Consider the following 144,179-nt stretch of genomic DNA (forward strand, 5'->3'; position numbering starts at 1 on the left):
ATTTGATGCCATTGTCAAAGAAGGCCAAGGAACTTAAATTCTCATTAAGGAAAACAAAAGATCTTAATTGTGGTAGGCTCTATAGCTTCCATCTTTAATAACTTGTTTAGGTCAATTCATAGACTAACCAAGATTATAGTTAAGTATGCCAATGGATGGATTAAGTGATAAACCCACCTTGAACTAATCCAATCAAGTTTAGGTCAGATCACGATTAATTGGGTGCAAGTTTGGATTTGGTTTGAGCAAACATATACCCAACCTAACCAATTGACATTTCTAAGTGTGGTAGGCATTCTAACTAAGAAAGGAATGCAGAGAATGGAACGTGCATTAGGTGCTATGGGTTTCATTTTCCATGGGTTCATTTGTTGATTGCATGATAGGGGTGATCATGGGCTGGCCTTAGCACCCTAATCTTATCAATTAGTGTTGGATCAATAACAATCAAGTTTGGGAGGGTGGTGGTGGTTCATATTACTGTTAACTTGCACCAAACCTAACTTGTTGACACAATAGCATTAAAAAAATTTGTAAATATAGCCTACATTGAGTCTAGGAGCACTATTAGAACATTAAAGGAAAATATCTTTTGAGGATGAACTTGAGAACAATTCTTTATATAACCAAGGCTTCGTTAAATAGCAATCAAGTGCACAAATTTATGGCTTACTGCTATAATCTTCCAAGAAAAACGTAATTAATGTCCCCTATTTTACTTGCATCGAAGTTGCGTGTTTACTCTAGGAGGTGCGATAAAGTAAAACGAAGAAAATACAAGAGAAAAAGAAAGAAGGATGAAACACAATGCAAACTTTATACATGGTGTGAGCATAGGAAAATGACTCACTTGGGCTGAAATTGGAATCGCCACCCATCAGTTATGTGAAATGGAAGTGATGGGACCTCCAAAATATATGTCGGAAAATATGCTTGGTTTAAAAGTGATTCTAAAGCTTAAGGCACCAGCTAACCAATCCGAGTAAGACTTAGAAGGGAGAGGGAAGGGTTAGGCACCCCACTCTAGAGGTGTAAATTGGGTCGTGTTGGATTGGACTGGCCCGACTTGGCACGGCACGACAGCCCGTGGGCCATGCCACTGGCACGATGGTTTGTGCCATGCAGAGTTGGGGGTTCGTAGCCCACGGGCCGGCACGGCATGGCAGGACTGTTCATAACGTGCCGTCCACGGCCCACTTGCCGGTACGACCCATCACGGGCCAGCACAACACGACCCACAGTGCCCGTAGTGGGCCGCACTCGACCCGTCCGAAAACTAGTTGTTCCCCCCCCCCCCCCCAATGGCTAGTATCAGCTTTTTTTTGGGGGGGGGGTTTACATAAATACCCCCCTAACAGATATAAACAACTATATAGGGGGTATTTGTGTATTTTGATTATGGAGGGGAGAAAATGACATAAATGCCCCCCTAACAGTTATACAACAACTAGTTTAGGGGGACTTTTTGGGTAAAGTTATAAATAACTTCACAATGACAAAAATACCCCCCGACAACTAAAAAGCAAATAGTTTATAGAGTATTTTGGGCAATTGGATTATTTTCAATTCCTATAAATAGCCTTATCCTCCATCAATCTCATCACACCAATTCAATAGTTGTAATCTCTTCTCTCTCTCTCTCTCTCATACTCATACATTCTCTGCAATCTGAGTAACTCTGATTGACTGATTGTTTGATTCTCCAATTCTCAAGTCTCAACTTTATTGAAGTTTCAACAAGAAGTAGGCTTGCTCAACAATTCGGTTCTTGATTAGCAGATCCAAAATTCTAGAATCTTTCTCAAGTACTCTACAACTTTCAAGAATCAAGAACAGTTCGGCCAAACTGAATTAAGATTGCCTAAATTCTTTCTCAAGCAATTCAGACATTATAAAATCAAGATCAATTCGGCTAGCAGCTCTAACAATTAAATTTCTAATCAAGAAACATCAAAGTTGCAATTAATCCATTCGAATGAACCTAAAAAGCTAATTACAGATCTGAATTTACAAAAATCATGCTTCAATTACAGCAAGAAAGAAAAATTAATGGAGAAAATAACATGAAACCCTAGCTGAATTCGATTACCACTTGTGCAGAAATCAAGGAAAAAGACAACCTAGATTGATCTCCTCCAATGGCCTCTCCTCCAAATTCGAAATCAGCCTCTTCTCCTTCTTGAATCTCTTTGAATCTTCTCCTCCTTTCTCTCTTGCGCAACTTTCTTCCCAAATCTCCAAAAAGGAATTCGCCCCAAAATGTCTTGACCCCTTCTCCCTCTTTCTCTTCTCCTTTTATAGCCTTCTCACCTAGAAAGTTTGGCGCCTTTAGGCTCTCTTGAACCTTCCAGAAAGTGTTGCCTCTAGCTTCTCTTGAACTTTCTAGAAGTTGTCGCCCCTACCTTCTCTTGAACTTTCTAGAAGTTGCTGCCCCTACCTTCTCTTGGGCTGCAATTTGGGCTGTTCTTGAGCTGCAAATGGGCCTCCTCCTAGCTGGGCCGAATAGACTCCCTTGGAAGCTTCGGTTGGGTTCTCTCTTTGGGCTCTCCCAAAGAGTGTTGTATGGGTTTTAAGGGCCGAATATCCCTCCTTTGACCTCTCGGCTGGTCCTTGCTCCCAACTGGACTGTATTTCCTCTAATTTGGCCTCTTGTTGCATGGTTTATGTTTTTTTTCCCTTAGACTTGTCCCCTTTGATAATTTCCTGAAATCAAGCTAAATTGGGATAAGAATTCACACAAATCAGCATCAAAACCATGCATAAATACCAAAATTTATATGTAAATTGTGCACACATCAAACACCCCCACACTTAAGCTTTTGCTTGTCCTCAAGCAAAGACATCACCCATAAATTGATCATCCCCCCTTATTATTACTATTTACCGGATGAATTATTGGATGAGAATGCATTGAGTGGTCGGGAAACTTGTGTAAGTATTCTGATTCATTCCAATGAACTACCATTCTTATCACATACATAAGAGCCAAGGAAGGGAAGAATATGAAATTCTTCATGCTCCAACATTCACTTCCATTCAATATGTAAATCAGCACCTTGACCTCTAAAATTAACCATTACTTTGAGCTTGGTTTCAAATCTATCACTGCATCTAATTGAGTGTTCAACCACATTTTGTCCCTTTGAACCTCAGCCGTCACCCAAAAAAAATTTCTTTTCTTTCCCCTATTTTTTGGTGTGAGTGCATTTTATCCTCCATCTCACATGGGGTATTTTCTTCTTTCTTCTTTTTCTTTTGGTGTGAGTGCATTTTATGCTCCATCTCACACTGGTCACAGGCTTGAGGCAGATAACAATACACATATTCCAAGTTGCTAGTTTACTATTCAGCTTGGAATAGCGAAGTCAATTGGACTTTGTCCTTTTGTTGAACCTCATGTATTAACAATTCAGATGTGAACATAGCTCGAATGATCATCAATTATTCAATTAAGTGCATTGTACACAGCAAGGTAGCTAGGGCCGGTCATGCTGAAAGTCATATTAAGCTCCCTTAACCTCATGAATTGTGATAAGTTTGGATCATTCACAAGAATAAACTCGGATACTTACCTTGATTTCCCTCGACTCAATGCATTCCCTCTTAGAATTCACCTAATAAACAGCAAAAATCAGGGGGAAATTTCAGTCTATTCGGCCTGTCTATGCATGTATGTATGTGTTGGGATGACTGAGGTGCATGGCTACAGCCTAACTCCCCCACACTTAAGATAAACATTGTCCTCAATGTTCCTAGTGTTAGGTAATGAAAATGAATCCAAAAATGAGGGTAAGGGCATGAAGAGCAATATCAAGTAAGGAGAGGGGTTCAGAGGATTTCCCTGAAGATCATTCTGAATTCTACAATAGCTCCTTTGATGGGAAGCCTCTAGCTATGAAGAACCACATAAAACTAGAGAGAGAAAACAGTATCCTACCAAATTAACATCCTAAAAAAAACTAAAATCAAATGCTAAGAATAAGAAAAGCAGAAAACAAACAAGAAAGTTTATGACAGCTCATCCGAAACTCGACAGTCTAGTGAGATCACCGGTCATCTAAGTAAACAGTGGATGGAGTAGGCAACGTTCCTCCCACTATATATGGCTTGAGGCGCTGACCATTCTCCTTAAATGTGCCTTGTGCCGGGTGGGTGACCTCTACGGCTCCATAGGGGAAAACCTGTGTGATGGTGAAAGGTCTAGACCATCTCGATTTTAGCTTGCCCGGGAACAACCGGAGACGGGAATTATACAGCAACATTTGCTGGCCCACATGAAAATCGCGTCTCAAAAAGTTCCTATCATGCCATCTTTTAGTTCTCTCCTTGTAAACCTTGGCATTCTCATAGGCGGCAAGTCTGAACTCATCCAACTCATTCAGCTGCAGCCACCTCGCTGCTCCTGTGGCCCGTGAATCAAAATTTAAGAACTTTAGTACCCAATATGCCTTATGTTCCAATTCAACAGGTAAATGACATGCTTTTCCAAAAACTAACCTGTAGGGAGACATGTTGATGGGTGTTTTATATGCAGTTTTGTATGCCCATAATGCATCATCTAATCTGATTGCCCAATCTTTCCTAGCAGAGTCTACAGTCTTCTCTACAATTCTCTTGAGCTCCCTATTAGATAATTCTACTTGGCCACTGGTTTGAGGGTGATATGGGGTAGCTAATTTGTGTGTAACACCATATTTTCACATCATCCGCTCAAACTGGGTGTTACAGAAATGAGTTCCCCTATCACTAATGATAGCTCGGGGTGTGCCAAATCGGGTGAATAGCTTTTTTAGGAAATGTACTACCCTCCTAGAGTCATTTATGGGTAAAGTCGTGGCTTCCACCCATTTAGATACATAATCAACAGCCACTAGGATGTACTTATTGCCAAAAGAATTCGGGAAGGGCCCCAGGAAGTTTATACCCCATACATCAAAAATTTCACAAATCAGAATATTAGTGAGAAGCATTTCGTTCTGTCGGGAAACGTTACCAGCTCTTTGACATTGATCACATGCGGACACATACCTATGAGCATACTTGAGCAAGATTGGCCAATAGAAACCGGATAGCAAAACCTTGGCTGCAGTGCGGTTGGCTCCAATTGGCCTCCCGCTTCTCTATCATGGTAGTACCGAAGCACCGACTCCATCTCCTCCTCCGGGACACACCTCCTTATGATCTGATCTGCACATAGCTTGTACAGAAAGGGATCCTCCCACAAATAATGTTTCACATCAGAGAAGAATTTTTTCTTCTACTGATATGAAAGATGAGGAGGAATAACATGTGCAGCAAGGTAATTTGCAAAATCAGCATACCAAGGTGATGAATTTGCCTGAATGGAGTAGAGTTGTTCATCCGGAAACTCCTCTCGTATGTTGCTGATTGTCTTTTCCTCTAAATCCGCATTATCTAACCGGGAAAGATGATTAGTAGCTAGGTTCTCGGTGTCCTTCTTGTCATGGATCTCAACATCAAATTCTTGCAACAAGAGGATCCACCTAATCAACCTCAGTTTTGCATCCTTCTTGGCAAATAGGTGCCTTAATGCCGAGTGATCTGTATACACAATAACTTTGGACAAAATCAGATATGAACGAAACTTATCAAAAGCAAAGATTATCGCTACTAGTTCCTTTTTGGTTGTGGTGTAATTCTATTGAGCACCATTCAAAGTTCTGCTAGCAGTGTAGATCGGCTGAAAATGTTTGTTCAATCTTTGTCCTAACACAGCTCCTATGGCTGAATCACTCGCATCACACATCAGCTCAAATGGAAGTGTCCAATCTGGTGCTATCATAATGGGTGCATTGATCAGCTTGTCCTTCAGAATGTTGAATGCTTGTAAGCATTCGGCTGTGAACTCAAAATCCACCTCCTTCTGAAGCAAAGTGGACAATGGCTTGGCTATCTTGGAGAAGTCCTTGATAAATCTTCTATAAAACCCGGCATGTCCCAAGAAGCTTCTCACAGCTCGGACTGATGTTGGTAGTGGCAATTTCTCAATTGTCTCCACCTTGGCTTTGTCAACCTCAATACCCCTTTGTGAAATCTTGTGCCCAAGCACGATGCCTTCTTGCACCATGAAATGGCACTTCTCCTAATTCAGCACTAATTGTGTCTCCTTGCACCGCCTAAGCACCTTCTCCAAATTGTTCAAACATGCATCAAATGAAGAGCCAAAGACTAAAAAATCATCCATGAAAACCTCCATAAACTTTTCAACCATATCAGAAAATATTGACATCATACAATGCTGAAAAGTTGCTGGAGCATTACACAATCCGAATGGCATTCTCCTATAGGCAAAGGTACCATAAAGGCAAGTGAAGGTGGTCTTCTCTTAGTCTTCCGGTGCAATTGGAATCTGATTGTGATCTGAATACCCATCCAAGAAATAGTAGTACTCATGTCTGGCCATCCTCTCTAACATTTGGTCAATGAACGGGAGAGGGAAGTGATCTTTGCATGTGGCTTCATTTAACTTTCTATAGTCAATGCATACACGCCACCTGGTGATGGTTCTAGTTGGAATGAGTTCATTTCTTTCATTTGGTACAATGGTCAAGCCACCTTTCTTGGGTACTACTTGCACAGGGCTCACCCATGAACTGTCCGAGATAGGATAAATAATCCTGGCATCCAAGAGCTTAATGACTTCAGCCTTCACCACCTCTTTCATGTTCGGGTTCAGGCGTCTTTGGGGCTGAACTAAGGGCTTGCTACCATCTTCCATCAGAATTCTATGTGTGCATACCAATGGGTTGATGCCCTTGATGTCGGCTACCTTCCAAGCCAATGCTGTCTTGTGTTCCCGTAACACTCTCAACAGTTTTTCTCTTTGCAAAGGGCTCAATGTTGCTGATATGATTACCGATAGAGCTAATGATGCCTCTAAGAAAACATACTCCAAATGTAGTGGAAGTTGCTTCAGCTCAAGGGTGGGAGGTTCTTGGGTTCAAAGCTTGCTTGTTGGTATTGGCGGTCTGTCCAAGCTCTCCAACTTGAGAAATCCCTGCCCTTGAAACTGTGGATTGGCATTCAGGTATGCTGCCATGCTTTGAATCTCCTCATTTTCATCCCTTGCAGCTCCTCACTCTTGTATGCAAAGGTCAACGGGGTCGGCCAACCTGCTAACCTGAAAACAATCATCAACCGCATAATCAACCATGTAACTAGAATCATCACTAGAAGATGCATGTTTCATAGCATTAGACATTTTAAAACTTATTTCCTCATCTTGAACCCTAAGGCTGACTTGCCCTTGTTGGACATCAATCATTGCCTTCCCTATAGATAGGAAAGGTCTCCCTGGGATAAGAGGAACATCAACATCCTCTTGCATGTCTAATGCAATGAAATCAACTGGAAAAATGAATTTATCTACTTTAACAAGCACATCTTCTATGATTCCCCTTGGATGCTTTATGGATCTATCAGCTAGCTGCAATGCAACTCTAGTGGGTAGGGGTTCTCCCAACCCCAAGTTCTTGAAAACCGAATATAGCATCAAGTTTATGCTAGCTCCTAAATCGCATAATGCCTTTTCAATTTTTAAATTGCCTATAGTGCATGGGATAGTGAAACTCCCTGGATCTTTAAGCTTCTAAGGCAGCTTGTTGAGAAGGATTGCCGAGCATTCTTCATTGAGAGCAACTATAGCCACTTCTCCCAATCTCCTTTTGTTTGCCAAATTCTCCTTCAATAATTTTGCATAGCGTGGCAGCTGGTCTAAAGCTTCAGCAAAAGGGATATAAATATGTAAACTTTTAAACACTTCAAGAAACTTACCAAATTCTTTCTCCAATTTGTGTTGCTTCAGCCTATTGGGAAAGGGAACTTGCGGTTGTTGGTGTCTTTCTTGCTACGGTTCAGATTGCTCATCCTTCTTGTTTCCGGTTTCAAGGGTTGCATCTGCCTTGTTTTCAGCCCTTGCTTTCTTCTCTACTTCTGGCAGCTTCTTACCACTCCTTAAAGTGATAGCATGCACTTGTTCTCATGGATTCACTTCTATATTGCTTGGTAGAGTGCCCGGTATTCTTGCTGAAATCATTTGCGCCAACTGCCCAACCTGATTTTCCAAGTTCTTTATTGAAACCTCTTGGTTCTGAAATCTGGTTTCAGCACTAGCTATGAACTTGGTCATCAGCTCCTCTAGGTTAGATTTCTTTTCCGGCTGATGGAAATTTTGGGGAAAGGGCTTCAGCCCATGCTGATTTGACCATGACTGATTTGGGTAGCCCCTCCATCCGGGGTTAAAAGCATAGTGGTGCTGATTTCCTTGCTGCCTTGCAAAGTTGCCAACATAGTCAACCTGTTCTGTGGACTGTCTAAACTGATTGCCAACTTGGCATTCAGTGGTGATGTGGCTTCCCCCACACCAATCACAAGTCATGGACTACACATGCATGGCTGCCATCTGCATCTCCTCTACTTTCTTGCTGAGTGCACTAATTTGCGCAGATAGAGTTGTATATGTGTCCACATTGTGAAAACCATGCTGCTTTCTCACTTGTGCTCTCTCTGAATGCCATTGGTAGCTATTGGTTGCCATCTCCTCTATGAGTGCATGGGCTACTTCAGGGGTCTTGTTGTTGATGAAACCCTCGGCTGCCGCATCTAAGATGGTCTTGTTGGCTTCGGTTAGACCATTGTAGAAGGTTTGCACTTGCAGCCATATAGGAAGTCCATGGTGAGGGACCTTCCTTAACAGTTCCTTATAACGCTCCCACGACTCATATAAAGATTCTCCATCTTGTTGGAAGAAAGTGGTGATGTCATTTCTCATCTTTGCTGTCTTGGATGGAGGAAAGTACTTGGAAAGGAATCGGCTAGCCATCTCATCCCAAGTGGCTAAAGATCCGGTTGGTAATGAATTTAGCCAAGCCTTGGCCTTGTCTTTCAATGAAAATGGGAATAACATCAGCCGAACAACATCATCACTTACCCCATTGTGCTTGAAAGTGTCACAAATTTCCAAGAAATTGGCTATGTGAGAATTCGGATCTTCATGAGCCATGCCACAAAACTGAATTGTGTTTTGGATCATCTGAATTATGGCTGGTTTGATCTCGAAGTTATTAGCAACAATGGCTGGTCTCACAATGCTTGAAGCAACCTCGGTTAGGGTTGGTTTGGCATAGTCCATCATAGTCCTTGGTTTGTCCATCTCTTTAATTTCAACTCTAACTTGTCTAGCAGCTCTTAGGCGGATGCAAAGGGTTCTTTCAATCTCTGGATCGTAAGGGACTTCCTCCGGTTCAGGTCTGCTTGTCATAAACTGTACAAGTCAAAGCAAGAAAAAGACTAATGTACACCAATCAGAAATGTAAATAATCAAACAATCAGCAATCCTAAAAAGAAAGGTATTGTTGAACACTAAGATAGCAGCAATCTACAAGGCATAGAGAATAGCAATCTACCTAAAAAGAAAAGCCTCAAGAAAAAGAACACTACTAAAATCTAATATGAATAGATCTGAAATCTGATGTACAAGCTTGAAATCAGAGAAGTTGCCTATCAACTCAAGTAGATTGCACACTTCTGAAGAATAGCAGCCTAAGATAGAGACAATCGGCAAGAAGAAAGAAAAATTCTGATTTCAGCAATGAAGAACAATGTACACAAATCTGAATATCAGTAAAGAAGGTATATGCAGAACAAAAAAAAAAATCAGATCTGAAATCTATAACAACCTATTGATTTCTTCCTACAAAATATAGCAAATCAGAAAAGTAACCTACATCATCAAGAAACTACACTCTACTGCAACAAGAACAGCTATTTTTGTGTGTGCACAGATCTAATTTCTAATTTCAGCAATGAAGGTTAATGTGTACAAATCTGAACTACACTATTTTCATAGAGTATACAAAACAAAACTTCAACTACACAACCTAGACTAAAACAACAACCAAAAACTAAGCAAATCAGCAATAGGGAAGAAAACTACTGATATTAATAATGAAGGTTACTAAATACATATCCGAATCCTATTACAAATCAGAAATCTATCAAGTTAGAAATCTACCAAGTCGGCAAAATAACCAATAGAATCAATAAGCTACATTCTACATAAATAAAAACAGCAACTACCAATAGAATCAACGGCGCCAAAAACATGATGAGTATTTGCTACACTAGCAAATGCACTAGCCGCACAAGTAATTGAGTGATGATTAAAGTGTCGTTTCTCACGAGGACTTATGCAGCAACTACTAGTAGTATATTAGCATACTCTTATCTGATTGGCCGAATTGTAAATCTAATGCAAATCTGAAATCCTAACTAGCAAACTACCTCTAACATATTGGATCAAATACCTTGCAAACAAATTGAGAAGACAAGCTGACTATGCACAGAATTGATTCAGCAATAGGTCATTCGATTAGATTAGGATTCAGCCTTGGTTTGGTGAAACCCAAGGCAATGAACAGTCTCTCTCAAGACCATGTTCACTCTATGCATGAGTGATGGATCTTCTATCTCTAACAAAAATCTAATCCCCATGCATGCATTAAGATCTAGACATTCTAGGGCCTCAATTCACATTGAATGAGCACCAACCGAATTGTTCAAATTATCTCTAACATTGCACACAATTCGTTTCTTGATTAGCAGATCCGAAATTCTAGAATCTTTCTCAAGCACTCTACAACTTCCAAGAATCAAGAACAGTTCGGCCAAACTGAAGACATTACAAAATCAAGATCAATTCGGCTAGCAGCTCTAACAATTAAATTTCTAATCAAAAAACATCAAGGTTGCAATTAATCCATTCGAATGAACCTAAAAAGCTAAATACAGATCTGAATTTACAGAAATCATGCTTCAATTACAGCAAGAAAGAAAAATTAATGGAGAAAATAACATGAAACCCAAGCTAACTTCGATTATCACTTGTGCAGAAATCAAGGAAAAAGACAACCTAGATTGATCTCCTCCAATGGCTTCTCCTCCAAATTCAAAATCAGCCTCTTCACCTTCTTGAATCTCCTTGAATCTTCTCCTCCTTTCTCTCTTGCGCACCTTTCTTCCCAAATCTCCCAAAAGGAATTCGCCCCAAAAGGTCTTGACCCCTTCTCCCTCTTTCTCTTCTCCTTTTATAGCCTTCTCATCTAGAAAATTTGGCGCCTTTAGGCTCTCTTGAACCTTCTAGAAAGTGTTGCCTCTAGCTTCTCTTGAACTTTCTAAAAGTTTCTGCCCCTAGCTTCTCTTGAACTTTCTAGAAGTTGCCCGCCCCTAGTTTCTCTTGAACTTTCTAGAAGTTGCTGCCCCTACCTTCTCTTGGGCTGCAATTTGGGCTGCTCTTGAGCTGCAAATGGGACTCCTCCTTGCTGGGCCGAATAGGCTCCCTTGGAAGATTCAGCTGGGCTCTCCCATAGAGTGTTGTATGGGTTTTAAGGACCGAATAGCCCTCCTTTGACCTCTCGGATGGTCCTTGCTCCCAACTGGACAGTATTTCCTCCAAATTGGACTCTTGTAGCATGGTTTTATGTTCTTTTTCCCCTACACTTGTCCCCTTTGATAATTTCCTAAAATCAAGTTAAATTGGGGTAAAAAGTCACACAAATCAGCATCAAAACCATGCATAAACACCAGAATTTATATGTAAATTGTGCACACATCAGCCATATACTGGCCTAGCTATTGTTGCAAGTATTTTAAATACTTTACATGCTTATGGAATAGGAAATAAATTATTTTCTATTAGTTTTGATAATGCCAGCAGTAATGATTCTACAATAAATATTTTATAATCTCAATTAAAACCATGTTTAAATGCTAAAATATTTCATATTAGATATGCATGTCACATCTTAAACTTATGTATTCAAGATGCCATGAATATTATTTGTACTCATATTTCTAAAATTAGAAACTGTATTATATATTTTAAAAGTTCAGGGGCAAGAAAACAAGAATTTAAATATTTATGTTAAAATTATGGTTTAAAATATAAACATTTTATATTAGATTAAAACATAGGTGGAATTCTACCTATGCGATGTTAGAAAGTTGTATTTCTCATAAACAAATTTTTACTGATTTTTATAATGCAAAAATGCTTAATGATATTATTATATTTGAGGAAGACTAGGAAATGGCAGATTGTAGAAGAAATTTTTTAAAACATTTTTATGATGCAACTAATGATTTATCGGGTATTTATTATCCAACTAGTTGTAATTTACCTTATCAATTAATGGTAATTAGTGATTGTTTTGTAAAATATAGAAATAATCCATAATTTAAATGTATTGTTGAGATAATGGAAAATAAATTTAAAAAAATATTGGGAGAACATTTCCCTCACTTTATTGTTTAGCTACACTATTAAACCCTAGGATTAGGAATGATGGTTTAGATATTTTACTTGAAACATATTGTGAAAATATGAATATCGAAGTGGAAATAAAAAAGAAGAAATTAATAATTTGTTATTTGAAATGTACATTTTATATGAATCTGAAACAGTAGGAAATATTCCTACAACTTGTACAGCATATTTTACTATTGATCTTAAGCCCAGTAGTAATAGAGAAAAACTTTTTTTATTTAATAAGTAGAAGGCAAAAATCTGTTACTTCTACAACAAGTTCATTTACTGAACTTATTTTTATTTAGAAGCAAATTTTTGTAGTTTATGTGATGAAACAAATAATTTTGATATTTTAGCCTAGTGGAGTGAATATTCAAAAAATTATCCAGTTCTCACCGCCATGGCACGTGATCTACTAACCCTTCCAGTGTCTATAATTCCATCAGAGTCTTGTTTTAGTGCAAGTAGAGATCGGCATCTACTTCAAGGATTGGCAAGATGCAAAAGATAAATTAGAAGACAAAGAAGGGCATGATACTACACCGAATATTTCACCTGAAGCAGATGATGAAAGTGACTCTTGAAGTTGACTAGCTGAATAGAATTTTTTTATTTTTTTCAAATTACAGTAATTTTTTTAATTTTATTTAATTTGTTTTCTATTTTTTAATTTTTTAACAATATATTTTGTATTTTAAATTTGTAACTATTTTGTATTATTTATATTTTATTAATTTATTCCATTTTCATATGTCATTCATCCAAGTATCCAATGATCCAATCATTGTATTTGTAATTTGTATCATTCAAATTTAAATAAAATAAAATTCCTATTTTTCTTCCAATTTGTTTTTCCATCATTTTTATTTGGTTAAGTATTTTTTTTCATTTATGTGTTAGATAACTTAGACTTCTCATTTCTTAAATTTTCAAATAGTTCCCAAAGATCAATGGAAAGTTAAGTATTTTATTTTTACACTTTTACTCAGAAAAAGAAATAAAAAATTTCAAAAAAAAAGTAAAAAAAAATCAATCTAGCCTAATTCGGCCTAGACCCAAGGCCTACCCTGTGGCCCAGCCCGACACAGCCTAGGCCCACAGCACGATACGAGCCCGCATGGGCTGGGCCGAGGGCCATGTCGAGCTGACCCCCAAAATTTTCACTGGGGAGGGCGACACAGCCCGTGACGGCCCGCACAAAGTGCAGGCCGCCCGCGGGCATGGCATCCCAAACAAGCATAAGTAATCAAACGCATAGCAATGATAGAGAAAGTAGCAAGTTGAGAATAGTCCAATAAAAGATAATTTTACCATATTTTTATTTATTTCTTATCCTTTTTTATTTTTTTATATTTTTTATAATTTTAGCCTTCGTTCATCTTATTCACTTATGGGATCCTATTTGTATATTTATTTTTATGAAGTTATTATTTATTTTATTTTATTTTTTTAATTTCTAAAATTTCTTATGTTTTTATTATACATATTTTTTATTTTTCTCTTTTTTTATATTTCGATTTTGATCTTTTTATTTTGCAGTAGAGGACTAATGGAATTTAGCTCCTATCACAGCTAGATTGAATTTAGGTTTCTAGGAGGCAAAGGAGAAGAGAAGATTGCAAGAGATTACAGAAAACTAGTGAATTTGCCCCTTCCCTCTTAATCCTTATATAAAGCACTCTCCTAATCTAATTAGGAGATTATCCAAATCTAATTTAGATTTGAACTTTATCTTAATTGATAAGCATTATCTTCTTAAGAGAATGTGTACTCCATACCCATCCAAGCCCATTTTCAACTCAAATCATATGACCACTTAACTCTTAATTAATCATATTAGTAATGGGTTTTAGGCCCATTATCTTTAATGGTTCATGTCCCAAGGTGTTGCATGGCCACTTTAGGTTGAATATTGTATGGCGTGAGACCCACAAAGGTCTCACACAAGTCCATAAGAGTTTGGCCCTACCTCAGAAAAGAGGTTAAGCCAAATTCATTGCTCAGGAGTACTGAACCCCTAACCCAATTAGCTTAACCTCAATTTGGGCCCAACATTTACACATAAATTGATCATTGGATTTAGCCATTCTATGAAGACCCAAAAATAATGGAATTGTGTAAAATAAAACTCATCAGGTAATTAGGCCCATAATCATCAAAACACTACCCACAAGGAATGACCTCTTCATTTACTACAAAATGCAGTGTTACACCAATAAAAGCATTCTAAACTAACATGACCCTTATAAGTGTCCAATTTAATGAGTAATTCACAAAAACACACCAATAAGAACATGATACAATAATTTACTTTGTTCATTTACTGATAGATGTTTATGTACATCAATCTGATTGGAGCTAAGGGCATACACTGTCTAACAATTTTAACTCTCCCAAAATATGTTACATATGCATTTCAACTCAAAGATGCACAATTACATTAAATCATTTAACAAGACAATTTAGATATGGATTTAATAAAATGAGTATAACTGATAATATCCATATACCTTGACTAATGACCATTCAAGAAATGAATATAACTGATAAGCATGTGAATAGTCATATTAATGGCATCATCACAAGATATAAATGAATAAGCTTAGATAATTTAAATAAATATAAACAATTAGGGGGTGTTCTTTTTCTTCTTGGATTTGGAGAGGAGGGAAAGTTGGTCAATGGGACTTTGGTTCCCACTAACCAAGAATCCCATGTACTTTTTCCAGCCTTATGTGGGGACCAGGGAAAGTTTATTTTCCTGGGCATCACTTACTCAGGAAAGTGATACCCATCTTATACGTGGGTAAATAACTTTCCCACATAGGGGGAAGTCGCCAACACTGGAATGGGACAAAAATGCCCCTTTTAATAATGGATTTCTATGGCTAAAATGGTTATTACCTTATTTACCTGAGAAATAAAAGAACATGGGTAAATGCACTTACCTGGTTAAGTGTTTCCCAAGAAAAACTAACCCAGGTAAATGAAAGGATGGGATATCCATCACATGGACGCCCAAGTTTTGCGGAATGGATTGGGCGAATTTCAAAAAAAAAATTTCTCCCATCTTTGCAGGGAGTCGAATTGCCTATTTTAGAAAAACATAATTTTCAAAGATCAATCTTGAACCATGAACCAAACCAGATCTGAACCAAAAGGAGTAGGAGGGAGGATGTACATGATACGGAGAACTACTATCTCCCAATGGAGGTGTTCACGCCCAAGGAATGATCCAAAGATTGCTCCCACTGAAGATGGCGCAGTGCAGGATGGAGCAGAATCAGCAATGTTCTTCAAAAGAACTTGACCCTTCGCAAGAATCAATTGGATGGCTTGTGAGTACAGCTTCAATCAATCTTTTCCCAAAAGATTGGTATCAAAATCAGATCTTGATTTCTCCCAAGAACTGGAGATCGAACGAAAAGTAATAGCGGCGGCAGGAAAGAGGCGGCAAGAGAGATTTTGCAGAGGTTGCAGAAATCTCTCTTTTGTAATTTCAGCTCTGAAGACAAGAGTCTTAGGTTGCATGTCTAAAGGCTACCGCCCCCTCCTCCTTTTATAGATTTAAAGGGATCAGCTCCTAATCCTAGTAGGAGCTGCTGATCTAAATTATATTTAGATTAAGAGTCCCTTTAAGTGATAAGGGAGAACCCTTATCTTATCTGCAGATCAGATCAGCCATCTCCTAATCCAATTAGGAAGCTTCCAGATCTAAATCTTATTTAGATCTTGGACTCTCTAAGTGGATAGGGTGTAGGCCCAATCCTATTAGCTGATCCATCTCAAAATTCGCCCCCTTTAATTGACTGATCAAATCAGCCCAGTTCGAAATGGGCATAAGGCCCATTTAAGGGTATGTACTCACTTAGCCTTTCAAACTGTTGCCCAGTTGGGCTTCCTTGTATGGCGTGGGACCCTAACATTGATCTACACATCAGCCACATGGGTTCAACCCAGCCTTTGTTACAAGGCCTGGCCGAATACACTGTTTATGGACAGTGCACCCCCTAAAACCCATCTTATGGGCTCTATGGGCCCAATCACTTACCCTAAGTGGTCTCTGGGCCAAGCCACCTTGTAACACCAGGGACTGTGGGCAGATGCAAGATTAGCCCATCAGGTATTATCCTCAATGGTCTTACACTTAACCTCTCAGCCCATAATTATCAAACACAACCCGACAAGGGAGGACCTCTCCCTCGACTGTAAGGAACAGTGTTGCACTCTCTACTTACATGGATCCCGGGAATTAAAACCTTTTGCAAATCATTTCAAAACCATAACATATATATATATATATATATATATATATATATATATATATATATATATATATCTTTATAGAAATATATTTTGCAAAACAAAATCTCAACAATTGAAATCGGCTGTTAACAGTCTTGGTTTCATCAGAGAGAGTGCATCCCCGATCATTACCTTTGTCCAACAAAGGGGCTGATCCTATCACTATGATCACCCACTCAGATGAATTCTCGGACTATCCCAACATATCTAGGTTTTGACCCCCGCTAAGGATCTCATTGATTGGTACATCAAAGACAGGCCAATCCGACACCTAGTGTAGTATCATAATCGAGTATAGGGGTCAGGTGTAACTTTCCAGTTTTGCCCATCTATCTCCAAGGTCCAGGGCAATACTGAAAATCTGGTCCGGTTCAAAGGTTCTATTAATCCTACACTGCATGTGCTTCGGGTCTCACCCTGGTAGCTGAGACAAGACACCCCAACAGTTGGTAGCTGAGACAAGCCACCCCAGGGATAAACTCAATCTCATCAAACTTCCTTGCTTTTATCATCAACAAAATGGAAGGGAGAGAGGGATAAACTCAATCTCATCAAAACTAAATATGGAAATGATTCCGAGCATATAATGAGGAGATAATCATATAACAATATTTACATGTTGAAGAGAAAATATATCAACTCATGAAATAGAACCAATTGTAAATATTATGTCAAGCTTAAAAACTCGGTTGAAACAAGCATTCCCTTTAAAATGAATGCCTTTGAGAAGTAGGGGCGCTTATGGCTTTCATGTTATTTATCCCCATTTCATAAAATAAGCTCAATCAAAACACATAGAGGAAAAAATAATGGCATAGTATAGTAGACATTATGAGTAATTCAGAAATAACATAGAAGCATGTTACTCATAGCATAAAAATGAGGTTATTGAAGTGTTAAACATTAACCATACAATTAGCCCTCATTGGCACAGAGAAAATTGTGTATACTCTAATATGAGTAAAAGCTTATGGTCTTCTTATTCTTCAACTTAGGAGCTTTTCTTAATGCTGGATACATTTTCTATTGTAAGAATTTCATTCTCTAGTAGGGACATCTAATTTTGAGAGATTTCAACTAGCTTCTTCTAATTACCTTAGTTACATAGATACTGATATCCCTTAATCCTCACTGCTTGATTTTGCTTAGGAGGCACATGAGGTAGTAACCAAGGGATCATTGTTGATCTCTAACTCATAGTCACTTCGTGTGGGATATATCTCTCCACTCGTGGGAAAATTAATCGTCATCCTTTTAATTGTCTTACCAACATATTTGCCTGAGGAGTAGATGGAGACTATGGAAATTGAAGTGCAATCCAAATGATTCAATTATCAATTCAAAGAATAAACACCCTTTATCCCATTTTGCTTTGACACATATACAAAATCTCCTCCTCCCTTGCATTTTTTGTTTCTTTGATATTCGTACCCTATAGGGTTCGAGAGGTTGGTGGTGATACACGCTCAAATCACTCATACGTGAGATCGCTAATCTACTCGGTCAAATCACTCGCACGTTCAACAGGTCGATCCCCATCTCAGGAGTCTCGCCATCGCAGTTCTCTGCATCAAGAAATTCCACAGCCCCCAGCCGCGGTTGATCCTGAGCAATTCCGAGCAATGCAAGAAAAAGTCAACAAAATTTTCAAAATGATGCAACATCGCCTAGCAAGACCGTCCCCCCTTATGCACCAACGTGCACGAAGGATGATCCTCATCTCGAGGACCCCAAAGCGCGCCTAGCAGACAAGGGCATAGCACAGTCCAACCAAGAAAAATAGGATACAATAAGAAGTTTGGCCCCCTCTATCTGCTCTCGTAGCAAGATGCGCCAAACCACATGGATCCCAGCCAAAAAGAGGTTCGGTAGACGGACGCCACCTCATGTGGTCTCCATCGCCGAGTCCAGCTCCGTGAAGGACCGCGCAGCACGCCCCATGGAAAGGGCAATGCACACTGCGGCTCCGGACCAAAGGGAAGATGAGATTCGAGAACTCTGCCAGCACTTAGAGGAGTTAGAGCGTAGACAGAGAAGCACAGTGCCAGCTAAAGATTGGCCCGTGCCAACACTCGTTCCCATGCCCTAGGAGCGACCCTTCACCCAAGAAATTGTGGACGAGGTACCTCCCACAAGATGGCGGGCACCCCAGCTTGACAAGTACGATGGAAACACTGATCCTACCGACCATATCAAAGCATTAAAGGCTTAGTTAATGTTGCACGGATCCTCCGAGGGCTTGATGTTTAAAACCTTATTGGGCACTCTCGTAGGTCCAACCTTAACCTGGTATCCCTCCCTGCCTCCACGCTCAACAGCGTCATGGGAGCAGCTAGAGACCCAGTTCCGCGCTTAGTTCACAGCGAGTCAAAAGGATTGGAAGACCTTGGTCAGCCTCATGAAGGTGCAACAGAGGAAAAACAAGTCCCTCAGGGACTACCTGGCTAGATTCAACAAGGAAGCACTGCAGGTCAGGAACCTAAAGCAGTTTGTGGTTGTCACCGCTATCCAGCATAGCCTCCACCCATCCCCATTCAACTTTTCCATCTCCAAAAACCCTCCGCACACCCTAACTGCACTGATGATCCATGTGCAGAAGAATATAAATGCAGAAGAAGCGCAGACACAACTACGGGATGAGGAAGAGAGGCCCGAAAAGAGGAGGAGAGATACTATGGAGCGAAAGTTGAAAATATCAGACCGGGACCATAAGAGGCAAGACCACCAACCTATCCCTGAAACTAAGGTTCACAGGTTAGAAGACCTTCTACAATTAGAAAATCCAAATGACCATCATTTACCAACCTTGTGATACGATCTATGTTAGTGTGGCCAAGTCGGTAATGCCATAGGCATGTGGAATTGAATATATCACGAGTTCTTTTCTTGGGGTTATTATCCAACGTAGTTTCGGTTATGTTTGTTTCTAGAGAATGATGGAGAACATAGAGACAATTCTCAAATTCTCCGTATGGGAGGAATTTGCTATTTCTTTTTATAGTAATCATATTACTAAAGATAACAGAATATTCATCCGCACACAGTTCTAAAACAGAAATCAGATTCCTTCTCAAATTAGGTTCGTAAAAACAATCTTTTAATGTAATTGATCCTTATTTAGAATACAATTCTACAGTCCCTATGGCTATAACTGCAACACTTGCAGAAATCCCAAAGTAAAGTCTATCACTCAGTTTTCTGCTTGTCCTGAACCCCTACAATGTATTACATGCATGAGTAGAAGCCCCGGAGTCAATACACAAGGAAGCAGAAGTTTCCAACATATTGGTTTCCATGACAAAGGATTCGAAATTACCATGTTTCTTGGTCTCCAAGTACTGAGGACAGTTCCACTTCCAGTGGTCGGCCTGTTTGTAGAAGTGACAAGCATCTGATGCTTTGTCCTTCATCTACCTTTTGAGCTTGCTAATTTTCTTCTAAGGCTTTTTCTTTGCCTTCCTTTTTTTCTTGCCCGATTTGCCTCCTTCAACAAGCATGGCAATGGGATCATCATTCTTTATCAATTCCTCGGCCCTCTTCAACATATTGTTGAGTTCCTGGATGCTAACATTTAGCTTATTCATATTATAGTTCATGATGAACTGATTGAAAGAATGAGGTAAAGAATTTAGGATGGCATCAACCTTGGTGACATCATCAAGACCAGATCCAAGAGTCTCTAGTTCATTGATGTACCCCATCATTTTAAGACAATGTTCATGAACCAGTTGGTTCTTGTGTTGGACAGTTTTGTATGCCCTTAGCTCCAATCAGTTTTGCTGTCTTTTTGATATTTAATGTAAATAAATAAAGTACATGTTTGATTCATGCTGTGTGGTATGCTTCTGTGTAAAACCCTAAAATTGGACACTTAATGAGACTTGTGCTAGTTTTAAATGTTCACAGCTGATGGATAAGTCTGGGGAGATTTATCCTGCCAAGGCTAACAATGGTGTGCTGCCAACTGTTGGGGTGGCTTGTCTCAGCCGCCAGGTAGAGACCCAAGGCACACGCAGTGTACAATTACTTGAACCCTTGAACCGAACCAGATCCAGTATTGCCCGGGACCTTAGAGATTGATGGGAAAAACTGAAAAGTTACACCTGACCCCAAGACCCGATTATGGTGCTGCACTAGGTGTCGGATTGTGCTATCTTTGATATGCCAATCAGTGAGATCCTTAGCGGGGGTCAAAACCTGGGCATGTTGGGACATTCTGAGAATTCATCTAAGTGGGTGATCATAGTGACGGGATCAGCCCCTTTGTCAGACAAAGGTAATGATCGGGGATGCACTCTCTCTGATGGAAACCAAACTGCCGACAATTGATTTCAATCGTTGGAATTCTGTTTTGCAAAATTTATATATATGATATATATTTATGTACGGTTTCAAAATGTTTGCAAATGGTTTTAATTCCCGGGATCCATGTGAGTAGGGAGTGCATCACTGTTTTTTGTAGCCGAGGGAGAGGTCCTCTCTTGTCGGGCAGGGCTTGATCATTATGGGTTGAGAGGTTAAGTGTAAGGCCATTTAGGATAATAACTGATGGGCTAATTTTGCATCTGCCCACAGTCCCTGGGTTTTTATAAGATGGCTTGGCCCAAGGACCACTTAGTGTAAGTGTTGGGCCCATAGGGTCCATGTGATGGGCTCAAGGGGTTCACTGGGCTTTCTACTGAATCCGGCTAAGCCTTCTAACAAAGGCTGGGCCGAACCCATGTGGCTGATGTGGAGATCATTGCTTGGGTCCCACGCCATACAAAGAAGCCCAACTGGGCAGCAGTCTGGAAACTTATTGAGCACTATTTATTTATTGGGCCTAAAATCCCATTTTGAACTGCGCTAATATGATCACCCACTTAAGGGGGCAAATCTGCAGATAGGATTGAGATTAACCTCCTGATGATATCAGGAATGGGCTGATCTAATCTGCAGATAGGATTAAGATTATCCCCTATCCAAATACAGATTTGGATTGGGATAACTCCTAATAGGATTAGGAGATTTTCTTAATCACTAAGAAAGGAAGAAACCCTAATCAAGAATTACAAGATTTCGACCTAGGGTTTTGCAGTTAACACTCTCTGCAATCTGAGATAGGATCTCACCTCCCCTAAGCTGAAAAACTGTATTCACGCCAGCCGCCGCCACCTTGCTGCATAGTTCGAACTCCATTGAAGGGAAAATCAAGAAATCTTTTCTTGATATCAGTCTTTGCTGAAAAACTGATTTGGTTCGATGCTCTAAGCCTCTAAAGAGTTCTTGTGAAGAGTTTGGTATGTGAAACGTACACTATTGGTTCTGCCCCACCATCGTTGTGTCATCTTCAGCGGGAGCAGATCTTGCATCTTTCTTTGGGCATGAACACCATCGTTGGGAGATTTTGATTCTCCGTATCAGGTATAATCCTTCCCCTGATTTTTGGTTCAGATCTGTTCTGGTTTGGTTCGAGTAGATCCTTGAATATTTGATTCTAAAATAAGGGAATGTGATTCCCAGTTGGAAGAAAGGTAGGAAATTTTTGAAATTCGCCCACCCATTCCGCAACCTTTTTGGCGTCCATACGATGGATCCTACCATTCTTTTTGTGGTATCAGAGCTACAGGTTCAAATCTTGAACCAAGAGACCAGATCTGAACCTGCGCAATTCGGTAGAAGTTGTTCTATCCGGGTATTGCGCAGTACCTCTGTGAAGGCACACTAACAAAAGATCGGACAGAAGCAAAGAAGCTCCAGCATAGATCAGCCCGGTACTGCCTTATCCAGGGTCAACTCTACCGCCGCTCACATACTCTCCCCTACCTGAAATACCTCTCCCCATCCTAGGTAGACTACGTCCTCAGGGAGATCCACGAAGGCATTTGCGGAGACCATCTTGGCGCATGAACGCTGGCACACAAGGCACTCCAGCAAGGTTATTTCGGTCGATAATGAAACAGGATGCGGCTCAGTTGGTTCGAAGATGCGACAATTACCAGCAACACTCTAATCCCCACCACCAGCCTACTGCCCCTTGAAGCCAATCACCAGCTCATGGGCATTCGCGCAATGGGGGATGGACATTCTCAGCCCCTTTCCCACTGCGGTTGCTCAGAAGAAGTTCCTCCTAGTGGCGGTGGATTACTTCACCAAATAGGTAGAAGTCGAAGCACTAGCACGCATTACTATGCATAATGCCTAGAAGTTTTACAAGCAAAGTATTGTCTGTCGATTCGGTATTTCGTGCATCCACATCACAGATAACGGGACATAGTTCACCGACCAAAAGTTTGAATCCCTCTGCTCTGACCTAAAGATCGACCACCGAACCACGACTGTACACCAACCCTAGAGCAATGGGCAAACCGAGGTGACCAACCGAACGTTGTTGCACGGCTTGAAGACTTGACTAGACCAGGCCTACGGGAGGTGGACCGAGGAACTGCTAAGCATATTTTGGGCATACAGGACAACTCCACGGGCAGCCACCGGTGAGACACCCTTTAGCCTGACCTACGGAGCCGAGGCTATGGTTCCTGTAGAGATTGGCTCCCCAACCCTCTGGACCGAGCCCTTCGATGAGGACCATAACAATGAGGACCTCCGCGCAAAGCTAAACCTGATCGAGAAAGCCCGGGACCGAGCATATGTCAGGATAGCACAGCAACAAAGGATGGCGAAGTACTACGACACTAAAGTCAAAAGACGTGAATTCAAAACTAGCAACCTCGTCCTCCGCAAAGTCATAGTACCTGCGCCTAGAGAAGGAAATCTCGGACCGAAATGGGAAGGGCCATAAAAGTCACCAAGGTCCTTGGCCTAGGCATCTACAGGCTCGAAGACCTAGATAGCCGACCAATATTCAGGAGTTGGAACTCAGAAAATCTCAGGATGTACTACCAATAGACTTGCAAACAATAAAAGTTTCCTTTCTTTCAAGCTACAACTCTGACCCCAAGACGCACACACACATGCTGAGTCGCACTGCCAACCGAGTTGACTCCGCCGATCCCCGAACAGCTAAGCTACGCAACTCAGCTAACAACGGCTGAGCCTAAATGTGGTGGAAGAACGCCCCCACCCACCAAGGCTTGAGGACGGTCGTGGAACTCTGCACAACCGCTGGCTTAACGGCTAAGCTAGCTAGGAAACGGCTAGCCTTATAAGGGCCCCAAAGGCTCCCGAGACCATTAACTAAGCGTCCCATGGCTGAGAACTCGGGAACCGAAAGATCTTGGGCAACTACACCTCAGTCAGCACAAGACCAGGGGTGCCAAGGCATAACCCGGTCGGCTATGCCTCGGCAAACTACACCTTGGTTGGGACAAAACCGGGGATGCCGAGGTGTAGCCCAGCCGTCTATGCCTCGGCCAACGAACTAAAATTGCAGATGTACAAAGAAGTCACCCAAGGCACAACCTACCCCGACCCGCGTAGTAGCCGGCTGGCCACACCCCCGCCAATAGAAAATGATACAATAAGGCCAACAAAAAATTGTACAATAATGTGCTGAGGCATAGCCCAGCACGGCACACACAATAGCTCGGCCAGACATGCCTCGTCTAGGAAAAGAAAAAGGCACTAGGATAGCAACATATGGGCAGACAAAAGAAACACTAAATATTCAACTCAAAATCGTTCATTACATCGCTTAGGGCTCAGCATAGCGAGCCCAAAAAAAAAAGAAAAAAAAGAGAGAGAAGGCAGTCGTTCAATCCTCGGCGGTAGAGTCAGTAGCCCCATCAACGGCTTTGACCTCAACATCAGCTCCCTCGGCGGATCCTTGCGGAGAATTCGGATCGAAAGAACCCCAGCCCTACGACTCATCGGCCAACTCTAGATGGCGGCAAAGAATCCTTCGACGAAAGAGGTTTAACCCAGCCGCAAAGGAAGCTTCGACGTATTTGTCCATTTGCAGCTGCATCTCCTCTGATGCCTTGTACTGGTTGACTGCCTCCTCAGCAACCTCCTGCCTCAACCTGTCTCACTCCGCCTTTAGCTCAGTGATCTCTTGCTTCAGCTCCCAAACAAGGCTGGCCTGCTTGGCCAGTTGTACCTTTAGCTCAGCCACCTCTCTCTCAAGAGTGGTTGATCTCTCCCCGGCAGCCTGCAGCTCGGCAAACTGTGTCTTCTGCCACAGATATTCAAAGTGTTCCCATTCGTATGATGATCGGAGGTCTCGAAGATGATCAACCAGTACAACCGCCGCACAAGCATTCTACAGACGAACACGATAAGTATACCAAGAAAGAGAATGAAACACAAGGAATAAGAAGAGGGGACTTACTTGGGTCGCAGACCATAGCAATGCACACTCCAGGGCTCCGCTATCAACCTCAATTGATTCCCAAGCTATTGACATTGTCATGATTCCCCGTAGTAACTGCTCGGAACCCTAGGCATCTCCAGATCGTCGTCCACACGAACCGACCACCTCGACACGTGTAGACCCGAGCTGCTACCTGCCTCAGTTACCGACGCACCAATAGGACAACGAACCCCTTTAAGGTTGACCACGACAACGTCATCCTCCTTAACCTCCCGCTGTCGGACTCTCCTTTGCCGATGAGCTGCCTTGTCCGCGAACGTGGCTGCTCTCTTGTCTCGGGACGAGCTTCTGGTTGCACATCGGCTCGCTCTTGCCTTTGTCGAAGTTCCTTCATCCTATGAACAATCTCTTCCTCGTTGTCCATACTTATACCTACAACACAGGATACCCAAGGTAAGTAAAAGGCAGGCAAGATAAATTTAACTTGATGGACGAATAAGTAAAGGAAACAAACTAGTCACCCTCTCTATCAACCCGGCAAGCATCAGCATCTCTGAGCATGTGTACGCGATAACGTCGATTTCATGGATCATGCTCAGGGCCGACCTCTCCTCCCAAGCAAGCGCCGACCATTGGGGCTACGGCAGAGTAGTTCTCAGTTCCCATAGCTCTGCAGGAAAAGGGGAACCCTGAGGAATGTGCATGAAGAAGAACGACTCCTTCCAGTGCTTCACAGAGGAAGGGACCCCGACCAACGACCGAATATTCCGCCGAGTGGAGAAGTAATAGTACCCATGTTGGTGGTGTTTCAGCTTGAGCATAAAGTTCACCATCCCCAGGGTCAGCTCGATATCGTGGATGGAAAAGTAGGACATAAGGCCGAGCAAGAACCTAAAGGAGTTCGGCATCAGCTGCACTGGCAACACCCTGTACCAGTTTAGCACATCGGCGAACCCCTCGTTCAATGGGAACCTCAGCCCAGCCTCCAAGTTGTGCTCACAAACGCAAAGTTCACCAAGTTGAGCATCAGTGTCCATCTCCCCGAGAAGCGGACACCTCATTTGGTATTCCGCGGGAATGGCGTACGTAGATCGGGTCCGAGCCATATCCCTGGGCGCCAAGATGCAAGGCGTGGTGCCAAACCGGTGACCTGCCCGTAGAGGAAGCTCTGCCTCTATCCCGGAGGGACCAGTCTCAACCTCCTCAACTTCAACAACCCCAAAATCTCTCACCTCAGGATCGTAGTTCGAGCCGTGAGAAGAGCTAGAGCTGGAACTACTAGAGGACCCGAAAGGGGAAGAGGACCGACCAGATGAAAAGGACATATCGAGCAATCTACAAGAACTGAGGAGTGAAGGCCATCGAGTTATCCGCCGTGCTAGTTGTCGAGCTATCCGTCATGCTATTTGCCTAACAACCTTCCAAGTAGTGCGTGCCAAACACCTTCTTGTAAGTAATACTGAGGATAGGGGGTCCCCCCAATCTTCCCTTTTATAACCATCAGGGGCACAGACCGAAGAGAGATCAACGGTGCAGATGAAGCACCTCTAACAACGCCTCAGAAGACCAATCAACGCGACCAATAACGTACGATGGGAAGCCTCGGAAACCAAAGCAGCATCCTCTACAGGCAGTGGTTATGCCTATTAATTGTGTCGGTTCGACTACAGAACCGGTCCAACCTTCAACGCGAAGACCCGCAGTACCGGTCTAACGTTCGACGTAGACCCTCGGCTAGGCCGTGCAGTAGTCTAGCCGAGCACCCCCCTCCTCGACAACAGAACTGGGGGAGTGGTTTGGGAACCGAAACTTCGATTCTCATTTAAGTTCTGTAGCCGACGAGTGCAAGACTCCTCGGTAACGACTGACATGGCGCGGACGAATTGCAACGACTTCAGTTTCATAGCTCGGGAACCCCAAAGGAACCCGTCTCTACAGCTCGGCGCCCTGTGGCCAAACATCAGAACCTCAATTTCGGAGCTCGGCCTCCGACCGTTAGCAAAAGGCCTTTCCACAGCATACGGATGAGCTAAGCCCCGATTTCGGAAGCTCAGCACATCAAAGTCGAGCATGACACAAACCCCAACTTCGAAATACGGATCCAACTCCAAAGCTCGGCGCACTAAGGCCGAGCATCACCACGGCACCAAAGTTTGACTTCCACTTTGAATCAGAACTGTTCCTTGGCCCCACCAAGATGGAGTCGGACGCTCAATTCGACACCTTGGTTCTTTGCCAAGCTATGCAACCGCGCAACACTTCGGGCCAGGCACTCCCCATCCTCAGGTGCAAGACTGGGGGAGTGGTTCGGATTTCAAAGTTAGAGCTTTTAGAGTTCTATAGCTGACAATGGGAAGATTCCTCGATCATTCCTCATATTGCTCGGTTCTCACGATTGTGACAGTCACCGAGGAACACCAAGAGTGCCAGACGCCCATCCAGACATCAACTTGAAGTTCTTCAATCGAAGAACGAATTGGACTACTTCATCCCTCGACTTCAGAACTAGGGATGGAGTAGTCCCTATTACTGTGGCCGCCCAGCTATCGCCCTGCCACGTCGGCCAAGCTATACTATTACTGTGGCCCCCCATCTTATCCTTCCAGCAACGTCAAGTACACATCATGCGGATGAGCACAACTACAGATAAGGAGGAGTAAGGAAAGACGACTCCACTAGGGAATGGGACTCTATCTCGAGTACCTCGGCGGCTAACCTCACCCCGACAACCCTGGAAGCCCAATCTGACTAGGACACGAATCTTCGGCTATAAAAAGGCACTCCATGCTCGAGGTAAGGGATCCAACTTCCCATACCAGTACTGCTACTTAGCTCGGACCAGCATCCTCATAGCTCAGCCCGACCACCCACCACCTCTTACTGACTTGAGCGTTGGAGTACTTACCCGTGGATAACTCCTCGGGCCTCTGACTTCTTTCTTAATCACAGGTTTTAAAGCGCGGCCTCGTCCTTGTAGCTCAGCCTCGCCTTGTCAGCAAGGACTATCTGGTTGCTCTCCTCAGTTCGTGTACCACCTCGGATTGAGCAGCATCATTTGTGTACATTTATAATATTATGTATTCATCATATTAAACAAAAATAAGTATAAAAAGAATGATTATTTTAATTAAGAGTGGAAACATAAATTATACTTAATGCGGACAATCTGTAGGAATCCATCGATCTAGCTCTCCATCATTCTCTACAACCTCCAACTTGTTCTCCAATGTAAAAAAAAAAAAACTTAGAACACTACAAGAAAATGGGGTTATAGCTATTGTACTTGTTCTCCAACTTGTTCACATTATATAAAATGATTAAGATTGACCCAAAAATGAAATTATTTTCCATCTAGGTGGTGAGTTAATGGTTCAACCAAATGATGTCAAAAATTAAATAATAAAAACTTAAACATAGACATAAATACAAAAAAGCTTATAGATATATTTGGGTACATTTATAATATTATGTATTCATCATATTAAACAAAAAAAAAGTATAAAATGAATGACTATTTTTATTAATAGTGGAAACATAAATGATACTTAATTCTTAATCCGTAACCCCATTGGTTAGGTTAAGCAATTCATGGGTTCAACTAGCAAGGTTGTGTTATTAACCTAGTCAACAACACTTTATAGGTAAGTAGTTTGGTGGTAAAATTGATTTAGAACACTATTTAGATGACAAGTTAATCAATCTAATTGGCTGATTAACTATATTTTATCTAGTTTTGAGTTTGTATTATTTAATTATGATATTTTGAAAGAAAATGGTTATATTTTGGGTGGCTTTAAATTTTTTGTTTCAATTCCATAATTAATAAAAATAATTCTTATTTATCATATTTATCTTTCTTTAATATAATAAATGTATAATGTTAGCCACATGTAAATCTTTTCTATAATTTTCTATATTTATTGTAGTTCTTTTTGTATTTCTATACATTTTTTTTGTTATTTAATTATAACATTATTGGTTGACCCATTTGACTAAAGATAGTTTGACTATTGGCATGACACTAGATAAAAATACAAATTTGTTTTCAAATTAGTTTTAATGTTTTATTCCATTTCCATCATTAATAAAAAATAATTATTATTTATCACCTTATTTTTGTTTAATATAATGAATATATAATATTAAGATGCGCCACAATGTTTTCTACACAATTTTTGTATTTTAGTTTTTTTTTGCATTTCTATCTTTTTAAGTTTTTATTATTTAATTGTATGACATCATAGATTAACCCATTTGACGTGAAGGGTTAAACCATTGACCCACCACCCAAATAAGAAAGCCATTTCATTTGTAGGTTGTCTTTAAATTTTGTAGTTCAATTTCATCATTAATAAATTTATTCCTTATTTATAGTCTTATTTTTGTTTAATGTGGTGAATATATAATATTAGATATGTATTGACAATTTTTTAATAAAATTTCTATATCTTTGAAATGTTTATTTTTGTTTATTTTAAAATTTTTCTTATTTAAATATGACATTATGGGAACCCATTTGATGAAGATGGTTGAACTAGCATGCCACCAAGATGGAAGAACATTGTCGATTTTTGGGTTAATTTTAAAAAGAGTTATTTACTATAAACACCCCTATAGTTTCATTAATTTACTAAAACCAACCCTATAGTTTGTGTTTTACTAAAAACACCCCCTATAATTTGTAACCAATTTAAGTGAAAAATGATGGTTTTGCCATTAACATCCCTTTTGATAGGTTTAATCTACATGAAACAAATTGAAATGTCATTCTTGCCCTTTATAAAATATGGGCAATAATTCTATTTGGTCAATTTTGTTCTCTATTTGGAGAAGGAAGACGTGCCATTGTAAATGAAGAACCCTAAATGCCATTGCTCTCTTCTTCTTCTCTTCCATTATGCTAAAACCAAAATTAATTATTTGGTATATTTGAAAATCAAACATTGTTTCTTTATAAGGCTTGATATGATGTTCTATGGGCATTTTCATGCCCTTCAACATTTTCACTCAATTTATATAGTCATGTAGACAACAATACAAAGGATACTTAATAAAATGGTGTTTAAGTAAATTATTAGTTGCAAATTATAAGGGGTGTTTTAGTAAATCAAAAATTATAGGGTAGGTTTTAGTAAATCTATGAAGCTACAGAGGGTGTTTTAGTAAATGTTCAGTAAAAAATGTATGTTTTATATTGTTAAAATTATTGGATAGATTTAATTAGTAAAATTTATTGGTGAAAAATGAAAATATATATACCTTAATTATATAGGATTTAATTTGAGAGAATGGAGTTAAGACCTTAAATAAATGACTCAATGAGATGAATTGAATGGAATGGAAAGTTGTAGTTCAAATTAAATTTTCTACTCTAACAATTAGAAAGAAACAAATCCATAAGTAGGGATGTTTTAGTTAAGAAAAAAAGTCTACAATGCTCATCTATTCAATATACCTTAAAACAATAATAGCATATAAGGACAACTTTTGGGCCCTAATATCAATAAAAGTAATATTTAAAAAAATCAAAAGTAGGTTAACTTTTTAAGAATAATATCAATTAAGGATAAAATCACTGTACATCTTCTTCTTCTTGCAATCTGTTCACCAGTGCCATTACCCGTCGTCGTCTGCTGCTGCTCGCCAATGCCTCCGACAACGCCTTCGGCAAGATGAAACGAACATCGGGAATCGGGAGTATCACACCCACAATCGCCTCCGAGATAATAATTCAGTGACATCCAACAACTAAATAAACTTCATGTTTCTCATCTCATTCTCAAAAGATCCAACCAAACGACCATTAAATCTAACTTACAGAACAAGAAATATAACTCTTGAAATCAAAGTAAATTCCATGCCAGTATCAATTTTAAGTAAAGCAAACCTAACAAATAACAGATCGATCGAACTACTGATTGAAAGGGAGTGATACATCAGGATTCGAAACTTCACAGACTTCTTATTTTGAATAGAGTTTAAGCCTTGAACATAAGAAAAAAAAAAAAAAAAAACTAACGTACCATGGGCAAGCAAAAGCATCATCGGAAGAGAAAACAAAAACAGATAAAAAAAGTTGTAGAGAACTGATTGATTCTTTCTAAGAAACTTCTAACAAATATATTAATTCATAATCTCAAAAGATAAGCACAACTAAAAGAAGATAAATAACTAGTTAACCATAGATTAAGTATGTGAAATACGGTAGAGGTGGGTGTGTTAGAAACTTGACTAAAGCTAGTTCGGTAGGGAGCTTCTTCACTGACTCCGAGAGCCAGCCCAATGCCTATAACTCCATGACAAGAAACTAGGAGACGAAATGGAAATATATATAAAAAAAAGAAAAGAAAATGACACAAGCAGGACTTACCTAGGAAGATTTTGGCCTAACTGAGGACGATGTACACGGGATATTTCAATTAGCTTAGCTCCAAACTATTTTCTCAATCAATGGTGGCGAAACGTTTTGCGATCAAAAGTTTGAAGGGAAAGGACGAACCCCTTCACTGTAAATCTCCTTCGAAATAGAAAGGGAGGATGGAATGAAGGGATGAGAGATCCATCATATGGATGGCCGAACCCTGCAGGAAGATTGGGCGAAATTTCAAAAATTTCTCTCTTTCCCATGTGGGAATCGTATTCCTTATTTTAAAAAACTGCATTTTCAAATATCAATCTTGAAACCAAACCGGACCAGATCTGAAACCAAAAGGGAGGAAAGGGATATACTTGATACGGAGTAACAGTAACCCCCAACAAAAGTGTTCACACCCAAGGAAAAGACCAAAGACTGCTTCCACCGAATATGACACAGTGTGAGGTGAAGCAGAATCAACAGGACGACTCTTCAGCAAGAACTGAATTCTTCAACAAAAATATGATGGAGGGCTGGTGATCACGACTTAAGATTGCCTATTCTAGCAAAAGGAAATATCAAGAACCATTCTTGATCACTCCCACTAGTGGAGATCGAACTGGGTAGGGGCGGCAAGAGCAGGAAAGAAAATAGCATACGACAGGAAAAGTCAAACTATATTGTCTCTCTCTGTAATTCAGCAGACTGTAAGTGTGGTTTGAGGTCCACCCTGCTCTCCTATTTATAGCCTTAAAGAGAGGATCTCCTAATCCCATTAGAAGTTTCCTAATCCAAATCTTTTATTTGGATCTGGACTCTCTTTAAGAGATAAGGATAATCCCTTATCTTATCTGCAGATAAAGATTAGCCTTCCTAATCAAATTAGGAGTTTCATGATCCAAATCTTTATTTGGATCTGGACTTTTAAAATGGATAGAGATAATTCCTTATCCAAATCAAATGGGTTTGCTACATTTTCCGCTGATGCTACCTTCTGAATTAGGACGTCCCCTCTTCTAACTATCTCCCGCAGCACATGGTACTTCCTCTCGATGTGCTTCGACTTTGAGTGGGCTCGTGGCTCCTTAGCCTGAGCAATCGCTCAAATGTTGTCACACAATAATGGAATGGGTGATGTGCTGGATGGAACTACTCCCAATTCGTGAATGAACTTCTTCATCCATACGACTTCTTTTGCAGCTTCACTTGCGGCAATGTATTCGGCTTTAGTTGTGGAATCCGTCGTGGACCCCTGTTTGCTGCTTTTCCAATAAACAACACACGATCCTATCATAAAGATATAACCAGATGTAGACTTTTTATCATCTGGATCTGATTGGAAATTGGCATCTGTATACCCCTGGATCTGTAGTGAACTATAACCAAATGTAACTTTCCCTTTGGCCTCTATCAGACAAGGTTCATTGGCATTTTAGGTTAAACCTTTCTGTTGAGTGAGTGCTCACCCATCATATTCATGAACGCCAAGGTACCATGAGAGGGTCTTTCATTTTATGATAGGCCCCTCCCACATCGGTCTATGATGCCCCTATCATCTTATGAAACAATCCAACAGATCCAGCAGCAAATGGATAGCCCAATTTTATGGTGCATTTTCTCAATACTAAAGGACCCATCTTCATGTTAATGATGGAAGGCCTTTAGAGAGTTCATCACATGAATCTCCCTATCACATGCACTCATATTTCAGTGGAGGGAACGAAATATTGCACCCTAGTTTTATTTAGGTCAAACCAAAGTGGGTCCCACTGACTTTCTCAAAGCTAGATTTAGATGGGTCCTAAACGGCTAGGGATCCACACGGTTCCTCTTGGGGAGGAAGCTGGTGTTGGGCCCACCACGAAGGGAGATCATCCAATGATCTTAAGGACACCATGGCAATGATGTGCATTCAGCCATGGTGTGCATAAGAGCCACTTGTCGAATCAGCATAGGCCAAGTGCTTATGGCCCATGAACGTGGCACATCACACATCCATACATCACATGCATGAAATTCATAATTGATCCAATCAATTAAATAACTATAATACGCATAATTAAAGCCCATATATTTCATAATATTACCATTAATATTATCTAGGTATATGGGCTGAACTGCAAAGAGCAGTTTGGCCCATATGGCTTTTGTCCTAAATTAGGCTTAAAGTAGTTTTAACAGATTAAGATTGGGTTTTACAGCTGTGAACCGAATTGCATCTTGCAATTAATCATCAATCCCTCGGCCCATGTGAAAAAATTTAGGGCTGAGAACAGCCCCCATCGAACCACATATTCGGTCCAACTATTTTGGTCCAATCTGATTCGAATGTATCTAGGATTTGATGTTTAATTTCAATATTTAATTCAAGATGATGATCTGAAATTAAATAACTGATATAAAACATTCAAGAATCAGTAGGAGGGTTGTTCGTAAGTCTACTACCCTGCAAAACAAAGGTTTGTTCGTAGTATGCAGTTTCCAAACTGCAAATTACAGACCATGAATGAATAGAACAGCAGGTGCGCAGATTTCTTGCGCCATTAAAGAATTCAATTTCCACCATACGAACAATCCAAAAATCAAGAAAGATATATAGAACCATTCTAAATATTAATCAGATTAATAAAGATTTAATTTTGGATCAACCGCCCAAAAACTAGAAACCGATTTCCCAAAAAAACATTAACTGCGCGAATCGGGTAGAATGCCTTCTGCCCATTTGCGCAGATCCAGATCTAGCTTAATTCGGTTCAAGATTTGAACCTGGCTCTGATAGCACTAAAGGGATGAGAGATCTAACATACGGATGGCCGAACCCTACAGGAAGGTTGGGCGAAATTTCAAAAATTTCTCTCTTTCCCATGAGGGAATCGCATTCCCTATTTTAGAAAACTGCATTTTTAAGGATCAATCTTGAAACCTAACCAGACTAGATCTGAAATCAAAAGGGAGGAAAGGGATATACCTGATACGGGGTAACAATAACCCCCAACGAAGGTGTTTACGCCCAAGGAGAAGACCAAAGGCTGCTTCCACCGAAGATGACACGGTGTGAGGTGAAGCAGAATCAGTAGGACGACTCTTCAGCAATAACCGAATTCTTCAGCAAGAATATGATAGAGGGCTGGTGAGCACGACTTTCAGATTGCCTCTTCTAGCAAAAGGCAATATCAAGAACCGTTCTTGATCACTCCCACTAGTGGAGATCAAACTGGGTAGGGGCGGCAAAAGCAGGAAAGAAAAGAGTAGAAGACGAGCAGTCAAACTGTATTGTCTCTCTCTGTAATCTGCGAACTCTAAACTCTGTTCTTTGTTGTTGTGTGTTTGGAGGTTCACCTTGCTCTTCTATTTATAGCCTTAAGGAGAGGATCTCCTAATCCCATTAGGAGTTTCCTAATCCAAATCTTTTATTTGGATCTGGACTCTCTTTAAGAGATAAGGATAATCCCTTATCTTATTTACAAATAAAGATCAACTTTCCTAATCAAATTAGGAGTTTCTTTGATCCAAATCTTTATTTGAATCTGGACTCTTTAAGTGGATAAGGATAATCCATTATCCTATCTGTTGATCCAAATCTCAGATTCGCCCCTATTTAATTAATCTTATTAAGCCAGTTTGAATTGGGCTTTAGGCTCATTAAGTCTATATTCTCACTTATCCTCTTAATCTGTTGTTCAGTTGGTTCTCCTTGTATGACATGGGACCCAAATATTGATCTACACTTCAGCCACATGGGTTCAACCCATCCTCTGTTACAAGGCCTGGCCGAATTCACTGTAGGAGACAATGAACCCATGAGTCCATCACCATGGGCTCTTAATGGGTCCAACATTTGCACTAAATGGTCCTTGGGTCCAGCCACCTTATGAAAACCCAAGGACTGTGGGCAGACGCAAGATTAGCCCATCAGGTATTACCCTCAATGGTCTTACACCTAACCTCTCAGCCCATAATGATCAAACACTGCCCGACAAGAGAGGACAACTCCCTCGGCTGCAAGGTACAGTGATGCACTCTCTACTCACATGAATCCCTACAATTAAAACCTTTTGCAAACATTTTGAAACCATAATATACATACATATATATATATATATATATATATATATATATATATATAGTTCTATATAAATATATTTTGCAAAACAAATTTCAACGGTTGAAATCGACTGCTGGTAGTTTTAGGTTTCCATCGGAGAGAGTGCATCCCCGATCTTTCACTTTGTCCGACAAAGGGGCTGATGTTGTCGCTATGATCACCCACTCAGATGAATTCTCGAACTGTCCCAACGTACTCACGTTTTGACTCTCTCTAAGGATCTCACTGATTGGCATATCAAAAATAGCCTAATTCGACACCTAGTGTAGTATCATAATCAAGTCTAGGGGTCAAGTGTAACATTCCAGTTTTACCCATCTATCTCCAAGGTCTGGGGCAATATTGGAATTCTGGTCAGGTTCAGGGTTTCAAGAAAACCCACACTACATGTACCTCAGGTCTCACCTTGGCAGTTGAGACAAGCCACCCCAACCAACTTGGCGGCACATCAGTGTCAGCCTTGACAAGATAAATCTCCCAGATTTATCCAATGACTGTAGCGATTCTAAGCTAACACGAGTCTCATATGTGTCCAGTTTAAGAGTGTTACACAGAAACACTCCATAATAACATGAATCAAATATATAAACTTTTTTCATTTACAATAAATGTTATAATGTATATCATTCTGATTAGAGCTAAGGGCATACACTGTCTAACATGGAAATGTCAAATTTCCGTCGTTGCTAATGTTTCTAGTTAACCGATGATGAGGACTGAGAATAGAGCTTTTCGGGTTAACCAGTAATGAGGGCCGAGAACAAAGCTTTCGTGGATTGTTTACAAAAAGCCTTTAACGGTGGGGTGAACAAGAGAAATGATACAGGAAAAAAATGAAATCAAGCGATGGTTGAGATATCAGAAATACGCCGGAGTTGTGTGAGAATGCTAGGATAGTACCGCTGTTGGAAGTTCGGTGTTTTCGAAGAAGGTGGTGAACAGGGCTGGTCGAAGGTGGGTGAGGAAGGAGGAGAAAAAATGGGTAGAGAGAGAGAGAGAGAGATAAGTGGCTTTCTCGATCGTCAGAGACAACAATCGGAGGCGGTTGTCAGAGATGACAACCGGTGGTGGAGACGACAGTCAGAGTTGTGTCGGAGGCGGTGGTGGGCGGCTCTAGGAAGAAGATGAACAGTAACTTTGCCCATTTTTTATATTATTTTTACAAAGTTAACTTATTTTTGCAATTTTATTAAATATGTTATTTTTATTGATATTAGGGCCCAAAAGTTGCTCTTAACTGATATAATCCCAAACAAATATGTATTTAATGAGAGAGAATGGGACATGATACCTTAAATATAGAACTTAATGAGGGGGAATTGTATGAATTTAAAAGTAGTAGTTCAAATTTCATTTTTTGCCTATATAAGAGAGGGGGATCAGATCCAAAAAATAGGGGTATTTTAGTTATAAAAAAGTTCAAAAGCTAAAGACTTCATTGTTAGACAGTGCATACACTCAACTCCATCACATTAATGTATACTGATATTTATTATTGACTAAAATTAGTGCATTATTATTTTATGATATCAAAATTCATGGGTGGTATTTGTGACCAAACAATGAGTGTTTGTAAAACTTGTGACCAAACGATGTTGGGTAATATATTCGTATTTATCAAGATCCCTGGGTGGGTTTTTTTTTGGTACCATGTCTTTTTCACATCATACATTTTCCCGTATCTATACTATATATATAAGTGTGGATGCAATGTGAAAATTTTTTGTACTAAAATTATCCTCTACTTCTTTGTTTGAGAAAAGGGTATAAAAGCCATTTTATTATAGTTTTAATGCTAACTTTAATGGCTACTAAAATGCCTATATTTGTGTATTTAATTCATATCTAACTGTAATGGTTGAAAATGTAACTTCAATTATTACTATAAAAAGAAAAGTCTAGCTAAATAGGTAGACCTGTCAATGATGCTTGAATTTCACAATTCGGTTCGATTATCATATATTTGGATGAGGTGTTTGTGTAATTAGATTTGGATTTTGCAGTCTGCATCCGATTAATAATAAAAAAACAAAAAATATAAAAATGAAAATAAAAAAATACAAAAAATTTATAGAAAATTTTGGATATATTATTACTATCATTATCATCATCTAGAATTGCCATGTGCGCATGCTTACTAGTTTATGTAATAATATAAATACAAAATATCAGTAACTATGTAAATGTATATGTCGTACAATGTTAGGCAATTTTGTGTTAGGTCAGGTTAAGCATAGGCTACCCAACGCTTCAACCCAAGCCTAACTCTTACTTAGGTCATGCTCGTGTTTCTAGCCCTACCCTAGTGTCCAAAAACTCAACCCTAATCCCACACAAAAGCTTAGGTTGGGCATGCCAAAATTGCAATCCTAGTATTGTGGCCCTCATTAGGGCTTTGATTAGGGGTGCAAGTCAGGCGGGTTCAATTGGGTTTGTGGTCAATCCAGGCTTAATCCTATGTTGAGCTCGAATCGAGACAGAGGTCAAGCTTGATCTATTCAATTCAGGTTGAGCTCGTATAGAAATTTGGTGCACTTGAATTGGGCCTAGGCTTGGGCCGGGCTTGGGTTAATCAATCAGCTCACTCTGAATTTTGACATACATGTGTGTATATATGCATGCTAATATGTAAATATGTATCTGTATATGTATGTATGCATGTTACATAGTTGGACTGGGCTTTGATTGGGATAAGGTCAAGCCAGCTCAGGTACCTAAGGGTTAAGTTCATACCGAACTAAAAAAAATAGAAATGCCTTCCACTCCACTTCAAGAATTCATTTATTAATTCCCCAAATATATTAATTCCCACCCTGCTATAAACATCTCCCGTGAATGGCGTCAACAACAAAAAAAACACCCCAATGAAATTGGGAATCTTGGGAATCTTTCCCCCTTATACTAATCCTAATTATAAGGTGGTAACTCAAGTTACCCCTAAAAACACCCGAAGTCTTGGGCCTAGGCCCAATTTGAGGGCCGAAAATTCAAGCTTAAGCCCTTTGTAAGATTTCGGGCTTTGCTGGTCGAGGTCGAGCCGGCCGCATGGACCCCAATCAAAAACTCATCTGACATGAAAGCGGGAGTCGGGAGAGTGGGAGAGGGAGACCATGGTACCTGAACCTTTTGTTTTTGAACCGAGTCTCTTTTCCAAACTTTGTGCAGAAAATTTGTGAGAACGCCGAGGCCCATGCTCGATTCCTATGTGAGAAAACATACAGAAGCTTAACAAACTTTTCCTTTGCTATTCATTCTGCCTCTCCCTCTCTCTCTCTCTCTCTCTCTGCCGCAATGTTGCCGGGTTCAGGTTACACTAACGGCTATCTGCCACACGGTTCGTCGGAAAAGCGTATTGGGCTGAGTCCAAGAGAAAGATTTCGAAGGGGGAGTCGAAGCTCGAGGGATTCGAGGAGTGGACATGGGTTTAGGGTTTCTGGGCAGGAGAGGCCACGTTGTACAGAGTTCGACATGGCGTATTTTCAGTCTTACTCTCATGTAGGCATCCACGAGGAGATGATTAAGGTACTACTCGTTTTTTATTTATTCGTTTCTTTTTATTTTTCATTTCGTACGATCGTTACAGTTTTAGATGTTCTCTTCTTGATGGGAATATTATGACAGTCTGTTTAGTGTCTCTGGTTGATGGGTTTTGCTTGGATTTAGTCTTTAGTGTTTCTCATTATTAGATGGTTAGTTTGAAGTACATACATTGAATTGAAGTCTTTTAGTTCAAAGATAGATTATCCATACCGTGCTTTCTCCCGTTTGCTTTAACGATGGAACTCTTGGTTCTTGGAATCGTTGATGCGTGCCGAGGATTGGAGCTAAACTTTAACTGATTACCTTTTTTATGTTTATGCAGTATTCCATTTGATACTGCACAGGCAGGGAGAATGAGAGTTGAGTTCGAGGGATGAGCTTTTAATGGGTTTTTTCTTGTTTATGGAAGTCTCTAACAGGTTTAGGGAAGATGCAATTCTAACGGAAGGAGATGTAGTAATCCGGTTCAAGGGTTTTGTGGGTGGTGCCGTCTTCCAAAGCATACAACCTTCAGATAACCAATGCCGATATTCCCACCCATCAGAAAATCTCCCTAAACAGAAAACCCAAAAACTGACACTAATCATATCAAGAGGTTTCAGTATTCAGCCGGTACTATAGCTCTAACTCCCAAAGTGCTCTTTTACTTACCCTCCTAAAACCAATAAGCCCAACTTCTTACTCACTTGGAGACCAGTTTCCACCACATTTTCCACATCCACCTTTTGCTCATTTTTTTGAACTCTATCCAACTCTGCTCCCTTCTCTTTCTCCTTCAGCTTCATCAACTTCTTCTGAAACATTCTCTTCCCCTGACAACACCCCTTCTTTTGCCAATACCTCTTCGGTGAAGTCTACTAATTTATCTCCCTTATCGCCACCAACTGGAAAATAGCTTGATAGATTCTCATCAACAGTGTCTCTAATCAAGGAAGTTTTGTCTTTAAATTTTTTCCTTCTATGCACTCTCTTGAATTTGCTACTTGGGCCTGCACTTATGAGTCCATCTTTCAGACTGGAGAAGACTTTGGTAATGTGAATTAGATGCCCAATATTGGTGCTCTTCATCTTCTTAGAAATTACTGATGATTTTGAGAAGGAAGTATGTTGTTTCAATAACCCAAGTCTCCTTGTTCCCTGCGTCTTCCTACCAAGATCTCTTCCTTTTTTCCCCACAATGACTTCTGAGAAAACTATGGTGCCGTTTGGCAAGTATTTTTTTGAAAGATCTTCTGGAAAATCTGACATCCAGAAGACAGTGTGAGCTTTTACATACAGATCTTATCAACCTACAGACCGTTTGGTTGGAGGCATGTCTTTTCGTGTGAAAACGAGACTTGAGAAGGCGGAAAAAGGCGAGAAGCTCCATTTCTAGCTTCACGAAATAAGCTCGAATTGAGCTTCTCATGTCTTTTCGGGGCGTTGTCTTTTGGTGGAAAGTTCTTCCTCCAACCAAACAGAGGAAGATGCAAACGTGAGCTGCCGGGCTTCTAAAAAGCCGACAGCCCACATGGAAAGATGCACCAAACAGGACCTATCTCTTTTTCCTCAGAACTCTTACCAGCTTGAGTATTTACAGCGTCTCCCTCAAGGGTTTTGGAGCTTCACAATGAGACCCCAGAAACATCTGAAAAAGAAGCTGCCTCAAGCTCTTGCGAGCAAGCTTCACCCATAAACATTCAATTTTTTTTGGCACCATCTCTTCTTCAAATATAGACAAGGGAAGACCAAACTCTACCTCTTTGCTGCAGTCAAACTGCGAATGTTCTTGCTCCATCCCTTCCGAACCTCTAAGAAAATTCTGGTCTTTCCCACCATTAACATCCACAAGCTCCAACTCAGCAGAGGAAGACTAACTGTCCATTGCTTTGGTCTCTTGAAGAGATCCATCTTTTAATGGGGAAATTTCCTGTCCAAGATTCATACTGATCACCTTATGTTCTTGATTGAGCTTTGTTACCACTCATTTCCAATTCTCATCAGCCTTCCTATTTTCTGAATCATTGTTTTGGAAGTTCCTCCTAGTGATTGATATTCTACAGCCATTTGAATTCCTGGACCTCAAATGCAAGGCCATCTTACCTATCCCAAATTGAATCTTCTCTTTTTTCTTTTCATCAGGCCTCTCATGAGAAGACGAAGATAGACCACAAAATGGGTCTATTGAAGCAATGGGGCTTAAGCTGGTCACATGAATTGTGGAAAGGATATCTGGTTCAATCTCTAATCCCTTCGGCCCATACCTTACTGGCCCAGTACTTCCTTTATCCATATAAGTCCAAACACACCGGTTTGGAGAGAGACATGAATTGGGTCTTCTCTTCTATAGCATGTCCAAAGTATTCATCTTTCCATGAGTTACTTCCCAACAAAAAGCTCTTATTTTAGGGGGAATGGGTTTGCACCAGAACTCTTTTAGGGGAAAAGAAGGAGAGGGCAAAGAATTACAAAGAGACTTGAACAAAGAAGCACAGGAAAACAAACTCTTAGGATGAGGGGTCCACATCTGCTTATCTGGCTTATCGGGGTCTAGACACACATTTTGGTGGAATTGAAGCATATCCATACTAGTCCTCAATTCACCATCCCTAACTCTCTACGAAAATCAAAGTCCCAATTATGATCCACTAGGAGAAGGGGAGGAACAATGAATTTTGAAATACACTCATTTTGTACAAAGAAACTGAGTATAAAGATGGAAAGAGATCCTTTAGAGGGTAAGAACCAACCCAAACATCCTTCCAAAATTTAATTGAATCCCTTGAAGTCTTGAACAAGCACCAAACCTAACAAAACAGAGGAGAAGAGGCAGAATGCCATGAATAGCTTTCCATGGTGATGCTAAGGTAGCCTGGTTAGAAACACTTGCATCCTAGCCATTCCCCAACCTTCCATATGTACTGGCTATTGCTTCATGCCATAGCCTATCCCTTTCCCGTGGCCATCTCCATAACTATTTTCCTAACAGAGCCAAGTTCTTTTTATCCACATTCCCAACACCCAGGCCTCCTTCTTCTAGACTTTTACACACAACCTCCCATTTAACCAAATGGTCTTTTTCCCTTCTCCTGTGGGAACCTTTGCACATTTCTCACAACAATTGGGTGTGGTTGTGGCACATTGATTCTAGGGAACACCCTAGCATACCTCTCTCATTTCTCACCACACTTGGGTTAAGGTGTAGGGCATTACTTTAGGGAAACACCCTAGCATGAGCACAAAAAGACAATTGAGTATCCATGACCATGAGAATTTGAAAAAAAAAGTTTTAATACTTGCTGCCAACGTGACAACCCAGAGGTGCAAGACAAGCTCACACTAGAGGAGTTGTTTACATTCCTACTTGTTAGTGATCAAGAAAAGAAAGATAATTTCATTTACTCATTTGGCTTACATTTTCAAGTTTAAAAATGTGGGAATTAAACCAAATCAACAAAGGCCCTTGGCGTCCAGCCTAATTTGTGAAAAATTCTGTTTCATATATTTGATGGACAAGGTTCTATGAGATTGGCTCCACTTTTATGTCCTCTCGATACACACAAAAAGAAAAAAAAAGAACCATGTATAGTTATATGAAGATAAATTATATTTGTGTTTAATGGAACCAAATGATGCAACTCTTATTCATCTTATCTTAGTTTTCCTTTTTTCTCCTTTCTTAAAATCCTAATGTTTAGTAATATAATTCTTTTGTTGGCTTAGGAATTTTCTAAATATTTTCTTAAATTGTACAGGATCGTGTGCGGACTGAGACATACAGGGCTGCAATTTTGCAGCATCAAAGCTCTATTGCAGGCAAAGTAATGTTGTTTTTGTTTTTACATTGTTAGACTGCATATAAATTACATAAGAGAGCATTGTTATTCATGTGAAGGTTTTATTAATATAGTGGATTGTGTGTTTATGCTTTTCTATCAGTAGATTTGGACCTCCACTTACTCTTAATGTCAGAAACATAAACTTTTAGATGTACAAAGCTTGTTTAATTCTTGTTTTGTTAGGGGGTCAAAGATGAGAGGTAAAATTCTGTGGAAATGTGTAAGAGCAGTTATCTGTTAGACAGTTTGGGAGGAAAAAAATCAAAGAATCTTCTCTGAAAAAGAAAGAAGGATGCCATAATCGAAACAATAGCTGTTAGGGTGGTTCATTGGGTCAAGACTATGAAACTCTTTGAGGGATTTTCAGCGGGAGATATTGTTAAGAATTGTAAAGAAGTGGCTTGTTCAGCTCCTATTAAAACTATTCCTAATCCAGTTTGGTCCTCTCTAGCTGTTGGGTTTACCAAACTGAATTTTGATGGTAGTAGTGAAGGAAACCTAGGAACTTTAGGTATAGAAGTATTCATGGATAAGCAAGGAAAAATTACTGCTTTGTATTCTGGTCCTGTTGGAAGTGGGGATTCCCAAAGAGCTGAAGTCTTGGTGGTTTTGGAATGGGGAAAGAGAGCATAACAATTGAATATCAGAAAATTGAGAGTGGAAGGTGATTAAATGTTGTTTATTGGCTGGCTGCAGAAGGAAGAGTTTGGGTTTTGGAATTTCTTAAATGAGAAAAAGAAATTTAAACAGTCAACCTGGAACAAGGAAATTAAGTTATTTAGAGGTCTGCAAATTCTTTTGCAGATTCACTTGCCAAGCAAGGGGTGGCAAGAGTCAGTCTTTTTTGGGCAATGTTGTAACATGAATATTAATCTAAGGGAGGGTTAAGGGATTTGACCCCTTCCTCATTTCTATTGTACTTTCTGATATTTCTTTTAATAAAAGTTCTGTTAATTTTACAAAAAAAAAATCAACTTGTAGTGTAATTCCTGTGTCTTGACAGCTTGTTAATTTTGTAGCTTTGCTGTTTTTGGGTCGCTTGGTTCTGAAACAGAGTTTTCTTGATAATTGACAGAATACAGAAAATAATGTTATATATGCAAACTTTCTGTTTATATGCAATAGGCTTTATTTTTTTGCTCAATTTGGAAATTATCCGGAAAAGGGAAAAATCTTGATAGTCTTTGAAGTCAATAGGTTTCTAAATCCTTCTCGTGTTGGACATGGATATTCTTGCTATTAAAGGGGATGTTCTCCAATATGAGTTGTTTGCTTTCTTATGTTTTTCAAGAAAACTGGGCTGGATGGTTGGTTTGAGAAAACATTATTCCTTAAAACATACCCCACCTTTAGTTGTGTTGCGCTTTTCTGTTTTTTCAGAACAGAACCAGAAACATTTCTTTAAACTTTTGGTTTTAAAATTTGATGGCAGCAGCATGGGCAATCTGGGTCCTTATTGGGTGGTGGGTGCTTAGAAATGAAAGCGGTGATGTTATAGGCTTATAGCATTATTTTCAGGCCCAATAGGGACCAGGAATTCTTTAAGAGTGGAATTATTGGCTGTGCTACAGGCCCTAAGATTAGCAAGGGGAATGAATTTTGTAAGGATTGTGCTATAAGGTGATTCACTAGTGGTAACAAGTTGGCTCAAGCATAATGAGAAAGGGATGTGGCACTTTGGGCAAGAGATTAATGAAGTTAAATGGATAATTTGAAATTTGGAGGTAAGAGTCCATTGGATTCCTAAGTCAGCAATGGTTTAGCTGATCATATGGCCAGACAAGGGGTGATTAGGAAGCAGCATTTTTTGATCAATAATAGAAGACATTTGGTGGAAGAAAGAGGAGTGTGGCAGAAAGAGGAGGACATCCAAGGTTACCTCTGGATCAGTATTTACAGTTTGCCACTGCACTTGTGCAGTAGAGAAATCGCTAGAGGGATAGGGGACCTGTGTGGGGGATTCGTGGAAGTGGATGACAATAGAATCTACAGAGAATCCTTTGAATGTGTAAGAATCAAGGTGCGTTGGAATGGTGTGCCTCCTCAAGCGGCTAATATAGTGGTGGAGGGAAAAATGTTTGTGGTCACAATTTGGCCTGAAATCAAGATGAAGAAAATGAAGTCACTGTTGGATTTTAAGGAGGCAGTGCTAATAGGTCCGGCTTTTGTGCAACAGGTGTTATTAGGGAAACCACCTGCAGGTGAAGGCAGAACACAGTCGGATATGTACACCCTTGAGAGGTGAACTGGACTGCTTATTGTTTTTTGGGGTTCAGTTCTGCATAATGAATATTGAATTGAATCTGTTTTGTTTAACAAAGGCTTGTGAGCATATGGAGATTTCTGGAAGTGAACCTAAGCTGGATGTAGGTGTGATTGGGACTGGGTGTATCAAACAACATATAAAGAGAGAATAAAAATATAAGACTGATCTGCTGCTGCATCACTACAACTATTAGTCAAAAATTACTGCTGATTACTATAAAACCTAGGGAACTATCCTTGGATTTATATATATTTTTTTATTATATATAACTCATCATGCCTAGACAGGCACCTGGATGAGTAGTGGCATCTGTCACCTAGGTTTACCTTGGAACCTTGAAAACTATGTTATGTCTTGAGTAATGCTTACTTTTGTGTGCTTATTTGTAGGTTGTGGTGGATGTTGGCTGTGGAACAGGCATTCTTTCAATATTTTGTGCTCTTGCTGGTGCAAAGCGGGTAATGTTTGGAATTAATATTTTGTAATTATGGTACTATTCAAATCTTTGTCCCAACTGTGTTTTATTTAAAGATTGTTTGGTTTGGTGTTTGTGTAGCTAATGTTGTCAAACCTAGATTGTTCATTAACCTGTAAAGAAGACTAGATCATGAGTTATTGGTTCAATTGCAGTTGAGTTATGAATGGATTTGTGATGTCCTTATGATGCCATAAAGGATAAAGAAGCAAACAACCAGAATATAACCTTGATTCTGATTCAATAAGGGTTGGGGTTTACAAAAAAGTAAGAAAATGAAGGTCACAGGTGTAAGTGAAGCAACAATGTAGAAAAGGAAAATAAGAAAGAAAGCACCATAAAAGAAGGTGATTGATTCACCTGTTCACTGTTATCAGTCATTGTTAATGTTCCTTTCATTGTTGGCATCACATCTTCTCAACCAATTGGTTGGAAATGGCTTTATGCTGTGAATTATAAGGCATATGGATTAATTGAGTGGTATAATGCTAAGCTAATGAGTAAGGTTTATACACATGTATGGGGTTGATCATAAAGAGATGTTTACACTGATAAAAACAATGAACTCAGTTAGAGTATTGCTTTCTCTTGCTTCCCATTTCCGAGGTTTAAATGTCAGTATTGGTGGAAATGTCGGTCATCCAAATATAAGAAACATGTTGGAAACATTGTAAAATATGGATTCATACTTTATGAAATTATAAAAGAAGCATAGGCACATCTTTTTAAATTATTATCTTGTTCCAAATCATTAAACAAAACTAAGAAACTAAGGTTATAGACAAAAGAATACATTTTGGAGTTCCCCTATAAACCTTAAGATTCAGAGCTTCACAATAGAATGAGTTAAAGCAAAATTTAAATTCACAGAAAATGTAAATGGTTGTAATAGATCAACCAAATAAATTATGGGCTTTGAAAAAAGAAGCACATGAAAACACATATTTGGAAGTCAAAGTCCATATCTGGCTATCCCTTCTCCCTGTATCCAAAACCACCCCTCGATATCTGAATTAAAGCTGAAACATTATGAACTTTAGAATCCCTAATACCCCTTCTAAAACCCAAGTCCCATTCAAACCAAAAATTTGAGTTCGAGGGAACTAAAAGTTCATTTTTAAATAAAGGGAATACAATGAAAGGAATTCTTCTTTCAAACACACATCCCCCATCAAATTATGCTCAAAAATTTCACCCGGTTACTAGCACAAAGATCATACTTGATAAAAGGCAGAAAGGATAGTATTTACATATTTCCAGGGAGAAGCTCGTGTAGCCCTTACTAGAATTCCAACGTCCCAACAATCATCCATTTTCCTATGAATACTTACAATCACCTTAGCCCATAACTTATCCTTTTCCATTGGTGCAATAAGTGGTTATGGTGCCCTCTGATAGCCTAGGGCAAGACTTTCCAGTCTTGGAAGTTTGGGGTAAACTGATTCCTCCAAGGATTGGGGTTTTTTGCTGGAAGCCTTTTTGGAAAGGTGTAACACTTGTGACTTGCTCCTAAGAAAAAGACCTAATTGGTGTTTATCCCCCAATTGGTGTATGCTTTGTTAGGCTGATGGTGAAAACTGCTATCACTTATTAATATCTTGCTGTATTGTTTCAAATATTTGAGATTGGTTTTTCTCTTTCTTTGATTGCAGGTGGACCCCCCACCTAATGTACAAAGCTTGTTTGTCTCTTCCTTTTTTAGGTGGCCAAATAAGAGGAGTAGAATTCTTTGGAGATGTGTTAGAGCTGTCATTTACTAGACAATTTGGGAAAAAAGGAACCCAAGGATTTTTACTGACAATGAAAGGAATAACGATGCCATTGTTGAAGTAGTTACTATTAGAGTGGTAAAGTGGGTGCAATTTCTAGAAATGTTTGAGGGTATCTCTATAGATATGATGAGAAGGTTTAAGTACATGTAGGCAACTATCACAAAACCTGCGATGAAGGTCATAATAATGTAAAGGTAACTACTGTAGAACTTGCTATAAAGGTTATATCCACCGCCAGAGTAGGTGCAAATCACACAGCCGGGAATTGAATCGTAGATTCACATGTCTTTTAAAACCCTAGAAAACCTACGATGCCGCTTGTGACATCACATTGATCCTCCCATCAGCAGCATTGCCACTTTGAGCGCACGATTGCAAGAGGAGACACTGTGATGACAACGGCAAGTTCTAGGCGCTACAGTGCGAGTAACGAATCACAGAATACCACAAACATATTCAACACCACGCTTGTGAGAGACCCAATGTGCTATTGCATCTATTTCACTACCTAACTTGACATCACAAAAGGTCACTAAGGTGATGCCTGGTGCAATCATGACATCAGGTCGTTTGCGATGCTATTCCTAGATACTTAGACGCTTCTGTAAGATGCGCCACACCACATGACCATCGGTGAGCTTCTAGAAGGGGCTGTAGCTATAAACATGTTCACATGTGGACTCTAAAGGTGAGAACTCCCGATCCTAGGAGATTCTCATGGACATGTGGCAAAACCTCGAGTTGCTTACTTGTTTTAGATCTAACAAACTCTAACTGCCTTTCGAAGCAGGAAAGTTTCCCACCATTGTCTTCCCTGTTTCCTCTTCTAGCTAGCCCCTCTTCCTCTATAAATAGGAGAGGCTCGAAGCCCTTCACATGAGATCATCCTGAGATCACTATGAGAGCTCCAGCAGTCTAGCCTCCTGCCTGCTCCAGTATCCTCTTCTTCCCGCTCTAGCCTTTGCCTTTGGCTTCATCACCCAACCTTCCAGTCATCTACTATCCTTCAGGTAGACCTCCTCCGATTGCCTTACCCCTCAGCCTACAGAAGGAATTGGAATGAAGTGGTTGATTCATTCAACCCGTGCCAAAATCAAGATTAGCCTCCTTTGGTCTCCACCAACTTTTGGATTTGTCAAACTGAACTTTGATGGAAGTAGTGAAAGTAACCTGGGGCCTTTTGGAATTGGAGGAACTTTTAGTGATGAGGACAAGAAAGTCTTTGCTTTATTTTTTGGTCTTATTGGTCTAGGTGACTCGGTCCGAGCTGAGATCTTGGCAGTGATGAAAGGAATGAAGAAGGCTAAGGAGTTGAACTGTTGTAAGCTCATTGTTGAAAGGGACTCAAAATTGGTTATAGGATGGCTGCAAAAAGAAGAGAATGGTGCATGGAAGTTTGCTAATGAAAAAAGAATGTTCAACTGGCTAGCAGAAGGTTTGGAAATTCATTTTTTTTTTGACAAAAAGGTAATGTATGATTGTATTAAAGCAAAAGGCCTTTTGTACAATGAGAAGCTGTACAAATAGCTAACAAGTTGGACCTCAAAAAATTACTATCAGACATGTCATCTTTAAACACGGCATGTATAGACAACCAGTTCCTAATAAACCCTATAGCCATATTGATGACCTTAGCTTCAGAAGAAGCTGTGTTAAAAAGTTTCTGTTGTTTCTTTCCAGCCACACTGCCCACAGAATTGCCAAAGGGATGGAGGACCAGCAGACTTTCCCTTTCTTAGTCAACCCGGATATGTGCCATTCCTCCAGCAAGGCTTTCACTGAGGCAGGCATGCACCAACTTAAATTCAGGACCTTAGCTTCAGAAGAAGCTGTGTTAAAAAGTTTCTGTTGTTTCTTTCCAGCCACACTGCCCACAGAATTGCCAAAGGGATGGAGGACCAGCAGACTTTCCCTTTCTTAGTCAACCCGGATATGTGCCATTCCTCCAACAAGGCTTTCACTGAGGCAGGCATGCACCAACTTAAATTCAGGGCCTTCAAAAAATAGCTCCAAATTTCTGAAGCAAACTTGCAATGCACAAACAAATGTCTTTCTAATTCCAGTTCCACTTTACAAAGACAGCATCTCAAGTCATTGCAGATGAAACCTTTTTTCAGCAACATTTCTTTGGAGAGACTTTTCTAAAGCTGTTACCCATACAAAAAACTTGACTTTTGAGGGTGCCACTGTCCCCCAAATAGCCTGACTGGGAAAAAATTCACCTTCTCCTGCTAGAAAGCTGTAAAAAGATTTGACTGAGAACTCTCCTGCCTTGTTCCACTTCCATACTCGAGTCTTGAATTTGAAGGTTTAAAGCCTGGTTTTGGAGAGTAGCGAGTAGATTTTCAGCCATCTGAATCTCCCAGTCATTGAAATCCCTTCTAAAGGATGGAGTCCAGCAAATGTTGTTGTCCCTCCTCACAGAAGAGTCAGCTACCAATGCCTCCTTATCAGTAGCCATACTGAACAGAGCAGGAAACAGCTCTTTAAGTATGCTTTCACCGATCCAGGGTCTAACCAGAATCTAATCCTTCTGACATCTCCAATTTTACATCTGATACATCTTCTGAAATGTGTAGCAATTTTATATATTCCTTTCCATAAACCACAGCTATATGATGTTGAAGATTAATTTGTTTTATGATGCTTTTCTGCGTAGATGTTTTATGTTAGTTGTTAGATAGGAGGTGGGGACCGCAGTAGTTATGTGAGTCCAAATTTTATTATGTTTTTGAGTGTTATATATGCTGTTTTATGTTTTGCCGCCCTATAAGGGCATAGTTGTCTTTGTACTGTTCTATTATTTTAGTATAAATAATAAGTGAAGGGGGCGGCCAGATTATTGCTCTCTTTTCTTTCCAACTTCTCTTATTCTCCTTTTTTCCTTCTCTCTTCAAGAAACTACTTTTCTTTTATATTTTTTAATTCAGCATTTTTCTACTCTATGTCAAAGGTGGTGAGCCAGTATCCCACCCATTCATATCCAGACACTCATATTTTTCTGCTATTACCTTTCTCCATAGGCTATCTGGCTCAGTAGAAAACCTCCAAAGGCAGCTACCTAGTAATGCTAAATTGAAGGTCTTTATATGTCTTATCCCAAACTACCTTGGGAATGGGGTTTACAAATCTGGTCCCAATTCACAAGGTGGTATTTGTGATAATATTTCCAACCCATCCACAAAAGTCCCTCATCTTCTTTTCCAATTTCTCTGTCACCTCTGAAGGGATCAGAAAGAGAGGGCCATGAAGTAGGTCGGAAGGCTTGCTAACAATCTCTTTATTAGAGTTACCTTCCCACCTTTGGAGAGATGTCTTGTTTTCCAAGTAGCCAGCTTTTGGTCCATCCTTTCTAAAATTGGATTCCAGATGGCTATGGATGTACATTTGGCACCGAGAGGCAACCCCAAATATTTTGTGGGGAGAGAGCCAACTTTGCAGCCCAACAAATCTGCCAATCTCTGAGTATTGGAAACCTCTCCAACAGCTATCATTTCACTTTTTTGCTAAGTTCACCTTCATGCTGATACTATCTCGAACTAAAATAGAAGATGTTTCAGGTTAATGATTTGATGCTCCGAAGCACTACAAGAAAAAGAGGGCGTCATCTGCATATTGCAGAATGTGAATTTTTGTGCCATTAGTTCTCATTTCAAAATCTTCCAACTTCTCTAGCTCTGCAGCCCTATCAACCATTCTACAGAGACCTTCCATTACTAATAAAAATAGCAGAGGTGACAAGGGATCTCATTGCCTCAAACCTCTCGAACTGTTGAAGTTGCCTCTTGCTGAACTATTAATTAGGACTGAGAATCTTAGAGTAGTTATTGCAGACTTTCAGCCAACTTCTCCACTTAAGAGCCAAAATGCATTCTCTCCAACAAATAATCCAAAAAAGCCCAGTTGACATGGCCATAAGCCTTCTCTAGGTCTAATTTACAGACCAGCCCACTTCTCCCACTTCTCTTGAATCAATTAACTCATTGGCTATGAGAACAACATTGTGTATATGCTTGTTATTGACAAAGGCTCCTTGATACTTAGAGATCAGTGTATCCATAACCTGTCTTAGTCTGGTAGCCAGAATTTTGTAAACACTGCTAATCAAACTGATTGGCCTAAAATCCTTCAGCTTAGCTGGCTAGCTGCTCCGCTCTTCTTGGGAATTAAGGCTATAAAAGTTGCATTGAAACTTCTTTCCAGAGCAGTGGGCGTGTGAAACTCTTCCAGCACCTTCATCAAGTCAGATTTAATTAGCTCCCAAAATTTCTTAAAGAATAGCATCGTAAAACCATCCGGACTCGGAGCCTTTTCCCCTTCCATATCTTCTAAAGCCTTCTTTACCTCTTCTTCTGAGAAGGATTTCTCTAAGTCTGAAGTCTGTTGCTCTATAAAGAAGAGGCCTTCTTTACCTCTTCCATATCTTCTAAACCTTCTGAGATGGTTTGGAAATTCAGCTGTAGTGGGTAAAAAGAAGTGCTACTCCTTGCGGATATTCTTGCTAAGCAAGGGCTGGGAAGGGAACAAATGTTCTGGGCTATGTTGTAATCTTGAGTTTGGTTTTTGTTTTCTTGGTGGAGGGTTAAGAGAGTTTATCTCTCCCCTAGTTTCCTTTGTACTCCCTTGTTCTTAATGAAATTTTTTGTTTTTGATAAAAAAAGCAACGAAATAATCTATCACACAAAGAAAAACTAATATTTAACTTCATGTTGAGACGGACATTGAGCTAGCTCAAAGTGGTAATCATGTACGTTAGGCGAGCAATAACATTGTTACTCCACATTATCTACAATATTGTCACCAACTTATGTTATAATAATATCTATTGTACCCCATATATTGATGGTAGTGCTCATTGGGGAATATGTCAATTCAAGTAAGTTTCATGTCACTATCCATGGAAGTGGAAATGGAAATATGTTATGGAAACTATCTCTTGTACTCCACAGTGCTGGTAATGTTCATTGGGGAATATGGCCATTCCAGTAGAATTTTGTGTCGCTACCCATGGAAATTGAAATAAGTTGTGGAAATATTAGGGAAATCAGGGACATTTTTTTCTTTTGACCAATGTATCCACTAGATGCAAAAATGCTTTCTTGAATGGGGATTTTTCAGGAAGAGGTCTACATGCTACCTCCACCTGGATAAGTTCCGAGTAATGACAAAGATGTGGTGTTTAAAGAAAGTCAATATATGGGTTGAAACCTTACCCAGAACTTAATTTGAAAGTTTCTTGGGTGTTGTTCTTTGGATTCTAATAGCCACATGCAAATTATAGCTTCTTTATCAAAAGAGACATTTGCTTATAACCTTGATTGTGTATGTAGGTGAAATTGTTATTACAGGGAATAATCTAGTTGATTTTGTCCAATTAAAGAAGTTTTTGGTTGATAACTTTGAAATTAAAGGCTTCTGACTTATGAAGAATTTCTTGGGTATAGAGGGGGTCTTTATCTCTCAGCTTCAGTCTGTCTTGGATTTTCTAATGAAGGCAAGCAGTAGATTTAGCACATCTTTTCTAAGTATCTCCTTCAGCATGAACTCGTTGATTAATTCATTAAATTTCCTCATGCTGAAGGTGTGTCTTCAGGAACTTGTGCTTCTCGCCCCACAAACTGGGTTATATTAAAATCACCCCCAGCCACCCATTTTTCTGTTTCCCATCCTCTTATATTCAACAATTCCTCCCAAAATTTGGTCTCTCTCTCTCTCTCTCTTTACAATGCAGGACCATATACATTAGAGAAAGACCATCTAAAACCATCCACTTTATCCCTCAATCTGACTGTTACAAATAAACCCAAAAGTAATTTCTCCTCACACTCAAATCTATTTTCATTCCAAATTGTTAGATTGCCATATGCCACCAGCTGCTACCAATGAAGGTACAGATGCCCATTTCTTATTCTGAGAGCTCCAAAGTCTCCTAACCCACTTAGCATTGACCTGCTCTATTTTGGTTTCTTGTAACGTGAGAACCAATGGGTTAACTCTCCTAATGAGATCCCTTCGAATTCTCCTCTTAGCACTCCCTGCACCTCAAACATTCCAACTCACCATCTTAATTGATATCTTAACTGAATACGTAACTACCTGTAAACACCCCCACCAGTTTTAAGTTTCCTTGCTTCACCTTGTTGAATAGGTCTTATTGGATTTAATCCCTAAGGTGGTCAGAATTTCTACTTCAGAACACCTTTTCCTATGACTCTTTGATTTCCCATTGTCCTCTTGCTCTACTAACTGAATACCCAGATAATGTTCAATCCCCTCCACTGCTACAGGTTCACCCATAATTTCTGTTCCCCCTATATCTGCCTCCCCTTGCGTTCCCCCTGTGCCCGCAGTTCCTAATTCCTTCACTTCACCTCAATCAATCCCCAATACACTTTGCAAGATATTCTCCCCCTGAGATTCCTTACTACACTCTTCCATCCACCAGCTCATGTATTCCTCCATCTGCCTCCATATTCTTTCCCCAAGTTCTTTCTCTTGATCCTCACTCTTCTCAGTTCTCACCTAACAACTCTGCTTCTTCCTCATTAAAAACAATTGTGGCATTTGGCAAGCAGCTCAAGGGCACCCATTGTTGCTTATTTTCAACATTCAAATATGCATAACAAAGTGAAATAATTGGAATACAAGAGAGGTAGAGTCATGTGGAGGAGTATAAGAGCTGCAGTAACATGGACACTTTGGGAAGAGAGAAACGCAAGAATTTTCGTTGAAAACAAAAGTAGTAAGGTGGCTTTTGATAGAATGCATAACATCGAGGGCTATTAATTGATAGAATGCATAACATTTAGAGCTGTTTTCAGATTTTTCAGTGGATGGCTTCTATAGGAAATGTAGTTGGAATTGGCTTTGTTTTCATTTTCAAGTTTCTGGATTACTGACTGTAGGAGGGGGAACCCAGGCTCATCAGGTGTAGGAATAGGGGGGCAAATGGATTGGTTCAGATTGAGTCGGGGTCAATGTTCCGAAAATTGTAATCATATTGTAAATTGTAGAAAAAGTAGAATTGAATCGAATTGTGAATCATGTTGTAAATCATAAGATTATTTCTATTTTGTACAAATTGCTCAAAAACTTAAATATACATATGCTAAAAGGCTAAATATGTATAGTAAAATGTGCTACCCTATTTTTAAGATATAAATAAATCAATTTCTAGTAAAGTCTTTAAACCAAGTCACCCTTGACAAAAACTAAATATAATCAAAACAAAATGACAAAGTAGAGAACTAATTCATAATTGAATTGATTTGAATCACAATGAATCATATAAATTGTAAGATTTATGCATGAAATTGTAAGATTCAAACAAAAATATAAGATTTTTGCAGAAAAGTATTCAGACATAGGATTCGAATCGAAACCCTTGGGATTCATGATTCAAATTGTAAATCATATTGTAAGTCGTGAGGTTTTAACAACATCAAATACTTATATTATTTGATGTGATCCGAAGATCCGATTGGATCTCATAAATGGCAATTCAATTCCGAATCCGTTAAGGATGTCAGATATCCACATCTGATCTGAACCGATTCAAATTCTGAAAATTTTAATAAACTATTAAAAGAAAAAACATAACAATTTATATAAAGAAAAACAAATAAGACAAGTATTTTTTCAACTAATTTCATCATATATATATATATTAATATATACATGTCTTTTTATAAAAAAATTATATGAAATATATAATGTTAGATTGGATCGGATCCTTTCAAATCGGATAAAGGGGGTGATCCGAATTTGATCCGATTTTCAATTGACTCCTATTATCTGATCTGATTTGAAAATCTGATAGGGGGTTATCTGAATCTGGAAAAATAGGTTTGGATTCAGGATTTGATTGGATCATGATCTGGTCCATTTACAACCTTATGTAGGAGGTCTGGTCAGAAATGAGTTAGGTCATGTGATGGCATGCTTCTCAGGTCTGATTGGCATTGGGGACTCTTTGAGGGCCAAAGTAATGGCAGTTGTGGAAGGGATCCAAAGCAAAGGAGTTAAATGTGCACAGACTGATTATAGAAGAGGATTCTCAATTAGTGGTTGAGTAGTTACAAAATTAAGGGGATGACCTGTGATATATAAAAATGAGTAAAAAAAGATTAAATTGTTGATCAGGGGTATGAATGTTAGATTTCAATGGGTCCAAAGGACGGCTAATAGTATGGTCAATTTTTAGGCAAAACAAGGGATTGGGAGAATTTAACTGTTTTGGGCTCAGTTGTAATCCTTTTGGTTTTGGAGATAAGCTGCTTTATCTCCATCTGTACCTGTATATCTTTTTTCTTCTTTAATTATGAATGTTGCAGTTTTTGATAAAAAAAAGGAGTAAACATTAGTGAGAGGCTTATTGTGAGGAGTACATAGGTTGATTTGCAAGATGTTGACAAGTTGAGAGGACTGATTTAACTGGGATTGAACTGTTACACTTTGTCCAATTGTTTGGTTTTGGCCTTCCTTCTTTGTCATGCTCACATAGTGATCAATCCGTTTGGCATCAGGGCATTGGTTGGCTTGTTTCCCTGACATAGATTGTTCATCTCTGTTAAACTGGAGTCAGATCCTTTCCTTTCTTCACCCCTCCCTTGCTTCTCTTTCCCACTGTCGACCAATGATCCTTCTCGGTCTTTAACGTCCTTTCTTTGTCTCAGTATCCCATCTCATTTTGTCTTGTTGTCAATTCAATGCAAGTGCTTGTACTGTTTTAGAACCAAAACCCATTCTCAAATAAGAGAATAAATATCCATACAAATTCTCTAGAATTGGCTTGGTTTACAAATTTCCTAAATTCCTCTATTTCCAGATGCTCCAGAAATTCTTCTATTCCTCTTCTTTTCTTTTATTGAACAACTTTTGTTATTGATAAAAAGAATGGATCAATCCATTTTTATATATGATCTATGAAACATCACTCCCTTTGATCATTTTCGTTATAGGGTCAGCCAATCAAGTTTTAAAGAATTAGGGAAAAGTCAGCTGCATTGCTTTTGTAACAGATAGAAGATGGTGAACAACTTGCCAAAAAATGAAGATGATCCTTAGGGTAAATAAAGGGAAGCTGGTTGGAAATTATTCTAACTCCTTATCATGTCAAGTACTTCCTTGCTTTGCAAAACAATTTGATGGATTGGATGCTTAAGTTTGATATTTTGATTAATATTTTACTTTTTGGCCTTAGAATCTTCCAGGCATTTATTTTATGGAAAGTTATGTCTTTTTTGGTCATGTGTTCTGACTCTAGCATTCGTTTATTTGGTGGAAAGTTATGTTTTCTTGAATGTTTTTATGGGAAATGTTTACATACATTTTATCATAGTATGTAAACCACAATTAGTTCTCTGACCATTTTCAGTTTTTTTTTTTTTTCATTTAAGTCAAATGTTTTTGAAACACACATTCTGCTTCCAGGTTTATGCTGTTGATGCTAGCGAGATTGCTGTTCAGGTACTTCCCATAGTTTACTATTATTTTTTTTTGTTCTTAATTTTTTTGTTTGTGACTTTGAACTCTGGGGTACAATATGTAGTCATTGTAGCCCTTCTATGTGTGTTCTTCCCTTATCTTGGTATATTTAACCTTAGATACCAGATAATTTTGGGAAATCTGAATCTCTTATGTTGTAATGGATCTAATGTTTGGCATTGCATTGATCAATTGTCTTATTGATGGAATGTTTCACCAGGCAAATGAAGTTGTAAAAGCAAATAATTTATCTGACAAGGTCATTGTTTTACTTGGACGAGTTGAGGTAATCTCGTAAAATTAATCAGCAAATTTTCTTTTTGGGTAAATTACAAAGACCCCCCTGTACTATGGGGTCAGTGACAAAGACCCCCTGCACTTATTTTTTTTGCAACAAAGGTCCCTCGGAACTTTGGCTGCTAGACAAAGACCCCCTTGCCTTTAAGTCAAATAAGGAACGTGTTAAATTACCAAAATACCCATCAGAACTTTCTGTATTTTCTTTTTATTGCCCTTTTCTCTTAAAAAAATCCTATTTCTCTTAAATTATCAATCCAATCAATAATTCTTAAACTACTTACTGGTGGTGGCCATCCATTACAGTGCGAGTATTAATGATCTTCAGATCAGTCCGCTTCCCTACTGGAGCACCACTGAATGGCTTATTCGTTGAATCTTTTTGGGTGACAGTCAAGCCATGTTGGCAACGAATGGAACTACACCGATTAGCCAGGTTGGTAGGCCAAGCTAGTGGCTGCCAGGGGTGGGGCTTAAAAGATGTGCCATTTTTCCTTTTTCCCAGAGTTCCTCCATTACACAAAGGGAACACTGCTTACTTTCAGTAAGTTCGACTGGGTTATGGAAGCCAGGAAGACGATACTAACCTTGCAGAAAAGCTTTTGTAGGAATTCATGCAAAAACCCATCTCTCTCTCTCTCTCCATGGTATCCGAGAAAAACATGGTTTGGGCATGATGAATGAATTACAGTCAAGAAATCAGCATATAAAATTTGCATCTAAAAACAGGTCCACCTCCACAAATCCTCTTTGCATTCCATGAAAAATGTACTTTGAAACAAAAGCATGTCCTCTACTGCACTAATCTGTGGACTGTTGACGGAGACCCCTTTGGCTGGGATTGTAGTAGAATCTGGTGCTTACAGCTGATTGGCCTGTCCTCTACTGCACTAATTAGGACCAGAGGAAGATGAAGAAGAAAGCGAAAAGGAGAACTTGCTTTGTTGGGATTTTTGAGCACCACAACAGCTTTCCCATCCAGAAGGTTTCTGGGAAAGGGAATGGAAGGAATGGGATATTCACAGGTGGGCCTTTTCTTTTCTCTGCTCTTTCACACATATTTCATCTCAAACAAAAAATATCAGCAAAGATGTAATCAGAACCTAAGTCAATTTCTCAGTGAATCATAAAAAGAACTAATGGAGGTTAAGCTTGATGAAACTCTAGATAGACGTCTTTAACCTCTCTCCTAAAGCAGGGAAGTGCCATTGCATTTCCCCTTTCTTCCGCTCCTGGTGGTGAAATTTCTGGTTTTGCTTCCTGTGAAAGAAGATGCTTCCCTTGTTCTCCTACTTTACACAAAAGACAAGCATAATTCCAAATTCCAATCCATCTTCCCACCTCCCCTAGGTTATCCAAAAGAATGCTAGAAATTTCAATGATATCAAATCTCTTCGTATCAGCAACCTTCGTTTATTCTTGGCGATTTCTTGTTTTAGTGCATGTCAGCTTTTAGCTTGTACACTACTTTTGCCTCTTCAGTTCAATATGGTGCTTCTTACTCGCTGACTTTTGTGTATTAATATCTGGAAGGAAAGGGCATGAAGACAGGATCTTGCTGGAAAACTAGTGCCGTTGAAGAAAGGGAGGTTGCAGCGGCAATATTTGGTGGAAAATACCGTTAGCCTCCGTTTCCTCGTTAATGTGAAATAAATTAGAAAAGGGTAGTTTGGGCATTTAAAAAAATTAAACGGTCAGATGAGAATCTTTTTCAAAGTTAACTGATGGAATGCTAATGGAAGGGGGGGTCTTTGTCTAACGGCTAAAGTTCAGGGGGTCTTTGTCACTGACCTTATAGTACAGGGGGGTCCTTGTAATTTACCCTTTCTTTTATTCTGGGAAACCATTGTTTATTTTAACAATCTGTTGCTTATGCTTGCATTTGGAAGTTCACCTGCAGTTATGTCTGGAACCTATCACTGAAGTTGTTCACTCTAGACACTGACTGTGTTTGGTTTGAAAGAAAAGTAAGGGAAACCTCCTCCTTAATTGACTTAATTTCCCTTCCTTTCCTTTCAAACCAAAGACAGCCTAAAGCTCTGTGTTACATTCCCGGTTAAGACGTAACTGCAATTTGTCTTCTTTGAGGGAGACAGGGCCTCCTCAAATCGATTTCTTACAACTGTCTCCTAAAAACCTGGCCCCACCATGCCCCCTTATCCCAACTCAATGCAATCACTTCCTAATGACATAACTGACCAGCATTGACCCACTATTACCATAAGTCTCCTCAACCACTAGTATCTATTATGACTATTTACAAGAATACCTCCTGATTACCTTGACCCATTAGCCCACTTTTTAGACACATAACACACCGATAATCTATATGATGATGCAACGACTATGGGCCAACAAGTCTTCTGAGCGTCCAACCATTCACATTTGAGAGTCATTCTCAATCTCTATTCTTTGTTACACCCATTGCCCTCCTTCCACTAAGGCTCTAACATCAGAAGTTCAGAAGTGAGAATCCACCATAGGTATATTTGAGGTTGCCTCTGACCAGGAGCAGCATTGATTCAAATTGGTTTCATGACAAATCTCGTGTTCCTGCTGTATGTATTTTACTACTAACTGTTGTTTTCAGCCTTGAAGGTGATTCCTCTTGATGCTGGAGCCTTTGATGGCCTGGAAGTTTACTACTGGAAGAAGAAAATAAACTCAAATACATACTAAAGCCCAATCTCATAACCAAGGCCAAACCCATATTTAGGTCCATATCAATTTCCAATCCATGTCCATATACCTTTTTCTGATAACTACCAATTTTGCTAATTATAAACAGTACATATGTACGCATTTACATACATCCTTGGAGAGAATATATATGTACCAGTGTTTAGAAAACCGGACCGGACCAGCCGGTTGAACTGGCCGAACCATGACCCAGGACCTTGACCAGTTTGGTCACACCCCAATAACTTGACTAGCTCAAAACCCAGTGAAAACCAGCTGATGGGCCGGTTTAACTGGAAAACCGGTGAACCGGTCCCGGTTTCATGAAACCGCCCGGGTCCATGCATTGACTTGAGAGGCCAAAAGTATTGGTCTTAACCTCACTGCATTGATAACAGAGATATTTTTTTTGATCAGCTTGATAACAGCGATATTAGATATGGATAATATGCCCTCCTTTTCTCTCTAAGCCTTTTATGTTATCTTTGTCTACAATAACCTGCGGATTATTTTCATGTGTCCGTTCTTTTTCTGGTGCTGATAATTGTAGGATGTTGAAATTGAGGAAGAGGTTGATGTTATAATATCAGAGTGGATGGGCTACATGCTTCTGTATGAGGTGATTATTGTACTTCTTATATTCTTGACTTCAAGGTTTATAATGTTGATGTCGGTGGAAATGTTGGTCATGCAAATATAAGAAACATGTTGGAAATGTCGGAAATATTGTAAAAATTATAGACATGGTGGAAACATTGTAAAATATGCAAAATATAGAATGATATTTCTTTTGATAAGTAATGAGATAAGTTTTATTAATAGAGAATTAATGCAATTACAAGCTTCCCATGGAGAGGCACGAGCTGCGTCCTCTCCTAACAGCAGGAAGAAAGACAAAAAGAAAACAGAAAACAGGAAACAGATTCAATCTACAATTGAGCCCAATATAAGCTTTCCCTGTTTACTCCTTATTTAGCAAGACCATCAGCCATAGAGTTTTGCTGACCTCCCCACCCATTGTATTCTCACTGTCAAGCTCCTTGGCAGGCAGTTGAATTTTTTAATTTCATTCTTAAAACACCACACTATAGAGTCCGGGTTTTGTAGCTATCCCACTACCACCTTGGAGTCCCCTTCTATTATCAGATGTTCCACACCTATCTGCACAACTAGCTGTACTCCTTGGATAGCAGCTGCAAGTTCCACCCTAGTAGAGTTTCCAGCTCCTATGGGCCCCGAGTAAATAAGAACCACATTCCTAGCCTCATTCCTCAGTACCCCTCCCACCCCTGATGGACCTGGATTACCAAGACTACTTCCATTGAAGTTCAGCTTCAAAAATTTTCAGGAGGTGGTTCCCAAGTCAAACTCACTTTAGTCTTTCTAGATGAACAATTAACCACTGCTAATCAATTCCTCCCAATATCATTAAATGAGAAATGATGGAATAGGTCCAGTGATTTTAGCCATAAGATCACCCTATTTAGAATGCAGTCCTTCATCTCTTCTAAGTTTCTCTCCTTCTCTTGGAAGGTTCTGGTATTCTTTTCTTCCCACATGGACCAGATCAGCGCTGCTCTTGAACACCTCCACATAATTCTTCCTCTTCTGTGCTGCCAAGGGAAGAAAGCAGGATAAAAAATCAAGCTTGCATCCGCTGGCCTAACCAACCTGCACCCAAACAATGAGAAGAGCCACTCCCATAACTCTGCAGTAAAATAACAGGAAATTAGTAGATGGTTACAGTCCTCACCATGTGACTTGCAAAGGATACACCAAGAAGGTGAGAGACAAAGATAAGGTCTTCTCTTTTGTAGAAAGTCTAAGGTGTTTATTTTCCCATAATGCACTTTCCCAACAAAAAGCCATAACCTTGGGGGGAACAGGCCTACACCAAATTGAGTAATGGATTTAAAGAAAGAAGCGCAAGAGAAGGATCCATTTGGCTTGGGTGTCCAGATCCGTTTATCGGGTTCAGAAGGGTCCAAACACACTGTATCAAGTAGGCTTAGCAAATTTGTTAGGGACACAATTTCCTCTTCCCTTAGACCTCTACGAAACCCAAAATCCCAATTCGGTGTTAATGGATTATTCGTAAAGGAGCAAAACTTTGACACAGACTCCTTTTTGTACCTTGAAACAGAGAACAAAGAAGGGAACAGGTCCTTCAATGGAGCCTCTCCAACCCAAGTATCCCCCCAAAAAAGAACAAAGTTACCATTACAAACATCATACCTGACAAAACTGAGAAACTGAGGAAGGATGCCATGAATAGCTTTCCAAGGTGTTGCCAAGGTTGCCCGCTGTGACACTCTAGCATCCCACCCATTATCTGAGCGACCATGAATACTACCCACCACCTCATGCCAGAGCTTCTCTCTCTCCACTGGCCACCTCCACAACCACTTCCCCAGTAGTGCTTTATTTTTTTTAATCAAATTCCCTGACCCCAATCCCCCCTATTCTTTATTCTAGTATACCACTTCCCATTTTATCAAGTGATCCTTCTTACTTTCTCCCGGCTCCCAGAGAAAATCTCTCATCACCTTCTCTAGCTTCTTAGCTTCCCTAGGTGGTATCCTAATCACAGATAGGAAATAAGTTGGTAGGTTAGCTAATGTGGCTCTTATCAATGTGATTCTTCCCCCCAAAGAAATATAGTTTTTCCTCCAAGAAGTCAACTTCTTTTGAAACCTCTCCACCACTAGACACCAAAAACTACTTTCCCCAGGGTTTGCCCCTAACGGAAGCCCCAAGTAGGTCATAGGCCAAGACGAGATAGAACACTCTAAGCTTCTTGCTATAGCCTCCACCTGACTGTCCTCCAAGTTAACCCCGGCTACACAACTCTTCCCAAAGATGACACTTAGATTTGACACCCTCTCAAAATTCCTAATAAGATCCTTAAGATTTCTCACTTTCTCAATATTGCCCCCTTGACAAAAAATCAAAATATCATCTGCAAATTGGAGATGGGTGACCGGAATACCATCCCTACCTATCCTCCACCCTTTAATCACTTCTTCTCTGTCAGCCTTTGGGATCATTCTACTAAGCACCTCTGCTATTAGAGTGAAGAGGAAAGGTGATAGAGGGTCCCCTTGCCTGATACCTCTACAAGCTGGGAAGAAGTCCTTCACCACTCCATTAACCAGGACAGAGTAATGACATGAATTCACACATCCAAAAATCCAACTACAGCACTTATTCCCGAAGCCACAACTTCTCATTACTTGTACCAAGAAGTGCCAGTCCACCATGTCATAGGCCTTCTCTAGATCCAACTTACAAACAAAGTCTCTTCTTTTCGACCTCCTCATATCTCCACACACTCCCTAGCAATTAGGATCTGATCTACTATTAGTCTCCCTTGAACAAATGCCCCTTGGGCTTGGCTTATTTGGGATGGGAGAACTACTTTCAGCCTCAAAGACAACACCTTAGCCAAGATTTTGTAAGTGCTAGTTACCAAACTAATTGGCCTGTAATCCTTAGGTTGGATAGCATCTGGTTTCTTATGGACTAAGGCCAAAAAGGTGGCATTGACTCCCGAGCTTACTATATGATTCTCGGCAATTTCCTTAACAGCGTCACATAAATCCTCTTTCAAAATGTCCCAACAATCTTGGTAGAAAGCCATAGTAAAACCATTGGACCTGGCGCCTTAGATCTATCCATCATGAAAACTGCCCTCCTGATCTCCTCTTCTTCAATGTTCCTTTCTAACCACCTTGCTTTTTCTCCATCTAACCTCGGCAATTCCAATCCTTCTATAGGCACCCTCTCATTCAATGTCCTTCTAAAGACAACTTTAAAATGGTCTACAAAGGTCCTAGCTATCTCCTCCTGATTGGTAATTACCTGCCCTTCTACCTCTAATCTATCCACTAAGTTCTTCCTCCTACCATTTGCCAACTCATGAAAGAATCTAGTATTCCCATCTCCCTCCTTAATCCACTTATGCCTTGATTTCTGCCTCCAACAAATGTCTTCTTTGAGTAGAACCTTTTCTAGATCCTTTTTCAATTGCCTTCTTGATTCTCTATCCTGCCCACTCAACAAGCCTTGGTCTTCCCTCTCATCCAGCTTTTCAATTTGTGTGAATAAGTTCAGCTTTTGTTCCTCTACCCTACGAAAATAATCTTTATTCCACTCCTTCAACTTGACTCTCAGTCTCTTATATTTTATGAAATGATAAAAGAAGCATAGTGACATCTTTTCAAATTATCTTGTTTGAAATGATTAAACAAAAGCTAAGAAACTAAGGTTATTGTTATGATTCGGCCTGCCTTGGAGTTCTATTTGTCTGAGATCGGTTATGTAGAAAGAGGTAGAAAGGTGGAAGAGAGAGAGAAAGAGAAAAGGAGAAAGTTTGGTTCGAACTAGAAGTCTCAAGAAGATTGCCTCCATTCGGCCTGACAATGCTTTTTATTATTAAAATAATTGAAAAGACATATGTGCCCTTATTTAAGGAAGGAGCACTGGTTCTAACACAACATTACAGATCAGCAACCTTAATCTGGGTATAAGGACAGAAATACCCCTACACTAACATTCCCCCTCAAGCTGGTTACATATATAGTCCACTCTTCCCCGACTCAAGCCTTTTGTAAATAAGTTAGCCCACTGGTTTCCTGTATTAACATATGTAGTGTCTAGCTCTCCATTCAGCACCTTCTCCCTCATAAAGTGACAGTCAACTTCAATGTGCTTGGTTCTTTCATGAAACATCGGATTAGAGGAAATATGAATTGCAGCCTGATTGTCACAATAGAGCTTCATTGGAGTATTGATGTTGTACCCTACTTCTTGTAGAAGGTTCCTTAGCCACCCTAGTTTACAAGCAGTGTGCGCCATAGCCCTATATTCTGCTTCTGCACTACTTCTTGCCACGACCGTCTGCTTCTTACTTTTCCATGTCACCAGGTTACCTCCCAGGAAAGTGCAATAGCCTGTGGTAGATTGCCTATCAGACATAGAACCGGCCCAGTCAACATCAGAATACCCTTCTATTTCAAGTTTTCCGCTACTCTTGTATATCAGACCGCGACCTGGAGCCCCTTTTAAATATCTCACAATTCTCAGAACTGCATTCCAATGAGGAATCAGAGGTTTCTGCATGAACTGGCTTACCACACGAATCGCAAATGAGATGTCTGGTCTAGTAATGGTTAGGTAGTTCAGTTTACCCACAAGTCGTCGGTATCTGCCAGGGTCTTCAAACACTTCACCCATATCACTGCTTAGCCTGGTATTTGTATCCATAGGTGTTTCAGTTGGTTTAGCACCCGACAAGCCTGTTTCTTCCAGCAAATCAAGCACATATTTCCTCTGGCACAGATTAATACCATACTTGGATCTTGCTACCTCTATCCCCAAGAAATATTTCAGTTTACCAAGATCCTTTGTATGAAAATGATCTTGCAGATAAGTCTTCAGCCTATCAATACTCATGTTATCATTCCCAGTAATAACAATATCATCTACATACACCACCAACAGTATTTTTCCTCCTGGAGAGTCATGACTAAATACAGAATGATCAACTTTGCACTGTTTCATACCAAACTTCTTTACTACATCACTAAACCTACCAAACCATGCTCGAGGAGACTGTTTAAGCCCATATATAGCTTTCCTTAGTCTGCACACCTTACCATCCTCCCCCTGAGCTACAAACCCTAGAGGTTGCTCCATGTAGACCTCCTCGAGTAAGTCACCATGCAAAAAGGCATTCTTGATATCAAGCTGATATAGCGGCCAATCATACATGGCTGCAAGAGAGATGACAACACGAACTGACCCTATCATAGCAACTGGGGAGGTCTCTGTGTAGTCAATACCATAGGTTTGGGAGTATCCTTTTGCAACCAATCGCGCTTTCAGGCGTTCAACACTACCTTCACGCAGATACTTAACCGTATAAACCCATTTACAGCCAACAACTTGCTTCCCAGGAGGAAGAGCGGTGAGGTCCCAAGTATGATTATGATGAAGGGCAGAGAGTTCTTCTTTCATTGCTCGGCACCACCCTGGAGAGGCAAGGGCTTCCTAGACATCCTTAGGGACAACAACTAATGATATCAAGGTGACAAACTGGCGATGGGAGGCGGAAAGGTGAGTAAGTGAAACATAATTAGAAATAGGATGAAGGGTGCAAGTACGTTTACCTTTCCGCAAGGCAATGGGGAGATCAAGCTCAGATGCTGAGTGCGGGTCTTGTGCCGGATCTGTCGACGGAGATGTAGCAGCTGGTACGCGTGGGTGATGTGTATACACATGACGCATAGGTGGGCGTTCAACAGGTGGTGGCACTGGAGGCAAGGGTTTGGTCACGGATGGAACAAGGGGAAGAGGGTCGGCAACGGGAAGTGGAAGAGGAGGAGGTGGTGAGGAGGAAGAAGCATCACCGGACCCCAAAAAGAACGGAGTAAACTCAAAGAAGGTGACATTAGCACACACAAAGGACCGTCGAGAACTAGGATGGTAACACCTATACCCTTTCTGGGTCGGAGAATAGCCAAGGAAGATGCACTTGAGAGAACGGGCATCAAACTTGTCATTCCCGGGACCCGGATTATGGACGAAGCAAACACACCCAAATACCCTAGGCGTAAGAGGAAACAAAGACAAATTGGGAAACAAGACCGTAAACGGAGAACGACCATCAAGGATGAACGTGGGCATCCGATTAATCAGAAAGCAAGAGGTAAGCACTGCATCACTCCAAAAGGGTTTGGGAACATTCATGTGATGCATTAGGGATCGTGCTGTTTCCAGGAGATGGCGATTCTTTCTCTCATCCACCCCGTTTTGTTGTGGGGTGTAGGTACATGAGGTCTGATGTATAATGCCGTGTTGGTCCAAGTATTCTTGAAATGATGAGGATAAATATTTACGGCCATTATTAGAACAAAAAACTTTAATGTGGGTACCAAATTGATTATGAATCTCAACATAAAATTTCTGAAAAATGGTAAACAATTCACTTCTTTCTTTCATTAGATAGAGCCACGCCATCCTTGAAAAATCATCTACAAAAATGACAAAATATCTATATCCATTATATGACATCACTTTATAAGGACCCCAAACATCGGAATGAATTAAAGAAAAAGGACTCGACACACGGTTATCAACCCTAGAACTAAAGGGAACACGATGGTGTTTCCCAAACTGACACGACTCACAATCCAAAACAGAAAGTTGACTCAAAGACGGAACCAAAGACTTCATAACTTTTAGTGGCGGATGACCAAATCGGCAGTGCCACTGGAGAGGAGAAAGGGATGACTGGAGAGCTGTTGAAGTTCTACCACCACCGTCAAGATAATACAGTCCACCAGCTTCATGCCCTCCACCAATCTTCATCACCGTCTTGAGATCCTGAAAAACACACATAGAAGGATAAAAGGTAATGGAGCAGTTAAGTGATTTGGTCAGCTTACTAACAAACATAAGATTAAAAGGCAATTTAGGAACATACAAAACTGAGGAGAGGGATACAGGGTCTAGGTCAACATTACCAACACCACAAATTGAGGATGTGGAACCATTAGCAAGGGTGACAGATTGTGATGTTGAGCAATGAGATAAGGAAGAAAACACACCTGGAGTTCCAGTCATGTGATCGGAGGCTCCAGAGTCAATGATCCAGGGATTAGGTGTGGATGCTAGACAAGCCATACCTAAGTGAGCGAAAGTTGCCGTGTTCTGCTGTGATTGGATAAACCTCTCATATTCATCACGAGGAACACTCACAATTTCCTTCACGGGACCATCTGTGGATGTAGGAGGTATCTGATCAGATGAATGATTCTCCTGTCTAAAGCTGGAACTGGAGTCACTAGTCGTAGCATGATTGGCCCAGGTTGAGGGTGGACCATGTAGATCATAACAATAGTTAATGGTATGCCCATCCATACCACAATGAGTGCACTTCCTCGGGCCTGAGCCACGTCCTCTACCACGGGCTCCCCTTGAATCTCTGCCCCCAGTACGACCACCACCACGATTATAAGTAGGCCCATCATTGCTACTTCGGCCATACATAGGACCACTTCTACCACCACGGCCAGACTGAGCTCCACGAGCTCCACCTCTAGCACCACAGCCTCTCGATACAACAAAGGCAGATCTATCGGAGATATTAGAGTTCTCAATAGATCCGGTAGAAATCCTCCGGAGTCGAGCAAATACCTCTTCTAAAGATGGGAGAGCTGATCCTCCTAATATCTGAGCCTGTACTGGTTCATATTCAGACTTCAGTCCCACCAAAAATCTAGTCACTTCAAGCTGTTTTCTCTGTTGTTGCTGAATCTTGACATCAAAAGTGAGAGGGTGATAGACATTCAACTCATTACGTATGTTTCTCATGTTGGCATAGTACTCCTCAAGACTCTGATTGCCCTGTAGCAGATTAAAGTACTCTTGATACAACTGATACATTCTAGTTGTATTGTCTTGTCCCGAATATAATTTCTTCGCTTGGTCCCACACATCTTTGGCAGTGTCAAGAAACATGAAGTTTACACTAATCCTAGGTTCCATACTATTCCACAACCATGTGATGATCTGAGCATCCTCTTGCTCCCAGTCTTCATACTCTATGAGAGTCAGTGGAGGGTTTCTCTTCTCTTATGTGTTTTACCTTCTTCTTTTGCCTTCAAAAAGACTTCGACGGATTTAACCCAAGGCACATAATTCTCTCCATTTAGTTTAATGGAGGTCATCTGAACATTCAGGTAGTCTGTAGACACCATCACATTAGGTTTACAATCATAGTTATCTCCCATTCTGTTATCACCGATTCTGCACACTTGCTGAATTCTATTACCATTGAATTCTGCACACTGCACACAACTAGATCACACTCGTTACACTGATTTCAGTACTTGTTGTTGCTGAAAAGTGTGCTCTTTACACCACAAACCCTACTCCTACGGCTACCTGAAATCTCACCACTATATGATCACAACTCTTCCTTCGAAATACACAAAAACAGCATAAACCCTAGCACACTACTGTCTGAAACCCCAGCATATGATCTGAAACACACTTCCTATTTGATCCATAACAGATATCATGCACAGAAATCTCTTACCTTATCACTGAAGGAACAACCACACGAGCAGGAAATCAGTCCACACAAGACAACCACTGCACCACACAGATCGACCCTCTATTCTTCATTGATTAGGGGAGGGCGATCTTAGAAACCATAGCAACCGACCACATACGACCCGACTGGATGCATAGAAACCTCCAAGGGAAGAGGGCGATCACTCCTTTTCAGCCCTTTCCCTTATCTCCAGTTGAATGCAGAAAAATCAAGAGAAACCCTAGATAGGGTGCGCAGAGAATAGAAATCTAGACAGATTCAAGTTGCTCTGATACCATGTTATGATTCGGCCTGCCTTGGAGTTCTATTTGTCTGAGATCGGTTATGTAGAAAGAGGTAGAAAGGTGGAAGAAAGAGAGAAAGAGAAAAGGAGAAAGTCTGGTTCGAACTGGAAGTCTCAAGAAGATTACCCCCATTCGGCCAGACAATGCTTTTTATTATTAAAATAATTGAAAAGACATATGTGCCCTTATTCAAGGAAGGAGCACTGGTTCTAACACAACATTACAGATCAGCAACCTTAATCTGGGTATAAGGACAGTAATACCCCTACGCTAACAGTTATATACAGAAGAATATGTTCTGAGGTTAACCTGTAAATCTTTCGATTCAGTGCTTCATGATAGAATGAGTTAAATCAAAATTTCAACTCAGAGAAAATGTAAATGGTTGTAATAGATCAACCAAATAATTTATTACACAAACTAAAAACTAATATTTAACTTCATGTTTGAAATAAATATTAGGCTAGCTCAAAGTGGTAATTGTAAATTAGGTGGACAATAAATTGTTACTTCACATATCTACAATATTGTCACCAAATTATGTTATAATATTATTTGTTAGACTCCACATGGTATTGGTAGTGTTCACTGGGGAATATGTTGGTTCCAGTAAAATTTCATGTCGCTAACCATTGAAGTGGAAATGGAAATAAGTCGTGTAAACTATCTCTTGTACTGCACAAATTGCTGGTAGTGTTAATTGGGGAAATGTCTATTCCAGTAAAATTTCGTGTTGCTACCCATGGAAATGGAAATATGTTGTTAGGGAAATTAGGAACATTTTAAACCATGCCTGGCTTAAATTGAAACATTTTACACCTTGGTACAGATGCAATTTCTCATACTCTATACTACTCCGTATCTTTTGCTTTACCTTTGTTGTTTTGTCTGTAGAGTATGCTGGGGAGTGTAATTACTGCAAGAGATCGTTGGCTTAAACCTGGAGGACTTATTCTTCCTTCACATGCCACGGTATTATTATTGTTATTTCTGACATACTATTGTTTTTGATCAGTAAGAATACAAAATTTATTGAAATTTATGAATAATATGTTCAAGTACAATAATAAAGAGGTCTATGTAGACTAGAAAGCTATCTACACTCGAGTATCTTATACAATAGGTTCCCTTGGCACCTCCCCCCAGAACAGTTGATCCATATTTACCTCCTGCCTTGGTAAGACATCAACTGTATTGTATGCATTCCTAGGCACCCATGAAACGTAACCATGAAATTGGCAGTCTGCTTTCTAACTAACCTTAACATATATCTGTATATCTGTGTTCCTTGAGTCTCCAAATCCAATTGGACCTGAATAGAGAGCCATTAGAGCTCCATCTGTTGTCTGAACAATCCCCTAATGCCTAAATTCTCTTGATATCCAAGGCTGCAACCATCAAAAGTCATTTTATTTCTTTGAGAATCAGGGGTCTGTAATGGAAGCCTTATTCTATGTATAGCTGATGATGATGATCTGGCCACTAGTTTTCATTTCTAGAAATAGCATCATATGAGACTTCATCAAAGCAAGGCAGTGCTTTTATCCAATGCACCACCCTTTCCATGATTGTTCTATTAAACTTCCCTAGCTGGGCACTTGTCTTCAAAGATCCTCTTATTCCTTTCTTCAGATGTGGTCCACGATATAGCTGCTCTCGTAAACCTCCATTGTGACTTACCTCTTTTCCTTATTGGAGAAAAGAAAAAATGGTTGAACAAGCTCCACAGAGCAGCTGGGGGATTCCTTGGTGTCTGGAAGTCTTACAGCTTGCTCTACAGGGAAAACACATTAGTAGAAACACACCAATTTAGTCTTTTTTTTGGAGGTTGTATGGTATAGGACCATCCCAAATAACTTTAACGGGAAAATCATGAGGCAAAGTAGGACCAATAGCAAGGACATCAAAAAAAAAAAAAGAAGCACAAAAGAAACCTTAGAAACAGTAGCTGTCTATATTCTACAATTGCTTCTTGATCCATCCAAAGAAAGCCAACCAAAGAGGCAAAGACTCAAGAAGGGAAGAAATCTCACACAATTTCTCATCATTGAGTTCTCTCCTCAAATCAAGATTCCAAGACAGACCCTGATTATATACTGCAAGTCTACAAGACATTCAGATACCAAGGAAATTTATCTTTAAAAGGTAGGCCCCCTATGAAAGGTTATGCCAAAACTTGGTTCTATCCCTTGAATAGAGTCAATAGACCTCCACCCTCTGTGCTAGATAAGCTCAGGAAGTAAAGGGAATACATCTTTCCATGGAGCTTCAAAAGTGGATCTGATCTCCAAAGCTCGCATCCCATCCATCAGTTATCATGCCATGAGTGCTTCTAATTACTGCATGCCACAGAGCTGATAAAAAAAAGTGCCACAGGCCACAGGCTATGATCATCTCCACAGCCATTTACCCAATAATGCTTTATTTTTTTTAACACCAATTTTGAAAAAAAAACACAAAAAATTATGTGGGGTATTGGTACTTTGTACCTCCGTTGTCAGTCCTTATACATTAGTTGTAGAGAGACTGGGCCGAATGGGCCCTAGTGAATCATTATGTTATCTTTTGTTTTTATTTGTTATGAGTGTTAATGGGCCTTGTCTTTATGGGCCTGTTAACTTTTCTTATTTTATTTTTAAGTATGATTATGAGCTGGACGCCCCATTAAGGGCAGATTAGTAATTGTCCTTATAAGTTTAATAAAAGATTAGAGGAGAAGAGGAAAATGGACCAAACTATCTTCTTCCTCTCCCTTCTTCTTCATCTTCTTCTTCCTTTTCTGTACTGTTTCTCTTCTTTCTTCTCACCTTTTCACCTATAATCTAAGATTTATTTTTCTGATTTATTGGACTGAATCACATCTAAATCCATTATCATATTTCTTAGTTTAACCGACACTGAATGCCTATCCACCAACTCCAAATCCTTATTAACTTCAATATTCCACAAAGTTAGTATTCCCCTTGGTGTACCCCCATGATGGTGCACCATACTTGCTCTGTAGTTTTTTCTTTTCTTTAAACTCAAAACCATATTTACTAGATAGTTTCTAATTGTATGAAGCTAATTTCTGTTTCTTTTGAGATAGGCAAAAGAGGAACTTTTGATCATCATCATCATCACCCCATGCCTTATCCTAACTATTTGGGGTTGGCTACATGAATCCTGTTTCACCAATCTGTTTTATTTAAAACCATATCCACTGCTAAATTATTAGTGCCATAATCATTTCTTACCACTTCTACCCATGTCCTTTTTGGTGTACCCCTAGCTCTTTTAGTCCCTTTAACTTGTAAGAAATCACTTCTTCTAACGGGAGCTGTTGGTGGCCTTCTATGCACATAACCAAACCATCTTTGTCTACTCTCATTTTATCACCTATTGGAGCTACTCTTAGGTTCCTATGGATGACTTCATTCCTAATCCTATCCTTTGTAGTTTTTCCACTCATCCATCTTAGCATTCACATTTCTGCCACTCCCAAATCAGGACCCATATTCATGTGGGTTTGGCAAAAGTTTTAATGCTGGCTGCCAACCTGACGCAATCCTTCTCCTTTTTCCAGGCTTGGGACCGGCATTGTAAGACAAGCTCAAGTTGGTGTAGTTGGAATAAATGAACTTTTAATCAATTAGAAAAATTCTATATAACAAAAAGTAGTGCTAAATTGACTTGAGGTTATTTTATTGACCTCTCTAGGTTCATCTGGCAGTGATTAAAAATTTGAAAAAATCACCTGTTTCTGAGATTTGCTTTTCATGTTTTGCAGCTGTACATGGCACCTATTACTCATTCTGAGAGATATAGTGAAAGCATTGATTTTTGGCGCAATGTTTATGGGATTGATAGTAAGTATGCATTATATATGGGTGATGATGTCCTTTATTTTGAGGTGATATTTGCTGTTTTGGCAAGCTGAACATGGATAAGTCATGCTTCTTTGATGGATTGTTGAACAACATTAAAGTCAAACTTATACCTCAAAACCATTCTAATTGTGGGACTATTTATAACTGCAGCTTTTTTGCAAGATATTACAATACCTGATTACTAGTTCTTAGACTGTACCTATACCTTTTTGAATGAATTGTGGGGGCAAAAGTGTGACCGTTCATGCTGATCCATATTATCAGTTACTGACATATGTAATGGATTTCACAATGACATTCATAGGCACTATGAACTCTTGAAACCATAATAATTTAGAATAAGGAAAACTTAAAAGGAACCACCATGTCTGCCTAGGTTCACATGTGAAGCTCATTCAATGTGGTATGCTTTTTCTTGATGATCAACAGAATTAATTAAATTCAATAGAGGTTCCTTGCTACCCACAAAATTGGAGGCAAGGGAAGAAATACAAAGCCAGCAATGGCTTGACTACTGACATATATCAGAAAACTTCACAATTCTCTCCCCGGCCTTTGAATTTTCCATAGAAAGTTCTGCCTTGTCACCCCTGTTGTTGCTAGAGCATTGGCCCAGCAATTTGCAGTCCTTACGACCTAATTGAATGAGCTATTCAGGTTGCTTCCTAGTATATGTGCCTGTGTTAATAAAGATATTCATATTCAAGGTATTTCTTCATTAGCTCTGATCCATGGAATGAGCTGGCAATCCCCTTCAACAATCCTGTCTATCCATTCTTGCATAGCTGCCAACTTCAAGCATTGAATGAGGGCTAACCGTTCAACCTTTGTGAAAATGAAATTGCCATGCCCAATTGGTCCTGAAAAAGCTAAGTGAAGTATTACCATTGTCTCTTTCAACGACTCATATTCCTTATATGCCTGGATTGCCTAAAGCTGCAAATGTCAAGACTCAAAGTTTAGGTTCAATCCACCTGAATCGGGAGCCTTCCATTCCATTTATCTTTGTTATTTCTAGCATAAAATACAACCACTGTTTCCCATCCTCTCAACAGATCATCAATTTCCCCTTGAAATTTTCACATGTTAAAATCCAATGTGCTAATCTTACCATGGTGAGATCAATAAAGCAATGAAAATCTAGTTCTTTGTTTTCAAATATTCTAGCATTCTTCTCACCCCATAGGTAGGATGGCATCTCTTGTACAATGACACAATATTTTCTATCTTTTTTCTTGACAAATAATTAAATTTGTAGGATAGGGTCTATTATATTACTTATCTGAAAAAAAGAGGTGTATGATTTTTGATGGGGCTATATAAGAGACTCTGGAAAGGAGGAAAAGGTTGTTCTACCTGACTAGCAAATTGGCAAGCATACAGAAGATGGGTTGTGCTTCCTCCACTCTTCAAGCATAGAATGCTGGCATAAGAGGATGAACACAGGGTCTTTTGTTTCCTTTAGAGCCTCTCACTTGTGTTAGTGATCTGAATTGTTGCCTGCCAACAGAAAACTTTGACCTTTGGAGGAGATGAATCATTCCAAATGGCTTTTGTTGGGAAGGGGTAAGGTGTGACATTGGTTTTTTAGAGTGTCTAATGAAAGAACTGCAAGAAATAAATGCCACATTACCACTGGAATTTGAATCTCATACTTTCTCATCCATCCCAGAAAGACAAAGGGACCACTCTTATAGGTTTTTGAGTCTCGCAAAATCTTTTCGATTCCAAATTCAAGGAACGGCCACCATTTTTTTGATAAATAGCTGAAATTTTATTAATAGAATGCACATCAAATTTACAGAGCTTTGATCAACCTGAGGATAGACTAGAAGAGCTAGCCTTTCCAGCCTCCTAAAAATAGGAGGATCCTAGCTATTTAATCAAGTGAACTTGGATCGATATAAATTGTGACATTAAATTTTCTTAAAACCCAACTTTGCCCCTTTATAACCGTTTGGCAATGACTAATTACCATATCCAGAAAATAGAGATATCTGAGCAGACAATAGGGAGATTTTTTCTTTTCAAGCAATTTATCTATTTTACCTTGGTTAACACACCAGACTTGCAAGGTTACCTAACTGCTACAGGAACGCACTAAAACCCCATTCAATATATCACAATCTTTAAATTGGAGTCAGCAATTAAGGAAACTGTCTTGCATAGCGCCCAATATATGGTTTGAGTTCCATTGGCTGAACAACTTAGGCAAAAGTATTTCCCAAGTAACTCTAAAGAGCTAAAAGCAATTCTCTAATTGTGTTGTTGTGATAGCAAAAACCTAAACAAGTAATTCCATACACCAATCTCAAGTCTCCCCCTTGGCAAATCAGGAAGTACTACAAACTGAACAATGAACGATACAAAGCAGTGTAGTTAAAGCCCCTTCTTCACTATAAGAAACATTAGGGGATGTTTAAGTCTTTTATGCTTGCTTTTATTGATACTGAGAACTGACCAAATACTTCTTCCTGACACTCCACCTCCTCATTTTTCCAAATTGTGAGAATACCCCCAGAAGCTCCCCAAGAAGGGGCAAAGGACCAACTCAGCCCTCTACTACTCCAAATACTTCTTCTCCACCTTCTGTCCAGGTTAGAGAGCTTAGTTTCTTGGAGCATTACAACATTTGGTCTCTCTTTTTTTAGGACATTCCTGATCATCCTCCTCTTTTTTGCACTTGCTAATCCCCTTACATTCCAATAGAGAATCTTCATTACAAAGGCTTTTTGTAAATCCCACCCCCTTTTTAAAGTCAAATCCCCTTTCTCTTTCTCCTTCTTGCGGATTTCAGTTTTGTCATAGGAGATTCCACATACTAACTCCTCCACTTCACTCATTTTCCTCTTCCTTTTTTTTATTCCCTCCTAAATCCTTCCTTAGGTAGGTTTTCAAGGCAGGATGACCTTTCCCACGGGTAGATGGTTGTTGCTCTTTCTCTTGAGGTGGGTTGCTAAGTAGCCCTTCCTTTTCAGGTTCTTCATTGAGTATCCTAAATCCTTTTCACCCACTATCTGGACTGCATTCAAGTCTCGCAAATCTAGTCTCTTCTCAGGATTCTCTTCCCCCTCCAAAAGGGTTGCTAAATTTCCTAGGACTAGTTTTACAATTTCTCCTCTTTTCCCATCTCTTCACCCTTTCCATTCTTTCCTGTGGCACTAGGATCACTGTTCACATTCGGTAAAGCTCCCAAGGCTGGATCTGCAACAACCACACAAATTAACACAGGTGGCAGGAACTATTTCCCTCTTTATTTGGCCTTTAAATATCTGACACCATCAATCTTTCTCTAGAAACTAAATGCTCAAAAACCACTATTGTCGAGAATACACCCCTTCAGCATTCCCAACTTATCAACACTCTTGTATCCCAAATTGTAAGTAACCCACCCACCAACCCTTCAGATTGGGCTTTGGAAAGTCTATGAGTGGAATTGCTAGCAATTGTATATGGAATCAGATTGGGAAAGGTATTAAATTTCACAACATTGATCGTAGAAGGAGACTCAAAGTTTGTAGTGGGATTGATGAAAAATGACAGCATTGGAACTTGACATTACAGAAGCACCCCGAAGGAGATCAAAGCAATGATGCAAAATACTCATGGATTCACTGATCAATGGATATTGTTGGTGCTTTGGGAAAAAGATCGGGTCAATAGAAATCAACCAGCTGTTTAGCAGGGGGCGGATAGAGGGACATGTGATACGCATGGAGGAAAAGGTACTAGCAATAGGGTCTGGTGACTGGTTTTCTCTTGGGGCTGCTCGTACGCTGTACATACCGTAATTCCTAACGTTTCAAGTTACCAATAAAAGATGTAAAAACTTAGGGTAGCTAAGATATGATAACTTGATCACTGCTCGTATGCTGTACATACCGTAATTCCTAATGTTTCAAGTTACCAATAAAAGATGTAAAAACTTAGGGTAGCTAAGATATGATAACTTGATCACTTATTTTCTTGGGACTAAGTTGTGTGGTGGGGAGTGGGAGGTTCAAGTGGGTGGTAAAATATTGGGTTTATTTTTATAGGGTGGAAAGAAATTTGTTGAGGATATGACCTTTGTTCTGATAATCTATTAAAATTTTGGGAACATGTTTGGGTGGATAACCTCTCCTTGAAAGATAAATTCCCCTCTGCTTTTGCTCTGTTGAGATATAATGGTAAACCTTTGTCCTTCTTTCTGGTTCCTTGGGATTTAGGATCGAGAAGGATGTGAGGACTCATAACTTAATGATGTTTTGGAATTGCTTCATATCCTTGATGGGGTCTACTTAGACTCCTCGAAACCTGACAATCGTATTTGGACCCTTTCCTCCTATGGTGCCTATTTCTGTGCTTCTTTATTCAAGGTTCTTATTCAACCTTTTGATTCATTGGAGCTACCCTTTCTGGTGAAAGAGGTTTGGGACAAACCCATCCCTCCAAAAGTTGGATGTTTTTATTAGGAAGTCTTCCTGGGAAGAATTAATACTTGCGATTTACTCCAAAGGAAAAGAACTAATTGGTGCTTATCCCCTCACTGGTGTGTTATGTGTAACTCTAATGGAAAAACTTGCTTTCACTTATTAATCTCCTACCCCTTTGTAACTTTTATTTGGAAGTGTTTTTTCTTGTTGTTTGGGTGCAGGTGGTCTCCCCTTGTTAATCTGCAAAGCTTGTTTGCTCCTACATTTTTGGGGTGGCCAAAGGAAAGGGGATGAGTGTTATGGAAATGTGTAGGGGCTGCAGTGATTTGGACCGTTTGGGAAGAAAGGAACTGAAGAATATTTTCAGATAAGGAAAGAAATAGAGAGGCTGTCATAGAAACCATCATGGTGAGAGTGGTTCATTGGGTAAATTCTTTAGAGATGTTTGCACATTTCTCAACAGGTGACATCATGAAAAATTAGAAGTGGCTAGTTTTGACTGTCAAAAGTCTAATACAAGCCTTACTTGGTCTCTACCATTAATTGATTACATCAAGTTGAACTTTGATGGGAGTAGTGTAGGTAACTGGGGTCCATCTGGCATTCCAGGGGTGTTTAGAGATAGTGAATCCAGAATTATGGGTCTATGTTTTGGCCCAATTGGAGTAGGTGACTCCTTAAGGGCTGAGGGTATGGCTATCATGGAGAGTTTGCAAAAGGCAAAGGATATGAATGTAAGAAAGCTGATTATAGAAGTTGAATATAGCTGGTAGTGGAGTGGTTGCAAAAGGAAGAAAAGGGATTTTTGGTTTTTTATAATGAGAAGAAGAGATTCAAGTGGCTGAAACAAAATGTGGATACGAAATTCAGTTGGATTAAAAGAACTGCAAATGGGTTGGCTGATGCATTAGCAAAACAAGGGGTGGGAAGGAATCAATTGTTCTCGGCTCAATTGTAATTGCAAATTGTTTTATGGAGAGCTAAGAAAGTTTATCTCTCTTAATCTTGTAATCTTTTTATATTTTTAAGGAAATTTTGTTATTGGTAAAAAAAAAAGAAATTGGCTGAGGCCACTATTAGGTGACTATGAACAAAGGAAAGCAGGATGTAAAAGGTTTTAGACAGATCTTTGGTGGGGCAATAACACTTGTTAGCCTCTTTTCCTTCGTTTTTCTCCCTTGTAGAGATAAAAATGCCCTTGTCTTTTAGATATTTCCTGATCCCCAATTTTAGAAGTCTTCTTGTCTCCTTCATCCCAAGACAAGTTAGTTTGGTCCCTTACCCCTTCTGGCCAGTTCTCCTCCAGCTCCCACTTTCACAAGCTTATAGCGGATCCCTCCCCCCCAAATTTCCTGAACAAAAGGATTTGGCTCTGTTTTGGGAAAGAGATGTATGTCTCCTAATATGTTTGTATCTTGTGTTTTGTGGATGGAGAGGCAATTGGTCACTTGTTAATTAATTGCAGCTTTGCCAGAAGTCTTTGGCAATTTTTCCTGGACGGAACTCTTGAAGTAAGTTACAGTTGAGCTTCTCCAAGTTAAGTTTGTGATTTTATAGCCCATTGGCTGAGGAAAAGAGGGAAGCTATTCTGGAAAGCAGTCATTCACGCTGTGGTGTGGGGAATCTGGGAAGAAAGGAACGGAAGAATTTTTTAGACAGCTTCTTCTTATTGGATAATGTCAGTGAGAAGACCTCATCCTTAACCTTTTCTTGGATGCTGGTCCATCAACAGTTTGTAGGCTTGAATAAAGGGGAGCTTCAAAGAAGCTGACAACAATCCTGCATGCTTCCCCTACTCCTCATACAACAACTCTACTTACCCTCTGGAGGGAGTACAAATACTTGTTGCAGTTCGATGGAAGCTTTAGAAGGTCGCTTGTTCCTCCCTCATTAGCTGGAATAGGGGGCATTTTTAGGATTTCAAATGGGGACACTTTGTGGGTGTTTAGTGGCTCAGTTCAATCTATTGACGCTTTTGAAGTAGAGACCTGCTCCGTCCTTGAAGGCTTAAGGATTGCTAAGAGGTTCCACTTCAACCCTATAGACGTTGAAGGGGACTCAAGGATCACCATCAATTGGATTGGATGAGGGGCCGTGGTGGATAGCTCACCTCCTGTCAGAAATTCATAGTTGTCATCTTTGTTGAACTGTTCTTTTAGATGGATACCCCAAGAATTTAATCAAACATCTAATGATTTAGCAAAGCAAGGTTTGGGAAGGTATTTTTTGTATAGTGCTGTCTCATTGCCATCTTAACAGTTCCAGGCCTTCTTTTTTTGGCTTTTGAGGCATGTTGTACATCCATCCCTCATTTTTTTGATGATTTTTTTTCTTCACAGTTCCTTTGTGATCCATCTGAATTTTTTCTTCTCATTGTTGTATCTCCACATCCTACTTTCCTCATCCAGTAGCCCAGCCACTACAAGTTTGGAATCCCCTTCAATGATTAGCTTTCTAGCATTCATGGTTCTATCCCTTTGCACCCCTTCCATAACTGCCCTTACTTCCACTCTTAGTGAGTCTCCCTCACCTGTTGGGCTACACACTTTACCTTCCTCATCCTTGAATACACCTCCAATTCCTTACATACCTGGGTTTCCCATGTTACTTCCGTCAGAGTTGAGCTTTATAAATCCTCTTTCAGGAGGGGGCCAGATAGGAATAACAGGCTGCTTATTGACATTTGAGTCTGCCACTTCCTTCCAATTTCTAATGATGCCATCAATGGATATATTTGAGAAGTTTTCTAAGGATTTCAGCCAGTGAGCCACTCTGATCAGTATTGATTCAATCAAGGCCTCTTTTGTTCTTTCCTTTTCTCTGAAAATTCTTGCATTTCTTTCTTCCCACACTGCCCAGATTATTGCCGCCATAGCACTCTTCCACATGATGTTACCTATCTTCCTTGGCCATGGACAGGAAGTTGGATCAAAGAGACTTTTGATGTCAGCCGGAGGTGTCCACCTGCACTCAAAAAGGAGAAAAGCCATTCCCAAATGCCATCAACGAAAGGACAAGTGATAAACAAATGAAAGCGAGTCTTACTGTTAGCCTTGCAAAGAACACACCAATGTGGGGAAAGGCACCACTTTTTCCTCTTCTTTTGTAGCCAGTCAAAAGTATTTATTCTTTCGTGAACAACTTCTCAATAAAAAGCCACAACCTAGGTGGGATAGGCTTGCACCATACCTCCTTAACAGGAAATGATTGAAGGGGAGTAAGGGGAGGTTGGGTTAAAACCTTGAAGAAAGAGTTATAGGAGAACAGACCCGAAAAGAAAGGTGTTCAAATTCTTTCATCAGGCTTATCAGGATGAAGGAAAATTCCTTCGAGGTTTTGGAGTAAAGAGAGCACACTATCAATTTCTGAATCCCTTGATCCCCTTCTAAAGCCAAGGTTCCAATCAAAACCATTAATTGAGTTTGAAGGGACTAAGAAAGTAGATATGAGCTCATTCTTGCAGCATGATAAAGAATACAAAGAGGGGTATAAGTCCTTGAAAGGGGAGTTCCCATTACCAGATGTGATCCCAGAATTTGATTAGGTTAACCAGAATTGAGTTCATACCTTACAAGAGGCAAGAAACAAGGTAGAATTGCTTGTATGGCCTTCCAAGGTGAAGCTCTGGTAGCCCGATGCAGTGAACCAGCGTCTCATCCAATGTCCAATAGCCTGTGTATGCTCACCACCACCCTAGCCCATAGTTTCTCTCCTTCTTTAGGCATTTTCCATAACCACTTCCTTAGTAGAGATAAATTTCTTTTTTGGATATTTCTTATTCCAAGACCCCCATACTTTTTATCTCTACTGATTATCTCCCAACACCTTATGGTGTCTTTTCTCCTCTCCTGGCTCCCATAAGAAATCCCTTATTAATTCCTCAATGCTCTTGCTTACTCCCTCCGGCATCTTAAAGACTGACATATAATACACAGGGAGGTATGCTAGGGTCAACTTTATTAGGGCGATCCTACCTCCTAGGGAAATGTATCCCTTTTTCCAACACACCAGTTTCTTTGGCACCTTTTCTACAATTGGATTCCAAAAGCTTGAGTCCTTCTGGATGGCTCTTAAGGGTAATCCTAGGTAGCTTAAGGGCCATTGAGAGACATTGAGTCCTGATAGAATGCCATGGTGAATCCATCTGGCCCCGGTGCTTTTGACCTATATATAGAAAACATTGCGCCCTTGATCTCTTCCAACTCGAACCTCCTTTCTAACCAAATCTTGCAATAATCTGAAATGGTTGGCCAATCCGGTCCTTCTATTCACCTTCTATCACCATGGAGTCTTTGAAACACGTCTCTAAAGTGCTCCGCAAAGATCCTTGCAATCTCTCTTTGGTCCTCTATAACCTCTCCTCCAATTTTCAAATTGGAAATAAAATTCTTGCTTCTTCTCCCATTATCTAAGGCATGAAAAAATTTTGTGTTCCCATCCCCTTCTCTAATTCATTAGTGTCGAGATTTTTGTCTCCAACTGACTTCCTCCTTGTACAAAATGTCTTCCAACTACTTTTTTAGCTCCCATCTCTGTCTTCTATCTCTCTCCTCCAAAGTGCCTCGAGTTTCCTTTTCATCTGGCCTTTCAGTTCTATCAATCACTTACTTTTTCTTTCTAGCTTTTTTAGGACCATCTGAATTTCTAATGAGGGCTTTTAGAGCATTCGGATTTTTCAGTTTGCAGCCTAGTTTCTCCACAAAGCCTGTTACAGTTTCTATTTCTTCTCCTGTTATATCTTGGGTCTCCTTTCTATGTTCTTGTTCTGAGTCTGGTAACTCCTTACCATTTTCTTCCTCTCCATTTCCTTTATTCTCCCCTGTACCTAGCAGCAGTTGTTCCTCCTTCCTCTTTAACTGCTCAAAACTAGCACTTATTTGCTCCCAGATTACCTCTCCTCTTAGCCTCTCTTGCTCTTCCTCGTCTTCTCCTGCAACATTTCCAATTTCCTATCACTCACTACTGCCCCAATTTTGCTAACACAGGCTCTTGGTTCAGTTTCAATGTTGGGCGCTTGAACACCTGCTAAAGGCACAAACACCATATTAGTATCAAAAACCAAATTGACTGTCATACCTTGGGGGGAGTGGGAGGGTGACAACTAGGTGAAAGGCTTTTCTGAAGCAAGCTTTTCCTGCTCAAAGTGTAGGTTTAAGCCTACTCTCACAGATGTATTGTGGCCAATGGGTGCTATCACTCCATCTTGTATACTTTGACCACTGGGGGTTTCTTTTACCCCTTCCTCAATTGGGGTAGTCTTAGCAGACTTACAGATACACTTGGCGATTCCTTCATTTAACCCCTGTACGAGTTGTGGGTTATCTACACCTCCTTCAACTTTAGTAAAGCACTTTCCCTTATCCATGCTTGTGGTATCATCATCAGGAAGAGCAAGATCTTCCTTAGTAGTTATCCATTCATCATCTGACTCCATGTCTGATTGGCAATCTGGATCAAGCCCTTGCTCAACTTTTCTCTTCTCATGGCGGATCCCAAGTTGGCGGTTGTATTTAACACCAAAGCATTCTGACTCCATGTCTAATAGGCAAATTGGATCAAGCCCTTGCTCAAATTTTCTCATGGCGGATCTCAAGTTGGTGATTGTATTTAACACCAAAGCGTTCAATCTCTTTTCTTCCAAACAATTCCTATTTTTAGAATGTATCTAGAAGCATTAAAAATCAAGAATTAGATAAATCCATATATAATATACCCTTAGCATAATTTTAATCCACTGAATAATTATAGAAATAGAAATTTTACTTGCTCAAATGTTCTCCAATCCTTTCACAACCTGTAGAACTGTACGCCAAATTCAAAATATGAATTGATAATTTATTCAGTTTTGGTCTGCCATCTCCATAATTATCTCACCATATCAGCTGCTTTGCCAAGATTTAATATGTAAGTGATCAAGTATAGCAAATTCAAAGAAAAAAAAAGGACGTAAGTATTGAAAAATTAATTAGTTGTCTAATTACATTCCCAGATGTCTAATTACATATCCGGGTAATTTTTGCCGTTTCTCCACCAAATAAACCTTCTGCTGCCTTGAATTTGTTATTTTGATCCTCAATTACAAGTCACTGCATGTAATGATACATGGAATTGCAAATCCCAATGTTTATCAATAATGTCCCATTGTGGCTTATATCTCAAGTTCTTGGAACTTTTTTCTTTTGCTTGATCCATTGTTTCATAAAAATATAGCCTATAGCATGCCTTCATTTGAATCAAGAAGTCAAAGAACTTTAACCAAGGGAAGTCTATTTTTTAGACAATATTTAACTGATGCCCAAAAGTTAACATCAGTCAACACAATATCATGTGCTTTAATTCATTCCTCTTTCCTTGCAAAGGGTCATTTCAATTCTTTGTTTTTAGTATAACAACACATTAAATTGAGGACCCAACAATGCTTGTATATGAAAACAATTTGAATACGTTTTTTCCACTTTTTATAATTTCTGAGGTGTCCACTAATTTGAAAAATATTGTCCCACTTGGGCTGTTCGCTAGAAAATTTGTAATAGACCTTCTACAACCATCAGTTTATCCGGCATGAGTGTGCAACTAGTCTTCCTCCACTCCTTATACTCTTCAATCCTTGGTTCAACAATTCCTACATCTTCCTTTAGAAAAGTATTTCTTATTTCATGATAGCTTGGAAGCTTATGTCCTGGTTAAAATGTATTCATATCGTTGACCATTTTAGCATAAAAGGTACTTTTCACAAGACTAAAAGACAAAGCATTTGTGTAAAGGAATTGAGCAATGAATTGACAAACTTTATCTTTATCACCTTTCTTCCACACTTGATTCAAAGTTGCTTGTTGATTACCCTTTTCCCTTTTTGTGCATAAGAATCAAGTGTTCATGAAGCCTTGTGCTTTCCTTTGGGATCCTTTACCTCCAGTTGATCATCAAAATAGATGTCCCTCAAATTGGTCCCAACATTGGATTCATACATTTCCATCTCCTTCTATTTCTGTCCCTTAAGTTTCTAACAATGCCTTAAAAGTTTTTCACATACTTCCTCAAGGATTTTTTTTGCACAGTTGAATACTTTTTATTGTGTGTGCAAGGTGGTGTTTGATCCTAAAAATACCTCCCCAAAAGTTTCTGCCACACTATTGCTTTTCACTTGCAAATTGTTATTTTCATCAACTTTTTCTCGCATAACATTTGGGCCTTCATCGGACTCCTAATCTACTATAAAGAAAAAGAACTATAATGTTATCTAATATTTCTAGTTCTTACTATTTCAAATTTTCGAGTTTCAATAATTTAAGCCAAACACGCGATTCATGAAAAATAGAAAAAATAAGAGAGTTATGTGCTATTAGGGGAATTTGGGAGGTATCGTGGTGTGTGGGAGGTGATTTCAATGTCATCTGATTTTCGGGGGAAACAAACAACCCGAACCAAGGAATCACTACTAGCATGAGGAAGTTTAATAGCTTAATTGATTCCCTTGAATCGAGTGAACTTCCGATGCTACGGGTGGACTATACTTGGCTGAATTTTCAATCCCCCCAACCTGTTCCAAACTGGATATGTTTCTCATTACTCCTGACTGGGAAGAATTGTGGGGCTTAATAGTAGTGAAAGGGCTACCTAGGGTTATTTCAGATCATTCTCTCAGAAAGGATCAAGAAAGTGCTACCCTCGATCATCTCTCCTTTCCAAGGTGCCTTCGTGGAAGGAAGGCAGATTGTGGATCGAATTTTAGTAGCCAATGAGTGTGTTGCAGAAAAAAGAAAGGGTAGAGGAAAAGGGTTGGTGTGTAAAGTGGAACTAGAGAAAGCCTATGATATGGTTACCTGGGAAGTTCTCCTTCAAACATTAGAAAGGTTAGGTTTTGGAACCAATTGGAGATCCTGGATTAGAGGATGTTCAAGTTCTGTCCATTACTCAATTCCTATTAATGGTGTAGCGAAGGATTTCTTTCCGGTTGAGAGAGGAATTAGGCAAGGAGACACCTTATCCCCGCTTCTCTTCACTTTAGTGGCTGAGGTGTTAAGCAGAATGGTGGCAGAAGCTGATTTCCAAGGATTGATTAGAGGGTGGAGGATAGGTAGGAATCAAGTGGTTGTTACCCACCTCCAATTTGCAGATGACACAATCTTTTTTTGTGAATGAGGAATGAGGAAGGAGTGGTAAACCTAAAGTTGCTATTGGATAATTTTGTGGGGTGATAGGTTTGAGGATAAATTGGACCAAAACTAGCATTGTAGGGGTCAATCTGGAGGAAGGGGAACTCCATAGATTCGTAGAGATTTTGGGGTGTGAGATTAGAAGTTGGCCAATTAGCTACTTGGGTTTACCTTTAGGAGGAAACCTTAGATCAGAAGGATTCAGGAAGCCAGTCATTGAAAGATTTGCTAGGAAGCTAGCTCTGTGGAAGAGGAATTATATCTCTCTAGGTGGAAGGATAACCTTGATTAGAGCCACTTTGGAGAACCTCCCTATTTACTTACTTTCAACCTTTAGAACCCTGTATAGTAGCAAGGAGATTAGAGAAATACATGAGAAATTTCCTTTGGGACCCAGGAGAGGAGAGGAAGGTTCACCTGATTAATTAGGATCAAGTTAGAAAGCCCAAGGATCAAGGGGGTTTGGGACCTTTCACTCAGGAACTCAACTCTGTTAGGAAAGTGGCTGTGGAGATTCCCTTTCGAGAGCAACAAATTGTGGCACAAAGTCATTGAGAGTATTCATGGTTTGGATGGAAATGGTTGGGATGCAAAAGTTGCCCCCCATGTTTCTTCAACTTCCCCTTGGAAAGCAATTTATGAAATCTACCCTACCTTAATTCCATTCGATTTGATGTGGGTCAGGGCAATAAAGTTCATTTCTGGGAAGTCCTTTGGGTAGGAGAAAGCCCACTTAAAGATTTTTTTTTCACGAGCTCTATACTTTGTCAAATTTTAAAGGGGAAACTGTATGTAATTTGGGAACTCTTGGTCCAAATGGGGTCAATTGGAATCTGGGTTTCAGAAGGGGCCACAGGGAAAATGAATGTGACTCGGTCTGTTGCTCGATCTAATAGGACAAGTTCACTTGGACCCATCCTTGGAAGATTCCAAAATATGGAAAGGCTCTTCAGATGGCCTCTTCTCGTGTTCTTCCTATTTTAGTGTTCTTGCTTCACCTAGCATCCTAGTTGGGGATTTACCTGTGAAAGAAATTTGGAGTAAGTCTATCCCCCCCACATTTTGTTGGGAAATTTTCTTTGTCAAGGTAAATACTTGTGATATGCTGTAGAGAAGAAGGCCTTTTGCTTGCCTTTCTCCTCACATGTTCTCCCTTTGTAAGGAAAGTGGTGAGTCCCTTACACATCTATTATTATCTTGTTCCTTTGTGCATCACATTTGGGAATTTTTTTGTACTGTCTTTGGTTGCAGGTAGGTTTCCCCTCAAGATGTGGCAGGACTTTTCAGTCGAGATTTGTTGAGCCAACCAAAGAAAAGAGGGAATGTTATGTGGAAAGCTACGAAGGCAACTATTTGTTGGGTGATTTGGGAAGAAAGGATTAACAAAACATTTTTGGAGAAGAGTAGAACAATGGAGGAGGTAATCAACACCATTAAAGTTTGTTAGAATGCTCGAGTCAGGGGTATTTTGGTCATTCTGGTGTATCTTATTGAAAGTGAAATGTCTATTGTATCTGAGTTTAAGTTATGTGTCCCATCTTCTATGAGGGACAAAATTGTCTTTCTTGTAACTCAAGTTTTTCATGAATAAAAGTCAAGTGGGTCGGCTAGGAGAGGTACTTTTGTACTCTTCTCCTTTCCTTCTTTCTCTTTTCTTTCTTCTTTCTTCTTCTCTACTTTGACCTAGAAACAACTAGGGTTTATTCACATGGTATCAGAGCATTAAGGTCTGGTGTTCATTTTCTTGCTGCTGTCTTCTTCTTGGGTTCGCCGTCAGCTTCACAGTAGGTTTCATCATCCTACAGCTGATCTGATTGAAGATTCGATAAAGGGCTGAAAAGGAGTTGTCGTTTTGAGGGCCTGGAGGTGAGAATGCCTCTGGCCAGTGCTGTGGTGGTCGTTGAAGTGGTATACTAGACCCTCTATTCAGTGTACAAAGAGGGCTGGTCGTATACAAGTATGGACACTGATGTCGTGTGTTCAGAAATGGACTGTGAATGCTGATTTTTTTTGTGTGCTTCGAAAGTTAGTTGTTGTGGTGCTGGGTGAAACTGATACACATATCAGTCATGTTTTTTTTGTGTGTTTTCTTGCTCACATGTGTGCTGAAAGAAGAGTGGTAGACTGCTGATGTCCACGACAGCAGTGGTGTGGTGTTGATTGTGTTGTGGTGGCTGACATATCTATGTTTTTAAATGCTTAAAAGTGAACCCCTAGACCTTGTGTGTAATCAGTTCTGCAGTTTGCAGAACAAGTGTTCGATGAAATGACCGAGTAATTTCAGTAGTGGTGTGTTGGTGGTAAATGGTCCTGCAGTGTTCAGTCCAAGTGTTTGATGTGTTGACTGAATGATTTCAGCTTTAGCGTGTAGTGTGTGTAGTGTGCAGTTGAAGAAAGTGGGTTGGTGGTATTGTAAGTGAGATAAGTCTTGAGACAAGTGTGAGATTGTGGTGTATATTCAGAGGAGACATAATTGAGATGGCTTCAACTGTAGTTGGGAATGACGACAAAACAGGCATCATGCTCTCTTCAGATTATCTAAGTGTTCAAATGACATCCATCAAGTTGAATGGTGAGAACTATGTACCATGGGCAAAATCTGTGGAGGTGTTCTTGAAGGCCAAGAGGAAAGTAAAACATGTGAGGGAGGAGAAACCTTCTTCTGATTCTCCTGGGTTCAGTGATTGGGAACAAGATGATGCACAAATAATTACATGGCTTTGGAACAGAATGGAACCAAAGATTAGTGTGAACTTCATGTTCCTAGATACAACCAAAGAGATCTGGGATCATGCTAAAAAGTTGTACTCTGGACAAGACAATACAACTAGGGTATATTAGTTATACCAAGAGTACTTCAATTTGAAGCAAGGAAGTCAAAGCTTAGAAGAGTATTATGCAAGTTTGAGAAACATCCGTAATGAGCTAAATGTGTATCACCCTCTCACATCAGATGTCCAGATCCAATAACAGCAACGTGAACAGCTTGATGTGACTAGGTTTCTTGTGGGCTTGAAGGCTGAGTATGAGCCTGTCAGAGCACAGATATTGGGGGGATCAGCTCTCCCCTCACTCGAAGAAGTTTTTGCCCGTCTTAAGAGGACATCCATTGAGCCAGTGGAACATTCTTCCATCTCTGATAGATCTGGTTTGGTAGTGACTAAAGGGAGTAGTCGTGGAAGAAGTGGTGGTGGCAGCAGTGGCCCTCCAAGCAACCGTGGTGGGCACATGTTTAACCGGGCTAGTGGCCGGACTGGAGGCCGTGAGTCAGGGGGAGGCCGTGGAAAAGGAAGGGGTAATGCTCAGAGAAAATGTACACATTGTGGCTTAGAGGGGCACACAGTTAATTTCTGCTATGATTTGCGTGGTCCACCCAACACTTGGGCTAACCATGTTACATCTAAGAGTAGTAGCACAATTACTAAAAGCCAGCAAATTGCACCAACCCCCTCCACATCCACTTGTGCTTCCGGGCAGGAAATGGTGAGTGTACCACGAGCAATATATGAGCAGTTCCTTCAAACAACTCAGCAGAACACAGCTACACTTGCCCATTCAGGTATGACTTGTTTAGCTTCCAAAGCCTCACCTTGGATCATTGATTCTGGCGCCTCAAACCATATGTCTGGGACTCCTGTTGTATTTTCTTCCCTTTCTCGTACCTCCACATCTCATACAGTTACACTTGCTAATGGTTCTACATCTCCTATTTGTGGTGTTGGTGATGTTGATCTCTCCTCATTGTCTTTAGCATCTGTTTTATATGTTCCTAAGTTCCCTTTTAACCTTATGTCTGTTAGTAGATTAACCAAGTCCCTTAATTGTTCTGTAACCTTCTATACTTCTTCTTGTGTGTTTTAGGATCTCAAGACGGGGACGAAGATTGGTGGAGGGCATGAAGCCGGTGGTTTGTATTACCTTGATGGTGGTGGCTCTCCAGTGGCTTTTCAGTCGTCTCTTACTCCTCTCCAATGGCACTGCAGACTTGGTCATCCCTCTCTCAAGGCTTTGAAGCTGCTAGTTTCTTCATTGAGTCATCTTTCATCATTAGATTGTGAATCATGTCAGTTGGGAAAACATCATCGAGTCTCATTTAGTCCAAGAACTGATAGTCGTGTCTCAAGTCCTTTTGTTTTAGTTCATTCTGATGTATGGGGTTCAGTTAAAGTGGTGTCATACAATGGGTTTAAGTATTTTGTAATCTTTGTTGATGACTTTTCAAGGATGACATGGATCTATCTTATGAAAGACCGTAGTGAATTGTTCTCTATTTTTCAGAAATTTCATGCTGAAATTCGCACTCAGTTTGGTGTTCATATGAAAATACTTCGCTCCGATAATGCCAAAGAATACATCTCCTCATCCTTTCAGCAATACCTAGAACATCATGGAATAATTCATCAAACTTCTTGTGCCTACACCCCACAACAAAACGGTGTAGCTGAACGGAAAAATAAACATCTTCTTGAAACTGCTCGGTCCTTGATGATCAATATGCATGTCCCAAAGCACTTTTGGAGTGATGCTGTTCTTACATCCTGTTTTTTGATAAATCGGATGCCCATGTCAATCCTTGGAAGTCAATCCCCTTTCTCCGTGTTGTTCCCCACTTTGTCTCCATTTCCTCTCACCCCAAGAGTCTTTGGCTGTGTTTGTTTTGTTCAGCACTTGAGGCCTGGAGTAGACAAGCTAGATGCTCGGGCTACAAAGTGTATTTTTCTTGGCTACTCAAGGACTCAGAAAGGGTACAAGTGTTATAACCCTAAGTTTCATAAATCGTTTGTGTGCCCTGATGTCACCTTCTTTGAATCAGTTGTGGACCACCTTCCCGTAGTTTCCACTCTTACTGCAGATGCACATCATATGCCGGTTACTACAGAGAGGCCGCCAATTACTTAAGTGTATACTCGCAGAAGTGCTTCGGCTCCTCCTCCACTTCAGCACCCGTTGACAGATCTTGCTACTGCCCCTTCTTCCTCAGATCTTCATCTCCCTATAGCTTTGCGGAAAGGTAAACGTACTTGTACTTCTCATCCCATTTTAGACTATGTTTTCACTGCTCACCTTTCTGCTTCCCATTGCAAGTTTATATCATTACTCTCATCGGTTCCCATTCCCAAGACTGTACAGGAAGCCCTTGCCTCTCCAGGGTGGCGGCAAGCCATGGAAGAAGAACTCTCTGCTCTACAACATAATCATACGTGGGAACTCACCATCCTTCCTCCTGGTAAGCACACTATTGGGTGTAAATGTGTATATACAGTGAAGCATCTTCCTGATGGCAGTGTGGAACGATTGAAGGCACGGTTAGTGGCCAAGGGCTATTCTCAGTTATATGGTGTGGACTATATGGAGACATTCTCTCCTGTGGCTAAAATTGGTTCAGTTCGGGTGTTGATCTCATTGGCTACTATGTATGATTGGCCTCTCCTACAACTTGACATCAAAAATGCCTTCCTACATGGTGATCTTGTTGAGGAGGTGTATATGGAGCAACCACCAGGGTTTGTTGCTCAGGGGGAGGCTGGTAAGGTGTGCAGGCTCAAAAAGGCAATCTATGGACTGAAACAATCTCCTCGTGCATGGTTCGACAGGTTTAGTGAAGTGGTGAAGGCTTTTGGGATGAAACAGTGTCAGGTTGATCATTCCGTGTTTAGCTATAACTCGAAAGATGGAAACATCTTGCTAGTCGTGTATGTGGATGATATTGTCATAACTGGAAGTGACAGCAATGGAATTGATAGGCTAAAAAAATTCTTACAGGACCACTTCAATACGAAAGATCTGGGTGGCAATCTTGTAACTTGGAAGAGCAAGAAGCAAACAGTGGTGGCAAGAAGTAGTGCGGAAGCAGAGTACAGGGCTATGGCCCATACCACATGTGAACTAGTATGGTTGAAGAGCCTACTACAGGAGATGGGTTTCTCAATTGACAAACCCATGAAACTATACTGTGATAACCAAGCTGCTCTTCACATCTCATCCAATCCTGTCTTCCATGAAAGAACTAAACATACTGAGGTGGATTGTCACTTTGTGAGAGAGAAAGTGATAAGTGGGGTAATAACTACATCTCATGTGAGCTCAGGAAATCAGTGGGCAGATATCTTCACAAAAGGATTGTCTCGGGGAAGAATAGATTACATTTGTAACAAGCTGGGACTATATGATATATACTCTCCAGCTTGAGGGGGAGTGTTAGAATGCTCGAGTCAGGGGTATTTTGGTCATTCTGGTGTATCTTATTGAAAGTGAATGTCTATTGTATCTGAGTTTAAGTTGTGTCCCATCTTCTATGAGGGACAAAATTGTCTTTCTTGTAACTCAAGTTTTTCATGAATAAAAGTCAAGTGGGTCGGTTAGGAGAGGTACTTTTGTACATCCTCTCTTCTAGTCTGGCCGAACACTCTTCTCCTCTCCTTCTTTCTCTTTTCTTTCTTCTTTCTTCTTTCCTACTTTGACCTAGAAATAACTAGGGTTTATTCACAAAGTTAAAGTAGCTTGTTGGGTAAAATCTTTGCATATCTTTCAAGACTTCTCAGTCACAGACATTCTAAGATCTTGGACAGAAGTAGCACAATCGTCAAGAGTGAAAGAGAAAGTAAGAATGGGATGGAAACCTCCAGATGGTAACAAGATTAAATTGAATTTTGATGGAAGCTCTCTTGGAAATCCGGGACTATCAGGTATCGAAGGAGTAATCAGAAATTCTGAAAGGAGAATATTAGCTTTGTTCTCTGGATCGATTGCCATTGGAAACTCTCTAAAAGCTGAGTTAATGGCATTGCTACAAGGGCTGAAGATAGCTAAGCAACTAGGACTGAGGCATATTGAGGTTGAAGGGGATTCCAAGGTTATCATCTCTTGGGCTAGAAACAATAGAAGTACTCTGTGGACTTTCCAAACAAGTGATAAGGGAAGTGGAAAAGGTTGCAAAGGAGGTAGAGGCTGAATTCAAATGGGTTAGGAGTGAAAATGGGCTAGCTAATTATCTTGCTAAACAAAGGGCTTTGAGGCAACAATTGTTTTGGGCTGCAATGTAAAGTGGGACAGAAATATGTACTAGTGTGGGAAGATTAATCCCATACACAAAGCTGTAAAGTGGGACAGAAATAAGAGAGAGATGTAATTGCTCAATTTGAACCCAACACACATCCAAGAAGGCAAGAACATGATAATTTAACGAAATGCACACATGCATAAATAAAGACTTACATACTGGAGCTAACAAAGAAATCTTTGTTACAAAAAATGATGAAAAAACAAGAAAATATGGGCGGATTGACCGAGCAACTCCTATTTTGCATGAGAAAAAGATAAAAAAATAGGGGCAGAGCCCCTGTTTTTATGCTAGAAAGGATGAAAACAAATGGAGCAATGCTCCTATTTCACATTAAAAAGGTGAAAAGAAAAAAGATAGGGCGGAGCTCTGTTTGTGTCAAATAACGACTGGAAAAAATGGGGAATGACCCTTGTTTTGCATCAGAAAAGAGTAAAATAAGAGGGCGGAACCCCTGTTTTTGTGTGAGAAAAGAAGGAATTAAAAGTCCCTTTTGCATCTAAAGATGAAGGGGCAAAAACATTTGTGGAGAAGGAAAAAGCAAGAAGGGCAGAAGCCCTGTTTTTGCATCAAAATAGAAACAAAGGAAGAAATACTTAAAGGTACAAAGGAATTTCTATGCATCATAGGAGGGTTTTTCTTCTCCTGCCCAAAAGTTTCCTTTCGTTGGAAGCTTCTTTTGGTTTTTTTAGAAAGAAAGCTTTTTCCGATTGATTAGGAATGCAAATTGTCTTTAATAATTAAAATGGCATAATTACCCCTCATTTTTCAAAACAAAAACCTTAAGAGGAGAGGGGCTAAATAGTCTTTTCTTGATAAAATAATTAATCAGTAAAATCAATTGTAAATCATGATTTATGAATCGATTTAGCGATTTGGTTATAAGTTGCACGGTTATTGCAAAAAATGATACCTGTATACGATTCATATCGTTTTGTTCATGATTTGATATGAATATATTATTTGAATTGTGAATTGTGCGATTTTAAAAACATTGTAGGGGGCATGTATTAAGAATTTAAGACCCTAATATGGACTTGTTTGGACTTGCCTCGAGGGGATTGGTTGAGGGTTTGGGCATGGATTCCCTGGCCCATTTGCTAGGCATAAAAAACAGAAAAATGCACAAATGTTTAAAAGGTGCACTCCTGGGCTGAAGTGCAAGGCACACCAGTGACCAGCTGCACCTGGGGCCTCGGCGTGCTTTTTAAATTACTGGTCCATCTATTGGCCTTGAGGACAATGACATTTAATTGAGGATGCTCAGCGAGGCTTGTGCACATAGTGATAGTGAGGTGATGGAACTAGGTGTGGTTAGAGTAAGGGTTAGAAACAAGAAAAGGTCTTATTAGGTGGTGGTGCTGGTGGACTTACCTAGGAGAGAGTCTACCAGAAGAACTAGAGAATATGGAAGTAACAGAGGGGTTGGGTGGCAGTAAGGGTCAATGGTTGCACTTGAATTGTGTGGGCTTATGAGGTGTGTGGGGGGTCTTATGGTGAATGGAGAGGTTTTAATGTGGATAGCAGGCTTTCTGTTTTTGGAATTGCATATTTTTGCGATTATGGTGGGACTCGTGCATACTTGCAAATTGTTATTTGGGCTTTGTTTTTGCTTGGGTTGCAAAGCTCGTAATATACTTTTCTCCTCTAACATTTTTTTTAGTTAGTATTCTATCCTATTTTTCTTTTCTTTTAATACTATCCAAAAAATGAGAATCATATAATTACCTCCTCTCTAGAAACTAGGATCTTCACACTTGATTGCTAATTATAGATCTTGCATTGTATTGAGTTTTTATATCTATTTGTACGCTGGTGGACATGGAATGAATCTCAACCAGTCAACCATCTAATTTACTTGCTCTATGGGATCTATTCCAGCTTGAAGTTTGACCTGATCAGATGATACTGTTGTGTTCACACATTGAAAATGGACTTGGTGGTTTGAATTCTTTGATATGGTTATTTCTTGGCCTGACAGGTGTATTTATTGGACCAAAGTGCCCATCTGCATATAAGAATATATTGGGTCTAACTTAATTGTTATAATAATTTTTTTCTGGTCATCCATTTCCCTCCCTTTTTTTGTAACAGTTTGTTTCTGTTATTGGCTGCAGTGTCTGCTATGTTGCCATTAGCAAAGCAGTGTGCTTTTGAAGAGCCTTGTGTGGAGACAATAACAGGGGAGAATGTCCTGACATGGCCATTTGTGGTCAGTCTCTCGTGCTATATACATAATAGATTACAATTTTATCTGTTTTCTTGTTCATTTGCTCACATATGTTGCATTACAAAATTTCTTTATAGATTTGTCTTGGTATGATGCTTGCTCTAGAAACTTGGTTCATTTTTGGGTAGACACTTAGGTGGGCAATTTACCTCTCAAAGACCTCTTTCCTTCTTTTCCTTCTATTTCCCTCTATAAAAAAAGAGGCTGTCTCTAAATTTCTCTCCTCCCCAATTCTTCCTTTGTCTTTAAATTCGGACTTGGGTTTTTGTAGAGGGTTGTGGGATGATGGGCTTGCTTGTGTATTTACTTTCCCTTGGTAATGTCTGTTTGGATTCTTTGAAGCCAAATAGAAAGGTTTAGGCCCTTGTACCAAAATGTTTGGACTAGGCATATTCCCCCCAAAATTGCTATGTTTTTGTTGGGAAGATTACTATGGTAAGATTATTACTTTGGACAACCTACAAAAAGAAAAGGCCTTGTGGTGTGTTTATACCTAAACTGATATCTTTCTGTTTTGCTGCAGCCATGTGGAATTGAATTTTTGTTCGTGGAACTTGCCAATAGAAGTAAATATGTTGTTTAATCTGTCTACCATTGTTTGACCCACAAAAAGAGGGAGAGTTATGTGGAGATGTATCAGAGTGGCTACTTTGTGGGCCATCTTTAGGAAGAAAGGAATGCTGGAATTTTCCAAGGAAAGGAGAGAAGTCACTCATAGGTGAAAGAGTGTATCTTAACAAGGGAAATTCATTGGCTGAAAACCCTTAATTTTAATTCCTATTTCCTTTGATGACATTTAGAGGAGTTTGTTAGCAGTAGTTAATATTCTCTAAAGAAAAGCAGTACTTTAGCAGTCTGGACACCACCTCCGGAAGGGTTTATTAAACTGAATTTTGATGGAAATAGTTAGGATAATCCAGGACTGTTGGGTCTAGGATGGGTTCTGAGAAATGAGGACAGCAATATCATATCATTCTCTACAAGGGATTAGTTCCTTGCTGCAGTACAAGGGACCTAGATTATCAACCAAATTGGGGTGGAGAATTTACTAATTGAAGGAGATTCAAAGGTGGTTGTGGGATGGCTATCGGGTTCAGATTCTTTCATTTGGAGTTACAGGGATATCATAAAAAAGCTATATGGTTAACAAGGTACATGAAAATTAGAATCCAATGGGTGGGTGGGTCGACAAATGGAATAGCCATTTTTCTTGCTAAACATGGGGTTTCTCAGGAGCTAATATATTGGGCTGCTTTGTAATCTTAGTTTTTGAGAACCTGTGATCACTATTAAAGGGGAGGTTACACCTCGCACCTCTCCAAGAGATGCTTGTAAAAGTTTATTTTGATTAATGAAATTATCATTAAATTATCCAAAGAAAGGGGAGTGATGACAAAACACTCCATATCAGTGTTAGTTTACCCCATTTTGACAAATATTTTGACTTCCCCATGATCAATTTCCTGTCAAATATTTCAATAATTGAATCCCTGATTCTCATAGAGTTGCTTTTTAAACCACAGGGAAGCCAAGATAAGTGGTGTGCAATTTCCCAACATTGCAGCCCATGATGTTAGCCAACTGGAGATCTGAATGCCCTTCCTCTGTCAACATTACTTTACACTTTTCACTGTTAGAGAGATTAATTTTGAGGCCTGAAACAGCTTTGAACTACCTTAGAATATAACCCAGGTAAATCAATCTTTCAGCTGGAGAATCACAGAAAAAGATGGTGTCATCAGCGAATTGTAGTAAAGAGATCTGTTCCCTGCCATCACCTTCTTTAAACTCTTGGATGAATCCACCATCTGGGAAATCATTAATATAATATCATACTTTACTCTTTCAAGAAAAACGATAGAGACTTCAATGGGTGTGCAACACACAGAGATGGGTGACATGATAAGTTGTAAGCATTTTAAGTTAAAGAACTTTTGGAGCAACGAAAGGGGTGATTTACATTCTCCCTTTTATAATAACATTTGATTTCACTATCAAGCAAGTACATTACCATGGGAAAAGTACCATTTTAAATTATCTTTGCTTGAGGAAGAGAAAACCCAGTTGGTAATGACTATATGGTTTTGTTCTGAGACAGTCAGTGATGGTAATTACACTTTTTTAGAGAGGAGAAATCTCTGGCATCTATAATGAACAGCTCATTCAAATAAATTCCAAGATCTGCAAACTCTTGCTGATAACTTAGCTAGAGGAGTGGGTAGACACTATATATAGGGGGATCAATGGAATGATATAACTGGAGTGGTATAGAAAAATTCTCTGACCTTTGTCCTAGAATAATCCATTTTTCCATTACAGTTGATATATATGTTGGTAATGTTATTGACTTGGGTAGTAACTTGATGGTATATCCTCCATCAAGTCTTTTTATTTGACTCCTGCTAGAAGTTTGATAGGTATCATTGAGGTTGGTTCCATTTGGCGAAGGTACTCCCCTCCCACACAATTGAGGCATTTGTGTGCATTTTCCTAGATGAGGTGTTCGGGGAACGGCATAAGTTTTAACATCCTAAGCTATGCAGTTTATTTGTAGAGGTTACAAAATTGCTAGAGTGTTTATTCCTATTTTGCCCTTTCTCGACACCATTGTGGAAAATTTTCCTCTGAACTTTTAAATGCCCATGAAGACTCTACTATTGTTTATCTAGTCTCTTTTATTTATTAATAAAATAAATTCTTTCTTGCTGATAAAAAATGCCTATGAAGGCTCTACTATGGTTTTGATTGATGGTATAATCCAAGCCCATCCTTCCATCTCCGTAGGTGATTGGGCTGTTACTATTTGGCAAAAGGTCCCTTCCACAGTTTGCTAGAACATTTGGGAAGAAAAGATCCAAAATATGTTTGAAGTATTGATCTTCCTTGTGGTAGCATGTGGTGCTAGTAGTTCCATTATCAATTGGGCTAGATGGAACCATATATATGGTGTAGAGGGTGGTTCAGTGCAATGTTTTAAAACGCGGAGGCGTGACGTGAGGCGTTCCACTACCTAGAGGCGTGAGGCGTAGTTCAGAACGCAAGAGGCATAAGCCTCCTGAACACAAGGAGGCGAAAGCCTCCTTAAGAGGAGGGGGGTTAGGAGGAAGGAGGATGAAGAGGAAGGGGGGATCTCATTTTTTCTTTATTTTTAATAAAAATTTTTTATACTAAGAAGAATAAAGATGCATAACATTAGTTGAAAGGGGGGTCTTGTCGAAGCAGAGGCGAGCGGAGCAAGACATCCTAATTGAAAAAAAAAAGAACAAATTGGCCTTGCATCGAAAAGGGGGGCAGGGGGGGGGGGTGAAGTTTTGGGAGCGCCTCGCCTGGAGCCGTGCCTCTAGGCATACGCCTCCCACGCCTTTTAAAACACTAGTTCAGTGTAAGAAGCGTTAGCTTTTGTCCATTTTTCCACACACACACACAGAGAGATGGGTCTTGTTATTCTAGCTGCCTGTTTTTTAGGGCTTGTACTTACCCTTTTCTTATTAATTATCTGTTTTTATCTTGTCTCTTGTGATTGATTACCAAAAAAGAAACATTTGATAGGTCATCTGGAAAGCCATTTTCCTGCAGTAAATTTTAACTGCTTCCTTGATTCTCACATGGTTTTTAGAATGTTCTTGATCATGTTTATTTCTATTTGATTTAAATGTCTTGTTATAAAAGATTAATTGCTTTTTTTTTATCTTCAATTTCCTATTACATATTATTTTCTTGTCCTCATAAGTTCAACTATTGATAGTGTTCCCTTATTGTATACAGGCATCTTTATGTTAAATATGTACATTTATATGCAGTGGTTGAATAAAGAATATGAATAGATGAATAAATGAGATTATATCTTAGAATCAATTCTTTAAATAACAAGATCAGCAACTAAGCTGTAACGAGCCCCAATTTTGCAGTTTCCTGGTTGACGGTTCGACTGTGTAGTTTCATGTCATAAATGTGTTATTTAAAAATATAGAGATACTGAAATAGGACATGAAAAATTGGTTTTACTGTACTTTAACCGGGTTCAACCCTGTTCACCCATGACTGTTCCATATTTGATGAAAAGCAGTGTTGCATGGACTCTCATAAATGGACTATGTCTCTGTGTTGGCATGCATCAGTGTCCAACACTTCACGGATTCTTGAGAACACTTCTATGTAGTGCTTCCTCTTTATATTCTAGCTTATTTGACATAAATGAACAACTAATATAGAAGATGAATATTTTAGTAGTATTATACATATTTTTGATAATTGTTAGTAGTATATATTTTTCCAATATACATGTCCACGAGTCTATTGAGTCCATGATTTCTCATCTTGCCGGGTCAGACTTTTGGACAGGTGTTGGATTCTGACTCTAGTGTCCTTGTCCATGCAACAATGACAAGAAGTCAATGGTTTTGACTGTATTCTGGGTTGTTAATATTTGAGAATCAGAAAGAGTTCTGGTTTTCGGAGCATTGCTTAGAACCATGTCTTCCAATATGATGTAGTTTTGGAAATTGAATCCATATGCAAACTTGATGAATAGGTAAAGCATGTTGATTGCTATACGGTCACAATTCAGGAGCTTGAGTCTATTACAACAAGATATAGATTTACATCAATGATGCAAGGTAAAATTATGCACTCATTTATTTTTCTATTTTCTCAATGGTGATCTTTAATTCTTTTATAGTAAGAATAAATTTGATTAAAGTGATACGGTTTCAGCATAGAAAGAGCAGAAGAAATTTCATTGGAATAGAAAATTACTCCAAGCTATTTGTGATCATAGTTGTCAAGTTATGACCTAGGCAACTAGGCGCCCTTGGCTGGTCACCTTGCCTAAACGCCTTGACTTATGGCAACTAGGGTCCCATTATTTATATTGATGCATCTTATTAATATGTATGTGAATACATTCTATTATATACTTATATATAATTTATACTTTGTTTTGATGCTTTACTATTGAAATTTAAAAGATCAAAAGGTTTTGAGGAGAGACGAAGAAAGAGGGAAAGAAAGAAATAATAGAAGAACAAAGGTTCTTTTTTTCTTTCTATTCTCCCTCATTCTCTCATCAATTAAATAAAACAACTGTTTTTTTTTACTATTAAGTTAAAGACCTTGTTTAGTTGCTTTTTGATATGAAGTTGCTCTATTAAATACTTATTATAGTAGTATTATTTTTGAAAATAATGAATTAATATATTTAAAGATTTTTTTAATCTTTTAGATATGATGCTTTGCCACATTTTTAGAGAAAAATTAATGTTTTTAGTAAAGAGAGTTGCTATTTTTTTAATTAATATGCATGCATAATGGTATGTAAAACTAGAGGAACTAGACAAAAGTTACTTCTTTATATTTATAAAGTTCTTATCGCATAGGCTGCATTGCCTAGGTGCCCACCAAGGTGACTAGGTGACTAGGCACCCCAGTGTTGCGCAGAATTGCCTAGATGCATTGACAACAATGCTTGTGATGAGATTTTACCAAAATGATTTTTACAAAGTGATGAAACCCACAAAGGCACAAATACAGAACTCTCAAAACATCTCAAAAACCCCCAACTTCCAAAACCGAACAAGAACAAAAGCTTATTCCTAAATCTCCCGAATTCAGTAATAACTAAAGCCCATTCCGTAGCAAGAGAGAAAATACCAGCCACCATTCTTCTCCTCGATTTGTACTTGTCTTAAAAAATTGTGCCTATCCTTTTCTTTTAAATAACCCAACAAACTGAGAAAGGAATAATCTCTGCATGGTCTTAGTTCTTTTGCCCTCTGGAAGCTTGGGCCAACAAGAAAAGTTCTCTTCCAAAATTGATGCTGCCATGGTACAGCGAAGAAATATAAGCAGCATACTTACCTCATGTCTTCTAGACATCATGCACGTATTTGGCATATGAAAGCCCCTTGATTTCAAGTGAGTGACCATTAGGATGCCATCCAATGATAATACCCTAGAAAAAGTTTCCATCTTAGTGGAATTTGATTACCCCATACCCCTCTCACTTCAGATATCTCTGCCCAACTCCTAGTCAATGTGTCATAGCAAGTTTTAATGATAAACATTCCATCTACAATACACATTCATTCCACCATCTTTCATCCTGAGTTTCACTATAAATTTTTTGTTGTCTCATTCTCTTATCTTTCAACCTGTGTGACACTTCCCTCCTCCCTAACTAATAGGCTGCCTAAACCTTGGACACAACACAATATGCTCCCCATTTTTCAAAGCATTGACTCATTATAATTAATGTAGTTCTCAATCTATACAGCCTTGGATGGGTTTCAGGGTCTCCCCTCTCCACACCATTCATCTTCTCAGAATCTTACTCATCTTCCATCTCCCACTAAAAACTTTCTGTATCCCAAAGCATTGACTCATTATAATTAATGTAGTTCTCAATCTATACAGCCTTGGATGGGTTTCAGGGTCTCCCCTCTCCACACCATTCATCTTCTCAGAATCTTACTCATCTTCCATCTCCCACTAAAAACTTTCTGTATCCCATATACTCTTCTTGAAACATCACTATGCCTTTCTACATCATATTTGCACACCACCATCCCTAGGAGAGGCGCGAGCTGCAACCTCTCACAAAAAGGTGATTAAAGAACAAAAATAAATTACAACTGAGTCCAACAAAATTGATCCCTATTTGCCCTTTGTTTGGATAAACAATCAGCCATGGCATTTGCCTATCTTCCCACCCACTGTATTCTTATGTTCATATTTCGTGTAAGCCACTTGACTTTCTTGATTTCATTATTATAGAACCAGATGGCAGATTATGGGTCATTCACCCCACTACAGTACTACAACCTTGGCATCCCCTTCAATCGGTAGATACTCGACGCTAACTTTTTGCAATCTGTAGTCCTTGTATTTTTTTTTTTTGGATCAATATCTGTACTTGTACTGAAGCTAACAATTCAGCCCTAACAAAGTCTCCAACTGCCAGCGAACCTGAGAAAAAGGATAATACATTTTCCAACCTCAGTTTCTTAAGGTCCCTCCAATTCCAAAAAGGCTTGGGTTGCCTTGACTGCTCCCATCAAAATTCTGCTTTAAATATCCTTCAGGAGGGGGTGCTCAATTTGCAATTACTCTAACCTATTTATAAGAGCAACTTGCCACTGTTGACCAATTACTCCAAACATCATCAAAAGAAAACTAGTGGAACAAGTCCAATATTTTTAACCAATGTAATGCCTATTCCACACAATCCTTTATTTCTTGTCAGCTTCTCTTCACCACCACTTTGTTAACAATGCATTTTATTTAATCTTTTATTTTTTTCTAATTACTAAGCATTGTCTTTGTTCTACACACCTTATCCTACTAAACCAATGAAACCTTTTGTCTACCATCTTTTCCATAAAAACCTTACCAAATTTTCTCAATTTGATGTGCTTATCTTACTTGGTATTTTAAAAGCACAAGACACACAAATGCGCAAGGGGCATTTTAAACCTGAGCCACGAGGCGCAAGGCGAGGTATGCACGTTTTCGAGGAAAGGTGCAAAAAATGCTAAAAAAAATTTGAACAAATGCCAAAAGATCCCCAAAAAGTCAAAAATATTAAAAATGCTAAATAAAATATTAATTAAAAATATAAACTTAAAATTTAAAATAACCTTAAAAATGGTAAACGTAATTTTAATGAAAAACCTCATCATCATCATCATCATCATCATCATCATCATCATCATCATCATCATCCATGTCTTATCCCAATTATATGGGATTGGCTACATGGATCCAGTTTCGCCAATCCATTCTATTTAAAGCCTTATCCATTGCTAAATTGTTGGTTCTAAATCATTTCTTACTACTTCTACCCATGTCTGTTTTGGTCTACCTTGAGCTCTTCTAGCCCCTTCAATGTGTAACAAATCACTTCTAATTGGCATAGTTGGTGATCTTCTATGAACGTGCCCAAACCATGTTAATCTACTCTCTCTCATTTTTATCACCTATTGGAGCTACTCCTAGGCTCCTAGAGATAAATTCATTCATAATCCTATCCTTTCTGGTTTTTCCATTCATCCACCTAGCATTTGCATTTTTTTCGCATTTATTTTCTGGTCATGTTTCTTGACTGCCCAACACTATGCCCCATATAACATAGTTGGCCTTACAACTATTTATAGAATTTTCTTCTTAATCTAATAAGTGGTGTTCGCTAACACATAAAAGCCTAGATGCACCTGTCCATTTTGCCCGTCTTACTCTAATCTTTGGGTGACATCCTCCTCAATGTCTCCCTCGTTATGAATTATTGAACCAAGGTACTGGAAATGGTCACATTGTGTTATCTCTTGGTCTCCAATCCTAAGTGCATCTTTATTTACAATCCTATTTTAGTCCTACTTATTTTAAAATCTCTTGTATTCTATGACACTTGTCAATTAAAACAATGTCATCCGTAAACAACATGGTTATTTTAAAATCTCTTGTATTCTATATTTAATCAATTCATCTATGATCAATGTAAATAGTTAAGGTCTAAGTGTAAAACCTTGGTGAAGACCCATAGTAATTGTAAATCTGATGTCATTCCCACTGGTGTTTTAACAATGGTTATTGCCTCGTCATAAATATCCTTAATTTGGTTTATATTACCTATTTTGAACCCCTTTCTTTTCTAAGACCCACCATATTATCTCTCTAGACTCTATCATATACTTTTTCTATATCATAAAATACTGTATGAACTATGAAGATCTTTGTTCTTCTCTTTGAACTTTTATATCAATCATCTCAAAAGAAATATAGTTTCCATGGTTGATTTGCTCTGCATAAAGCCAAATTGGTTCTTTGATACACTTGTTTCAAGTCATAATATTTGTTCGATTGTTCTCTCCCAAAGTTTCATAGTGTGTGGTTCATAAGTTTAATCCCCTGATGGTTATTACAACTTTGTATAGCGCCCTTTTTCTTAAATTGAGGCACCATATTGCTGTTTCTCTAATCATTAGGCATCTCCTTTTCTTTTACTATCTTATTAACTAGTTTGGTTGGCCATAACAAGTCTACCTTTCCCATAGCTTTCCATACTTCTATTGCAATCCCATAAGGTCCTAAATTCCTAATTGCCTTTCCTTTCTTCGTTTTGTTTAGTACATCTTTTACTTAAGTAGGCCTCACTCTATGAAGGTGTGTATTATTTTGAGGTTTTCGAACCGTCGTTGACCCAGACGGTTGGACTATTCAGCTTGGGAACCATCTAGGCAACCGGTTCCGTTTTATCCCAAATCTGGTCCCTGGCCAACAACTGTTGAATTGGTCAATGACCCGTTGACCTGGGCGGTCGAATCGTTGACCCATTCTACCTGTTCAATAGTTTTTGGCCATTTTATTTTAACTATTTTTTTTTGTCAAAATGGGTTGTCTGTTCGAACTGGATGGTCAAAGCGACGACCTGGAAACTAGTGGCCAGAACGATTCTGGTTTTGGGTCGTTTTTTTAAATATTATTTTTAACACTACTAGTATTGTTAAATTCTCCTCCATTAGCACCATCTCCTTATTGTTTTTTTTTTCAGCAACACCATCTCCTTATTGTTCATTTAATATCAAAATAGTTTTTTTATCTTTATTTGATTTCCTCGTCTTCTACCAAGACTCTTTGATAGTTTGATCTTTATCTTTAATGCATCTAACATGGTTTAAACGTTTGCATTTTGTTTCTCTCATCTTTGCTAGTTTTTTCATTCCTTTTTTTTCCCTCTTTAGTGCCTAATTTATGGTAAAAGCTCATCATAATCCTTACATTTAACCTCATTCACTTTCCTAGTTTTCTACATTTTTTGCTTGTTGCCAATCTTTGTAGCATGCTCATTTTAATTAATCATATTTTGAACCTTTTCATTCCACCACTAGGTTTCTTTACTACCTTGCCACTACCCTTTATATTCTATCAAGACATCCTTCGCTATTTTATTTATATTGTTTTCCATTTCAAGCCAAATATCATTATTATTACCATCTAAATTCCAATTCCATTCTATTATCAATTTGTTTCTAAATTGAGTTAACTTCTCCCTTTTCAGCTTTTCCACCTATTTTCTTCCCCATTTCTCTTTAATTTCCTTATTCCAATTCACTCCACTAAGCACTTTCTCTCTTATAAAATGACAATCTTATGTGCTTTGTTCTTTCATGGAAAACTGGATTCGATGATATGTGGACAGCAGCTTTGTTTTCATGGTACAACTTCATGGGGCTGTTAACTAAGTATCCTATCTCTTGAAGGAGGTTCTTCAACCACACTAGCTCACAAGTTGTATGTGCCATAGCTATATTCAGCTTCGACAATGCTCCTTTCTACCACTATTTGTTCTTACTCTTCCATGTCACTAAGTTCTCTCTAAGGATGGTGTAATACCCTATGGTGGATATTCTGTTAGATATTGAGCTAGCCCAATCTACATCAATGTAACCTTCTATTGCAAGGCTCACTCTAGACTTGTACAATAACCCACGACCTAGAGTTTCCTTCAAAAACCACACAATTCTTAGGATTGCATTCTCATGGGGTACCTGAGGGTTTTGCATAAACTGGCTAACCACATTGGTTGCAAAAGAGATATCTGGCCTTCAACTTACCCACTAACCTTTTGTACCTCCTTGGATTATCAAATTCCTCACTTGCATCAGTACTTAATTTGACACTAGGCTTCATTGGTGTTTTAGCTGGTTTAGCACTTGAGTGTCCTGTCTCTTCTAACATGTCAAGCACATATTTTGGCACAAATTGATGCCATGCTTCGACCTTACAACCCCTATTCTTAGAAAATACTTTAGTTTGCCAATATCTTTTGTTTGGAAATAGTAATGTAGAAAGACCTTCAATGTATTAATCCCCATACTATCACTGCTAGTTATAATAATGTCATCTACATATACCACCAACAAAATTTTCCTAGCTTCAAATTCATAGTTGAATTCTGAGTGGTCAATTTGACATTGCATCATACTAAAGTCTTTTACCACTTCACTAAATTTGCCAAACCAAGCACACAAAGACTATTTTAGTGCATAAATTGCCTTCTTGAGTCTACACACTTTACCATCCTCCCACTAAGCAATAAATCCTAGTGGTTGCTCTATATAAACCTCCTCAAGAAGGTCACCATGTAAGAAGACATTCTTAATGTCAAGCTGAAATAGGAGCCTATCATACATAGTTGCTAAAGATATCAGATCCCAGATTTATCTAATCTTGGCAATAGGAGAGAAAGTTTCTATATAATCTATTCCATACAATTGTGAGTAGTGCTTAGCAACTAGTCAAACCTTTGACCTTTCTATCATACCATTTGGTAAGTATTTGATAGTGTATGCCCACTAACAACCTACAACTTGCTTACTAGGAGGGAGAGTGGTAAGCTCCCATGTGTGATTATGTGCAAATGCAGATAATTCCTCTTCCATTGCTTAACGCTACCTTAGGATGTAAGTGCTTCCTAGACATTTTTAGGAATAAAGATGAAGGATAAAAGGCAAACAAATGGGTGATTGGAAGCAGAAATGCGAGAAATAGAAACATAATTGGAAATGGGATGAAGAGTATGACTATACTTACCTTTGTGCAATTAGTGGGATGATCAAGGTCAGAAGGAGGAGAAACACCTACTAGATTTGTTGACAAAGAAGGAACTAGAGGAGGAGTCTGTGCCTATCAGTGAATTACACTTGCTTGATTGGTGGTCATTCAGTAGTAACTTGCACTGGGGGAGGTGAAGGTTTGGATACAATTGGAACTATAGGAATAGGATCATCAACTAGAACTGGAAGAGGAAACACAAGTGGTGAGGAAGGAATAATATCATGTTCCAAATATTGTTGAAGCATTGTAAAGAATACTCTTTGCCATTATTAGAAAGAAGAATTTTTATATGAACGTCAAATTGAGTATGGCTCCCAAACAACACAATTCTATTTGGATCCCAAATATGTGAATGAAACAAAGCAAAAGGACTCAAAACTCTACTATCGACTAGGATTGAAGGGAACTCAATGATGTTTCTTGTATTGACATAACTCACATTTCAAGGAACAAAGATGATTCAATGTGGGAAGAAGTTAAGTGATTTAGGAGATGGATGAATAAACTTGCAATGCCAATGGAGAGGAGTAAGAGAGGACTGAAGTGCTGCTTTTGGACCAACACTGTCAAGATAATACAATCCACCAATTTCATGTCCTCCCCCAATCTTCATCCCTATCTTGAGATCTTGGAAAACACAAGAGGGGGTAAAAGGTGCTAGAACAATTAATTGACTTAGTTAATCTACTAATAGATATCGGATTGAATGGAAATTTGGGTACACATAAAACAAAGGATAAAGATAAAGATGCAAGGTCAGAATTTCTAGCATCACAAATAGGGGAACTAAAACCATTATCTAGGGTAACTATTTGGGATGTGGAAGACTGAGAGAGGGAAGAAAACACACTTGGAGTTCCACTCATATGATCAAAAGCTCTAGAGTCGATAATACAATGGGAAGGTTTGGATGCCAAACAAACCACACTTGAGTGAGCAAGGGTAGAAATGTTCTATAGTGATTAGTGTTTTAAAAGCACAAGGTGCAAAAAAGGCACAGGGGTCAATTTGCGCTTGAGGCACAAAAATAAGAAAGGTGCAAAAATAACATGTTATGTTTATTTTTGCACCTTTTTAAGAAATGCCAAAAAATAAAAAAAAATGTCAAAAAAATAAAAAATGCCAAAAAACTCAAAAAAAATCAAAGCATTATTAAACATAATATTAATAAAAACATAAACTTAAATTTTAAAATAACTGTTTTAAAAGCCCATTATCTAAAGTACATAAACATAACATGTAAAGCATATTCAAATGAGAATTTAAAAATAAAATCAAACATATAAAACATTTTCAAGCATGTAAAACCCACAATCTCTTTTTTTTTTCTCAATTGCATTACTTCAAGTAGCTAATGTGATGTAAAACATATTACATTCCTGATTCTACGAGCTGCCTTTGTGCCACGCCCCTCGAGGCAAGCCTAAACAAGTCCATGTTAGGGTCTTAAATTCTTAGTTCTCACACAAAAAAATACTGATTTTATAGTTTTAATTGCTTTTTAAGAAGATAATTTGTTAGGATGAATGAATGAACAACATTACCAAATAGGGGGTTAATGAACAACATTACCAAACATGGATTTGTTTGGGCTTGCCTTGAGGGGTGTGGCACGTGGGTTCGGGGCGGAGCCCTTGGCCCAGCCGCTAGACTCAAAAAAAAAAAAAGAAAAAAAGTGTCAAATTTTCAAAAGGCGAATGCCTGGGCTGAGGCGCAAGGTGCACCAGGCGTGCGCCTAGGACCTGGGCAAGGTGCCTACCCTAAAATGTGCCTTGCCTGTGCACCTAGGCGCACCTTTTAAATCACTAGTTGTGAGGAAGCTTGAAGAAACCTTTCATATTCATCATGTGGAACACTCACCATCTCCTTCCCAGATGTAATCGTAGATGTAGGTGTTTGGTTAGCTTGCTGATTTTCACTGATTTCACCACTACCCTTGTCACAGCATGATTAGCCCATGTAGAGGGTGGTCAGGGGAAATCATAACACTGGATTTATTGTCACTACTCTCTCCTGTTGTTGCCATGGGTTTAAGAAAATAAAAGCTTCAATCACTAATACCACACTACACTGTTCAGTACTCACCACGTTGTACTACTAGTAGTCAATTGTTGCTGAAACACACTGTTCAAAAAAAATTGTTGCTGAAACACACACTGTCATAGGTTTCAGCAACAAGATTCACTGTTATCACAAACATTCAGCACCAAGAGAAAAGAGGATATCGTTTTTTACACATGCCTGTTGATCAACACTGCTAAATATGATTGAATCACCACTCCAAACACAAGGTACGAATGAACAGTTCACCAGCTAGCCCTCTTTGAGTCATTGAGAGAGGGTTTCTAACAACCCACTGAAACAATCACTAAAGCAACTACTGGAGGCATGATTACCTCCCAAGTAGAAAAACAATCAACTCTTTTTGGTCCCCCCATGATCCTCCAAGTGAGTGATGAGATATCTTCGAAGCAATAGGCTGAGAGGTGATTCAAAGAGAAAAAAAGGGTGATTTCTGGGCGGAATGGCTGATTACCAATGCTCTGATACCATGTTAATGGTTTGGTTAGCACTGGTTCAGTCCTAGGGAAAAATAGAAAGAGAAGGGGAGAAAGAGAAGGAGAAGAAGATAGAGAGAAACAGCTTAGAGATGATCCAAATCTTTCTCCTAGCCGACCAGCAATTTATTTATTGGTTTTGTGATCAAAGGTACAAAACAACTATTAATAAAACAATTCATAAGGACTAAAATACCCCTAACTGTCGACTCTAGCAATTACAAAAATATTAAAATCTAGAATTGGGGTGTGAGGGTGAGAGAGATTTATGGGCTTTCCATTTTGTCGACTACAATACAATATATGTACATGGGTGCCATGCTGTTTCAGGCATTTCAATTTTTAGCGTAAATTCCATGTTATTTACAAGGATTATCTATTTTATTTTCTTACAATTATTCCCAGTTTACATTACTCCTATACTATGCCTTTTTTTTAGCTATAATACCTGGATGCCTGTACATGGGTGTTTTTCTGTGCCAGACATTTCATTTTTTAGTGTAAATTCCTTGTCTGACATCTTAACCAGCATTTTTTTTTGCTCTATCTGGGTGTCGTAGTTTGTTGGAATGTTGTCCACATCATATTATCTGTCGAAAACTTTATCTTTTTATTTTAAAGATGCCAATAAAATTTCATTTAATTGGTCTTATGGGTGAGCCTTTAGACTGAAAATTACTCAATAGTTAGGGGATAGGGAGGGAGAGGCTGCATTAGAGGTCCTTATCTTCAGTGTTCCTTGGTTTGCATTATTATTTGATGCAAATATATATGCATGTTAATTTTTATTTCACATTGTATGTGGTTTTGTATGTACAATTATTTGCTTTTTTATTACATATGATTCTTTTTTGCTTTGCAGCACCCTTTCATGGTTTTGCATTCTGGTTCGATGTTGAATTCAGTGGACCTGCAATTTTTCCTGCAAATATCCATGGATATTCCCCACCAGTAGCATCTTCTGATACCTACTCACCAGGTTCCAGTCAGAGGAAGAAACGATCAAAATCTAATGAAGCACTTGTTTTGTCTACCGCTCCTGAAGACCCTCCAACCCATTGGCAACAGGTACACTCTGTTATAATGTCTTTCTCCAAGTATTGCTACCCTCTCCTCCCAAATTTTCCACAAGATTGCTACCCTTGTATACCTCCACATTGCTCTTCCCCTTCTACTTTGCCTCATTGTTGTTGGAGAAAATAATTGTCATACAATATGGAGGAACCCATCAACATCCAGAAAGAGAAAGAAACTATTCCCAAATACCAGCAACAATTGAACAGGAGATTAATAAATGATAGCTTGTTTCATCACTTGCACTACAAAGAACACACTAATTACGAGATAGGCACCAATTAGGTCTCCTTTGAATGATATCCACCATGCTAATACTTTCATGATGCATTTCCCAGCAGAAAGCCTGAATTCTAGGCAGAATGGACTTATATCACACCTCTTTAACAAGAAAAGACCGTAAAAGTCATAGGTTATGTATTTATTTATTTTTCTTTTGTGTTTTTAGCCAATAATTATACTGTATCACACGCATTTTGATTAATATGATGAATATATAATATAGAGACATGCTCGGTTTTTTTTTTATTTTTTTGTATATTCTGTGTATTTTATCTTTTTATATATATTTTTTTTATTTATAATGTCACGGGTTAACCTATTTAACCTGAATGATTGCAACACTGATCCACCACCTAGATGGACAAGTAGTTCCATTTTCATATCGGTTTTTAAATCACTGTTACTATTGTTGTGATTGGATGATCAAAGGAATTGCTAATATTCTTCACATGAGATGATTACTTTCTTCTCTGTAAAACTTGTCAATGTTGATGGTGATGGATTACCATACAGAGTGGAACTGTCTCCATGATCTTCAAAATCCATTTCATGATTTGCCCAAGTAGAAGGTTGGTAAAGATCATAACAAAAATTAACCATGTTTCTTTCCAACTTACAGTAGGTTCTCTTTGGTCCATGGCTACTTCTACCACATCCTCCCCCTAGTTCTCGAACTGTGACCTTCAAGAATATTTGATTTAGTCCTATCACCCCTTCTAGTGCCACAACCATCAACCCTATTGCAATATCATCCTCTAAAAAATTGCTAGTGTCAATTGATCAGTACTTGTAATTATCTCAGTAGATCCCAACAACACCCTATGTGCACAATAGTTGTATTTCCTTTGTTTCTCTCTGGCCCCTCTCTAAAGGTATTTCAGTACTTGTTCATTCATAATTTTATTAGGTAAAAATTTATAAGTTTCTTGGGGAGTCGATAGTTTTTGATTAACCAACAAACCTGCCCTATGATTGCTGTTTATCTTTTTTCTTCCGTGCTTTGATTGGTGTAAAGTTGACATTAGTGAGCTTTTCTAAGGCTGTGTTTAGTAAGAAAATAAACACTTGTGTGTTGATTGAACCAAACAAATAAGAAAATAAAAGTGGTATAAGAATAATAATATTAGTACTATAAACCCACAATGTGAATAATTTAGTTTATCTATTGTGCTACTATTAATAACATAAAATAAAAATATAAAAATATTCTGTGGTGTCTTATGTATAAATATGTAGGTGTTTGGGGAAGGCGACCCTCCAAAAGCACCTTATTGCTTAGGTGGGTGCCTAAGCAACACCTTGACTTTTCAAGGACTGGGTATCATGTGAAATGCGAATGGAAACGAGATATATGGTGCAGTGTAGAAATCAAAGCAAATTTCATGGATCCCTCAAATTATTGCAGTCCCAAAAGATGGAAGACTCCCCTTAAGGTTGAGTCCCACCATCAAGGTGACTAGGGTTTTGTGTGTGGGAATAGTTTCCACATAAGGCAGGTGGTTGGGGGGTGAGCAAAGAAGATAATCTCCATCTATGGATGCAAGGGTATTCAAGAAAGGAAAGCTATGCCTGATGAGATTATGGATCTTCTAGAGCTACTGACTCAAAAAGTTTAGGTTTTCTTTTCTTTGAAGTTGCATCATCCCTAGCTAGCTGAATAAAACAATTTTTTATTGAAGAAAGAGACAATATAACAAACTGTGGAGGTAAAACACTTACAATGAAGATTACAACCAGAGGAAGCTAAATAGAAAGCATTCCAATTCCATAGTGTCATCAGGTTCTCAAGTCTTTCCCTTCTTTCTCAAAGCTTTCTTTATCTAGGTATATCTTATGACATCAAGTCTCTGGAAGTTTTTTTTTACATGTTTACTATTTCTATCTCTTGCATAGAGAAGTCTTGCTTATTGCGCACGTTTTTCTTACACATGTCACTGTTAATCAAAAGAAATTCTTGAGGCTGCGTTTGTTTCCAATGCAAACACTGAACTGGTGGAAATATGTATTCCTCTCTAGGTTTGCATCTTGCTAGGAATACAAAAATTCCTTGAGAAAAGAATGCAAATGGGGTTTGAAATCGTGTTTGTATCTAAAATGTGGATACAAACTGTCTGATGGGCATGGACAAATTAACAACTTGCAAACCTTTTTCTATTGATATTTTATATTTGTAATTTGTGTTATTATTGCTCTCATCAAAACAAATGGGTGGGAAAATGTACCCATATCTGCTCCTATATTGAACACAACATTTGCACCAGTGCATGGTTGAACCAGGTTTGTACTATGGTGTTTGCATCACAAACAAATGAAGCCTAAAAGAAAAAAAAAGTCAGGAAACTCCATAATGCAAGATATTGAATGATCAAATGAGCATGTCCTTTACTAACTCAAAAAAAAAATTTTTTGCAGACCTTGATATACTTTTATGACCCGATAGAGGTGAAGCAAGATCAAGTCATTGAAGGCTCTATAACACTGTCACAGAGCAAGGAAAACCCACGGTTCTTGAATATTCATCTTGAATATGCGTAAGCCTTATTCTCCCTGAACTCAAAGCATTACCCACACTGTATTTTACATATCTAACATTGTTTAACACCTTGGACTTTGCTATCACAGTTCAGGAGGTCGATCATTTGTAAAAGAGTCAGTTATGCGGTGACCAGTTGAATCTTCCCTGGTTTGGTGCAACCCTCACAATAGTAAGCCTGCTTGTGTCTTTCTTGGCTAGAAAGGTTGGTGTTTGGCATCCAGGTTCCTGGATTACAGTTTTGGAAGCGGATACTTGGGATTTTGGCTTTACACTTATTTGATAGCAAGTTTCACAGTGGAGCCATGATCCATCATTTTATTGCGAGTTTCTTTATTATGAATATTGATGAATCACATGTTTTTACCCATTAAATCATGTGGAACCTTAAGTATTTCAGATGGCTGCTGTTTACTGATTAGCCACTGAAGTTGTTGTATTTTGTTTAGCAAAAGATGTAAATAATGTGGGATATGGCCATACCACATTTCTGAAAAGAAGATTCAAAAGTATATTGTTACATGGGAATTTCTCCCTCGATACAAAGTTTAAAAGCGAGAAAACCCAAAACGATGCATGGTCAAGCTAACTTCATGGAACTAGTTTCAGCTTATATATTAGTGAGCACTGATAAATTTACACTGAGGATGGCTAAGCAAATTCCAATATTGCATTCAAGTTCATTTCATCCATCGGAGGACCAACTTAAAAACAAAAGCTTCATATTTATTGGCTGTTTCTTTTTCTTATTCTTGTTTACTTTTTTTTTCTATCGTTTTTTGGTGATTATTGTCTGGTTCATTTGGATAGAGTCAACCTAGGAATATTTGGTCCCCCAGATATTCTTGATTATTGGAAAAGCCGTTCTTATGCTGGTACCTTCTATTATTTAAATGTTAATTTTCTTGTGGAGAATGCAGAGAGCCGAAGAAACAAGTACCACCATTCAACATTGATCAATCAAGCTTAACAAGTGAATATGGCAGAATCCCGATAGCATTCATTCATAAAAGTGAGCTAAAAGCCTAAAACGCTTCAATCATGAAAAAAAAGAAAAATAAAAAACAGGGGAAGGCTAATTAGTGAAAGAGACTACCATTATCTATCTATACCTGTGTTGGATATGGACGTGGTCATAATCAGTCCTAATCCAATATGATATCTGAAAACCTTAAACCTTGTGACTAACCTGACCTAATCTTCAACCCACAATTCTTGACTGTAACCATACCCAATCATGAAACCAGGTTAGTCAGTTTGGGTTCTAGTTGTAACCTATCTACTGTATAATACAATGTCACTAAGAGACTAACTCAGGCTGGGTTCAGTCGCCAAGGCATCTACCCTAACCCAACTTGATATCTTAAAATCTTAATCCAATGCTACTCCTAAGTTAGCAAACAGAGAATCCTACGCCAAAGTTGGTGTTTTTTCTCTGGTTGGGTTTGGATTCAGATTGACGAACCCAAATTTAACAATTGACTCGTTTGAACAAAGTTCAAAGTAAGGATATGTATGCATAGGGTAATAAGTTTCAAGAGTTGCATTAATAACCGTAAATTTAGGTCTTAGATTGATTATAAATGAATATATAAATACAAAAATACATACACTGATAATTGATGTTAAGTATAGATTACCAGGAAAAAATGCCGCATGATGAAAATTAATAAAATAACAAAGATATTCATGTGTATTCTTAGGAAACCAATATAATTATTGTAAATATTTATAAAATTACAAACTACAATAACCAACTGTTTTCTTAAAATGTGTTAATAGGTATGCAGCTTAGGCAATAAAGCAGCTGAGACTGAGAATATAGCAAATGGGAGCTGGCTTTTTTAGGCTTGCAGTTCTCTTTTGAAGCCAAAGAAAAACAAGAGTAAGGGGAAATTAAAAGAAAAAAAAAACAAAAAGGACTATCAGTCCAAAATTGACCCTCCAACGGTCTTTGGAAAGACAAGCCCATAAGAGAGAGAGAGAGAGAGAGAGAGAGAGAGAGAGAGAGTAGTTTATAGTATAATTATTGGTATTGTGATTGTTGCTACTGCTATTATTTAAACAGGTGCTACTTTATATGTTAATAATTCATCAATTATTGGTAAGTGATGCATATCTCACACTCCCAATTCTAATTTCTTTTACTTCGTGACATACCCACTGCGTGGTCTCTCTTAATTTTCTACTCCATTTTCTTTCGTTGGTCTTGTCGTATTTACGTCCACTAACACTATCATTTGGACACCTTGTATTATATTTTGATTTTGTTTTCGCTTCCCATCACGCCCTGAAATATTTATTTCTTTCAAAGTTGAAACTTGAAACCATCCATTGTGGAATGATGTAGCATTTCCTGTGGACATGATGAAGTGGAATTAGTAAAGGCATACCACGGATTGGGACATAAAAACGTTTGTGTTTAAATTAATTATCAAAAGATTAGAGGAAAATTAAGAAACCCTTTTGATAGAGCTCAATTAATGGCCACTTTTGCAATAATGGTCTGATTTTATGATTCTAACCATTGACCACACTTGATTTATGAAGACTTTTAGTAAGTAAGCATCAGAAAACCATGCTAGTCTAGTTAGATAACAATTAGTAGATGGAATAACGAGGATTATCTTTTGGGGTTCATGGTATATTTAGATAAGCATCTATCCATGAATGCCACTGCTTGAAGACACCTTCTCTTTCTCTCTCTCTCTCTATCTATCTATACCCAATTATATAAAGTTTGATTGACATTTAGCAGATTTTCTAATCACAATTACTTAAGAATGCAATGGATCCTTCTAGCAAAAGGAAATAGCAGTCACTAACAAGCTTATAAATAAGATCTGGCAATCTTAACTTTTTAACTAATCTTTCCACTCATTAAGAGAAAAAGGTGGTACTATTTATTTTAAGAACATGGCTTTTGATGGCATAAATAAAAAAGAAACATAGCTTTGTTTAAGATAATCCGCCCACATATTATACTTAACCTATTATAATGTTTGATGATGCATATTGCATACAAAGAAACGGGGGTGCACACCCCTTTGGCACATGCCTGCACCATTACTTCTCTGAAATTTATTTGACTAGCTAAACTCTGCAGTTTTGAATAGGTAGATGTTTATGACTTTTTACATTAAATTAATAACAGAAAAAAATGATAAATAAAGTGAAAATTCAAGATGAATTGGGATCTCCTCCCAACAAAATATGTTCCAACACTCTTTCATCCTGACTCGTTCAAGATATCTAACCTGACTAGGAGGATGGTAATGACATCTCTCTCTGCAATGTTTGTTTGTTTTTGACAGTCAAACTTATTCCAGTTTTAGCTTTTTGTTGGCTTTAATTTGATGGGTTTCATCCAATGCTTGGTTATCCACCTCAGTGGCAGTAATTGTGTTATCCAAAAACAAAACACCTTCTCTGGACCTTTAATTAGCATAATTTTGCTTGTTTTAAAGAAGGTTCAAAATATCTATGGCTGATATGTTTATATTGAGGCTCATTTCTCCTTTTTTTTTTTAGTTTTTTTAAACCTGGTTCAGAGAAATTGGTTTAAGGCCTGTCTACCTCCTGAACCAGGTTAAACCCTGAAACACCCCAAGTAAGGGCATATCGAGAAACCTCCGATACGTATCGAAATTTCAAAATTTGATTTCAAAACATGATTCTGATTTCACATCACTTGTGTCACGCATCACGCCTACCTTCACCCACTACTTAGTTCTTACTACTACTACAACCACTACCACTACTAGTTCTAGACTTCTGTATTAGTCATGTGGCTTTAGTCTAGTCGAGAGCAGTGTTTTAAAATCAGTAACTGATGACCTGCTGCTGTATTAGACTATTAGTCATGTCCTCACTTTTTAAATCCTCATAAGTGCTATTACCCACCATTTATTAGATTCTCTCGAATGCTTTTCGCAGTTGATAGCTTCATTTTTTCAGTCTAGAGCAATTCCCAGCTGAAAAAAATAAATAAATAATGGCTTAACTAGTTTTACCAGGTGGCAAGAGCTGTTTGCTGATGAAATTCACCCAAAGATGGCAACCCATATTATCATCTATATGCATCGCCTGCATGCACATATGCATGCATATTGTAGGTAAACCACGTAAGCCTACTTGTAAAGCAAATTAACAAGTAGCCTAAGAAAATATACTCTTTTGGTTTGATTAAAAGAAGAAAACATTTCTTTTTCTAACACCTCAATCTCTATAGAACTAGAAGTCCTATCTTAAAAAAATACTTGAAATGAAAAAGAACGTCTTGAATGGAAAGGTAAACCAAAAACTTTATTTGATTAATTTTAATTATAGGGTTATTTACTTAAAAACCCCTATGGCTTTACCTATTTACTAAAACTTACCCAAGGGTTTACATATTGTTAAAACACACATTGTAATTTACAAGTGATTTATTTATCAAAATTTCCTTATGAACCATTTGTAATTTATCTAGGAATGGTCGTGCATGCAGCCTCTCAAAATGAGTGGAAAGGATATTCAGAACTATTGTGGGTATTTTCAGAATAAAAGACCCTGGACCCATACGTTTAACATTTTCAGAGATCCATGTGACAATTATCAGAAGGATATTCTAATAATAAACAAACTATGAGGATAGGTTTTAGTAAATATGCGAGGCTACAGGGGTGTAAAAATAAATGGTTTAATTATATTTGTAACACCATATACAATATATAAATTCCCTTCAGTCTTTGAATCTCCAAACAACTTGAGGAGTCAATGGCAATGTGAGAGACTAATCTGTACCAACGAAGCATACCAAGAGTTTTAAGTACAGATCCTGGAGAAAGAAAAGGAAGTAGAAAAAGGAATGGAAATTGAAAAACGAAAAAAAAAAGTAAAAAGATAAACCACTATAAACAAACACTTTCCCTCGATCAATCAAGAACATTAATTAATAGTATAAAAAAAACAGAACTCATCACTCAATTACTTCCCTCCAGGCCCCCCCCCCCCAAAATAAATCAGCTCGCATCCTCTGGAAAGACAAGTGCTAGCAAGGCCAAAAGAAGAGAAAGAGCTATGGAAACCATGAAAGCTCTAGTCATGGTTGTAGTGCTGTTAGATGGTGCAACCACCACCTATGCTGTCTTCACCGGGCAGGGTGTTGATTTTCAGTACCTGAATGTCCATGAAACAATGGTAGCTACAAGAATCCGGCCTTCCGAGATAAAAAGCTTTCAAGAGTTCTCGGAAAGTAACAACGGAGATGAAGCTGAGGGAAGGTGGAAGTTGAAGTTAGTTCACAGAGACATGATCTCTCTGGGAAATTTCTCCAATCATCGCCACCATCTCAGTGAACGCATCAAAAGAGATGTCAGAAGGGTCGCCAGCCTTACCCGCCGCCTGAGTGGTGGTGGTGGTGGTGGAGTGAATTATGGGGTGGAGGATTTTGCGTCAGAGGTAGTTTCAGGCGTGGACCAGGGCAGTGGAGAATATTTTGTACGGATAGGAGTTGGGAGTCCTCCAAGGAATCAATACATGGTGATTGATTCAGGGAGTGACATAGTGTGGGTGCAATGCCAGCCCTGTAACCAGTGTTATCGCCAATTGGATCCAGTGTTTGACCCGGCAGACTCGGCCACCTTCGCCGGTGTTGCTTGCAGCTCCACTGTCTGCGGCCTGCTTGAGAACGCCGGGTGCCGTGCCGGACGCTGCCGCTATGAAGTGTCATATGGCGATGGGTCATACACAAAGGGGACCCTTGCGCTGGAGACGCTAACGTTTGGACGCACAGTGGTGCGGAACGTAGCAATCGGGTGTGGCCACAGGAACCGCGGCATGTTCGTGGGTGCCGCAGGGCTGTTGGGCCTTGGGGGCGGCTCAATGTCCTTCGTTGGGCAGCTGGGAGGCCAGACGGGCGGTGCATTTGGCTATTGCCTAGTGAGCCGTGGTACAGGCTCAGGCTCATATGGGTCGTTGGTCTTCGGCCTTGGAGCAATGCCGGTGGGTGGTGCAGCATGGGTTCGACTACTTCGAAACCCACGGGCCCCAAGCTTCTATTATGTTGGGCTTGCTGGTCTAGGAGTGGGCGGCGTCCCGGTGTCATTGCCTGAGGCTGAGGATGTGTTCCGCCTCTCGGAATATGGAGATGGAGGCGTTGTCCTGGACACAGGGACAGCAGTGACTAGGCTGCCAGGGCCAGCTTACCAGGCATTGCGGGACACGTTCATTTCTGGCACTGCAGGCCTCCCAAGAGCCCCTGGAGTGTCAATATTTGACACATGTTACAATCTTTTGGGGTTCGAGACAGTGCGAGTGCCAACAGTTTCGTTTTACTTCTCTGGTGGGCCGATCCTGACTCTTCCGGCCAGGAACTTTCTGATTCCGGTGGATGAAGTGGGCACCTTCTGTTTTGCCTTTGCACCTTCTTCAACAGGGCTTTCCATCATTGGGAACATACAACAAGAGGGGATCCAGATATCATTTGATGTAGCAAATGGGCTTGTGGGTTTTGGGCCCAGCACTTGTTAATGTAAACCAAGGGAGAAATGGTACATTTTGGAGTCTATTCTAGTGAGATATATTATATATATGACAGGTAAAAATGAGGTTCATGTATGTGGGTATTAACTTAGAATAGTGAATTATGCAAAAGTTATGCGTTTCTCTTTCTCTTAAATAGGAGAGCTTCAAAGACAAAAAGCTTAATTATGGATCAGTTCAATAATAAGCTTTAGGACATGGATATGCATGGGAGAGAGAGACATGGGGGGGGGGGGGGAGGGGTATATTAAATAGCAAGTAAACGAAGGGTAACTGCAGTCAGACATTGCTAAAGAAAAGATGAAGCATAGTCAAAATTCTCACAGAAAAGCTAAAAGGAAAATTTCCCAAGTAGATCACCATTTCAAAGTGTAAAATGAGAGCATCCAAGATACCACTTTATCCAATCCAGTCGAAAAAAGTGGGTTTCAATGATCCTGGCACAACACATTGCTGAATGCTCATTCACTAACACCTCTGTTTTTTCTCTTGTGGTTGTGGATATCCCATTTGTTTGTGTGTGTGTGTGAGAGAGAGATGCAATGTAAGCATCACTGTCAAGGGAATCACCACCTTGGTGGACATGTGAAGCTATCAGTTCAGACTCTGGTCTGTTACCAAAGTTGGGATCCATTCAAACAATCACTTTTACAAATATATTTGCTTTGCATCTTTTTCAAGATAGAGTTGGATTCTTTTACCTGTTTGAAATTTGAAATTACATAGCTTGGGAGAAAAATTAACTTTGGTTCTAGGAAACCTCTAAATTGAAACTTTCTTTATGGAGTTGAGATGAGTTTTTTTGTGTGTGTGGTTTGAAATACTCTTGGGTTGATGCAAATTAAAAACCTTTAGAGGCCCACAAAAGCTAAAGATTTTGGTAAAACTGGAGGGATGAGGAATCAAGAAAAGTAAAGAGGCAACTGTGCTTAGGAATTGGGATATCTAGGGATATACAGACACTAGTCTCTTTTGGACTCAAAAACACCCAAAGCCCGAACAATGCTTATCAAAGCACTTGACAAGTCATTATCGAGCGTAGTGGCTGAATGTGATGGACACTAGACGGAATCTAAAAAACTGTTCCATTACAAATCTTTTTGCTTTGAGAATCTTGTGAGAACACTTTACGGGTGGGATTAAGCCTTGCTATTGGTTTCAGGCCACGTTTGGTTCGCAGGAATAGGGGTCTGGAATTGGAACCGGAATGGGCTATTTTGATTCCAACTGTTTGGTTGGACAGAATTGGAATTACATTTCTATTCTTGCTGGAATACAATTCCTCCATTTGAGGGAATGGCCATTCTCTGTCTCTCTCTTGGGAATAAAACCTCATTCCTGCTGATTTCAATTCTCATTCCCATTTTTGTTTGAATTGCAAATCAAACCGACAGTCAATTAGTTTGAGAAATGAGAATGAGAATTAAAATCAGCAGGAATGGGATTCCATTCCCAAGAAAGGGGCAGGGAATGGCCATTCCCTCAAATGGGGAATGCCATTCCAGCAGAAATGGAAATGGGATTCCAATTCCATCCAACCAAACAGTTGGAATCGGAATAACCCATTCTGATTCGGATTCCAGACCCCTATTCCTATGAACCAAGCAGGGCCTAAAACTGTAGAAATCAATAAAGAGGAAAGAATTTTAGGTTAGTTATTAATCTTCAAATTTGACTAAAATATGTTGAGATTTGTAGGAAGGAATAATGTGGAATCATCAGAAACTGTCGATATGCATGCATTTACAATCAAATTATGTGTTCTACTAGCCAACAGGATTTCATCATTGACATTACAAGTACCAATTCAGAGTTGATTGCACTTGGCCCTCTTCTTTCATGTCCTGTCCTGTCTGATTCAACCTAACAAGCAAAGGCTACCGGTCTATCAACCTTTCTCAAATTCAACAAAACCAACAAAGTTTTTCGTCTCCACAATTCAATACCCACTTGAATAATATTTCCTACCTCTCTTTCTATGGATTCCTAGAAGGCCCTAATTGGGCCAAGATGTGGTATCTTTACGTGGGGGCATCTCTCGACACAAAACCCACTCGACCCATCAAAAGACTCATCTAACCTCCTTTGTGAATTGTGAGACTGTCTTCTTTGAGGGCATTTCAGTCATTGAAAAAGTTAAGGACGCTTTGAGGCCTGCTTAGGGGGGGCATGTCCTCGTTTGTAGTGCCAGTGGGCCTGGCCTAATCAAAAGTGGAGCGAGGTGAGATTGATGGTCTCCGTCCGGTGGTGCCTACATCATCAGCCCAAAGTGGAAGGTTGTAGGACAGATCTTTGAGATGAATTTTGTGTATAATCGCCATGATGGAGAGGTTTTCTGTTGCACTGCAAGGAGAATTCTGAACTGCTAATCCTGATGGTACGTAATTGCATGGTCCAAAACAATCATAGACCATGGACTTAAGATCTGAGATCATATTGGTTCTGGCTACTGTGTCAATTGACCTTAGTATTGCTTTTAGTGCTACTATTTAAGGGTAGATTGGGTTTATTATTGAGACCTTTTAGTTCACTAATTTAAGCAATTTGTTACTTGGGCCCGTTCGTTTGTTTTTTACGATCTTGAAGGAGAAAGTTGGTCTCAGAAACATTTGGGACCTACGACAAAATTGATTTTCTCATGTAGATAAGCGATATCGTTTTTAGACTTGGATAAGTTAAAATGGAAAAAAAATGCCCCACAATCATATTGCAGACTGGATCTCTCCTGCTGTTCTCTCAACCAACTCAATCATATTGCAGCGGCTGGCCCAACCATGTGTCATCTCCCTCCATCCCATGACCATGATAAAAGATAGATTCTGCAAATAGTTTTTTTATGTTTTTGTATAAATCATTTTGCAAATAGTTAGGACCAATTCCTGGTTCAACATGTGAAATAATCAATTATAAATAGCCAAAATATTAATTATATATATGCATTTACAATTTTGCAAATTATAGTATTTAAGGAAAAAAAACTGTATTTTTTATAAAAAAAAAGGAAAAATAGTCTCACTTTGTTGTAATGGTTTCGGTTCTGCGATTTGTCCTTCTTCCAGAGTTGGGAGAAGTCAAAACTTTTATTGTTGGAGTAGGTTCTCCATACTAAAATTCTCTTTTGTTTTTTCTTTCCTACTTATATTCTTCTTCTTTTTCCCTTCTGTTTATATTGTTGATCTTCTTATTGATGGTAAAACTATGCAGATATGGGAAGTAAGTTGAGTTAGAAATCCTTGTGATTTTTCAACAAGGCATTTAGTTAGGTAAGACTCTTTGATTACAGCTTGAACAGAATTGATTTTTTCGTTATCTGTTTAAAAGCTCAAGTGTAATCAGTATTATGAAACTAAATTTTAATATATTTTCCCTTAAATACTCACATTCTGCAAATTAAACTGCTAATGTATATACAATTTTAGTATTTTTCGTATTTGTAATTTGATTATTTCACTGGTAAGACCTGGAACTGCTTCATTGCAAAGTTAACTTTGTCACGAACTATTTGCACAAGTTCAATCACAAGCATGTCATCGGCACTAAAAATCACTACAGCATTCACCTCGATCACAAGTATGTCATCTCAATAACAAGTGAGTTTTGAAAATATTTTTTTGAACTTTTTTCCTTTTTTTTTCATGTCTAAATATTAAAATGGTAATATATTAACACCTGTTAATTTATTTTGTATATATTTTATATTTTTCTATGAAGGTTAAAATGGTAATATATTAACAATCGTTAGTTTGTTTAGCGTCAAGTTAATGACATGGTGAGTTTTAGACATTTTGAAAAGTTGCGGCAAGTTTAAGAGAAATGCGGAAAACTCATGGTGAGTTTTAGACAATTTCTCTTATTATTATTTGATTTCTTTCAAAGGGCTACACAACGGGGGTAGCTCATCTCCCAACCCATAACAGGTGGGATTCGATCCCAACTCTTTGGTACAACCGGCAGGAGACCTTACCAACCCACAGGTTGGCACCTTGCCTGGATTGAAATTGCTCAGCACGTCAATGAACATTGCATCCATCATATATATATATATATATATATATATATATACTACTATAAAAAGTAGGAATAGAGTCTTGTGTTTGTGGAATTTTTCTTGACTAAAATACACCTTTTTGAAATGTGGTTATATACATATGCATCTGTTATAAATCTATATCTATATCTATATCTATATCTATATCTATACTAGCTACTATAAAAAGTAGAAAGAGAGTCTTGTGTTTTTGGAATTTTTCTTGACTAAAATACTCCTCTTTTTGAAATATGTTTCCTCTTTATTGTGAGCCAAAAATGTATTATTAAGTTCATTCAATTCCCTTTCATTAAGTCCCACATTTAAGGTATTAACTCCCATTTTCCCTCATTGAATTATATATTTAAGGCATTTTTTGTTTCCTATCACTAAATTCCATTAGTTATATTAATACACAATAATTTTAATAGTATAAAAAGTTATGTTTTAAAATAAATCAAGAAATAAAATCATATTTTTGTCTAGGGGGTTGTAATAAGTTCAACCATTTTGGTTCAAATGGGCTAACAAATGATGCCATAATTAAACAATAAAAATTTCAGAAATAATTAGAGTAAAAAATATAAAATAAAAGAAAATTTGTAGAAAGTTTTGAGCACATCTATGATAAATAAAAAAAAAAATTGTTATCGGTGGAAGTGGAATATAAAATTAAAAACCAACTAGAAATGAAACCATTTTCCAATTCTCTCTCATTAAGTCCCATGCATATAAAAGGTATTAACTCTCATACTCTCATTAAATCCTATATTTAAGGTATATTTGTTTCTCATCATTAAATTCTACTAATTAAATCTACAACATTAATTTTAATAATATAAAAATCAATGTTTTGAAAGGTAATCTAAAAAAAAACCATTCTCTTCTTTTCTCAATGGTGGGTAAGCAATTTAAACATTTGGGTCAAATGGGTTAACCAATAGTACCATAATTAAAAAATAAAAATTGAAATGTATAGATAAAATATAAAAATACAAAAAAATAAAAAAGAATTGGGTATATCTCTAATATTATATATTCATCATACTAAACGAAAATAAGTAGGATGTGTAAAATGTTAGACAGTGTATATGCCCTTAGCTCCTATCAGCATGATGTACATTATGACATTTATTGTAAGTGAATAAAGTACATATTTGATTCGTGTTATTGTGGTGTGTTTCTGTGTAATACCCTTAGACTGGGCACATATGAGACTCGTGTTAGTTTAAAATCTTCACAGCCATTAGATAGATCTGGGGAGATTTATCTTGCCAAGGCTAACATTGGTGTACTGCCAAGTTGGTTGGGGTGGCTTGTCTCAACTGCTAGGGTGAGACCTGAAGTACATGCAGTGTGGGTTTTCTTGAAACCCTGAATCGGACCAAAATTCCAATATTGCCCTGGACATTGAAGATAGATGGGTAAAACTGGAATGTTACACTTGACCCCTAGACTCGATTATGATATTGCACTAGGTGTTGGATTGGGCTGTCTTTGATGTGCCAATCAGTGAGATCCTCAGAGGGGGTCAAAACCTAGGTATGTTGGGATAGTATGAGAACTCATCTGAGTGGGTGATCATAGTGACAGGATCAGCCCCTTTATCGGACAAAGTGAATGATCGGGAAAATGCACTTTCTTTGATGGAAACCTAAACTGTCGGCAGTGGATTTCAAATGTCTTTGGAATTTGGTTTTGCAAAATATATTTTATATAAAGATATTACTTATATATATTATGTTTTCAAAATGTTTGCAAAAAGGTTTTAATTCCCGGGATCTATGTGAGTAGATAGTGCAGCACTGTACCTTGCAGACGAGGGAGAGGTTCTCTCTTGTCGGGCAGTGTTTGATCATTAAGGGCTGAGAAGTTAAGTGTAAGACCATTGAGGGTTATACCTGATGGGCTAATCTTGCATCTACCCACAGTCCTTGGGCCTTCATAAGATGGCTGGACCCAAGGACCATTTAGTGTAATGTTGGGCCCATTGCCCATGGTGATGGACTCAGGGGTTTACTGTATTCAGTAGTGAATTCGGCCAGGCCTTGTAATAGAGGCCAGGCTGAACCCATGTGGCTGATGTGTAGATCAATGTTAGGGTCCCACGCCATGTAAAGAGAACCAAACTAGTCAGCATTAAATGAAAGTGAGTCTAAAAGCTTAATGGGCCTAAAAGCCCATTTCGAACTGGGTTAATTGGATTAATTAAATAGGGGCAGATCTGGGTTTGGATCAGTAGATAAGGATAAGAGGATAACTCTTATCCACTTAAAGAGTCCAGATCCAAATAAAGTTTTGGATAAGGAAACTCCTAATTTGATTAGGAATAAGCTGATGAACTGCAGATAAGATAAGGGATTATCCTTATCACTTAAAGAGTCCAGATCCAAATAAAGATTTGGATCAGGAAACTCCTAATCAGATTAGGAGGTTGTCTCTTTAAGGTTATAAATAGAGAGCAGAGCAGACATGAAAAAGACACCAGACACAACACAAAGAGAAGACAACTCAGTTAGACTGATCTTGCCTTAAGTTCTTTTTCTTCCTGCTCTTGCTGCCTACCCTGTTCAATCTCTAGTTCATGGATCTGATCAAGATTGGATCTTGATATTGTTTCTTGCTAGAAGAAACAATTTTGAAGCTGTGCTTACTACCCCATTCGATTCTTGCTGAAGAATCACAAGTTCTTGGTGAAGAACTACTTGCTGATCCTGCCTCATCCTAAGTTGTGTCATCTTCAGTGGAGAGAGGATTTGGTACACTCTTTGGACGTTAACACCTACGTTGTGAGGAGCTTTTTGCGTGGATTCCGTATCAGGTATATCCCTCCCTAATCTTGGTTTCAGATTTGGTCTGGTTTGGTTACAAGAACGAACCTTGAAAATGCAGTTTTCTAAATTGGGAATAGGATTCCCGGATGGAAATAAAGAAATTTTTGAAATTTCACCCAACCATCTTGTAGGGTTCGGCCATCCATATGATGGATCTCCCATCCCTTCATAAAAATATTTTTATTAATGATAAAAATGAAATACAAAATTTAAAATAAATATAGAAATGAAATGATGTCATAGTCAAATAATAAAATATTTCAAAATAAAAAATACAAAGAATCACAAAAATAGAAAAAAGGAAAAATTTTTGGCAAATATCTAATGTTATATACTTGTAAAAAATAAAAAAAATGGTTATATCTCTAATATTTAATATTCATTATGTTAAACAAAAATAAGTATTATACATAAAAAATAATTTTATTAATGAGGGAAACGGAATACAAAATTTAAAATAAACCTAAAAATAAAATAATTTTCCTCTTTGGTCGATGGGTTAATGCTTTGGATCAAATAGATCAATGTGATAATTAAATAATAAAACTTTTAAAATAGATATACACAAAGAATCAAAAAATATATAAAAAAGAAAACTTTGGATCTCTAATTTTATACATTAATTATATCAAACAAAATTAAATGTGATGAGCAAGAATTGTTTTTATTAATGATGTAGTGAAATACATAATTTAAAACTATCTAAAAATGGTATTCCATCTAAGTGGCAGGAGAGCAATTCAGTCAAATCAAATAGGTGAATTTATAATGTCACAAATCAAGTAATAAAAATTTAAAAAATAAATAGAAAAACAAAAATCTACAATAAATAGAAAATTTATAAAAAATGTGGATATATTTCTATTAATGCGTAGTTGTCATATGAAAAAGTGCAATAAATAATAGTTATTTTTTATCTATAAAAGAAATAGAATAAAAAATTGGGAGCAAAGAGACTTTTAACCCATGAACCAACTTTTTTTTTTTTGAGAAAAAGCCCGTAGGCATAATTTCATTCAATTATTGCTTAGCAAATTAAAATTATCAAATACAATAATAGACCCATAAACCCAATGGCCAAGTTAAATGGTTCAATATGCTAAATCAATAACATAGTGGTTAAGTCAGTATATTTTTGTAGGCAAATAGCTTGGTAGTAAATGGACCCAAAATTTTGTTTAATTAGATAGCAAATTGATCAGCCTAACTATGCTAAATCAATAACATAGTGGTTAAGCCAGTATATTTTTGTAGGCAAATAGCTTGGTAGTAAATGGACCCAAAATTTTGTTTAATTAGATAGCAAATTGATCAGCCTAACAAATTGATATAAGCATAGGATAAAAAACACAAATTAAAAATCAATTGAAACTGTATTTTAATCTAATAAGTCATTGTGAGATATATAAATTAATCATCATATTAAACAAAAATATCTGTGAAAAATGAGATATATTGTTGTTAAAGATAAAAATGGCTAAACATACTAAAAAAAAATTAATGTCTAACCCATATCCCATTAACCTGGTGAAATAGGTTAATAGTTCAACCAATATGACCATTTAATTGTTATGTTTTTTTGTTTTTCTTTTTTTGTTGAAAAGGTTGGATTGAAGTAGACTCTTAATTAAATTTGTACGAGTGATGGTTCAACCATTCAAGTATTTGTTTCAACCACAAGTTAATAGCATTGATATAAAATACAAAATAATAAGATTTAAAGCTAAGTCTTTAAGTTGAAAGATAATAAATCCACCAATACAACATGCTTTGGTTACTTGTCTTTGTTGCCATTTGATCTATTATAAGCACAAGCATGCAAACTTGGCTATGTGACAATTACAAGTTAACATTCCACTATTTAGTACACATGAGCCCACATCTCACATGGGGCCAAAGCATAAGGAACACCGGTGTGTTTACTCATGATTTGTTACGCAACTAGGTTCGCACACTTGTGTCCTCACCAAATCTAAACTTGTCTTTGCTACATAAGTTTTAATAAGAATATTCAAACTAACTATTATCATCAACATTTTTAACTCATCCAATTCCCTTTTTTAAGACCTATGGTTAAGGTATTAATTCTTATTTTCTTTCATTAAATCCCATATTTAAGGCATTTTTGTTTTTTATCAATGAATTCAACTAATTTTATATAAACTATTTGTTAATTAAATTTATATGAATGTATGTACCACATAACTTTAATAGTATAGAAAACTATTTTTTAAATTCAACTAGAAAATGGAACCATTTTCCTCTTTGGGTAGTATGTTGGTGGTTCAACCATTTTGATCAAATCACAAATGAGTCAGTCCATGATGTTATAATTACATAGAAATATAAAACATATATATAATACAAAAAAATCAAAGAAATGTGTTTTTTTTTGTAAAATATTGAACACTGTAATATTATATGTTCATCATATTAAACAAAAAAAAAATAAGTATATAATGAATACGATGCATATTTATTAATGATGAAAATAACAAAATTCAAAATTGATTGGATATTAAAACTGTTTTCCAGTTCAAGTGGTAGGTTAGTGGTTCAATTGTCTAGTTAATCCATGATGTCATAATAAAATAATAATATTTTTAAAATAATAAAAATATCAAAATTATAAAAATTTGGGCATGTCTCTAATATCATATTCATCATAATAAATAAAAATTGTTTTTATTAATGATGAAAATGGAATAAAAAATTTGAAATTGACCAAGAATAAAACCACTTCTATGTTGGGGTGGTGGGTAATTGGTTTAAACATTCATGCCAAATGAGCCAACCCATGATGTTATAATTAAATAAAAAATCTTAGAATGTATAAAATACAAAATTTATAAAAAATGTATAGAAAATTTTGGACAAATCTCAATTTTTTGATTTTATATATTGATTATATTAAACAAAATGCGATAATAATAATAATAATAATAATAATAATAATAATAATAATAATAATAATAATAATAATAATAATAATAATAATAATAATTGTAAAAGACTTAAACCCTCTCTTTTCAAATTGGAGTAAATGACTAATACCTCCCCTTTATCTCTAATATAACATCAAAAATCTTTTTCTTCCTTGCATATTCTTTAAACTTTTAAAGTAGTAGAATCCAACGACAGAGTATGAAAAGAGTCATGATTTCATAAGAGTAAGGGTGAGGGTCAGTCTTCCACCTAGGAATGGCTACGGGGCATGGCGGGGACAGGGAACCACTCCCCATCCCCGTCCCTACAAAAATCCCCATCCCCATCCCCCCCGTCCCTGCCAACGGGGACAAGGTTAACCCCATCCCCAGGGGATCCCAACTTCTCGTGATTTTTTATAATGTCAACTATTTTGTTTTTGTTTTTTATTTTATTTAAAAAATTAAAAATAAAATAGTTAAAATTTACAATTCTATTAAAAAGATTCAAATATATTAATTCAAACATATTCAACCATATTTTAAATATATATATATATATATATATATATATATATATATATACATACATACATATTTATAATACATATATAGACGTATGTACATAATATATTGGTGGGGATTCCCCCGCCCCATCCCCATCCCCATCCCATGGGGGTAAATCATCCCTATCCTTGCCCCATTTGGGGTGGGTCCCTGCGAGGAGTGGGGAAATGGGGAAAATTAGGGGTAAAAGACAGATATTAAGAATTTTTATAAATTAATGCAAGAACATGGTTGGTGGAAGTTCTTATAAAAAATGTAAAATGAGTGTGATGGTTAGTGGAAGTTTTTGTACTAAAAAATCAATTCAATGAAGCAAAAATATCAAATTAATGCAAGAAAATAAAGCACACCGAGAAGAAACAACAAATATATATATGTGCCTCTTCAAGGTAAATATATCGAATACAACCAAACTATCTCAGTAAGCAAGATTTCACAATGTGAAGCTCAATCCAATGGGCTCGTAGGATTCAATAACACACTCTAAACTCTTATATATGGTTAAAGAAATTTCTCTCCTTTTGGATCAAGGGAAATGTGTAACTGATTAATCCATTGGTTTTCTCAAGTTTCTCTTTGATTTCTCTTTTCTTTTAATTTTCAAGATATGTTAAGATCTAGGTTTCTCTTGTAATCTTGTTTTCTCCAAGAGTTTATATCTTGGATCCAAACTCTCAAAAATATGACCATTCAAATCCATTAGCTCATCATTTTTCCATATTAAGAGAAGTTTAGTGATGATTTCCAAATTATTTTAAACTATCCCAAAGAGGAAAGAGTTGTTGGAGCTCTAATATGACCATTAGACTCATGTTGTGAGAGGTTTTTCATGGCTAATAGTTGACTTCTTCATTGTTTATGTTTGAAAAGATGACCAACTAGTCGAGTCTTAGGCGAGACTGGATTTATTGAATTTTATTAATTAGTCGATTACTTATCACGACTAGTTGACTTCTTGAGTATTGTTTAGAGATAGAAATTTGGCCCATCCCCATAGGGTTCAAATTTGGCCTTGCTTTGTTACCATTCCTAGTACTGTTCACTCAGCCAATCACTATTAGTTGACTTCTTAGCTTAACAAATCGGCTTGCTAGGTTCCTAGAATTGAGATTTTTCAATATTTTGATTTCTAACCTTTTGGAGTCGGGTTCCTAGGCTCCCACGATGTTAACATGATTTTCAATAAACTTTTAAGCCAAATAAGATCCAACAACATGCCTATTGGTTCAATTAAGCTAACCACTGGTCTTGTTTGAGTCCTAATTATGATTCTTGTTGCTGATTTTTATTCTCTCTCTCCATCAAAATATTAATGTTTAAGTTAAACTTTTTAAAATAGTTTAAGTTAAAGGTTAAATATTGAAATAAAATGAGTATAAAATATCTAAAATACTTATAAGAGAAAAAATAGATAATACAATAAAACAATAATAAATGTAAAGTAATAAAATTTGATAATTCATTAAAAAACTTATTATAATTATAAATAATATTTAAATGTTGTCATTGTAAAATATATCCCTCTCCATTAGACATTTTGGGCTCCACACATCACTATTTGTATTGATGTTGAAATTTGGCAAAACACTATAGCAAGAAAATGGACCAAGAAATATCAACTTTTAGTTGTTAACTTGAACAAATCTTGACTGATTCGATTTAATCGGCCACATCTGCTATATAACAATTTTGAAAATATGTGTTGAAAATAAATATTAGAAACACTATTAATTAACATGTTTTGTTAAAATACTAATTTCACTATTAATTAATTTTGAATAAATTACTTTTTTGTTATATTTTAAAAAAATATTAAAAATTCACTATTTTTTTATAAGTTTTGTGAAAATTTCATTGCTAATTTTATAAAAATATTTTTAAGGACATGAATTGTCTCCTTTGTCTTATATCTTAATTGCAGCAAACTTAAGTTTTGAAAGCATTGAGATTAGGTTGTTCCCCTAGCTTTGACATCCAAGTAGAGAAGAAGTAGAAGAAGAAATGAACCAGGGGCCCAAAACTCACTATGCATCAAGAAGATGAACTTCATGGGTTGAGTTATTTGAATATTTAAAATCCATTTGACCCACTAGCTTCAATTACCAGTTATTTGGTTCGACCTAGTGATGCAATTTTGAAAATAAAAAGAGCACATAAGAGAATATTTTATGAAAAATTAATTTTATTGAGTAGAAAATATCAGAAAAATTGGAAAAATAAGGGAAGATAAAAAAAAAAAATAGAAACTTAATTTTTAATTAAATGATAAGATGAGAGAAATCTCACTAAAAATAACAGAACATTTTTACTCTATTAAAAGTAATATTTATCAAAAAATATTAAAAATCAGAAAATAGTAAAATATAAACAAGGGAAAATTAAAAACCCAACAACTTACTTTACACGATTAACTTATTAATTAAAATAATATAAATAACTTAGTTTTATTAACTTATTCTAGAAATAGTAAAATTATTTTTTATAAATTTTTAAAAATAAAATATAAATAATTAATAAAATTAACCTAATTAAAAACAATAAAAATTGTTTAAAAAATTAGCAAAAATTATTTATTAGATAATACATAACCCAAAAATAATGTTGAGATGGATAGGATTCAGCTTGACCAAAACAGAAATGTCCTAAGACTCTTGTGTAAATGTCACTTAACAATGCCTATGCATCACATTAAGAGTAATCAAATTAATAAATTGTAATAAAAATAGTAAAGATTAAAACGAATTTATCTAACAATACTTAACCATAATTTCTTTTAACAACACTCGTGCATCGCACAAGGCTGGACTAGTAAGCAATATATCCAACAAAAAAAAAAATTCTTCTTCCCTAGTTCTTTTCTTTTTCTTTTGACAGAACAACCAAATCTAGATTCTTGGACCCAAAATTCTGTCGTAGATATAAAAAGGCATAGAAGAGAGAGGACATTATAAATAATTTGACTCCTAGAGCAAGTGCAAATTAAATTAAGTATCTGTTAAGCATCATGTCAATAGCTAAGCGTGGAAGCAATGGACACCGGAGCTGGCTATGCAAGCGTCGGGCGTTCGCTAGTTCCTAGCGAATAACACCGATTTCCCTAGGAGAGAGAAAAGGTGGCGAAACTCAAAGAAGAGAACTTGAAGAAATTCTGAAAATATGAAGTGTGTATTAACTAGAAATAATCAATATTTATAGTACATCTTGGAAGTTGTAAAGTAACTAGGAAAGAACATGAATCTTGATCTTGATCTTGATCCTCTTGGGCTGTCCTGATAAGGTCGAACCTTCTTGGAGTTCTTGGGCTTGATCTCCCACCGTCCGATCTCCTTGGCTCTCCTTATGCATGAATCTGGGCAGTCTTGCTAATCTTGATGCTTCTTGGAGTCTTGTTGGAATTCTGATCTTGATTTCTTGATAATCTTGGAAGTTTTGCTAATCTTGAGAGTCTTGCTTTATCTTGAGTTCTTGGAAGTTCTTCTTATCTTTCTTGGACTTTATCTTGACTTAACCTTATCCTGGGAGCTGCCGCCCCTAGGGGTGAAATGGGCATTGTGATGGGCCTCCATCATTCTCCCCCACTTGGAGAGAACTCGACCCCGAGTCGTGACTAGGATAGGCAAGTGTTATTTCTGGCAGGTACCGGTGAAGGCCAACAACGTTGAAGGTCTTGGATATACCCATATGATCTGGTAAGTCCACTACATAGGCATTGTCGTTGATCTTCTTCACGATCTTGTATGGACCATACTTCCGAGGCTTCAACTTGTACGTACCTATGGGAATTCTTTCCTTCCTTAGGAAGACCATAACCTCATCACTTACATCAAACACTTGAGGCCGGCGGTGCTTGTTTGCGGCCATCTTGTACTTGGCGTTGGTTTGCTCTAGCTTCTGCTTCACGGCCTCTTGGACGGACTGGATTTGTTCTGCCATCTGTTCTGCTGAGATACTGGCGCTGGGTACTCTGGGTAGCTTCACTAAATCCAGTGCATGGTTAGGGACCTTTCATGTACACGATGAAGAATGGGGATCTGCCTGTAGAACTGTGCACTGCATTGTTGTAGGCGAACTCAGCCTGGGCTATGGCGAAGTCCTACTGTTTTGGCCTCTCCCAACATATGCTGCGAATTAAATTCCCTAAGGTCCTGTTTACCACTTTTGTCTGTCCATCTGTCTGCGGATGGGCTGTACTGCTGAAATTAAGTGATGAATCAAACAACCTCCACAGGGTCATCCAAAAGTGACTGAGGAACCGTGTGTTACGATCTGATGTGATGGTCTTGGGTACCCCATGCAAGCGGACAATCTCCCTGAAAAACAATTTGGCTGTAGCGGATGCATCTACTGTTTTCTTGCATGGGAGGAAGTGAGCCACTTTTGAGAATCTATCAACCACCACGAAGACGGAGTCCATGCTCCTCTAGGTCTTTGGCAAGCCTAGCACAAAATCCATGGACAGGTCTTCCCATATAGCAGTAGAAACGGGTAGGGGCATGTAGAGACCTGTGTTCTGGGTTTGTCCCTTAGCTGTCTGACAAACATAGCACCTGCTTACAATGGTAGACACGTCCCTTCTTAATTTCGGCCAGTAATATCGCCCCTTAATTGCTTCTACTGTTTTATCCCTTCCCAGGTGTCCTGCTAATCCACCCCCATGCAAATCCCTGATGATCTTTTCGCGGAGGGAGGTGCAAGGGATACACAGCTGTTCCCCTTTCATGAGGAACCCATCATAAATAAAGAAGTCCTCTGCTGGCTGCTTATTCACACATTTCTCCCATACCTGTTGGAAGTCTTCATCTTGGGCATATAAGTCTTTTAGGCACTCAAAACCCACAATCTCAACACTGAGGGTCTTGATGAGAGCTACACGCATGCTAAGTGCATCAGCCACTTTATTTTGTTGTCCTGTCTTATACACAATTTTATATGGGAACTTGTCTAGGAAGGCAGACCATCTAGCATGCAAATCACTTCTTAATTGCTTTTGCCCACTAAGATAGTTTAGGGCCTGGTGGTCAGTGTAGAGAACAAATTCTTTTGCAATTAAATAGTATTCCCATGTCTTCAGGGCTCTAACCACAGCATAAAACTCCTTGTCATAAGTAGACCACTTTCTCCTGGCTTCACATAATTTTTCACTGAAGAAAACAATGGGTTTCTTTTCTTGGGACAATACAGCCCCTATGCCAACTCCACTGGCATCACATTCAACTTTAAATAATTTATTAAAATCTAGCAAGGCAAGAACAGGAGCAGTACATAACTTTTCTTTTATGAGAGCAAAACACTGTTCTTGTTCTTCTCCCCATTGAAATTTTCCTTTTTTCAAACATTCAGTAATGGGAGCTATGATACTACTAAAATTCTTAATAAAGCGCCTATAAAAGGTAGCCAACCCATGAAAACGCCTGACATCTGTGATAGTGGATGGGGTCGGCCACTCCCTAATGGCTTTCACTTTTTCTTCATTTACTTTTACACCATCTTTGCTTATAATAAATCACAGGAATAATAAATTATCACTCATAAAGATGCATTTCTTCAAATTAGCATATAATTTATTTTCCCTCAATGTTTTCAGGACCTCCCTAATATGTCCCACATGCTCAGTGATAGATTTGTTGTATATCAAAATATCATCAAAATAGACTACCACAAATTTACCAATGAAGGGGTGCAATACCTGGTTCATCAGCCTCATGAATGTGCTGGGTGCGTTGGTTAGTCCAAAGGGCATGACTAACCACTCGAACAAGCCATCTCTAGTCTTGAAGGCTGTCTTCCATTCATCTCCGGGACGGATCCTAATCTGATGATATCCACTCCTGAGATCAATCTTTGAGAAAACTACAGCTCCATTAAGCTGATCCAGCATGTCGTCCAGCCTAGGAATGGGGAATTTGTACCCAATAGTAATTTTGTTAATGGCCCTACTGTCGACACACATTCTCCAACTGCCATCCTTCTTAGGTGTTAGCAAAGCTGGTACTGCACAAAGACTCATACTGACTTGAATGTGTCCCTTCTTCAATAATTCTTCTACCTTTTCCCGTAAGATTTCATTTTCTTTAGGACTCATCCTGTAATGTGGGAGGTTAGGTAGACTGGCACCTGGAACAAAATCAATATGGTGCTGTATATCTCTCATGGGAGGGAGTCCATTTGGTAATTCCTCTAGAACTACATCATGGAATTCATCAAGTAGTCCCTGCACTTCCACTGGAATTTTATTTTCATCATTAACATTTTCTCCATTTACTACTAACAAATGTACCTCACGAGTATTCTTACATTCTTTTACAAATTCAGCATGATGATGGGTAATGGTAAGGAAAATTTTCTCATGTGCTTTTGGGGCCTTTGCAATGTTCTTTTCAGCCATGGGTAACAAAGTATAACGTATACCATCTTTTTCAAGTTGGTAGGTATTCTTCCTACCCATGTGCCTTGCATCTGTATCAAATTGCCAATGCCTCCCTAACAAAATATGGCAAGCATCCATATCTACAATATCATAATATACTTCATCATGGTACTTACCAATAGAAAAAGGTACCTTGCAGTGCTCCTCCACTCGTACGCCACCTCCTTCCTTGATCCACCCAATTGTATATGGGTTTGGATGTTTTTCAGGAAGTAACTGTAACCTTTGTATGACATCCCTGCAAATAATATTTTCTTGACTACCACTATCAATCATTAAATCAAATAATTTACCCTTGACAGTACATCTAGTACGGAACAATCTGTGCCTTTGAGAAGTATCTTTATTTTTCTAGGACAACATTAATTTTCTCACAACACAGGTATACTCTTCATGTTCGTATGAACCCTCTTCATCCTCCCCATCAGGGCCACAATATACCTCCTCCTCAATATCTTCTTCCTCCTCCCTTTCTACCATATTAACTGCCTTCCTCCTGGGACAGTCACTGGATCTATGTCCAACATCATTACATTTAAAGCATTTAATAGGAGCAGGCCTTGCATAAGGGTTACTGGATTTAGGAGGGTTGGAAGGATTACCTTGAGTATGTCCTCCTGTAGTAGCCTTACCAGCGTTACTTGTGCTTACCGGGTGAAAGGGTTGTACTGCCGGGACTGATTTGTTCCTGTCGACAGTTGCCGGTCTGTTGTCGCTCCCGCTGTACCGGTGGTAATTATCACTGCGTACCTTGTCTTGGAACATTAATTATGCTTTCAGGGCTAGGTTCCTTGCTTCCTGCACACTAAGAACCATTTGTACACCAATTTTGTCCCTGATGGACGGTCTTAACCCGCTCAGATAACAGGCTGCCTGCTGGTTATCACTTTCAGACAACTGGTTTCTTTTTGCTAATCTTAAAAATTCTGATGTGTACTCATTAACACTACGTGAACCCTGCGCACACCGCTGGTAAGATTCAAACATATATTGTTCATAGTTAGGAGGTAAAAATCTACCTCTGATTAATTGTTTCATGCGCCTCCAAGTTCGAACAAGACCCCTTCCTTCTCTGATCCGGGTCTCTCTCATCCGTTCCCACCAAACAGATGCGCCTCCCTTTAATCGGAAAGCTACCAGTTTTACCCTTCGTTCCTTTGGTATCTCCATGTAATCAAAGAATCTGTCGACTTCTGTGGTCCAATCCAGAAGTCCTTCTATGCCAAGATCTCCACTAAAGATAGGAATATCTACTTTAAGTTTGAATTCATCATTATTCCTACGGGGGTTGAAGTTACCTTGATTATGCCAATTCCTATCGTTTTTGTCGTTGCCGTGAAGAACTGGAGCACCACCAAATTCTAGATCATCATCACTATCGTCGTCCAGGACTGGTCATCGGAGCGCAGTACTGACGGGTGGTCTGTCGTGGTTGTCTCCTTCGATTTGCTGTGGATGTTCCCGGTTCCGTGGAACAACCTCCCGTAACAAGGTTCACAGTTGTTCAACCATCTCTGTCAGCTGCTGCTCGATGTTACGTGTGGCCGTACGCTGTTTTTCGATTGCTCTCCAAACAGCTGGAAACCCCTGATCACCGTCACGGGGTGGGTTGCGACTGCTACCGTCTTGGTTGGCCATGATTAGGCGAATTCCCTGCTCTGATACCACCTGACGCAGCGTGGAAGCAATGGACACCGGAGCTGGCTATGCAAGCACTGGGCATTCGCTAGTTCCTAGCGAATAACACCGATTTCCCTAGGAGAGAGAAAAGGTGGCGAAACTTGAAGAAATTCTGAAAATATGAAGTGTGTATTAACTGGAAATAATCAATATTTATAGTATATCTTGGAAGTTGTAAAGTAACTAGGAAAGAACATGAATCTTGATCTTGATCTTGATCCTCTTGGGCTGTCCTAATAAGGTCGAACCTTCTTGGAGTTCTTGGGCTTGATCTCCCACCGTACGATCTCCTTGGCTCTCCTTATGCATGAATCTGGGTAGTCTTGCTAATCTTGATGCTTCTTGGAGTCTTGTTGGAATTCCGATATTGATTTCTTGATAATCTTGGAAGTTTTGCTAATCTTGAGAGTCTTTCTTTATCTTGAGTTCTTGGAAGTTCTTCTTATCTTTCTTGGACTTTATCTTGACTTAACCTTATCCTAGGAGCTGCCGCCCCTAGGGGTGAGATGGGCCTTATGATGGGCCTCCATCAGAAACACACCATAATAACACGAATCAAATATGTACTTTATTCATTTACATTAAATGTCATAATGTACATCATTCTGATTGGAGCTAAGGGCATACACTGTCTAACAGGGCCTTCCTGGGGTTGCTAGGGAATGTGAGTGCGCCTGGGGTTGGTAGGGAATCTGAATGCACGTAGGGTTGGCAGGGCCTCATGAGCCGAGCTCTATTAGGCTCGAGCTCGGCTCGTTTCTTAATTGAGCCTGTGAATTGGGCTTTGAACTCGGCTCGAAGCTCGGTTGAAACCGAGCCATGCTGGGTTTTTCACAAGCTGAACTCGATTAGCTCGTGAAGAGCTCGGCTCGTTTCCACCCGTAGTCCTAGGGGATCAAAATGCATTTGGACCATTTACTAATAATGCTCACAAAAATTAAGAGACGGAAAAATCTAACAGTTCATAGCATAACAGAAAAGGCAAATAAAAATAACAGAAAGGGCAAATAAAAATAAAAGTAATAATTTTTTTTAGAGACATAGAAGCAATCAGAATCGTCAAAATAAAGTTGCGCTACAAAACTGCATGGATGATTAAGGCAATATTTGCTTCAAAAACAGCATGGTTTACGGTCACACTTCGGTTGGTTGCCTAAAATTCAATATAATCGACAATCAAGTAGAACTTTGCAAACTACTTAGATATGAACATCAACAGATCTATTCGTTAATACAAACGATTACAATAGCAGATTTTTCCAATAGAATTAGTTGCCAAGAAGCGTTTGAATTTCCAACCCAGAACATGATGATAGATATAGAAAGAAGGCATATTCCTTCTCCTTTCTTTGCGATTTACGATGAAGACCCAACCCAAACATGGGAAATGAATTGAACCCATTTTCCTTAGGTAATAAGAAAGGATGAAGGATCAAGAATGATCTGAGTTTGACGATTGAATATGAGGTTCTATAGAAATGAAATTAAAATTCCTCAGGCTATCCTATGCTGAGTTGCATGGATGAAAAATTATATGACGTTGTCTAGAATATATAGAGGCAGAGATCTAGTGATAATAAACAGAGTTCAGAAAAATAAATCGCAAACAGAGATCGAATCAAATAAAGGAAACGATCTTGAATATATGATGTTGCCTAAAAGTTCTCTTTTTTGTAAAGGAAAATTTAATTAGTAGTAAAAAAAAAAAAAGCTTCAATCCTACAGAGTTTATCAAAGCTCCCCTGCCCTGAAAGGATCTGCGAAACTTTTGCGCGCTTTTGATCAGGCTCTGAGTTCTAGCTAGGTTTTCAAAATTGAAAATATCATTGAAATAACTTCAGTAATTCAAAGGAATTTCATAGAAAATTTCCAAAACTCTAAATTAATCAGAGATTGTACGGGGCTTACCTGAACCGGCAAAGTGAATGGAGGCGGTCTTCTGGGTACTGAGAATCACTCCCCTTCTTTTTCATTCAAATCGTTTCGCATCGTTCCCTTCCGCAAGCGTCAACTAGAGGTCTGGTCTTCTCCTTTTTTTTGGATAGGTGCCTATTTACATCACACAGGTGCCAAGCGACTGCTGCTAAAGGCATTGCTAATGGACGAGGGAGTTTTGAATATCCCAGTTGTCAATCCGGGCGGCTGGCGATACCTTATTGTAGCTTCCATTCTTAGCTATGTCAGTAGTTACGATAATAATGGCAGCGAAGATCCGACATTAGTTTATCATTCACGGCGTAAAAATAAGTCCTGAAGCGAGGGTTTTTTTTCTTTGAAACAGATTTATGCGGGCACCAATGGAAAGCCCACAATAACAGAGAATGAGAAGGGATGATCCAATGATCCAAAATAGGGACGACTAACGACCGAACGAATCAGAGAGGGAGATTAGTCAAATAACTCTAGAGCGAACGACGGATAAGTTACTCCGTGGATTGAAATGGCAAGCTTGTTTCTTGTGAAATTGCAATGCCATGAAATCCCACGAAAGGATTTCTTTTCCCATTTTTTTTTTGAAATCTCGAGCAATAAAATAATTGTCATCACTTTCTCTGGAGATCAGAGATTTAACCAGAGATTCTATTGTAAGTACCATGGTAAGGCGGAGATTGGTCAGTCTCCGAAGGTTCAGAGATGATGACGGAAAAGAGAGAGGATGTGGGGAAGAGAGGAGAAGAGAGGAGAGAAAGGAGTTGTCTCCCTCTCAGAAACCCTAGGTCCTTGTCGTATATCCTGGGGAAGAATTGCTCTCCCCTTTTATAGAGAGAAAAGTCAAGGCTATAAAGAAAAGAGTTCTTTTTCTGTTAGGAAAGAAGATTCTATCCCATTTGTTTGACTACTAAGGGAGCATTATTAGAGAATCCTATCCCTTTTGGATTTTCTTCAAATGTGACCCTATTATACTGACGTGGAGCAGGTGAGGTCATTGTTGACACAAATTTCATATATTCCAATTAGCACAAAATATGGAGACGAATTACAAAAATAAATTTGTAATAAAGAAAACAAACAAGGGAATGAACTCTCTTTGATTTCTGCTCGAAGACGTGAACAACCTCTGATTGACGGTCGAATTTGGTGAAGATGAAGGTCGTTGGTGTGTTTCTCATACTTCTTGAAGTGTTGATGTAGATTTTCTTGATTTTGGTGTTTTGGAAGATTTGATGTAGATTTCTTCACTCCGGACTTCGTGCTTGATCGGTTGTGAATGATGCTTTTTTAAGAAGGGCCCTTTCGTGATGGCTTGATCTTCTTTGGAGAGCTTGAGTCCAAGTGAGTTGTAGAGAACTAAGAAAATTTTCCCTTCTTTCTTCTCTCTTGATCTTGTAGTTGTTGAAGTTTATAGGAACTTGTAGTTGCTTGCAATCCTTAAGTATTGGTGTGGAGAGCTTCTTGCAATGTGATTCTCCAAAAAGGAAGAACTCTTTCTTCTTAGGCAAGGCTATCTATAGCCAATGATTAGGTCTGCTATCTCAGCCCACTTTGTTAACCAATCCCATGTGAGTAGGGTGTTGGGTTAGCATTAAATCCTATACATGCACCATTATGTACGAGTTAGTGGTCTTGCCAATGGGACCACCCTATTACAATAGGAGATGGGTCTGATTGGATTTAATACACTTGAATCCTTAGGCCACCAAGACATTTATGTAGACTTGGGCCTTGGGCCCATGGAGGAGGCCCATATTATTTAGAGGCTGTCATGTAAATTAAGCCTACTTATTTGACTTAAAAAAATTCACATATCTACAAATGCCCCCTCGATGACGAGGTGACGAAGTTCTATGTGGTGCCGATGTCCTCGATAATGTTGATACCCATGTTGGATGATTGTTCAAATTGACCATTCAAGAAGACTTTTGTATAACTCCAAAGCATGAAGGAGACATTTCATGTTAACCTTTATTCCACTGTAATGGCTCAGTTTTGAATCGTGATGCACGTGGGATTCAAGAATGTAGCACTGTTCATTTGATTTACCAGACCAACAAATTTACAGGTCCCGTGGTGAATGCCAATGTCCCACTTATCTGGTTGCTCCATTAGCCAACTAATCCGATAGTGATTAGAAACTCCATGTGTTCTATTATTCTTGAAAAGCGTCACGGATAGGCTTGGAGTATTGGACTTTTAGTAAAATACAAACTCTCCATGTTTTGTTGCATAAATAGTCACCATGAATTGATGTTAGGGTTTTTACCTCGTAGAGACTAGTGTTGAATTTTCTGAATTTTTACTGAGAACCATCCCCTGTTGTGTAAGTTGCGCGCCGTTACCGGTATTGAGTTCCATACAGTTACTCTCAATTGTAGCTTGCTGTGAAGATCGTGGTTTCAGTTTGAAACCGTTCGCAAAGTGTTGTAGATGCTTTCTTGGTGGAAATGGTTGCTTGCCAAAGGGACCGAATTTTGGAGATTGAGACGGTTAAGACGAGTTGCCGTTTACTGTTAGATCCGTTCTCTTCAGGTTTGTTCTTGGCAAGGGCTCTTTATTTTCTGTTGTTAATGTTTAGAGGCTGTACAATGCACGTTTTGAATTCCACCACGTGAACATCTGTTCACCTTTTGCTCTATTTGTATGGCCAACATTCCACGATCCCACCATTCTAACCACATAAACATTTGTCGGTATGGACATAGCATGTTGATTTGACTTTCAGTCTTGGTCATGAGGTCACTCCATATGATAATCAACAAGAAAAATGAATTTTGGGATTTTAATTAGGCTCCCTTTTCCTTAGCAAAACAAGATCCTTGTCAAGAGAAAAGGATTCTCTTTCTTGGGTTGTTTTCACAAAATAAGAAAACAATCATGGAGAGCTTTTTGCTGATTAAAAATAGCCACGGTGGTGTAGTGTTTTGAGCTTAAGCTTGGGACTGCTAAACCGTGATCTGGTTAAACCATTCCACCTGTGTCCTATTCTTTCATGAATTGGGCTTGAAAGAGATACAAAGCCACATCATGGAGGCATAATTTCTAGGATGAGGTGCCTTTTACCATATTCATTATCTATCTATGATACTATAGTGGACTGTCAAAGCACTCGTCACTATATGTATTAGCATCCATCGAATTGTGATTTAAACATTCATTGAGTTGCTCGTCTTTGCAATAAAATCATTGTATTTCCTCCCTTTTAATATTTCTGAATTGGTAATGATGCTCCAGTCTGCATCACAGACCCGGATTCTCCATGATGTTGTGAGTTTCTTAAGACTGCAAGAGACTAATACCGTGAATCTTTCCTTGAAACTTCCTGCATGGTGGGATATCAGTGACTTGATATTTCCTTCACCTATTATTGGTTTGTATTTTAACCATAGGAGTCTGGAGGACTCAGCTTGAAACTAGATTACGCTGATTTCTGCTACAGGCATCATGAGTGTGGCCTACTTTTGTGGAATTATTCACTGTATCAAGTCGGAGATTCCATCTTCATCAGTGCCTAAATACGTCCCCCATGCTTCTTGAGGGGGGTTCGTTAAGCTCACAAATTCTAAAAGCACGAACAAATATGTCTATGCTTGCCACGATCACTGATTGAACTATCCTTGCAAGGTTGTTCCTTTTCAATCAAGCAACTGATTGATTGATTTGTCGCTGATGTACAAAGGATGGTAACATGCACTCCCAAATCTCATTGAGATTTCACAACCTTGGGTCACTAGATCAATGGGTTACATATATCCTGATCTTCCTATAGGACTGAGATGTAGGCCAGATAAGAGGGTGGTCTCTTCGAAGGATGAAGGAGAGCCTCCAAAGGGTGCGGAGATCTCTTGGTATGGGACTAGGAGAAGAAGATGAGAGAGTTATGGATTCCAGGGTATCAGTAGCTAGGATATTGAGGATTGATGCCCCTTGATGTGGGGATGACCCTCTATTTATGAAGAAGATCCTGAGATCCTAAAACTGGACATTTATGAGACTCGTAGTAATTTAAAATCTTCACAGTTGTTGGATAGATTTGGGGAGATTTATCCTGCCAAGGCTGACACTGATGTGCCGCCAAGTTGGTTGGGGTGGCTTGTCTTAGCTGCTAGGGTGAAACCTGAGGTACATGCAGTGTGGGTTTTTTTTGAAACCCTGAACTAGACCAAATTCTAGTATTGCCTTGGACCTTGGAGATAGATGGGCAAAACTGGAATGTTACAACTGACCCCTAGACTCGACTATGGTACTGCACTAGGTGTCAGATTGGACTATCTTTGATATACCAATCAGTGAGATCCTTAGAGGGGGTCAAAACCTGGGTATGTTGGGACAGTCCGAGAATTCACCTGAGTGGGTGATCATAGTGATAAGATCAACTCCTTTGTCAGACAAAG

At 38.7% G+C, this 144,179-nt stretch overlaps 1 protein-coding gene, 1 non-coding gene and 1 pseudogene across 4 annotated transcripts; all 3 read left to right on the forward strand.

The window, feature by feature from the left end:
• The first annotated feature begins 8,687 nt into the window (after positions 1-8,687).
• On the forward strand, positions 8,688-8,794 carry LOC148800574 (small nucleolar RNA R71). The gene has a single exon (XR_016071040.1). It is a non-coding gene; the product is annotated as a small nucleolar RNA R71 (small nucleolar RNA).
• Positions 8,795-38,378: 29,584 nt separating this feature from the next.
• On the forward strand, positions 38,379-113,550 carry PRMT6 (protein arginine methyltransferase 6). Of its 2 annotated transcripts, XM_010281182.3 has the most exons (13): positions 38,379-38,863; positions 42,616-42,681; positions 45,355-45,423; positions 56,645-56,680; positions 56,919-56,984; positions 60,225-60,293; positions 69,974-70,051; positions 72,849-72,927; positions 94,697-94,791; positions 99,341-99,425; positions 109,840-110,045; positions 112,746-112,864; positions 112,956-113,550. In XM_010281182.3, exons 1-13 carry the CDS (start codon positions 38,633-38,635, stop codon positions 112,996-112,998), a joined length of 1,242 nt encoding a protein of 413 aa, XP_010279484.1. In that variant the 5' UTR covers positions 38,379-38,632; the 3' UTR covers positions 112,999-113,550. The 2 variants fall into 2 exon arrangements, with proteins under 2 accessions (XP_010279484.1, XP_010279485.1); XM_010281183.3 differs by lacking the exon at positions 56,919-56,984 and having other exon boundaries at positions 38,436-38,863.
• Positions 113,551-117,861: 4,311 nt separating this feature from the next.
• On the forward strand, positions 117,862-119,522 carry LOC104613391 (protein ASPARTIC PROTEASE IN GUARD CELL 2 pseudogene; annotated as a pseudogene). The gene has a single exon (XR_016085835.1). The product of XR_016085835.1 is annotated as a protein ASPARTIC PROTEASE IN GUARD CELL 2 pseudogene (transcript).
• The last annotated feature ends 24,657 nt before the right edge of the window (positions 119,523-144,179 follow it).

This window comes from Nelumbo nucifera, chromosome 4 (assembly GCF_055504915.1).
Source record: "Nelumbo nucifera cultivar China Antique chromosome 4, China Antique-T2T, whole genome shotgun sequence".
NCBI classification, from domain to species: Eukaryota; Viridiplantae; Streptophyta; class Magnoliopsida; order Proteales; family Nelumbonaceae; genus Nelumbo; species Nelumbo nucifera.

Bases quoted from the DNA above. Each gene is read 5' to 3' on its own strand.
- PRMT6 (XM_010281182.3), top strand. From the start codon at position 38,633: ATGTTGCCGGGTTCAGGTTACACTAACGGCTATCTGCCACACGGTTCG. The intron at 56,985-60,224 runs GTAATCTCGTAA...TGATAATTGTAG, and splicing joins TTTTACTTGGACGAGTTGAG to GATGTTGAAATTGAGGAAGA. The intron at 70,052-72,848 runs GTATTATTATTG...CATGTTTTGCAG, and splicing joins TTCTTCCTTCACATGCCACG to CTGTACATGGCACCTATTAC.